This window comes from Rosa chinensis, chromosome 7, assembly GCF_002994745.2.
Source record: "Rosa chinensis cultivar Old Blush chromosome 7, RchiOBHm-V2, whole genome shotgun sequence".
Lineage (NCBI taxonomy): Eukaryota > Viridiplantae > Streptophyta > Magnoliopsida > Rosales > Rosaceae > Rosa > Rosa chinensis.
Genome location: NC_037094.1, coordinates 362,730 through 498,249, shown reverse-complemented (window position 1 = coordinate 498,249; position 135,520 = coordinate 362,730). Strand labels below are relative to the sequence as shown.

At 38.4% G+C, this 135,520-nt stretch overlaps 21 protein-coding genes and 2 pseudogenes across 33 annotated transcripts; 16 read left to right on the top strand and 7 right to left on the bottom strand.

Annotated features, from left to right (window-relative positions):
• Positions 1 to 46: 46 nt before the first annotated feature.
• LOC112175096 (glutamate decarboxylase 4) lies at positions 47 to 3,370 on the bottom strand. 2 transcript variants are annotated; one of them, XM_024312761.2, is made up of 6 exons: positions 3,158 to 3,370; positions 2,792 to 2,996; positions 1,633 to 1,833; positions 959 to 1,427; positions 751 to 803; positions 47 to 662 (listed from the first exon to the last, which is right to left on the bottom strand). In XM_024312761.2, exons 1-6 carry the CDS (start codon positions 3,244 to 3,246, stop codon positions 165 to 167), a joined length of 1,515 nt encoding a protein of 504 aa, XP_024168529.1. In that variant the 5' UTR covers positions 3,247 to 3,370; the 3' UTR covers positions 47 to 164. The 2 variants fall into 2 exon arrangements, with proteins under 2 accessions (XP_024168529.1, XP_040366078.1); XM_040510144.1 differs by lacking the exon at positions 3,158 to 3,370 and adding an exon at positions 2,591 to 2,656 and having other exon boundaries at positions 2,792 to 2,925.
• A 119-nt stretch (positions 3,371 to 3,489) lies between these two features.
• LOC112175097 lies at positions 3,490 to 6,871 on the bottom strand. 2 transcript variants are annotated; one of them, XM_024312764.2, is made up of 5 exons: positions 6,560 to 6,871; positions 5,971 to 6,445; positions 5,721 to 5,781; positions 4,959 to 5,033; positions 3,490 to 4,840 (listed from the first exon to the last, which is right to left on the bottom strand). In XM_024312764.2, exons 1-4 carry the CDS (start codon positions 6,636 to 6,638, stop codon positions 4,983 to 4,985), a joined length of 666 nt encoding a protein of 221 aa, XP_024168532.1. In that variant the 5' UTR covers positions 6,639 to 6,871; the 3' UTR covers positions 3,490 to 4,840; positions 4,959 to 4,982. The 2 variants fall into 2 exon arrangements, with proteins under 2 accessions (XP_024168532.1, XP_024168531.1); XM_024312763.2 differs by having other exon boundaries at positions 4,951 to 5,033; positions 6,560 to 6,867.
• Positions 6,872 to 7,449: 578 nt separating this feature from the next.
• LOC112175336 (bifunctional D-cysteine desulfhydrase/1-aminocyclopropane-1-carboxylate deaminase, mitochondrial) lies at positions 7,450 to 10,891 on the bottom strand. The gene is made up of 10 exons (XM_024313008.2): positions 10,536 to 10,891; positions 10,385 to 10,450; positions 10,071 to 10,265; positions 9,855 to 9,965; positions 9,449 to 9,540; positions 9,128 to 9,220; positions 8,909 to 8,966; positions 8,710 to 8,823; positions 8,251 to 8,348; positions 7,450 to 7,889 (listed from the first exon to the last, which is right to left on the bottom strand). The coding sequence occupies exons 1-10, from the start codon at positions 10,803 to 10,805 to the stop codon at positions 7,685 to 7,687; spliced, it is 1,302 nt and encodes a 433-aa protein (XP_024168776.1). The 5' UTR covers positions 10,806 to 10,891; the 3' UTR covers positions 7,450 to 7,684.
• A 6,829-nt stretch (positions 10,892 to 17,720) lies between these two features.
• On the top strand, positions 17,721 to 24,142 carry LOC112176027. Of its 4 annotated transcripts, XM_024313840.2 has the most exons (8): positions 17,721 to 18,319; positions 18,590 to 18,709; positions 18,802 to 18,845; positions 19,434 to 22,024; positions 22,106 to 22,268; positions 22,884 to 22,988; positions 23,213 to 23,387; positions 23,504 to 24,142. In XM_024313840.2, exons 2-8 carry the CDS (start codon positions 18,602 to 18,604, stop codon positions 23,708 to 23,710), a joined length of 3,393 nt encoding a protein of 1,130 aa, XP_024169608.1. In that variant the 5' UTR covers positions 17,721 to 18,319; positions 18,590 to 18,601; the 3' UTR covers positions 23,711 to 24,142. The 4 variants fall into 4 exon arrangements, 3 of the variants coding, with proteins under 3 accessions (XP_024169608.1, XP_024169609.1, XP_024169607.1); XM_024313841.2 differs by having other exon boundaries at positions 19,434 to 22,268; positions 23,213 to 23,397; positions 23,504 to 23,643; XM_024313839.2 differs by having other exon boundaries at positions 17,722 to 18,319; positions 19,434 to 22,268.
• Positions 24,143 to 24,247: 105 nt separating this feature from the next.
• LOC112179889 (germin-like protein subfamily 1 member 16) lies at positions 24,248 to 25,280 on the bottom strand. The gene is made up of 2 exons (XM_024318380.2): positions 25,070 to 25,280; positions 24,248 to 24,941 (listed from the first exon to the last, which is right to left on the bottom strand). The coding sequence occupies exons 1-2, from the start codon at positions 25,212 to 25,214 to the stop codon at positions 24,388 to 24,390; spliced, it is 699 nt and encodes a 232-aa protein (XP_024174148.1). The 5' UTR covers positions 25,215 to 25,280; the 3' UTR covers positions 24,248 to 24,387.
• A 5,638-nt stretch (positions 25,281 to 30,918) lies between these two features.
• LOC112179039 (probable cyclic nucleotide-gated ion channel 20, chloroplastic) lies at positions 30,919 to 40,007 on the top strand. Of its 3 annotated transcripts, XM_024317352.2 has the most exons (13): positions 30,991 to 31,565; positions 31,972 to 32,487; positions 32,841 to 33,032; positions 33,251 to 33,349; positions 33,982 to 34,119; positions 34,738 to 34,986; positions 35,441 to 35,713; positions 36,365 to 36,510; positions 36,984 to 37,061; positions 38,624 to 38,753; positions 38,935 to 39,181; positions 39,393 to 39,555; positions 39,747 to 40,007. In XM_024317352.2, the coding sequence occupies exons 2-13, from the start codon at positions 31,993 to 31,995 to the stop codon at positions 39,859 to 39,861; spliced, it is 2,325 nt and encodes a 774-aa protein (XP_024173120.1). In that variant the 5' UTR covers positions 30,991 to 31,565; positions 31,972 to 31,992; the 3' UTR covers positions 39,862 to 40,007. The 3 variants fall into 3 exon arrangements, with proteins under 3 accessions (XP_040367167.1, XP_024173122.1, XP_024173120.1); XM_040511233.1 differs by lacking the exons at positions 39,393 to 39,555; positions 39,747 to 40,007 and having other exon boundaries at positions 30,919 to 31,565; positions 38,624 to 38,749; positions 38,935 to 39,067; XM_024317354.2 differs by lacking the exons at positions 38,624 to 38,753; positions 39,393 to 39,555; positions 39,747 to 40,007 and having other exon boundaries at positions 30,922 to 31,565; positions 38,935 to 39,071.
• A 6,925-nt stretch (positions 40,008 to 46,932) lies between these two features.
• Positions 46,933 to 51,487, top strand: LOC112180347 (homeobox-leucine zipper protein HDG11). The gene is made up of 10 exons (XM_024318879.2): positions 46,933 to 47,764; positions 47,906 to 48,023; positions 48,183 to 48,371; positions 48,486 to 48,956; positions 49,038 to 49,139; positions 49,232 to 49,441; positions 49,553 to 49,733; positions 49,829 to 50,097; positions 50,213 to 50,302; positions 50,434 to 51,487. Exons 1-10 carry the CDS (start codon positions 47,646 to 47,648, stop codon positions 50,824 to 50,826), a joined length of 2,142 nt encoding a protein of 713 aa, XP_024174647.1. The 5' UTR covers positions 46,933 to 47,645; the 3' UTR covers positions 50,827 to 51,487.
• Positions 51,488 to 56,754: 5,267 nt separating this feature from the next.
• Positions 56,755 to 59,727, top strand: LOC112176521 (protein REVEILLE 7). 2 transcript variants are annotated; one of them, XM_040510707.1, is made up of 7 exons: positions 56,755 to 56,997; positions 57,141 to 57,218; positions 57,728 to 57,853; positions 57,978 to 58,089; positions 58,175 to 58,236; positions 58,365 to 58,760; positions 58,857 to 59,727. In XM_040510707.1, the coding sequence occupies exons 2-7, from the start codon at positions 57,204 to 57,206 to the stop codon at positions 59,493 to 59,495; spliced, it is 1,350 nt and encodes a 449-aa protein (XP_040366641.1). In that variant the 5' UTR covers positions 56,755 to 56,997; positions 57,141 to 57,203; the 3' UTR covers positions 59,496 to 59,727. The 2 variants fall into 2 exon arrangements, with proteins under 2 accessions (XP_040366641.1, XP_024170255.1); XM_024314487.2 differs by having other exon boundaries at positions 57,722 to 57,853.
• Positions 59,728 to 59,819: 92 nt separating this feature from the next.
• LOC112176524 (organelle RRM domain-containing protein 6, chloroplastic) lies at positions 59,820 to 62,124 on the bottom strand. Its single transcript, XM_024314492.2, has 4 exons — positions 61,856 to 62,124; positions 61,508 to 61,576; positions 61,272 to 61,378; positions 59,820 to 60,111 (listed from the first exon to the last, which is right to left on the bottom strand). Exons 1-4 carry the CDS (start codon positions 62,085 to 62,087, stop codon positions 60,022 to 60,024), a joined length of 498 nt encoding a protein of 165 aa, XP_024170260.1. The 5' UTR covers positions 62,088 to 62,124; the 3' UTR covers positions 59,820 to 60,021.
• Positions 62,125 to 62,134: 10 nt separating this feature from the next.
• LOC112176522 lies at positions 62,135 to 64,651 on the top strand. Its single transcript, XM_024314489.2, has 5 exons — positions 62,135 to 62,765; positions 62,882 to 63,016; positions 63,127 to 63,209; positions 64,147 to 64,252; positions 64,367 to 64,651. Exons 1-5 carry the CDS (start codon positions 62,241 to 62,243, stop codon positions 64,481 to 64,483), a joined length of 966 nt encoding a protein of 321 aa, XP_024170257.1. The 5' UTR covers positions 62,135 to 62,240; the 3' UTR covers positions 64,484 to 64,651.
• Positions 64,652 to 64,783: 132 nt separating this feature from the next.
• Positions 64,784 to 67,071, bottom strand: LOC112176523 (NAC domain-containing protein 86). Its single transcript, XM_024314491.2, has 3 exons — positions 66,773 to 67,071; positions 66,321 to 66,607; positions 64,784 to 65,262 (listed from the first exon to the last, which is right to left on the bottom strand). Exons 1-3 carry the CDS (start codon positions 66,927 to 66,929, stop codon positions 64,900 to 64,902), a joined length of 807 nt encoding a protein of 268 aa, XP_024170259.1. The 5' UTR covers positions 66,930 to 67,071; the 3' UTR covers positions 64,784 to 64,899.
• Positions 67,072 to 69,799: 2,728 nt separating this feature from the next.
• Positions 69,800 to 73,252, top strand: LOC112179778 (pentatricopeptide repeat-containing protein At3g16610). Of its 2 annotated transcripts, none has more exons than XM_024318259.2 (2): positions 69,800 to 72,436; positions 72,699 to 73,252. In XM_024318259.2, exon 1 carries the CDS (start codon positions 69,927 to 69,929, stop codon positions 72,369 to 72,371), a length of 2,445 nt encoding a protein of 814 aa, XP_024174027.1. In that variant the 5' UTR covers positions 69,800 to 69,926; the 3' UTR covers positions 72,372 to 72,436; positions 72,699 to 73,252. The 2 variants fall into 2 exon arrangements, with proteins under 2 accessions (XP_024174027.1, XP_024174026.1); XM_024318258.2 differs by having other exon boundaries at positions 69,800 to 72,440.
• Positions 73,253 to 74,951: 1,699 nt separating this feature from the next.
• LOC112176663 lies at positions 74,952 to 81,706 on the top strand (annotated as a pseudogene).
• Positions 81,707 to 84,253: 2,547 nt separating this feature from the next.
• Positions 84,254 to 91,070, top strand: LOC112176662 (protein argonaute 1). The gene is made up of 22 exons (XM_024314711.2): positions 84,254 to 84,440; positions 85,250 to 85,977; positions 86,065 to 86,273; positions 86,388 to 86,540; positions 86,635 to 86,768; positions 86,868 to 86,977; positions 87,137 to 87,243; positions 87,329 to 87,467; positions 87,544 to 87,660; positions 87,964 to 88,071; positions 88,156 to 88,227; positions 88,343 to 88,465; positions 88,565 to 88,724; positions 88,821 to 89,080; positions 89,171 to 89,313; positions 89,496 to 89,558; positions 89,637 to 89,700; positions 89,815 to 89,950; positions 90,044 to 90,117; positions 90,196 to 90,290; positions 90,376 to 90,407; positions 90,520 to 91,070. Exons 2-22 carry the CDS (start codon positions 85,258 to 85,260, stop codon positions 90,741 to 90,743), a joined length of 3,243 nt encoding a protein of 1,080 aa, XP_024170479.1. The 5' UTR covers positions 84,254 to 84,440; positions 85,250 to 85,257; the 3' UTR covers positions 90,744 to 91,070.
• Positions 91,071 to 91,272: 202 nt separating this feature from the next.
• On the top strand, positions 91,273 to 95,601 carry LOC112176664 (sucrose synthase 7). Its single transcript, XM_024314712.2, has 12 exons — positions 91,273 to 91,727; positions 91,823 to 91,955; positions 92,051 to 92,205; positions 92,297 to 92,611; positions 92,690 to 92,906; positions 93,027 to 93,296; positions 93,403 to 93,519; positions 93,622 to 93,788; positions 93,886 to 94,110; positions 94,205 to 94,771; positions 94,879 to 95,017; positions 95,114 to 95,601. Exons 1-12 carry the CDS (start codon positions 91,627 to 91,629, stop codon positions 95,447 to 95,449), a joined length of 2,742 nt encoding a protein of 913 aa, XP_024170480.1. The 5' UTR covers positions 91,273 to 91,626; the 3' UTR covers positions 95,450 to 95,601.
• Positions 95,602 to 97,825: 2,224 nt separating this feature from the next.
• On the top strand, positions 97,826 to 100,859 carry LOC112176665 (uncharacterized protein At4g15970). The gene is made up of 5 exons (XM_024314713.2): positions 97,826 to 98,223; positions 99,008 to 99,361; positions 99,488 to 100,008; positions 100,309 to 100,389; positions 100,687 to 100,859. The coding sequence occupies exons 1-4, from the start codon at positions 97,954 to 97,956 to the stop codon at positions 100,349 to 100,351; spliced, it is 1,188 nt and encodes a 395-aa protein (XP_024170481.1). The 5' UTR covers positions 97,826 to 97,953; the 3' UTR covers positions 100,352 to 100,389; positions 100,687 to 100,859.
• Positions 100,860 to 106,466: 5,607 nt separating this feature from the next.
• LOC121050500 lies at positions 106,467 to 108,144 on the top strand. Its single transcript, XM_040510592.1, has 3 exons — positions 106,467 to 106,498; positions 106,610 to 107,591; positions 107,680 to 108,144. The coding sequence occupies exons 1-3, from the start codon at positions 106,467 to 106,469 to the stop codon at positions 108,142 to 108,144; spliced, it is 1,479 nt and encodes a 492-aa protein (XP_040366526.1).
• A 6,100-nt stretch (positions 108,145 to 114,244) lies between these two features.
• LOC112180029 lies at positions 114,245 to 115,716 on the top strand. The gene is made up of 2 exons (XM_024318523.2): positions 114,245 to 114,719; positions 115,354 to 115,716. The coding sequence occupies exon 1, from the start codon at positions 114,304 to 114,306 to the stop codon at positions 114,700 to 114,702; it is 399 nt and encodes a 132-aa protein (XP_024174291.1). The 5' UTR covers positions 114,245 to 114,303; the 3' UTR covers positions 114,703 to 114,719; positions 115,354 to 115,716.
• Positions 115,717 to 115,834: 118 nt separating this feature from the next.
• LOC112180027 (rhodanese-like domain-containing protein 8, chloroplastic) lies at positions 115,835 to 119,843 on the bottom strand. Of its 3 annotated transcripts, none has more exons than XM_024318520.2 (7): positions 119,323 to 119,837; positions 119,104 to 119,253; positions 118,856 to 119,024; positions 118,593 to 118,684; positions 118,394 to 118,494; positions 118,007 to 118,279; positions 115,835 to 116,236 (listed from the first exon to the last, which is right to left on the bottom strand). In XM_024318520.2, the coding sequence occupies exons 1-7, from the start codon at positions 119,722 to 119,724 to the stop codon at positions 116,083 to 116,085; spliced, it is 1,341 nt and encodes a 446-aa protein (XP_024174288.1). In that variant the 5' UTR covers positions 119,725 to 119,837; the 3' UTR covers positions 115,835 to 116,082. The 3 variants fall into 3 exon arrangements, with proteins under 3 accessions (XP_024174288.1, XP_024174290.1, XP_024174287.1); XM_024318522.2 differs by having other exon boundaries at positions 119,104 to 119,248; positions 119,323 to 119,464; XM_024318519.2 differs by having other exon boundaries at positions 119,104 to 119,843.
• Positions 119,844 to 119,928: 85 nt separating this feature from the next.
• On the top strand, positions 119,929 to 127,461 carry LOC112177112 (general negative regulator of transcription subunit 3). Of its 2 annotated transcripts, XM_024315316.2 has the most exons (16): positions 119,929 to 120,157; positions 120,238 to 120,369; positions 120,450 to 120,587; positions 120,736 to 120,786; positions 121,334 to 121,423; positions 121,500 to 121,646; positions 121,851 to 121,952; positions 122,350 to 122,406; positions 123,027 to 123,767; positions 123,969 to 124,139; positions 124,447 to 124,612; positions 125,325 to 125,467; positions 126,145 to 126,423; positions 126,504 to 126,638; positions 126,731 to 126,912; positions 127,127 to 127,461. In XM_024315316.2, the coding sequence occupies exons 1-16, from the start codon at positions 120,065 to 120,067 to the stop codon at positions 127,191 to 127,193; spliced, it is 2,694 nt and encodes an 897-aa protein (XP_024171084.1). In that variant the 5' UTR covers positions 119,929 to 120,064; the 3' UTR covers positions 127,194 to 127,461. The 2 variants fall into 2 exon arrangements, with proteins under 2 accessions (XP_024171084.1, XP_024171086.1); XM_024315318.2 differs by lacking the exon at positions 122,350 to 122,406.
• A 424-nt stretch (positions 127,462 to 127,885) lies between these two features.
• On the top strand, positions 127,886 to 128,860 carry LOC121048764 (beta-amyrin 28-monooxygenase-like). Its single transcript, XM_040510591.1, has one exon. The coding sequence runs from the start codon at positions 127,886 to 127,888 to the stop codon at positions 128,858 to 128,860; it is 975 nt and encodes a 324-aa protein (XP_040366525.1).
• LOC112175750 (cytochrome P450 716A1) lies at positions 127,915 to 129,610 on the top strand. Its single transcript, XM_040510590.1, has 3 exons — positions 127,915 to 128,852; positions 128,959 to 129,157; positions 129,290 to 129,610. Exons 2-3 carry the CDS (start codon positions 129,152 to 129,154, stop codon positions 129,608 to 129,610), a joined length of 327 nt encoding a protein of 108 aa, XP_040366524.1. The 5' UTR covers positions 127,915 to 128,852; positions 128,959 to 129,151.
• A 2,808-nt stretch (positions 129,611 to 132,418) lies between these two features.
• LOC112176175 lies at positions 132,419 to 133,529 on the top strand (annotated as a pseudogene).
• Positions 133,530 to 135,520: the final 1,991 nt, after the last annotated feature.

Below are 135,520 nucleotides of genomic sequence, written 5' to 3'. Positions count from 1 at the left end.
CATTAATAACCAATAAGATTACAACGCATTGGGGAAACACACACTATTACAAGAACAAAACCTCTCTGAGAATATATATATATGGCTATTCATTCAGTCCTTATTACAGAAAGCAAACATAACAAGTACAATGAAGCAAGCACACATAGATCATCATTGGAAGCCTAGCATACACCTGTTCTCTTTCTTTCCACAAGGTTCCTCCAATATGTTGCTACCTCTCTTTGAATTTCCTCTACACTTTTCTTACCAGGCTTTACCATCCCTTCACTGGCATTGACTCCTTCATCGACAGTAGGTGTCACATGTGCAGCTTTCATAGACACGCGGCTTGGCAGTGTGTCGATTTCGTTCAAAACCTTGTCGATGTCTGAGAGGAGTCTCTCCGCCAAGCTCCGGCTAAAATCCTCCCTAACAACCACACGAAGAACAGCAATATGTTCTGCATTGGCTGGCATAGTGTAGGCTGGAACTATCCATCCAAACTTTCTCAAACTATCAGCTATCTCAAACACAGTGTGCTTGCTGCTGTCTTTTAGTTTGAAAGCCACCAGGGGCACTCCTATGTCTTTGGACAGAATTTCAAACCGCCCTGTTTTCTCTAGTCCTTCTTTCAGTGCTCTTGTATTGTCCATGCAGTTTTCCATTACATTTTTGTAACCCTACAATAATAGGGAAAAAAGATATTAATTGCAAAACAGAACACTATAACAGAACAAATCACACCAAGAACAATCTTGCTAAAGTTACCTCAAATCCCAGTCGTATAAACTGATAATACTGAGCAATTATTTGGCTAGACCCTGCCACATAACAGAATTAAGTTGAAGACTTGTTAATTAACAAAGCATGCTTGCAAATGAGCAAATTTACATTAGTCATATCCAAAATAGTTCTTCATTGATTACTAATTAGTAATTACTGTCAATTTTACAGTGTTTCAGTATGCAAGTAATACCTTTGGAAAAGTTGAGGGTGAAAGTTGGTTGATCAGATCCAAGATAATTGATGTGAAACACAAGCTCGTCGGGCAAGTCCTCTTTACTCCTCCACACAACCCATCCAACACCAGCATATACAAGGCCATACTTGTGGCCACTTACATTGATACTCTTGACTAATGGCAAACGGAAGTCCCACTCAAGTTCAGGATAAAGGAACGGCGCTATAAAGCCTCCACTGGCAGCATCAACATGAATAGGAGTTTCCCATCCTGTCTCCTTATTCTTCTTAATAAGAAGATCATTAAGGAGCTTCACATCCTCAAACTCTCCCGTCAGGGTTGAACCTAGAATAGCTGCAACACAGATAGTGTTCTCATCAACCATCTCAACTGCTTTGACAGGGTCCATCACATAGTATCCCTCTGATAGCTTTACCTCCTTCAGTTCAACCTCAAAATACCTAGCAAACTTTTCCCAGCAAACCTGTATAGTTTGAAGAAACACTATATATGCATCAAATGGGCACACAAAGAGATAACCATTTAGCCATTATCTTCAAGCAAACTAAGTATGATTTGGCAATGGCAACAGGTTCACTAGTGTTTAATTCAAATTAAAAAGGTCATGATACTTCATGAGAAAGAAGTACATATATTCATCAAGCACCAGAGAAATTAAGAATTCAGACCTGCACATTAGCTCCAGTGACAATGTTGGGCTTGTCGTAGGGTTTGCCTTCTAATTTCCTCCTGTGCTGCCATTTTCTTTTAAAAGCTAGGCCAGCCAGCATAATTGCCTCTGAAGATCCTACCGTCCCCACGCCAACAGCAGTTTCAGCTGCTCCGATGGGAGCATTGAAAAGGTTGGCGATCATATTCACACAGCGATTCTACATGGAGGAAGAAAGGATTATATGAGAGTATAACAAGCTATATATCATAATCAATACGAAATCAAATTTCATCACAAGATTAACTAGAACTGTTGTGCGTGAGTAGTGACCATAGAACGACTCAAGGCATGAAAATCTTCTACTATTTCTTTGTCTTTTGGGTTACATATAAGTGTATAACAATGTAGTTAAACATTTATCATGAGGGTTAATAAAAATCTGATTGCCTACAAAACTGAGGAATCCAAGGGAATATAAAGCTTCCTTCATGAACTAAGTTACTTTTATTTACTCTTTCCCTTGTCCTTGTAAAACTTCCTAATTGACCTACAACTCTACAAGTCTCCCAAACTATATTGATTTATAATTTGCTCTGTATCTATGTCTGTATGTAGTTGCATGCATCTAAATTCATGACTGTAATTTATGTCAGTTTGTGGCATCTGAAACTAGCTACCGTCCAGACTCCAGATTCCCAAGGAGATATTTTCTTTTAGTTTGGTCGATACTCGATAAAAAGATAATGTAATGCTAAATATAAATCTTAATATATTGCCATTATTTGAGCTGCATATATATATATATATATAGACCACGTAATCTGCTTTTGGGTGGATGCTGTAATGTTAGGCCACGTCTCACAGAGTCCACAAAATTAAAAACCATTTGATGCCACAGTCAAAGCTTCGAATTCACGTCCGTGAAAGTTTGGCTACTCTATCACGATACTATAATAAATGTCATCGTGCCTTACAATATCAATAAACGGCATTCTCAGTCATCTTGAATTCTTAATGATCCCCTCTCCCAGATCTCGAATCTAGATCAGTAACATGTATATAATACGTAAGTAAAATTGGAGATATGATTTAGTGTAATTAAAGAAGAGGATGGATGAGTAATGGAGCTCGATAGAAGGTCTAGGGCGGGAGATCGATGATCGATCGAGTAGTACCTGAAGTTCAGTGGTGACCGGGTACTCATCCATGTCAACATAGTTTTTGTTCATAGAGGCCATCATGAGTTTATCGCATTCCGGCTCCATCCAGGTGGTCACGAATGAGGCCAAGTTGAGTCTTGGAGCCCCATCCAGCATAAGCTCATCGTTTATTATCTGATAAGCTGCTTCTTTGGGTTGTGAGGTCGCCGGCATCATGAACCTGCATTCATTCATTCATTTCTTAAGGTTTTGAGAATTAAGCTAAACACATGCAAATTCTCTGCATCGATCTACATGAACTGATCGATCACTAAAGCAGCATGCTAGCTAAAAAAAAATAAATAAATAAAAAACCGGATCGGTGAAGATAGACTTAATTACTTGGGGACGGGATTGCGCACATATCTGGAAGCAAAGGTACAGTCCAGAAAGTGATCTGCACGATCACCGGCGGTCGTCGAGATCACCATGTTTCTTTCTTTCTCAAATAGTCGAAGAGAAGGATAAGGAGGTGGGTAGTGAGAAAATAGTGAGGAATGATGCTGTTGGTTGTTTTTTGGGCATTTAATTTATATCAAACTTTATGGGAGGAGGAGAGGATTCGAGAGAGAATTCATGAGAAGCAAGTTGAAAAACAATTTAAAAAGCTTTACGCGGAAGGAAGAGGGACACGTACACGGATTAGGCAGGCAGAGTGGCCCCATCACTCATGCATTATTTTGGCCTACGCTGCCGACCGTCCTCTTTTCCTTTGTTTTCCAATGGGCTATGGGCCTTAACACACGGCTAATTCAGTGGTTTTTTTTTTCCATACATACCGGTTTCAACCAGATTAAGGTCTAATTCAGTAATTTGGGAGAACTGAGATTAATTTAAAAACAGCCGCAATTTTTAATTTATGAAAGCTATTATTGTTTACCAACTTTTATAAACAGTAATTTAATAATATAATTTTTAAAATAAATTTCTGTTTTAAAATTCATCATTTGGGTTGCTTTTTACACGGTATAAATTATGCTAAATTAAGCTAAAAAACTAAAGTTATGAAAATAATTTAGACGCTACTTTTCGCTCATATTAGTGACATATGAACCTTCTTTCCTATCTGATCCTTTTGTTTTGTCAGAAAACGTTACTATATAATTTGCCCGTTGTTGAATAAGTTGGATCCATCCAACGACGGAATGATCAGCAGAAACTCTATTGGTTGGTCATGTAATACAATACAAATCAAGTAATGGCCCCCACAATGGGATAGGATTGCCAGTAATATGCCTAGTTGTACAGAAGGATAATATGGGTCGAAAGCGAAAGAAACAAGTGACTTTGCTTTTAGATTTGCCAACGGAAATTAAGCAATAAACAAAAGTGAATAATTCTATGAAAAACACGATATTGAAGTTGACCGGGGGATGCAAATATGACTCTTTGAACGTGTACTCACCACTTCTCCAGCTCTATCATTGTGAGATCACTTGTGTGTGGTGGTTGATGACTTGTTGACCCACAGTTGAAATGCACTTTGTAGTGAGCTTGCTGTTGCAGGCACTACTAGTTCGGTTGATGCTTGATAGTGGGGGTCAAACGTACCAGTCACTCTGTTTGCAATTGCGAAGAGCATGACGATCACAACAACCAGTACTGATTAATGAGGAAATTAAAGGATTGAAATGGGAGTCAGTACAACCACCGAATAAGGATTGAAATGGGAGGAAGAAACGAAGATGATGATGATGGCGATTGAGTGAGCTAGCTCGGTGGGGCTAGGTAGCCAAAAGGATGGAGCAAACTAGGCGCACTAGAGGTATCATGCTAAATGTTAAGCTCAAAACTGGATAAGCAATTTGAAGGCTAAGGGGCATAGAGATAGGGAAAGTAGGCAAGGCAACTGCATGCATTAATTAAGGGTATCATACTAATCAATGCTACGGGCTCAAAACTGGATAAGCGAGTAGGATTCAGAAGCACAGGTAGATACAGACGAATTAAGTTTTCAGTTGCAAATCGTAAACCAAGTCCGTCCCTTTATTGTTATCAGTCTGATCGGTATATGAATGTGTCAAACTGGACAAACAAGAGAAAAGTCATTCATATAAGTGACCTAGCTAAATTGTAAGAAACATTCCAACTGATGAAGTATATTGACAAGAAATAGAAGACAGATCGATACATACTCACTGACGTTTATTTAGACTTCTCCACCAGTTTATGATGAAAACTCTTGTTTTCTCTTTCTAGAAGCAGTATGTGATTTCAACTACACAGCAATGTAAAAAGAAACAGTAATATGAGCTACAACTCTAAGGCCACAGAAACAAAATACTAGTGTAAACAAAATGACAGGAATAAATCCAGATAACCAGATAAGAAGAAAAGGCACTAGTTTAAGATACAAAATCACATCAACAAATTGCTACTTCAATTCAAACAAATCAATCAAGCTACTGTTTTATGATTTTCGTGCTTGCATTGCTCATAACTATTAGGTTAGTGAATTTTGCACCGCACCTGAGAAAGTATTTGAATGATCATTATCTAATACAGATGATACAGCTGAAACTTTCCTAATATATGGTTGAATCCAATAATTCATAATCTATCAAAAGAGCTGAAATACAACCAAGAAATATATATATATATATATATATATATATATATATTCTGCATGCACCGATTAATACAAGAATAAGCATGAATTCATATGTTGCGGTTTATGTTCTCATCATTCATTCTCTACCATCCATAGCTGTGGGTTAGTTTGACTATGAATACTTCTGTAAGGAACTTATGTAAGAAGCAAGGAACAACACAGCTAGTACTCTATATTCTAGTTTGACCTGTAGAATGCCCGAGTCCTATTTTATTGATATATATGCAAGAGTGCAATTATTGGAGCGAGCGACAATAAAAGAATGATGTAAGCACCTAAAAGATTGATCATCACCTGAGAGTCGGCACAATCAGAACAACCCCCGTTGTCAGTTTTGACTTCAGTGGGAGGAGCCCTGCAGCAACGTTAACAAATATATATGGCACAGTGAAGAGTAAGTTGAAATAGTCAAAAGCCAATAATTAATTCAACAGATAGTACTAATTTCCAACGGATGAGCAACACAAGAACAACTCCAGCAGTTTGAGTTAAAAGCCAAACCATATAGAAAGAAACATGTACAAGAAGCAAGATCTCAACGCACCAGTCAGGAACTTGGGCTTGATATGCTTCGCCAATTCGAACCTTAGAAATAAATGGGTCCGGGTACTTGATCATGGCTGCTATTGGACCCAATACTGGACCGAATTCAAATTGACATGGGCCAATCCCCTGACTAATAGTACGTGATTTGGAGAAGGAATTAATCTCCGACATTTTTGCACAGGAATGACAAAACCACTCGTCAATTGGCAAAACCACCCTGGGTTTGCAGCAAGACACATGAAACGCTTCCTCACAACGATCACAAAGTAACAGATTCAATACGTTTTCGGATTTACCACACAGCTTACACGACTGAATAGAGTCATCAATTCCGGAAACTTGAACAGCAGCAGCAGCACAACTTTTATGAAGGGAAATCTTTTGGAGCTTATACGTTTTAAGTACGGAAATGCAAAGATCCTGTTTCCTTGCTTCAACTGAACTCGGAGTACAGCTCTGAACTAACATGTTTTCTGCAAAAATTAAACACTAACGGGTTCAAACTCGAAACCGAAGAAGAAGAAGAAGAAGAAGAAGAAGAAGAAGAGTTGCGAAACTCAAAAGGAAAGATCAAGAAAATAAATTACCAGATCTGAGTCGGCGTCGGCGTCGGCGTGTGTGGGTCTTTCGGTGGAGTTGAAATCTGGTAGGGAAACCGGGAAACATAAACGAACTTTTAAAAGAGTGGGGCTCCAATTTGGCTCCAAAATCTCGCGGCAAGTTTTTTTTGGGAAATTTGAAATTTTCAAATTCCACGCCAAAATTAAATTGAGACTTTCGAGCAATGCCTACTTTTGTTGAAACTGTTTTTATTGGGATATTTCAAGATACAGATGATGATTATTTGAAATCACGTATATAACAAATACAATTCCATAAATCATCTAACAAATCTCAATCACTTTGTCAATCAAAGTACACGTGTGAAAGGATAAAGAGATCATTTAATATTGTAGGAGTAATATGATAAATCACAAAATTAAAAGAAGTAAAAAAATATAATCCACTTACTCTACAGATAAGATAACTACACATTATCTGCTTACTCATTCTGCATAGAGAGTCAAACCCATATCTGCATATGAACTACCCACTAGGCCACTGTCATATAACTTCATCACGGTTTGGGATTTTTTTTTTTTTTTTTTTTCACTAACTTTTACTTCTTTTTCTCTATTCGAGAAATGTTCTTATACATGCAAGACATGTGTTTTTTTTTTCTTTTTCTTTTTTTAAGAATTGCAAGACATGTGTTTGCAGGCTGTTTCTATAATTTTATCCAATAGCCAAAAGTTTTTCTCTCATAAATATATAAAAAATTCACCTACAATCTAGACCAATTTCACATAGGCAAATTGACATAATCTTAATTTAGTCTATAACTAGAGAGAGTTTACTACTATAAAGTTGGTCTACATTTGATATTCTTTACTTGATCGCATTTACTTTAGCTTTCCACTTCGATCCTCTTAACATATTACATCAAATAAGCTATCGAATATCATAAAATTATAACTGATGATGCTGATGTTTCATTCTAGTGTTTCCCACAAAGTCCATCCTTGACAAATAATACATTAGAAGCTCTCCTCCTATTACTCTTATTTATTATTAACATGAGAACCATTTTCTTAATCATCATTTGTAGCAGTATGGACTTGGATTGGATTGGAGATTTAATCCAATAATTCTTAATATCTAGAGAGTAGAGACTAGAACATTTTCCCGATACAATCCTTCCGTGGAACAGATTCGCAGACATCCATCCGGCTGTATTTTCCCAATGATGGAGCAATCTGCTCAACCTTGTCAAACAACCCGAGCAGCCCTCCTGTGTGTATGAAGAGGATCTTTCTTCCTTCCCACTTCTTTGGATTCTCAGCCATGTCTTTCAGCAATCCATAAGCAGCTTTGCCACTGAAAACAGATGACATAAAATTGATTAATCTTTCATCTTGTCATTCGACAATAAACTCGAACCTAGGAACTACTCTTTTAAACTCATTTTATTTTTCTAAGTGAACAAACAGTTAACATTTTGTATTCAGGAAATAGGGAACATATATTGATAAGTATACAATCATTCTAGATAACAGAAGTGCTGAAACAGGGTTGGATATATAAAATAAGATTCCTTCTTCTCATATATCGATAAGTATACAATTGTTTATTTTTTATTTTTTTGTAACATAAAGGAAGTATAAAACATAATAAGAGTTCATCAAATGCACACAACGGTTTCTGAAGCAACAAACTGGAAAACTTCACTGATACACACCTGTAAACTGGATCCAAGATAACCCCAGTGGTAGCGGCAATCTCCTTCACAAAAGTAAGCTCCTCAGCAGTGTTAATTGCATACCCTAAACCCTTGGCCTGTCAGACCATAATATACAATCAACCCCAACTTCAAGTTCGAACTATAAACAAGTTATCTAGATGTACATTCTGTTTGTGGATGCATGGAATGCATATGCATGTTTTAGGATGCATCACATCTATAATGGTAACATACATATATTACAAACCATGAATTTTCAAACTACGATTTTATTTTCATCTTTACAGTTCCTCAGAGTAATCATTCAAAATTGTAATCAACCACAACAAATTCCTCAAAACTACATAAGACCCTAAAAAGTCAAAGTACCCATGAATGTACTCATCACTCGCAACAGCATGACCATATAAGAAAAAAAATTAAGGAAAATCTAATCTGATCTGCTCTGACACTCACATTTTGAATGTTAACAATATTACGTGAATCAACGCCTGCTTTAAGTCCATCAAGTAGGCCTTGAACAAAGTCGTAGAAGTAATCAGGGTCATCGCAGACAGAGAATGCATGAACCTGCAGAGCAGAATGAACAAATAATTACATGACATGACAAGAGCAGCATATTGAAAATCTAGTAATCAACAAAGGAGATTCATACTTTTGCCTTCAATGAACTCAGCCGAGACCCCAATGACAAACCAGCAATTGTACCCCCACTAGAATCAACAATAGAAAATATATTAAATAAAATGAACTAGTACCGGACAACAAAAAACAGATGGAAATAATGTCATTCATGATCATGATCAACTTGATTGTTTTCACAAAGATATACTCCCGCCATAGAAATTATGGAAGAGATAGCATAGAGCCGAACCTTCCACATGCTACAACAATATCATCAAACTTTACTTTGCCAGCCCCACTGTGAAGCTGCTGCTCAATCTCTCGAATTGCTTGAATATATCCCCTAAATACAATCAAATACACCAATGTGATAATGTCAAAGAAAGGGAAGCTATTACTGTCAACTTTGAACAAGAATGTTATATTAGCAAGAAAAATAAAACCATAAAATCATTAAGCAAGACTGAGACCTGGCAACCCTTGCCTTTCCGTTCTCCATTCTCATTAGGAAAAGAAAAGAAAAAAGTCCATTAAGGTTTAAATAGAAAGGCAAAAGCAAACCCAATCTCACCAAGTTCCGAGGGAGTCTGATCCACCAACAGGAATGACATATGGCCTTCTTCCTTCTTTTATCAATCTTTCCTTTAAGGTATTAGTAAGAGCCTGTGACCAAATTTAATACATTACTAAATCACAAATAAGACCCATTAAACCTCATATTGAGCGGTGAAAGAATATAAGCTTGTTTAATATGAGGAATGAGCATGTTGCTACACAAATAAGACCCATTAAATCACTCATATCACTTAGATATGCAGTTCATAATAACTTTCCTATCCAAAGAATCATTTGGCCAAAGGGCAGTGTTTCAACATCAGACTTGAACCTGAGATAATAATTTTACTAAAAGAAAATGCATGCTTAGTTAAACCTGACTCAATAGGCATTATAAAAGACATTGCTGGCAAGAAACATACCACACTCCCAATTTTTGCATACTCTTCTTTTGAAATCAATTCAATATGAGCTCCAACTAAACGCTCAACCAAAAGGTTTCCGGTAAGTCCGGGATCTTGATCCACAAGAACCTGTAGGACAGCAAAAAAAAACCCATCAAGCAAAGACAGCAAAACTTAACTTGTTTAACAAGCGACTTTGAACAATCAGTAAACTTAAAAGAGAGTGAGACTGACCTTAGAGGTACGTAAAATGAGATAAGAGTCGAGATTGAGATACTTTGCAGCCACAGCAGTTGCACGACAGTGGTTACTTTGGATGCCCCCTATGGTTATGATACAATCAGCACCCTTTTGGACGGCATCTGCCATCAGGAATTCCAATTTCCGGACTTTGTTGCCGCTGAGCTGCATCCCCGAGAGATCATCGCGCTAGATATTATTTGCAAACATTGAATCTGTCAGCGTAAACCAGCAGAAAGCCGCAAAAATCAAACATTCATCGAACCTTTTCAATTGATTGCATATATGCTACTTTTAACACTCAATACCTTCAACCAGACCTCGGTGTTGTTGGGCAAATTAGGAAGATTCCATTTGTGGATTGGAGTGGGAAGCTGACAGAAAAAAGTAGGAATCAGTACAAACAGTGATGATGAGTAATTTGCAAAGGAAGAATGGAATTGGAAAATATGTAATTACGTGACCGAGAGAGAAGGTGTGAGAGGGGATGGGGCTTATGTGGGATGCCCAAGAAGGAGGTGAGTATGGCTTCTTTGAGAGGAAGTCCAGCCCTGAGTTTGAGTGTGAAGTGTTCACTTCCATTAGTGAGTGAATCTGAAAGGCTTTGTGTTTGTGTTTGTTATTGGGTTGGGTGAGAGTGAGTGCAGCAGGGCGAGAAGGGAAAATGAGGAGGGCTTTGTTTTTGGTAAGCTGAGGAGGAATTCGGAAGCCGGCGCTGCAACACAACATTTCGGTTATCCCATCTCTGCTCTATAAAACTTGTCGTTTTCTTCCTTGTTTTTTTGGGTGGGACGGAATACTCACAAGACCTTGATTTCTTCCTTGTCGTTTTCTTCTTTCACTTCACCTATTCTTAAAGTGAAAACAATTTATTTTTAATTTATTAGGTAGATCAAAAATCCGTATTAAATACTGTTCGCCATAATAAATATATTTATTTTAAAAAAAAATCGAGTATTTATTAAATATTTAAGTCATCAAACATGATTTTGAATTGAGTAGAAGGGACACATGTTTGACAACCGAGGAAGAGGCAAAATTTAGTTCAATTTGTCTGTCAATTTACCTCTCTTAAAATGTGTTTAAAAGGAATATAACGTCAACTCTAATGTCTTTCATGATTTTATTAATTCTCCAACCGAGGAGCAGTAACTCAACTAGATGAGTAAGTAAGTAACCTTTCTTATATTTCATTGGTATTTTGTAGTACTTAACTTCAATGAATGATTCGAAACACGAGATTCTTTGGGAAAGAAAGTGATCGTTTTACAAAAAAAGTTACACAACTATAGAAGTATAAAGAAATACAATAGTCATCAACTAAGACATCCTCTGTGTGTGTGTGTATATGTGTGTATATATATATATATAGGAACCTTATCTAACTAAAATAGTACCACTAACGTGTGCTAAACGATTAATCATACTATTTTCTTCATATTCGACATATCGAAGTTAGACATATCGAAGATGTATCATACTTAATTGCTTCAAATGAATGCTCATTTATTCAATAATACAATTCAGAATGGTGGTGTCATTTTTTGTTAGAATAAGGAACTTCTTGGCTCATGGATTGTATTGATAAAGATTTGTCTATCATCTCTAACCTCTTGATTATATACATTATGTCCTCTCGATGTATCATTCCTTACTTAATAATACGCATGTGGGTTTGAGCTATGCTAACTGGAATTCAAATTTTTAATTTTTTTTATTATACACTAATAATAATACAACCCCTACCTCAAAAAAAAAAGGTCATTGACCAAAAGCACCAAATTGAGCTAAAATTATTCCACTTACCCCAGCAATAATTTTTTACTCCCACCAACTCATTTAACAACTAAATGACAATTTTACCCTCAAATTAATTAGTAAACTACTTCATGCCATCATCTCTCTCTCTCCCCTCTCTCTATCTCATCCCTCTCTCTCTCTCTCTCTCTCTCTCTCTCTCTCTCTCTCTCTCTCTCTCTCTCTCTCTCTCTCTCTCTCTCTCCCCGCAACGTGCCCATTGCCGCGCGCCACAAGGCCTGACGACTCCACATAGGCCTAAGACAACGCCGCAGATCGAGGACTCTGTTGAGATCGGACTGCGACGAGCACGAAGCGCTAAGTCGACTCGGCCAGGGACCGACCGCCACTGACGTCCCCAGGCCTTGGCATGTGCTGCAAATGTCTCCGTTTATAGCCCTGAGCTTCTAGTCGATTTCGGCGATATGGGCTTCTTCTTCTTTTTTTTTCTTTTTTTTTTCTCGTCTGCGGCACCGATCGGAGAAGCAGCATCCACTCCTGAAGACGAGAAAGTAGCTCTGGTCGACCTACCTCGCCGGCGTCCAACACCTGGTAGGCGAGAAATGCGTCCGGTTTTGATGTGGGTGCCCAAATCATTTTTTTATGGGCTAAATACTGTTTACCACCCTGTGGTATGGACCTCACATCAATTCAGTCCCTCAACTTTCAATTTCATCAAAAACACCCCTGAACTATCATTTTCTCGTCCAATATGTCCCTCCGACTCAATTCCGTTAATTTTAGACGTTAAATGCTGACGTGGCATTTCCAACTCATCAAAAGTGGGGCCCACACGGATGTGAAATTCCCAAAATGTCCCTGCCCTATTCTAACTCAGATCGCGGATCCAGATCCACATTAATCCTCCCCATTACGTTTAGGCAATACAAACCGTGTTAGAGTCCCAGATTCAGAAAGCAAAAAACTGAAAACCTAAAAAATCGAATGTGTGAAGAAGGAGAAGGCTGAACCGATTGAAAGGCCCGCAAAATCGACAAGCAGAAGGTCGATTGAAAAGCTGGAGAAGGTTTCGACATGGCCGACAACGTGCTTGATGTTTGGATACCCAGAAAAACGAAGGATGGAGATGAAATCCCACATTACGGTGAGTTTGGGTTTAGCATTTTGCATTACGGTGATCAAATCTTTAGGTTTTATGGATTAAAGAGTTTTGGGTTTCGCATTTAAGGTTTGAAATTAGGGTTTCAAAATTTCAAAATTGGGGAAAAAGGGTTTCTGGGTTTTGTTTCATAGCTTCTAAAGTTTCTGGGTTTCGGGTTTTAGTATGATGTGATGACTATGTTGGTTGTTCTGGGTTTCGGGTTTTAGTATGATGTGTTGACTATGTTGGTTGTCCTGGGTTTCGGGGTTTCTGGGTTTCGGGTTTTAGTATGATGTGATGACTAGGTCGAGGTTTCTGGGTTTCCGGTTTTAGCATGATGTGATGACTATGTTGGTTGTTCTAGGTTTCGGGGTTTCTGGGTTTCGGGTTTTACTATGATGTGATGACTATGTTGGTTGTTCTGGGTTTCGGTATCATGTGATGACTATGTTGGTTTGAGAGCTTCTAAAGTTTATGGGTTTCAGAGCTTCTAAAGCTTCTAAAGTTTCTGGAAGTTGGCTGCAAATGGAACAAAGCTTGGAAGAGTTCAGCGGTCCTTGAAGTGTAGCAATTGTCAAAGAGTTGGCCACAACGTGAAGACATGTCACAGTCATCTTCCACCAAAAGATAAGCAAGCTGCAAATGTGAACAAGAAAAGGAAGCTGAACAATGGAGAAGGAACTGCATCTCAAAACGCCCAGGTAATTTCTGATTTATTTTCACGTTATGTTTAGTGTACTTTTGCAAATTAATTTGTTTATGGGGCAGCTTGTTTATGTTTCTATTTAAGGCTGATCCCATAATTTTTTTGCAGCCTAAACCTGGAAGAAAACCACCATTGAGTAAGAATGACTTGAGGAAAAACCATCTAAAAGTGGTTGAATATCAAAGGGTATGAAAGTTGGATTTTAGTTGTAAACTTTGTGTATTTGTTGATGAATAGGTCTGTGATGCTTTGCTTTTGTGATGAAAGTTGGTCTAGTGATGCTTTGCTTTTGGTATCTGTGTGTTGACAATTATATTCTTGTTTCTGATTTTTTTTTTTTGTGAGTATAGAAGAAGATGGCTGCATTGAAGGCATCTAGAAAAGCTGCTGCTGCTACTGCCACCCCTGCTAACTCTACCAAAGCTGCTGCTGCCGCCACAAAATCCAAGTCCACCAAAGCTGCTACTGCTGCTGCCACATGTACCTCAGCAACCACAAGGCCTCCGACATCGAGTAAAGCATCAAAAGGTCAATCTCCAACACCTTGCAGATCATCTCAAAGGATTAGGCAGAATTCCAAGCAAGGGGGAAAGTAGGTGGAAGTTTGGGGAATGATAAGCAAGCCCTAACATTTTTTGTGCAAACTTGGTGTGTGCTACCTAGGTTGCTAGCTCTAATTTTTTGGGAGGATGATTAGAGCTATTTGAAATGCAAACATTTGATATGTTGTAAACATTTGGGCTGCTTATTTTGTTGGATTTTAAGAAAGTTTGATGTTGTTAAACTTTCAAATGTAGAATTGGTGCTTCATGTTGGTTAAAAATGTAGATTGGTTATTTTGAAGTACATGTTACTTTGAACATTTACAGGTCAAATGTTATTAATTTGAACATGGTCTGCAAATAGATTATTTTGGGCGGGATGTACATCTCCAAGACAAGTATTTAGGTCTTCTTGGGTGGGAAAAATTCAATTTAATAGGATTTGGGGCTGTGATAGAGTCAGGGACATTTTGGGAATTTCACATCCGTGTGGGGCCCACTTTTGATGAGTTGGAAATGCCACGTCAGCATTTAACTTCTGAAATTAACGGAATTGAGTCGGAGGGACCTATTGGACGAGAAAATGATAGTTCAGGGGTGTTTTTGATGAAATTGAAAGTCGAGGGACTGAATTGATGTGAGGTTCATACCACAGGGTGGTAAACAGTATTTAGCCCTTTTTTTATTTTTTATTTTTAAGTAAAATAAGGGGCAGAACTGCAGAAGGAAAGAAAAAAGAAAAAAAATGTTTTGAATGTCAATTGGGGGCCAATAGAGAGAAGTTAAATGTCTATTGGAGCGCAATAAACGTCTATTAGATAGCAAAAGACGCAAAAATTGATATAATCTCTTCATTTTTTTTTTAATCAAAGTTTTATTTGTCTAATTTTATGAAGATTAGTTTTCATTCCGACTATCGAAAGTTCTATTGGGGGGCAATAGACGTTTATTGGGGGCAGTTGACTATTGGGGGCAATAGGTGTCTATTAGAGGCAATAAACCTTTCCGACGACCTATGAAATCTTCGACGACCTCTTTGGTTACCTCCAGCGAGGTTTTCAGAAAAGTCCAGTGGGAGGCAGCCGGTGACCGGAATCAGTGAAAGTTGACTGGAATCCGGAGAAAGTTGACCAATGACCAGAATCCGACGACCGATGCTGGGGCTCCGGCAAAGTCTCCTATGGTTTCTCTCTCTCTCTCTCTCTCTCTCTCTAAGTAACACATGGATGAGGGTAAAATGGTTTTAAAAACAAAAAAAAGAAACAAAAAAAAAAAAAAACTTTATGGGGTATTAGGGAAGACTTTCTTAGAGTGTTTTGGGTAAGGGGGAATTTTAAAAACTTAATGGGTAAGTGGGAAAAATATATCTAGAAATGGGGTAAATTGACAAAAAAAAAAAAATTAATAATACAATAAACATTAGGGTGCAGCTATTGCCACCTTATCATTTTTTTTTGAAGGGCCCCTATCATTTCTTTGTTCACTCTACTTGCTAATTAACTCTAATTTCAATTATTAAATTTACTTATCTACCTCATTTCTCTTTCCAGAAATATTATTAATTATATGACATATCTAATTTAAAAAAGATTTTTTTACGAAAATCTCTCATTTAATTTATACCAGTAAGCTAACAACTATGAATAATGTTTGTCAATGAATTAACATTATGGATAGGGTGGGTTTTCTACGTTTCTAGAGATATGCTCTCTTCTCTGACTCCCGTAAGGGAGGTTTCTCGACGGCGGCTTCTTTCACGGAGTGGCAGTCTTGTGCTTTTGACTGAGACTAGGGTCCTCTCTCCTTTCTCTAGTCTAATTCTTGGTGGGGCTGGCAGGATAACTCGATGGGGCTTCTTGCTCCTAGGCTGCTGCCTCATTCTTCTCGTCGTCGTCGCTGGCTGTGGTGATGGTGGCTATAATACCGATCTGAGGTTGGAACGATATGTTAATGATGTGGGTTTTTTGCGGAGAATGGAGGCAAGGGCGGGTACCGGTGTTTGGTCCGCATTTTGGGGCGGTGATTGGTCACGTTGGTTTGCCAGGGATCGCATAGATCTGATGATGGTGATGGTGGATGGATTCTTCTCATTGGGGGGACTGAGTTGCTGGGTATCAGATCCGATTAACCAATCTGTCCTTGATGGTGGTTAATACGGCGGTGGTTAGAGTTCCCAAGGGAACTTGTGCAACAGTGGCAGTGGTGGTCTCTATGGGGGTGGCAGCTTCAGTGGAGATGGCAGCGGCTTTCAAGAAGGCGGCGGCGACGGCATAATTGTTGGGCTCTAGTTTGGGGCTGGGCAAAGGCCTGCTTGGTTTGCATATTTTTGGAGGGGATGGAAGGTGATTTGTCACTTCCACTCCTAGTTTTTAGTTATTTATCAAGTAGCAAAGATCATATTCTCTGAGGATTCATTTTACTATTTGCTTCGGAGGATTTTGATCTTTGTTTGGAATAAAGGTGCGTGGATTTCCTAAAAAGTGGGTGTACTGGCCGGGGGTGTCATGGGTCTTATTCTTGTTTTAGAATAAGTGTTTAGGGTTCCCTAAGGGACGATTCTTTCTGTCGACTTCATAGAGGTGTTTCGTTTTTGTACTGCTTGCTGAATATATATAATGGGCTAACCTCTTTTGATAAAAAAAAATATATATTAATAATGTTTGTCCTAAACCCTAAATTTTTACTTTCAGTGTTCATAAAAGGGTATTGCAAGGATTTTGATGAAGTTAACACTAATGGTTTTGTGAATTCAATAACGAAAGCTAAGGAGGAAAAAAAAAAAAGACAAAAAAATAGTAATAAATTCAAATTGGGTAGAGAAATGAAGATTAATGTTATCAAATGAGAAATTAAGTAGTATTTGTATTTAATTAATTGGTTAAAGATTTGGATTTTAGAAAATTAGTGTACTTATTAGTAATTTTGTACTTGGATAAGATATTTTTTAAATAAATCAAATGTTTGTAGCCTTGTAGGGTAAACTAATAAAATGTTATGGTGACAATAGCCACACCTTAAACATTATTCATCATCATCTTATAACACAACATTCATAGGTATGAGAAATTACACTAAACGATAGCCATATGAGATGGATTCAAATTGCAAGCCACATCTCAAAAGAAACATTAGCATCAACAACTATTAAAATTAATATTAGTATTTCGTGAGTTAAACTCAAAACCTCCTACTTACAAAGAGGAGATTATACCAGTAGACCAAATGATACTGCTCATAAGCTTGAATTTGAATATATAAAAAAACACAATCATAAGCATGAATATCATTATTAATTTTATTTACATTATAGTTGGATAACCGTGGAAAGAAGGTATACAGGCATGTATTTTTTTATTTTATTTTATTTCAGAAATTTGGTACAGTATTGAATTATTTCGCGTCGGTCGGATTTATGTTTCTCAACTTTCCGGTGACTGCCGAGAGAAAAGAAAACAAACAAATAGAAGTGAATGGACTGGGCGGTAAGTTTAAATTTGGGAAATACAGAGTAATTTTTAGCTGTTTCACTTCTAAAGCCAAGTAATTTTAGCTGTTGCTATATATTCTCGCTGTCTTAAACCCACAGCTAAATTTGGGGAGCTTTTCTCTGCAACGTTTTCAAATTTATAGATAGTTCATTTGGTGGTTTTGATTTATGGGTTGTAGTCAAATTTAGCACAAGATTCATGATCAAAGGTTCAGGTCCATTTCTTGAATCAACTTCGTTTCTTGTAGTCAATTACTGAAGGTGCTCATACATGGAGCAAAAAATGACCATGCAGCCTCTTTTCCTATTTTTTTTTTTATTTTTTTTTATTTTTAGGGGGATATATTTAGCTGGATTTTCTGTCTAATTTTAATTGGGGTTCTTTTGACTGGCCTCTTCATTTCTGGTGGAATTCAATCTCTTACTGTTTTGGATTGTGGGCAAAGCCATTTTAGGTTCTTCTTCCTTTTATGTATCTCTGTATTTCAATCCTTTTGTTAAGCCATTCCTTTTCTGAAGCAATGGCTTTTGCATGTTCGAGCCTACAAGTGATTAAGCATCTCTGACTCATTCTTATCAGTTGCAGATCTTCACCTTCTACGGCTTTAGGTACTTGGGTTCACTTATTTCTGAGTGATTATGAACATTTGGTTTATTGTTCCTTCAATTTCTTAATTTCTGCTGAGTTAGTATATAAAGGTTTGCCCTTTATGTGATTAATCAACCCAATATAGATAAAGGTTGGCCCTTTATGGGATCAATCAACCCAATATGGATAAGACTGGGTAGACATAATATTGATTGAATTAACTTGGTGTTGTTGTTTTATTTTTATTTTGTTTTAGCCGTGATTATATTCTGTGCCAATGATGTGGACAGGCACAGCAAAAGATGCATTGTGCCCTTCCAAGAGCTAATAGTGATTTCCAGAAAGGTGCAGACAGAGGAAGAGATTCATTATCAAGGAAAGAACAAAGTAGTTTCAGGATATCTTCAGAGGTAATGCATATTTATTTTGCAAATTAATTTGGATATACTTCATTTTCGGTTATGGAAAGCATCTAGTTATTCTGGACTGGTACCTTTTGCAGGAATGTGAAGTGCCTTCTGTCACATGGAGGAACTCCGATCATAGGTAAGGCCATTTTAATTGTCACTGCTCGATTGCTTGTTTGTCACTGCTATGTGGTGAAACTAATTCAATAGAACTAGTACATATGTTTTCTGTCTGGTGAAGTTGATTGTTGAGCTCTGTACCTCTTTTCTCTGATGGTTTTGCATATTTCTTAGTTGTCAATACCATACATCATGCTTGTTTGAAACATATAAACGCATAATACAATAAAATAGGTCCTGTCAGAATCTCCCAGCTTTTCCTTTGTGCCAATTTCTCTGGGATTTGAGAAACAAACAGTGAAATCGTTCTAGTGGCCCAGCAAAAGGTAGCAGATCTAAAATTAGTGATGTTGGAGTAGGTTAGCGTAAACAGTAGAAAGAAATACTCTAGGAACAATTGATTATTGCAACTCTTGGAGTTCCTCATTTCTGTGAAATCTGAGCATTGGATACTTAGAATGGTTATGTATCAAAAGATTCATTAAATAAAATCAGTGTCTGATGGCCATTGCTAAGATCATTAGTGGCTGTTCAATTTTTCATTTCCTGCTTCCTGTGTTATGCCTAGGGAATGACTATTATTGTATCTCCTATTTTAATTGATCAGGTGTGCTATCTTTAAATTCCTTTCCCTTGAACCTGACGGACAATGGAGAATTGTGGCACTACCGTTGCAATGTAATGATAATATAAATAACTTGGTATCGGATGCTGTGGTGAATATGGAAAGTCTTCGTCTTGTTTACTCACCACCGATTAGTCATTTCAAGTTTAATCGACAGAAGATGCAGAAGGGTCCTCCCATGGATGTTGCTTATTCAGTCAAGTCATTTACAAATAGAAGATTTACTGGTTCAACTATGAGACACCAATATCGAAATAAGACCTTAGTAAATAAAGCTACCAAATGGAATGTTTCCAAAAAATTTCAGAAGTCATTAACCTCCAATGATCCCTCAGCTATGATCCTAAATGATTCTAATACTATTAAATCCTCAGATGTGGTTAGTAATAGAAAAATAGACGGCAATGTGAAGAGAAGTTCAAGAAAGAAGAGTAGAAAGAAGGGAAAGCAGAGCAAGAAAGTTTCATGCAATGTTGGCTCTACTGACCACGAAGTGATTTCTGAGGAATATGGCAATGTAAGCTCAGCTTCTGAAACCTGTGGTAACAAGGACGGGGATGGACCAGCACCATCTTCAACTGCACCAGAAATTTCATTGCTAGATTCTAAGAATTCCAGTGATGAGGTAGGCACTGTGAGTAATTTTGAAAATCATATTGTACTGGAAGACTCTGCGTTTCCCATCTTAGATGGGGTGGAGGCTATTCAGCGTACAAAGGCAAGCATTTACAATGATCTCTATACCAAAGGTTACTCTGAGATGCATGACTCCTACGTTTTGGATTCAATTTCAATTGGCTCAAACAGTGATGGTAGTACTAATCTTGGTCATGACGAAAAACATGCTGAGAAGGAAATGTACAACACAGATATATCTGACCCAGCGGATTTGAGTTCTAGAAAGGGATATTTTACTCGTCAAAGGTCACTGAATGATGTTGTAAACACCTATAATCACACTGAGGACGCAGGGCAGGGTACTCATGATTTTGGCAGTAGTAGTGACATGAAATTTGTTGTGCCTAACAAGAGAAGTAGACAAAACAAAGTAGGACAACGGAGTGCAAATGTTCCCAAATCTGGTAGTGTTGGGAATATGCGTACAGGGGTCTGGCAAAGGGTCCTGAAGAATGATGCCAATGATTGCACTGGTGAATTGAAGAAAGCAAGTTCTGTTTACTCAAGGCTTGATCTCCCTTTGAGAGGGGCTCCCATGCTCAATAAAACCTGCAATGCTGTTGATGTTAATGTCTTTTTGAAGAGTGAAAATAGGAAACAGCAAAAAGATAAGGTCTCAAAAAAGTTGAAAAGAAAAAATGCTCCAGCATTGAAACGAGAATACAATTGTTATTCCAGGAAGGGATCTCATGCTAGCTTGGCTGGCTCAGATGGTTCTTTGAAGCTTCGGATGGATCAGAGTGATATATCAGATATCTTGTCTCAGGCGAAGGACAAGAAACCTAGTCGTCCAACGGCTGGATTCCAGAGCAGAAAAGTAGAATGCATGAACTCCGTATCAGTTCAAAGCATGCAACTCTGTCCAAATGAGATTGGTCATCTTGAAAATGTGTGTAAAACCGTCTCAGGCATGAAGAATCAAAATGTAGGAAATCAGGATGGCTCAATGCAAAAAACATGCAATTCCTGGAAGGAACCAAGTCTGCTTCAGGTGCAATCTTCAGTCTACCTTCCTCATCTACTTCATGATGCAGCAAGTCAAGAAGTACAGAGACAAATCCCTCTTGCAGAAAGCAGCAAGCAAAACCGGAGTAGTTCTGGATCTCTTACACACAAGTGGATGCCAATCGGGTTGAAGGACTCTGAGTTGGCAGGCTCTGCTAGATCTGAGAGTTCATCGCTTGAACATTCTGATGAGGGAGCTTCTAAGAGATGGACGATTAAAGACACTGTTAAAGGCAATGTGGTTTCTAAAGCTGCAGTTGAGTCCATGGCTCAGGGTTCTGGACATGTAACTCGTTCTTCTGATGACACAGAGGGCAGGCTTCCTACATCAAATGCAGTTGAAGAGGTGACCAACAACAAGCTTCATGCAGCTAACTATGTGAATAGTTATGATGTATCCAAAGGTCTAAATGCTTTTGAAGCTTATTCAAACAGAGTATTAGAAGCAGTAAATAATGCTTGTAGGGCACAGCTGGCATCTGAAGCTGTTCAAATGACCAGTGGTCATCCAATTGCTGAATTTGAAAGACTTCTGTATTATTCATCTCCCGTTATCCATCAATCACCTAGCCACACAAGTTGTCACACTTGCTGTCCATGCAACCAGGTTGACCAGGTTGGTGGTGTGTCATTGTGCAGACATGAGACACCAAATATCACTTTAGGATGCCTATGGGAGTGGTATGAGAAATATGGGAGCTATGGGCTGGAAATAAGGGCTGAGGAACCTGGGAGTCCAAAGAGATTGGGTGCTGATCGTTTAGCATTTCGTGCTTATTTTGTCCCTTATTTGTCAGGAATTCAGCTTTTCAGGAATGTTAGGAGTACTGGTACTGGAGATGTTGACAATAGACTTCATAATCATCAAGTGTTAAGCTCATGCTGGAGTGGTGAGATATCCAGAAAATCCTCTAGTATTGGTAGTCTTCCAATATATTCACTACTTTTTTCTCATCTTGATTGCAAGGAAGATGCAGTCATCCCACCACTTGTAAACGAACTGGGTATTCCAGAAGCTTTTGCCAAAGATGTACCTGTTCAATCAGCTGACACAACAGGTTTCAGTGATTTAGAGCTACTTTTAGAATATTTTGAATATGAACAACCTCAACAAAGACGACCTCTATATGACAAGTAAGTATTATTACACTTTTTACTGAAATTTGTGGTCATTGAATAACATGATTTAGCAATACCATATCGGTACTTAAAGCAGCCTTTGTAGAGACATAGACATGGGGTTTTGAATCAATGGATTTTTATATTCTGATGAGTTACTAAGAGAGTAGTTGTGCAGAACAAATCAAATACATGTACATCTATTGTCTCAAATTTCATTTTAGTTGGAAACTCATTTATATAAAAGCACTTCCCGTAAGTACATTTAACTGTCTAGTCGATGGATATCATATTGATTTGACATTTTGTGGTATGAGCATAGCACGTGTTAATACCATATACTGTAAGATTTTTTTTTTTTTTAAGTTTTATATCCACAGTTTTACTTTATTGTTTATTCTCCCATCATATGTTTGAATGTTTTTCTACCTGCTGGAAATGTTTTTTAAGATAGTAGGCACAAATCAGAGATTTCTTTTGTGTTTCTCAGTTACTATAATATTGAGCATCTGTCAGTACGCAACTATGCATGTTTGTGTAAGTATCTACTTTTTGGATCTGTGATGATCCTTATGAACTTTATTTTGACCTGTACTTTCAGATGATCTTATTCTGTTCCCTCCCTTTCAGGATAAAGGAGCTGGTTAGAGGTGATGGACATTCACATTCAAAAGTGTATGGCGATCCAACTACACTAGACTCTATAAATCTAAATGATCTACATCCCAGATCTTGGTTAGTAATACAAACAGATTCAGACCTTTACATTGTAAATTAATCAATATTGTTTGTAATTGACCCTGTTAGGTTCATAGCTAAAATGAATATAATTACTAGTTAAAGAGTTTCAAGGGGAATGCAATTGACACTGATGAATGAACAGTACAAAAAGATCAGCTTTTCTGAGTTCCTTAAATTTCTAAATAGCATGTAACTTTCAAGTGCAATCTGATTTTCAGGTATTCAGTGGCATGGTATCCTATTTATAGGATACCTGATGGTAACTTCCGTGCAGCATTTTTGACCTACCATTCACTTGGTTGTCTGGTTCGTAGAAATGCCAACTTTGAGTCTCGTAGTGTGGATGACTGTATTGTATCTCCAGTTGTGGGTCTTCAGAGTTACAACGCTCAGGTTGTTAATGGTACAGAGATTGTGAAATATTGTGCAGTGTATTTTAACATGTAATTCAAGCATACTGTTAGATCTGTGCAGCTTATTTGAAATATATACTTTATGTCAACAAACAGAGTGAATGCTGGTTCCAGTTAAGGCCCTCATCAGCACCAGCACAGACAACATTATCAAATTTTAACCCTTGTGAAATACTGGAGGAGCGTTTGAGGACACTTGAGGAGACGGCATCTCTTGTGTCAAGAGCTGTTGTGAGCAAAGGAAGTATGACATCTGTAAACAGGCATCCAGACTATGAGTTCTTCCTCTCTAGGCGGCGCTAGCTGCGACGTATTGAAATTTTCTGTAACTGATTTTAACAACTCATAATTAAACTAGTGTCAGTTCCCCATTAAGCTTATCTACATTCAAGGTAACATCTAACCTCAGGTAGGCAGAAAGGGTGACCAACCTTTTTTTTTGTTTTTTTTTGTTACACATACATGTATAGATAGCGTTTCCTTCCAGGATGCATGTGAATGCCTCAGAATATAACGCAACTCTTTCAGGGATTTGGAAAGGTACTGTAGCGTTACTGAAGAAAGGTAGTGTAGTGTTATCAGTTTAGCTGCCTCCTGATAATGTTGTAAATATCTTACAGAATACATGATCTGTAAATAGCGTTCTCAGTTTGGAGTTTTTATCCAGTCACTGATTCATATGAGATGAAAACTTCTCTCAATCTCAATTCAATGAGAATTCTTATATAAGCCTCTCATTTGATTCTCTTTGGTAGAGTTGTTTGTTTTTTGTAGAATGAATTATAAACTGCAAGCGATTGTCTAAACTGCAAGCGATTTAGAGATAGAAACACACAGCCCTTTTATACGATGCAAGTGTTTATTAATAATCAACTTCCAATGATCAAGGAAGAGGTACAATACACAAGCAACTGCCGTCTTATTTTGTATTAAGCTTAGATTATGTGTCGTATAATATGGGACATATGGCCAGCATCTTCTTAATTGTTGTCATACCAGAACTGGTTCTGGAGATACTGAACGACATTTTTGTCAACTTGGAAGGCGGTGGTGAGAACATCAGGGTTGATTGAAGGGTTGGAGCCGAACACTGCATTGGCTATGGTGGTGACACCAGGAAACTGGCTGCTAAAACTGGAAATGGCTATGGCGTTGACCTTTCCGATGTTAAGCTGGAAGTGAATTTGAGCAAATGGGAAGACAAACACATCTCCCTTGTACAACACTTTGCTGAAGAGGCGGTTGCCGTTATCATTGGATGTGACGAAGCCAACGTAGAGAGTGCCTTCCATGACCATAAGGACTTCCGTGGCCCGAGGGTGGATGTGAGGAGGGTTTAGTCCACCAAGTGCATAGTCTATGCGAGCGAGGGATACCCCAAGAGTGTTCAGTCCTGCTATTTGCTGCACATTCGCCTGGGTGACGATGGAACCAAGCGGATTTGATGTGTTTCCGCGCATCCGGAGCCCGGAAAAGAAGAAATCCTCTGGTGTTACCATCTTTGGGTCCTTGCAGAATCTCCCATTCACAAACACTACAATATGGAACATCATATCAGAACATGCATGCATGAATGCATGAATGCAAATACGAAAATTAATCATATAATCCTCATATATATGGGAAATATGATATGTACATATGCTAGTGACTACTATATACCAGCAGAAATATCAGTGTTGGTGGTGTTAAGTGCTACACAGAAATCTTGGAGAGGACTAGGATCAAAGGCAGAGACGAGGTGGAAGGTTGCCAATGCCAATAGGGCAAAAGCAGCAGCTGTAGGGCAATGAGCACCTTTCATCATATCGTGATCGCAATACTCGTCTATGATAGTGTTTTGTATAAGAGAGAATTGAATCGAGGTTGATGAAAATCTTGTATGGAGGAAATGCCTATTTATAGATGGAAGAGATGGAGAGAAATACAATTGAACTAGTCTTGGATTTGCCACGTCCAAGGAGGCAGGTAGTAACTCAAAATAATTAACTCCTTAGTATTCAGAAGCAGGTAAAGAGTTGGATTATATTCTGTACTAATTCTTAACAGACAAGCTAATTGACCAGCTCTCCGCCATTTTCATAAAATTAACAAATTATTATAGGATATTATCCGTTTCAACCTTAAAATGTGGCTTTTGTAAAGTCCGACACTCCAACGTTGGGTATGAGCTCAGCTCGATCAGTGAGCTAGGAATTCTATCAGTTTATACCACGAGGAAGATGAGAGGTGGAAATAAAAATACGAGAGTACGTTAGACGTGGCTAATGGGATTAACCATATTAAAAATTTTAGGTAGTAGTTAACCAATGGAAATCAAGTGTTCCAATGTTTAATTAGTCATATGATTCCTTCCAATATTTCTACCAAACAAAACGATAATATATCAACCAATTAACAACAATACATCATTCCGGATAATATTGTTGACGATAACTACCCAGAATTCACCCTCCGAAGTCTTCTGGTCAGGCATTTCCACAAGACACCCTAGAAAGTAGCTAGAAACACGCTTCAAATTAAGGGTGTTTTACCACTTACCTTTTAGCATTAAGAAGACGACTATACTAGTAGTAGTAAGTTTCAATTGACTATTTTTTTTTTGGGGTCTTGCTGGATGAATCCATCAAATATGTAAATATATCTAGCAGACAGCATTTAAAAAATAGTCATCTAATTTCCACTTTTAATGCCATAATTGTACCCAACAATCTTCATCCCTTCCCCCACCAACTCTCCATCATATTGTTCCAACCTTCAACATTGATCTCTCCTTAGTGCCCATACGATCCAATTCTATATAAACTTTAAAATCATTGATGATTTTTATCAATTGTCTGACTAAGAATTTCTCCATCAAAAAGTTTCTTTCTTAGATGATTCATCTAATTGTAGAATTTTCATTTGGGACTTTAGGTGTTGAAGATTTCAACATTTGGAACATTAGATTATGGGTTTCTTGAAGTGGCGGTCACCATTAGTCATAAATTTTTTAGTCATTTGCTCATACATAGCATAGCTTGTGTGTTAATCTATTTCAAGCTCTTCTAATTGAAAGACTTCGTCACGAGGGAGGGAGGGAGAATCATTTGCTCATATATAGCTTAGCTTGGGTGTTAATCTATTTCAAGCTCTTCTAATGAAAGACTTGGTAGAGAGAGAGAGAGATGATTTGGGACTTTGGGTGTGCAGTCATTGAGAGGCACGAGAGTGCTTGATGTCAATTTTTTTTTTCTAAAGATAAAATTCAAATCGAATAACTTATTTATTTATGGGTTTTTGTCTATTTACCACATTTTTAGAGATTTTTTTTCCCACTTACCCCATTTAGTTTTTTAAATTCTCTTTTACCCAAAACACTCTAAGGAGGTCTTCCCTAATATCTCATTAAGATTTTTTTGTTTGTTTTTATTTTCTTTTTAATACCATTTTACCCTCACCTTTGTTACTTAGAGAGAGAGAGAGAGAGAGAAAATGGAAGAGAGAGAAACCATAGGGGACTTCACTGGAGCCCCGTCACCGGCCGCCGGAATCCGGTCAACTTTCACCTGATTCTGGTGACCAGTCGCCGGAATCCGGTCACCGGCCGCCATATTCCAGTAATCGGTCGCCGGAATCCAGTCATCGGCCGCCACCCACCGGAATTTCTGAAAACCTCACCAGAAATGTTTATTTCCCCCAATAGAGGGGCAATAGACCTCTATTGCTCCCCAATAGACGTCTATTGCCCCCTAATAGACGTCTATTGCTCTCCAGTAGACGTCTATCAGCCCTGTATTGCCCCCAATAGATATCTATTGCTCCATAATAGACGTCTATCAGCCGTGTATTGCCCCCCAATAGACGTCTATTGCCCCCCCCAATAGAACTTTCAGTCTCTGGAATTGGAACTAATCTCTCTAAATTTAGACAAATAAAACTTTGATTAAAAAAAACGAAAAGATTATATCAATTCAAAAAGTCTATTGCCCCCCAATAGATTAAAAAAAACGAGAAGATTATATCAATTCAAAACGTCTATTGACCCCCCAAATAGACCTTTATTAAAAGTCTATTGCCCTCCAATAATTTTTTCCTTTTTTTTCTATTGATCTACAAAGCTCAGTCAAACTTTATTGGAAAAAAAAGAAAAAAAGGTCATGCCATGACTGTTCAATTTCACTTCTTTTCTTGAATGTCCTTTGTTGGATAAGATTTTGACTTTTCAACATAGAGCCGAGCAAAGCTTCAAGGTGAGAATTAATGTGGCTTTTTTTTAATCAAAAGTCAGTAACCCAAAACTTAACATACCCAGATGGCCGCATACCAACGAAAGCTTTGCTTTGACCAAAAAAATAAAATAAACCAAGGCGTTGCGTTGTTCATCCGAGTTCATATTTCAAAGCTGCAACATGAATAATTCAAAAGGAACTGAAGGTGTGAACGAGCAAGGTGGAGTGGAGATTAAGGTGGACAAAGTGGATTTCCGATCACCGGCAAGAGAAGACAAAGAACCCGTAAAGGAGAAGGTGGAAATGCTTCATGAGATCAACGATGGAGGAGCAAATTCTGGAAATACAGGGGCTGCCGGCTTTGTGGGTAAAATAGCTACCGCAGTTGCAGATACCTTTCAATCAGCCAAGGATACTGTTGCTGAAACTAAGACCACGAAATGACTGCGGCGAATCTGAATCTGACGGCGGTGGTGAGGGAGAGATCGAGGTGAGAGTGAGAGGAAGGATGGTCGTAGAGATCGTCCCGGCGTTCGTGACGAGCGCTCCGATTCCATCGCCGGAGATTTTGGTTATAGCACGTGCAGCTCCATCGCTGGGAATCTAAATGAACGATCGGGTTTAGAATCTCGACAAGAACTCGCCGTTGAAGTTGATCGACGCGGCGCCGGATGTGGAGGTCGGGGGAGAGAGAGAGAGGGCTCTGAGACAGAGCAGATCATGGAGAAAGAGGGCATGTGTAATTAATTAGTTAATTTAAGGGTAAAATTGTCATTTTGCTTTAAACATGGTGAGTAGGAATAAAAATTTGTTGCGGAGTAAGTGCGATACTTTTAGCCAATTTTAGTGCTTTGGGTTAAGAACCCTTTAAATACCGGGTACAATATGAAATTTACTGGTACATTGAGCTAGCCATTTTTCATTGGGAAACTTGAACGTCTATATAAAGTCCGTTAGGGGGTGGAAACTTTTCACTTTTCACCATACCAATAGCTAAATCGCTAAATGGTGGGGAACACTGCTTTCTTAGGCCCAAAGGCCAGGGCATAGGCTCAAAGGAGAGTCACATCGTACATCAGCCCACGAAAAGAGAGTCCTCATATGGAGCTTCTTCTTCGGCTCTAATGATATTGGGTAAGGCACAAACTTGGGCAGATATTCCATGGCCCAAATTAGGGTCCAATACTTCAATGTATGAATCCCTTCATGTAATGTCCCAAAGCTTTGTTGCAGGTACTTCACCAGTTCACCGCATAGTGAAGTTTAAACAATGAATAGATTTGTTCTCCAAAGAAAAAAGCAATGAATAGAGTAATTAGTTGGTCACTGTGCACTAAAATGCCAAATTGAAAAGTAGGTATAACTTTGCAAGCAAATTATATCAGATTTTCTATGGTGTTGTAGCTTAGGAACAGTACGACTTAGTAACACTCAGGTCGTTGTTAGAAAAGACGGTTTTGCCCCCTCTGTGTAGGGAGGCTCCAGGTTTCGTTGATTAAGTTATGGTTTTTTTTTCTTTTCTTTCTTACTCTAACATTGTTTAGAGTTTGGTTTTAGATCCTATCACTATGGTGATTTCATTAGATTGTTTTAGGGTAGCCTGCATGACTTGATATTGACGTGCACTCTTGGGTAAGTCATACTATATAATTACCTCATTTTAGTTATATTAAAGGTGTGACGTCTTCCTTTAAAAAAAAAAAAAGTAAAGAAGGTTGCAAATTTTCTACATTGACAAATGCAATGAAGTTCACACATCACACATGTTGTTGTTCTTATTATTATTATTATTATTTCAATAAGCACATTATTATATTATTATACATAATACTAAAGATGAATTCACTGTTCATCATTGCTCATGTAACAGTGGAATGACAGTTTTGCCCCCAACTTTTAACTAAAATTACAATCTGTCTTCTTCTTTTTTCAATTTTGCCATATCTTTTCAGTTTTTTTTTTTTTTTTTTTTTATCAGAGAACAATTATGTAATTTCTACAAATGATACCTAAAGACCTAAAGTAGGTTTTTTTTTTTTTTAATCTTAAAAATGAAGAGTTTCATTAATCATATTTTTGTAATTGTAGTTCTCGCAAATGTGTAATCTGTTCAAGCAGCTTATTAAAACTTGCACTATAGAGACTTTGTTTATGAATCGGCCATAATCTGCTTAAGCTACAATCTAAAATTGTACTTCTCAAACTTATGTAACTATGATCTATTACATTTTTTATCAGAATTACAAAAAGAATTGTTTAACAACTAAGCACTACATAAAAAATTGTTAACAACTAACAAATCCAATTCCCGCGGCATCACGCGGTTGCCTTTTCTAGTACATATACTAAAGATGGATGCATTGTTTGTCACTGTTCATGTAACAGTGAAGTGACGGTTTTGCCCCCGTCTTTTAATTGAAATTACAGTTCTGCCATTTTTTAAATTATTTTTTTACAATTCAGCCATATATCCTTTCAATTTTATTTCCTTTTTTTTTTTTTAAGGGAAATCAATTCTATTTTGTATTTGTAAATTTCTATAAATCATGGAGAAAGTTTGTTGTTTGTTGTATCCCATTTGTTGCTAATCTATTATTAACAAAAAAAATATTATATTCTAAGTAGTGCCGATATTTTTTAGATTACGAGTATTCATCTATTATATATGAAACTTGGAAAAAAACAAACCCGCATAATCGCGCGGCTCAATTTGCAAAAGATGGATCCACTGTTAATGTAACAGTGAAGTGACGGTTTTGCCTCTGGATTTTGACTGAAATTACAGCTCTGCCTTTTTTTTTTTTTTTTTTTAAATTATGCCATATTTATCAATTATCAGTATATATCAGCTGAACAAAATAAAAAGAAATGAAAAGGAGCGGTTGGTGGAAGGTAGATATGAGAGCAGCGGTTGTGTAGACGGACAATTATTGGGCTTCTCGACAGTGATTAGTGGAGGATTTAATGACTTATTAATTTTTAATTAAAGAAGTAATCAAGTAAAAGATAATCCAACTACAAAAAATAAAGTAAAATATGATATATATTTTTTTTCTATAAAAGAATTAACGAAAGGTTGCAACTTTTTTATATATTGACAAACGCTGTATGGTATTATTATGATTTTTTCGATAAGCACATATTTTATTTAATTAAAACAAGAAAGAAGTTTACACATGCGTACTGAAAGATGGACTATTCTCCCAATACCATTCCGATCAAAGAGACAAAGCAGTAGTTGTAAGTTGATTTCCATTGGAGTTTGGATAGAGAAAGCTTTAATTAGCTTTTGGTACCAGTCCACCGTGGCTGGCTTCACTTTCAAGCTCCAATAAATGACACAATGTCATGCTTTGGGAATAATTAGATGATTTATCCAAGGTTACCTTCATATACTTTGGATCGGAGATTTCCGAAGTCCGAACAGAAGAAGAAGCCCGAGCTATAGCTATTAGCTAGGGAGCCAGAGGTAGAAGAAGAAGCTCTGGTTTAAGCTGAAAGTCAGAAGTACTGTAAATCGTGAAAATAATGGGTAATATCAAGAACAAGGCGCGCATTCCTAGCAAAACCCACCAACGGAAGAAGACAAGACAAGACAACCCCAACAGACAACAGTGATGTAAATTAAAGATTTAAACAAACAGTAAAGGGTTTGTCTGGTTCTGGTAGATACTGTCCGTCTCTCTTGACTCCTGCCATGCCAGCTCAGTTTAATTCAAGCAAGCTCCTCCAATCAGATATAGTCAAGCACCCCCTTTTCTACGTTGGTCAGTAGTCGACGCTTTTAGTCTTCCTTCCCCGGCCTCCTATTTTATTCTCAGTCTCCTCCATGGACAATAAAGCCTGCATCTTTCTTAGTTCTGAGTTCTGACCCGTACCCATTTGGATTATCCTTAAGCTTCAGCTAGCTTCAAGCAAGCCTTCAACCACTTTGCTTCGGAATTCAGGTAATTAAGTAACCAAGTTGTCAAGCTCCTATTTTGCTTTAATTCGTGGGTTCTTCACATTCTATTTCTGTCCAGTTCAATTTTAAGCCTTTGCATTTTGCAGCATGTGTATATATGTTATGATTTCTTCAATCTTTTGTAAGCACATACAAGTAGGAATATAATGCATGTATCTTATCTTATAATTACAATTGAATATTTATGTTCAAAAGTAGGAAAAAATAATGGGAATCTTACTAAATTGCAATTGATTTTGTCTTCTGTTCTTAACTAAATCAAATATTGGACTTCATTTTTCCCAAGTGGAGCTTAGCTGAGAGCCTGAGACTAGCTAGCATGAATGCTCCTGTTAAACAAACTCAACTATCCAGCTGAAGCTTAACTGAGACTAGTTTTGCTTTTGTAGGTCATCTTTAGTTTATGAGAAATGGCTGATCATGAAAGAGATGAGGTACCTATGCTTTCGGATACTCATCCACAGTCATCAAATGAGCACCTGCCATTACAAATTGAGAGATTTATGTCCAGGAAACGGAGCGCATCAATTTCGATTCCTATGAATTCTATGGATTCATATGAAAGGGGTGAAGTTAACCTTGTAGGCCATACTGGTCCCTTAAGAACTCACACAAAAACACCCTTCTTACCTATGAGTGGTCCGTTATATGCTAACCGCGGCAGGCCCGATAGTGTTCTGCGGCTAACTCGAGGTGTGACAGGGCAAGAAGCAGCAGAAACTACAGCAGAAAAGTTTCCTTCTACTAGTGCAACAAATGAGAATGAGTGGAATGACGACTATACTGCAAAAAACGAACACTTACTGAGATCTGGCCAATTGGGGATGTGCAATGATCCTTACTGCACAACTTGCCCAACTGTCTATAAGGCTACTCAACCAAAATACTCGAGGCCCTCGGGCAAGGTGTCATTCTTTCTTTTCTTTACTGGAAGTTTTTACTTATTACTCTGTATGTTATTGTAGTTGATTTGTTGCTGCTTTCTAGTACATGCTTATAAATGCACATCTGCATTCTGAACACTTTAAATAGCTCTGTCAAACGGTTAGTTATTCACCCATCTTAGGCTTCTCACTGTATTAAGATACTCATAACCTAGTTCATGTTTGCTTAATCTTTATTAAGTACGACTATTTACTTCATGATTCTTTATTCACAACTTTGTCATAACCATTTCATTTTGTATTATCTTCTGAAATGACGGTTTACAAGCATTCCCACAACTTATTATGCATACAATTTTTCTTTTTGTTTGCAGTTCCATAATGCTCTCTATGGGGATGCCAAGGGATGGGCCAGGAGGTTTTTCTCATGTCTGCGTCCATACATTACCGGAGTTATGAACCCTCATGCTAAAATTGTGCAACAGTGGAATCAGTTTTTTGTCATTTCTTGCTTAGTAGCAGTTTTTGTAGATCCATTGTTTTTCTTCCTGCTGTCTGTTCAAGAGGTAGCGTCCATTTCTTCTCTTCATTTCGTAAATAATTTTGGAATTATCAATTAAGCTTAGATATAAAGTTCTGCACTTTGAGTAACAAGCTTTGGTTTATCCATTTATTTATATATTTATAATGCCTTTCTGAGGAGAAGAAAGTGAATTGAAACAATTCTTTTGATTGAATGCCTATGACTATCCTTCTCAAATTGTATTCCCCTTTTTGAATGCAGGATAATAAATGTATAGTTATTGATCAGCCATTGACCACTACTTTTGTGGTTTTCAGAAGCATGACTGATCTCATATACTTCATGCACATGCTTCTCCAGGTAAGGACTTCCTTTCCTCGAATATATTCGAAATTCATCTTGGGGCGTTATCCTCTGTCTTTTTTAGCTTTGTGAACAATTATTATAATCTGGTATGTGTCACCATGTTTTTTTTTTTTGGGGTGATGATTCATTTCATCACTGTCCTTAGATCTTGTCTCAAAGATCCCATTTGTTATGGTATGAGTGAGTATTTGCTAAGATGGTGAACTATTGTTACTGTCTTGGACTGCCAGTGGATGCATCAATAAATCTGTTACTCAAAACCAATTGGCAGTAAGTGGAGAGGCCCAAACTGTTATGCAAAGTTTTATTTTTCCAGTGTGGGACAGCACATACTCCACATTCTCACATGCCCCTTCACAGCCTCACACTTATAGGTCACACAGGCAGGAAACTATTCCAACACTCATAGGATAGTATCATAAGTTCATTGAACCAAAAACAAGATCTCGTAGTACTGTCCCTAAAACAGCTAAAAGGAAAGCTTGTTATATAATTTCATGCCTTCAATATAATACACTATACATGCTTGATTTTATTTGATTGTATAGCTCTATAGCTGTGCTGGCTCTAATGTTATCCAAGTTTCCACTGATAAATCAATTTTTATTTATTTTCTCTCTTTGCAGTTTAGATTGGCTTATGTGGCTCCCGAGTCTAGAGTGGTTGGTGCTGGAGAGTTAGTTGACCATCCAAAGAAAATTGCTCTCAATTACCTTAAAGGATATTTTCTGATTGACTTTTTTGTTGTATTACCACTTCCTCAGGTAAACCTCTGTCTCTCAATCTTCTTATTTATTTTTCTCTTGATTGGTAATCTTTTTTTGCATCCATTTAAATTTCAACTTACTTTGAGCAACTTCCTCAGTTCAAATTTATGTCATGTTATTAAGTTTATATAATAGGTTGAATATCAGTAAGAAAAAGAAAAAAACTTTTTACAAGATTAATATAAAGGTCACTAGTGTTTACTATTCAGTACAGAAAACCTAAATGGTAAATAAGACAGATTGCAAAGAAAATGGAAAAATCTTGAAGGGAGATGCATTTTGTGTTTCTGATATGCTTACTTGTGCTTGATAAGTTACTGCTTTTTCCAAATAATACTGTTTTTTGTGGCTAAGCTGACTAGTTACATTCATCTACTATAGCAATAAAATAAATTGGAAATCTCAACCCGAGCGTTAAGAATAATTTATGAAGACTATACGTACGTAAAGGAAAAATTGATAACTGATAGAAAATAAAGGATGGAGACAGCACCCCTGCCTGCTGTCCTCTCTCTCTAACTTGATAGAATTTTGAGTATTTACGCTCATGTTTTGATTTGATCCAAGCACATTTTTTCTCCCCTTGAGGTGAACTTTTATTTAACTTGTTTGTAGATCATACTATTACTAGTTCTGCCAAAGAACTTGGGATCATCTGGAGCAAACTACGCAAAAAATCTTTTACGTGCTGCCGTTCTTCTTCAGTACATTCCCAGGTTGTGTAGGTTTCTACCTCTGCTTGCTGGACAGTCACCAAGTGGCTTCATATTTGAGTCAGCATGGGCCAATTTTATAATAAATCTTCTCACTTTTGTCTTATCTGGCCACATCGTCGGGTCATGCTGGTACCTCTTTGGATTACAGGTGGGTTTTGGCCATTTTATCTTGGACATGCTTTTTGAATATTCGTATAATAAACATTCTTCTGTTCCTCGTACCCGAAAGCGCTCTGGAAACTAAAGTGTGTCCATACACTTATTTGTTGAACCTTTGAAGATGAGCCACGTCTTTATTTACTTCCTAACTCTTTATCAAGTTAGAAAAAAATTTATGGGATACTTGACTATCCTGCCATAGTGAAGTATTTGAGAAACTGTTTGCATCAAGTAATGTTTTGTTAATCAAAAATTTCTTGCCCAACAAAATGGCAAACTATCTGTGTATCTATTTGGTTTGTAATGGTGATATGTTAACATGATAGTTCTTTATTTGGATATAAAAATTACATCATGTTCATCACCATAATAGAATATTTATTATTGGACATAAGAATGAAGGCTGGTTTTTAATCATTCACTTCAATCTTTTTCTGTCCCAGAGGGTTAATCAATGTTTTCGAGATGCCTGTCACAAGACTCACAACTCTACGATTAATGGATGCATGAGGTTCATAGACTGCGGGCATGGAAGGGACAGTGAAGGTTCCAACAGGGATAAGGAACTGCGTAATACCTGGAAAAACAATGTAAATGCTACTGCTTGTTTTAACAAAACTGGTTTTGACTACGGAATCTACGCCCAAGCTGTTGGCCTTACGACAGAAAATAGCATAATCACTAGATATGTATATGCATTGTTTTGGGGATTTCAGGTATTGCTTTAATTTATGTATACATTCTTTTAGCTGTTTCATACTGATTTGCTCATTTAAGTCAACTCTGTTCATCATAAGTTAGTGAGACAGCTAGACTATCTTGTATCTCAAACTAGCCATTTAGTTTGACTATCAGAAGGCAGCAAGATCTTCTGAGCTGTGTGAATCAAGTAGGGATGTCACTGTCTGAGAGGGGGCCTTCAGCCAGATTATATGAGGGGCACCGCATCCCATTTGGGATAGTCGGGTTTGCAAGTGGTTATCAACTGAATTATCATAAACCCTGAAACTTCAGAACTTATGAGTCCAGAATCTAATTTATACCCTTCTCTGTATTGTCCCATAGAGTTGAAAGATAAGTTGAGTGAGTACTGAATTTTTCTGTTCTGGAATGAAGCTCAAAGACTATCAGAGTTTCTAGTCTTTTGTTCATTACCCATTTAGAAGTGATGCATGAATCTTTAGACTGAGTAGTGAATGAAAATAAAAAGTTTGGGTTCCAATGTTTCCTGGCATAAGGGTTGTCTTCTTGTTATTTCATTATGAAAATGATTGAAGCTAACTGGTATTGTCCCAGTTAATTTTGTAATGCAGTCTATAGTTTGATCATTATCTTTTTAACATAGTAGCCCTGTTTATGTGATGAAGCAAATCAGTACTCTGGCTGGAAACCAAGTTCCAAGCTATTTTGTGTGGGAAGTCCTTTTTACAATGGCCATTATTGGCCTAGGTCTCTTGCTTTTTGCTCTTCTCATAGGAAATATGCAGAACTTTCTGCAGGCACTTGGCCGGAGGTACCACTTTTTCACTCTGGTGATTTGTTCTTAGTTTTTCCTACAATTAAGGTCACTTCATTGGAACATATTATCATGAGTACATCTTCGAATTTATTATGGATAAATTACCTTCCAATGATATACATAACCTGTGCATCAAAGCTGTAGATCTTTGCTTTTCTTTGTTTTCTTCCTTAAATCTTCCTAGGTTGACCAGCTGGATATTATCTTACAAAATACTCTCTCTTGTCAGTTGTTTGTCTAAAATTTCAAAGTTGAAAGTTATCTGTATTGAGTTATCTAATATCATGATAGTTTATGATGTGATTCATTCTTCTTAATAAATATATAGAGAAATATGGTAATGTAAATCAACAATTATTAATAATATGCAATTTACCATTTAAATGGCATTCCCTAATTAAATTCTGCTCTGGTTTGAAAAAGAAAAAGGAAAAATTGAACTTTCTTGTTTGTCTCTCTCTTTACAGAAGGTTAGAAATGTCACTGAGACGTCGTGACGTTGAGCAGTGGATGAGGCATAGACGTTTGCCAGATGAATTAAGGAGGTATCACAGATTCATAATATATTGTTCTACTTGGATTCCACATGAAGTTACATCATCCATTTTAAGCTGTGCAAAACTGCATCATTTGGAAACTGTTATGATTGATGACTGCAGTTAACATTCAACGTTACTTGGGCACGTGCCACATATCCATGGGAGTGTGGTGCTAACTTTTGTTTCTGCGGACAACTAGTGTTAATAGTAATCAGATTTGTTCCAAGGAATAGCACGTTCATGAAAAACTGTCATTCTAAGTACGTCTTAAAATATTGGGGCATTTCATTTTACACCCAAATTTGATTACACCTATTAGATTAAACCCATTCATGATTTTTTTTTTTTTTAATATACACCCAAATCTGTTGATTAGGTTGATCGAAAATGTTCACCTGGTCAGTTATTGACCAAGAAATAATGTTTAACCACTGTTGGATGTAAATCGAATGGCAGAGAGAATTATCATTAAATTGAGGTGTTTTAGGCTGACCAGGTGAACACCACTGTTAGGCTGATTACATAAATAAATTCTCATTAAGTGACATAGAAAATAAAACATGTTTTTGTCAAAAATTCCTAATATGCTACAAGCTCTAAACAAGTACACTTGATGAACTAGACCCTTGATTGAAGCTCTCGTAATCAATACCTAGATCGAGGTTTATATCTGATTTCTCTATTTCGTGATCTGTTTTTCTATATAAAAGGTATGTTATATTTTTCATATAAACACTTGAGTGGAAAGCAAACATAGTTTAATAACATATTATACAGTTGTTCTATTTGTAAGGTATGTAGTAAAAAGGTACCTGATCATTAGAATACTTTTTTTTTTTCTTCTAGATAATTTGATTTCAGGTATATATCTAACATATAGGAGGCTTAGTTTTTAGTTTATACATTCGATTACAGCCTAAATGTTAATAGGTTTTGTATAACATCTCTGTATTAGAATTTATTAGTATTTTTTGTATCATACATGTTTGTTAGATTTTTTATTATATTATACCTATGATTGTATAAATAAAAATGTTACACCTATGATTGTGGTGTATATCATTGTGTGTCGATCTCTATTAAGCTTGAACGTTTCTATTATAATAATAATAAAAATATATATATATAAATTAATTAATTAATTAAAAAAAAAAAAAAAAAACGTTTCTATTATTTAAGCCCTACCTACATATGTACATTAGACATGTATTATTTGAGAGAATGTAAATGGGCAAATTAGATATACATGAAATTAAACAAGGAAAAATATTGATTATAGGCATATAGTCTATATGGAAGGTTTTCTTTTTGTTTATTTTTTTATGAATCACTCTATATAGAAGGTTTACTAATGTGATTTGGGTGTAAATTAAAAGAAAAGTATGTATGAATTTTTTCTAATAGAAGTTGAATTTTTGGGTTTATATCTAATTTTCTCTAAAATATTATAGCACCTCAAGGATCTTAACCTACCAAAAAGAAAAAAGAAAAAAAAATTGTCAAGGATCTTAACTACATGACATGAAACATCCACAGCATGTGACACATATGATTGGTCTAATATGTAGGCGAGTACGACAAGCTGAAAGGTATAATTGGGCAGCTACCAGAGGAGTAAATGAAGAAATGCTTTTGGATGTCTTGCCTGAAGACCTACAGACAGATATAAGACGCCATCTCTTCAAGTTTATTAAGAAAGTGATCATCTTAGAATCTGTTGTCATTATATTGCATATATATACTTGTTAATGATGCAATTATGTCATTTAGTTCAGGTCCTTAAAGTTCACAACAGTTGGTAAAACTTACAATTTAAATGTAGACATATTAAATTTGGCATGAACTCATAAGTCTTAATGGTTACGTGCTACTTCTCTAGGTAAGGATTTTTGCCCTCATGGATGAACCGATCTTAGATTCCATTTGCGGAAGACTAAGACAGAAGACATACATCCAAGGAAGCAAAGTTTTGTACTGTGGTGGTCTAATTGAGAAGATGGTCTTTATTGTGCGCGGAAAAATGGAGAGCATAGGAGAAGATGGGATTAGAGTTTCCTTATCTGAAGGGGATGTTTGTGGTGAGGAGCTTCTCTCATGGTGTCTCGAGCATTCTTCGGTAAATAAAGGTATTAATTTGATAACTAACAACATGCCTGTTAAATTTTTATATCAAGGTCCAGGGGCAGTGCGTTGATTCAGTCTGCCCGGCCCCGTTGTTGCACCTAACCTTGCACTTCACACAAAATGTCATTGGATTTCTGTTAAGAGTATAGGTCTAGGTGCATGTTCAATCTAGAAATACAACAACCAATGATATGTCTGTGGTTTTTGTTACAGACGGTAAAAAGATCAGGATTCCTGGACAGCGAATGTTAAGCAACAGGATGGTGATATGCTTAACAAATGTCGAAGCATTTTCACTAAGGGCAGCTGACATTGAAGAGGTCACCAGCCTCTTTGCCAGATTCTTGCGCAAACCACGTGTTCAAGGAGCCATAAGGTCAGACAAGTCATAGTTCAATCCAGAACTTGAGATAACGGTTGTAATCAGAAAATTGAGATTAACAATCTCATGCATTTATGCATTTTGAGGACTATTTTCATCCTAATGCATATGATTGCACATATATAATGGCACTGCTGTCTGCTGGTCTGCTATTTGACTTGTTAATATGTTACATCACAATGCAGGTATGAGTCACCTTACTGGAGAGGCCTTGCGGCAAGATGCATTCAAGTGGCTTGGAGATACAGGAGAAAGCGCCTACATCGTGCAGATACTTCTCAATCCAATCATGCCTCATAGTGGAAAAGTGACCTTAGTTTAGTTTCTGTACAGATATCTAATAATTGAATATGTATACCTGGAGTAATCCATAATTCCATGTGCGTACATACAAAATACTTTCTGAGTTATAAAATATATATTCCTTGTTAAAATGTTATCCGATTGATATGTTTGATTGTCATGAGTCCCTAATTCATACAGGGTTTCGAGTTTATGAATATATGAAGATGCCCAAGTAGCCCATGAGCTCAAGTGTCGTCTATTCTTTTGGGCCAATGGCTCAAGTGTCTTCACGGGTATGACATGATTTAGGGGAAGAAGAAAGACAACCCATTAGTCATTGCCCATTAGAGGCTCTCTTCTCCATCGGTTTGTAATCCAATGATCACAATTGTAAACTTTCAAGGATTACTATTGTTAAACTAAACCGAACATTGTTTAGCGGGTTAATCCCCATCGTCACCATCATTTTTTTTTATCAGAGAATTTGTGTTTCTCTGCCCACATTAGAGAACTAAACGGTAATATGTGGTTGATTTTCCGCCTAGATAATTCTTGAATTCCTACCTAAAGGAAACACGTTCCCGATTAAGAATTTGTGAAGAACAAGTCTGCAAAATTCACAAAAGAATGAAATGTCCCACTCCAGATCATTAACTCATACGCAGCTTCTTCTGTTTTCTTGGTCGAAATACGCAACTTCCAGTACTAACTCCATCACCTAACAAAAACGCTCACAACTGCGCTAGCTAATTTAGCTTTGCTAGCTTTGGCATGCTAAATGGTAATTGATTGTGGTAGCTCTATCTACAGAGCATGTAAATTCATGACTACCAAACCAAGAAACAATCTTGTGCTGTTTGCGCGTAAGATCGAAGTAAGTACAACAAGTGACTAGCTGTCTTCGGAGCCCTGCGGAACCTGCTGGGGGTTTTACGTACTGTAAAAGTATGAATTACATGATTGTTGAGTGTTACCTGGATTGCAGGTCGTTTCGGTACGGGAACGCGGTACGGGTACGTGGTACGCTATGTCTATGGTGTGCCGTACGTTAGGATATTAAAATTATTATATTTAATAATTTATGAAATTAGAGACACTAATTTTTTTCTATTAAAAAAATAAATAAATAAAAGAATTTTTTGCCTTATCCATGTATTCAATAACTGGATCTAGTATAACAAAACCCTTAATCATAGATAAATGGGCCTAGGCTGCTAGTATTAAAAAATTAACCTAAACAAATATGAGGTCTTCGTTGAGAGCTCCACCGTTGCAAATCCAGTAAAACAAAAAAGATTTATGCCGAACAAAACAGAAAGGGCACGTTTACTTACTTGGAATGTAATAGAATGATTACGGAGTAAAAACACCCCTGTGTTTACTAACACATAAAGGAATCGGAATGATTCCAGGTAAAAGAATTCATGTGTTTACTAACACATGAAGGAATCGGAATTGGTGTAGGTCCCACCTATTTATCAGGAATCGATTCCTGAATACTCAGGAATTCGATTACGAAGGGGGGAGATGGGTTTAGGAATCATTCCTCCGGAATCAATACCGATTCCTTTCTTCTCCCATTCCACTTGTCTCCGATTCATTATTATTTTCCATTCCAAGTAAGTAAACGTGCCAACAAAAAAGATTTCTGCCGAACAAAACAGAAAAAGGAATGAGCTGCGAAGGAGAATAAGGAAGAAACTGGGTTGTCGAGGACTAGAGGCTTCCCATCGCCTTGAAGAGGACGAAAAAAAAAGATGTTGAGTTGCTGATATGACGCAGAAGGCAGAGATGTTTGGATCGCTAGGTTTAACGATCTGGATCGCTGATGTACCACGTTTCGGTACGTGCGATCCGGAACGCGGGTCACCACACAAGTGAGCGATCCTGGTAACTCTGCATTGTTCTGCCATGCAGTGCTTAAAACGGGTTCGCCGGAAAGTTAATCAATTAGGATTTACTAGTAACTAGCTTTCTCCATATCACCGCTAATGTAACTAGCTGATATTTCGATTGGTCAAGATGACAAGGTAATGATTACACGAGATTAATCGCACAGGCACCAGAATTATTTACAACAGCTCCTTCCCTTGCAATTCCAAAAGCCATTTCAATCCAGATCGAGATCGATTGAGATAAATCTAACTAAACTTAAAGTATAGTAGTGGTAGCTTGTTACCTAAGCTCACAACTATAAATTCAATTAACTGATATGTTCTCTGCTGGAGTTGGGACCATAATATACATATGCATGGCTAGAATTAATACTAGCTATATATAATACATATTAAAACCACACAGTGACTCAGACCTGCCTTCCTTGGCTATATATATATGTGCATTCTACTACTATTAATTCTAGCTGAGTTAGGTTTACATGGCCAGTCCTTGGTTTTATACTTCACCAAATTTCACATTTTTCAATAAATATATTGTACTGATCAAATTTACTATATATAAACAAATTATATATTCGGATTATATGTATATGCGGCGTATGCCAGCCCTTGGATCATTCCCTATCTCTTGACATTTTTTATCATATAGTCCTGCGTGGTTATGAATTTGATTTTATTATTCAACACGTTATTGATTAATAAAATGTATGGTGATATCTACTCGAAAATAAATTAGTTCCAATCATATGTTCGTGCATGGCTTTCTGGGGAAAAAGTAGGCATAGCATATACAGTTCATAAATTTGGCTTTAATATTTACTAAAATTTAGCTAGATGGTCCACTTTCCATTATATTGCAACACAAGGACACTCGACGACTAATTGCATGTATATTGTGCATTGATGATCGAACGATGGTTGCCTTTGCAAGCAAGCAATTGAAAATATAAGGTTGAAGCTAGCAGCTAGCTGCGCTGTGTATGTTGAGAGAGAGAGAGAGAGAGAGAGAGAGAGAGAGAGAGATATTAATATGGCCGAAGAAAACGAAGACATATATGATGCAATCTGATGGAACTTGGATGCACCAGTTCTGCAAGCAAATTTAATAATATGTTTAATGATGAAAACCTCCATTCAACCCACACATTTTGAATCTTGATCGCTCATGATGGAGTGGACAGTACCTGAAGACTATTAGGGCTGTTAATTCCGACACGACCTGAAACCCGCACGAAATAAAGCAGGTTGAACTCGCACGATTAAAAAGCGGGTCGGCAGCGGGTCAACCCGTCATCACCCATTTAATAAACGGGTCGGCCATGGGTCAACCCGCCAACACGAAGTGAACCCGTATAGTTATACTTCTTCTTGAAATTTTGGACATTGAGAGTATTTAATCTTAAAATTGGACAATTTAAAATATTTTGCTTCGTCATTGTTGGATTTAATTATTTATGAATTATATATAATTATTTATATTCTTCGTCTTATGGAGTTTTTAGTGAATTTAATCAATTTATGCATTTTTTTAGTTAAATGGGTCGCAGTGTTAAGTGTTAACCCTGAAATAATTCATTTTGTCTAACATGACAAGACTTATTTATTAAATGGGTTAAGCGGGTTGAAAACTGGTAACCCGTTTAATAAATAGGTTGAGTTTTAGTTTAAATTTATTAATAAATGGGTTGGGTTTGAGTTTATCTCTTGTGACACGATATATACCTTGACGCGACACGACCCATTAATAGCCCTAGAAAATACTGGAATGGCTTCTAATTATTAATTAATTTTACACGTATATTTAAGCTCAATTAAGCTAGCCAGCTGCACTACTGCACGCAAGGTCTCTGTCTCTGCAACTCTGCATATATGTATATATATATATATATATATACATGCTGAAGCAGCCAAGCTAGAAAGTGATCGATTATTAGGAAGTTGTATGGAGAATTATTTGAATGCTTTCATCATATAGACGAACTTAATTGATCAATTACTATATACATCGTCAATCATTATCTCTTGGTAAAATAAATGGCTCTGTATTGAAAAAACAGATACAGCTACACCAATAACATCTGCCCAGCTATCTAACACTGAAAAGCACGGGTTCCACAATTAAATAGCTATCTAGACTTGCTGCCAACAGACCATTAAGATCCTTTATTACTTTGGAGTTTGGAATAAAAACTTGACTGCCTTGCTGATTAACCGATATACTTGATAGCCTTGAATATACGCATGGGCGGGCGCCGTTCGTCCGTATTAATATGCATATACATATATATATATATATATATATATATATGTAGATGATTTTAGTTTCGTAAATGAACATGATAGTAATTGGATATATGCATATACACATCTACAGAAAGGTAAAATTAAGAGATGTTCAAAACACACGGAATCATAAAGATCGATGAGCTTGATTATTCCATATGTACATATATACTATATATGTAGAAATTATTTTAGAGGCTGTATAGTGCGTGCTTAATTTTCAACCATATATGTATGCAACTCTCATGAAAAATTATTGCGTGCATTAGGTGCGTATGTATATAAATATTTCTTTACTCTAGAGATACGGCATCAAGAGAGGAACCGAAAGACCAAATAATACTATGTAAGCTATTGTCTCCCATGTCCTGTTTTTAAACAACTGATCGGAATAACAAGAGTACAGTGAATTTTTCATCTTCAAGTCCCCTTCAGTATTTCTTCAAATAAGTATAACTCTGCAATTGATCTAAAAAATCATTGATGGTGCATTTTAATGGAGTATAAGAAAGAATGGTATATAACATAAGTTAGAAATTTATATATCCTCTTGCTTTTTGGTTTGCAATCTCGCTTTGATTTATCCATGCAGTGATGCAGTCCAAAGATTTTCCGGACTAAAATTTATTAGGCATTCAACACTGCTTATTAAGCTCGGGAGGACTTGTTGTGTAGATATGTTGCTAATTAATCCAACATGCATTCAAGTCGTGCCTCCATGTACGTGTAGCTTGAATTCGTTAATTAAGTACGTATATCATAAGCTATTGAATTATATCTTTAATTATTTTAAATATGGTTCAAATTATGCAATAAGATCAACAACGATGGATATTCAATTACCTGTTGCAATTAACTGATCTTTTATCTTCTAAATGTATGAAATATAATCAATTCACCAACTAAATTAATTCGATCTCCATCGATGTAATTGATCCACTAAATGTAAACTTTTTACAAACCTTTCTTTAATAACTAGTGAATCATATGTAACAAGTGTTGAGCTTCTAACTATTAACAACAATCGAGGCTTAATTTTATGATAATCAATTACTTGAGGTCAATGCTAGCATCGAATAGCTAGTTAATTAACTTCTTGAATGCATGTTATACATAATGCCTGATTAATTAGGGTTTAGGGATCCTAAAATTCTATGCTACGTACTAAAGCTAATGTAGCTTGCTACACCCTATTGTTCCTCTGAGTACAAGCATGCATGTGTTCAGCCTTTTAAGTCTAAAATTCGTAGAACATAATATTTAGCCGTTGTACTTGTATACATATAAAGCAAATTGTCCCCCTAGCTATATATCTCAAGCTTCTCGATCAACAACGTAGTACAACTATAGCCGCCCTAGCTTTGTGGCTTTGAGCATTTGGCGAATATGTAATTAATATCAAAGAACTTTTTGCGTGCAGTGTTAATTTGTACAACGACCTCTACTTTAGGAAAACTAAGAGCACTAGTTTGGTAGCTTTTCCAAAAATTTGATGCGTAAACCTCAAAACTAGGGGTGAGTTCTGACCTACCTTGTCTCGTTCTTATCGATCGAGGTTGCAAATTGAAGTTTCAAATTTGTCTATGGCTTGAGTTCTTGACATTGACTATGGCTCTCCTATCTTAATCGATTCCTTTGAAGCTCATAGTTGAGAGGGGAATTGTATGCATTTATCTGCCTTGGGAATTTTAAGGATAAAATTCCAATCACTTTCATGATGTTCCCCAGAAACCAAATTAATTAAAGAGGAAATAATTCAATTCCGCCACCCAATAAACAGGTATAATTGGTGAATGAAAATACAGATCTAAAGAGCATTCCCTTTATATATTTCAATATTTTTCTAACATCGTTCTAAACTAGTTCATTAGTGCAATCATGTTCGACTCTCCAAGAACGTTATGAAAAAATGTTATTATTAAAAACAAACAACACAATTGGAAATTATCGGTGCACTGAATCTTCTCCCAAATAGGGTTAAAGTTTACTCATTTATCACTAAAATTATTTTGATTTACTCTTTCTGTTTTTAATCAATCGAACTTAGATTCAAAATTCAAAAAATGCAAAAGTTTAGGAGAGAATCAAAAATAGTCTAATGGAGTTAAGCAGGGGGGTTATTCGATCTGTTCTGCCAATTAATCATATTCTTTTTTGGCCCAAAACTCATTCATCAGCTGCACTTTGACTTTTCTCAGTAAAATCAAAACCTAAAAAGGCCAAAATTTAGCAAAAAGTCAAAATGCAGGTTTTTTTTTGAATAATTTTATTAATTTGTCTAATGATCAATCTAATCCAAAAAACGAGGGTGGTTGTTTCTTTATTTTTATGCAAGTAATAATAAGTACTCAGTAATGGCCGGATCAAACTACCGTTACAACTTACAAGACAAAATCAGAGAGCTGCGACTAAACTCATTCAGTGAACTGGGAATGGGAAGGAAACAAGTCGATCAAAAGGAGCTGCAACAATCAGCTCAAAGCTAGTTTGCTATATATATATATAGGCTTCTGTATATTACATACATTTTAGCATGCATGGTAATTGGTAGAAGTAAACTCAAAGGTGATGAAATGAAATGAAATAGAAATAGCATCTAAATTAGTGTCGGGAGTGGTTAATATTTTCACAGAATTGGTTCTCCCTCCTCAAAGCCCAAAGGGGGGTTTGACTTTTGCACATACTTTGTGATCTGTGTGAAAACGTTACAGCCAAGAATATTTATAAATAATAAATTAAAGAGGGAAGTCAGCCCGGCCAAAAGAGGAAGAGGAGGGTATATGGGTCATTGCAGTTGGGGTTGCCGGAAAACGACGAGCGGTTCTCCTCCGGGGTAATAAAAGCTCTTACCTGGCGGAGAGTGGACTAGTCTCCTCTCTCTCTCTATTAGTAGTAGTACTTGGTAGCAGAGAGAGAGAGAGAGAGAAAGAGAGAAGCAAAGGCACCAAAAGCCTTCGAATGGGGTGAGTGAGAATTTAATTCGCTGCTTGATTTCTCTCTCATGCTTCTGGTGGACACAATGCGTTTAAAACTCAAACTCGTCAGTTACACTTTGGCAGACACATTATACAGTGTGAATCAGTGAAGCTATAGCCCAGCCGGCAGCCACCCTTGTTTCTCTTCTCCCTTCTCCCTTCCTCTTTCTCTCTTCCTTTGTTTGTTTGCTTAATTAGGCTAGGACTCCGTCATTTTATCCAAGTCGAGTGCCATAACTCACTCACTCTCCAAATTTAATCCCCATGCCATTTCAGTTCTTTTACATATATTTCTACCTCTGCAGCCGCTTTTGCCCGATCAAATTTCGTAACTTTATTTGGTGCTAATGCCTCTCTCGTCCTTGGATTCCATATATTATAACTCTGCTCTCTCTTCCTCTCTTTAAAACCAACCTAGCAACACGCTACATTTCCTTAAACCAAGCCCAGTTTTTTCTTCTATGTAATCCACCCAGACCCACAAAGTCAAAACCTCATTCTTGTTTGCTTGCTGTCTCTCTCTCTTGGGTTTTCTCTCTTTATGTGATATCTACTTTGTCCTCATATAATGTATATGAGAAGAGCCTAGTTGCTCCTTCCAATTCTCAAGTATACTTTAAAAGCGAGTAGCCAGCGGTGAAAAATGGAGTTTGGCAGCGGAGCAGGCGGTGGCTCCGGTGGAGACCACGATGCCTCAGACTCTCAAAGAAGGAAGAAGCGCTACCATCGTCACACTGCTAACCAGATTCAGAGGCTTGAAGGGTAACCAGTACCTACTTAATTACTATTCATTCATGTGCTTTTGTTTCAATCTTTAATGCTCCTCTTTGGAAACAGAGTACTGTTTCGAGGTTTATGTAATCTGGAATTCTTTTAATTTTGTTTGCCTGTGTTTGAATGAAGGATGTTCAAGGACTGCCCTCACCCGGATGAAAAGCAAAGGTTGCAGTTGAGCAGAGAACTGGGCTTGGCTCCTCGCCAGATCAAGTTTTGGTTTCAAAACCGGAGAACCCAGATGAAGGTACACATGCACTCTTCTCTGTTCTAAAGTTTAACACTTCAGTTTTTAGCTTTAAAGGTAGCAGCTAGTAGTTGAGAGAGTTTTCTTTATGCGCTTTACTCATTCCTTGCTTTCATGTAAATGTGCATTCTTGAATGTTGTATTGAACACGTACGGCAGGCCCAGCATGAAAGAGCTGATAACTCTGCGCTTCGATCAGAGAATGACAAGATCCGATGTGAGAACATTGCCATCCGAGAGGCACTTAAAAATGTGATTTGCCCATCTTGCGGTGTCCCCCCCATTAATGAAGATAACTATTTCGATGAACACAAATTGCGAATGGAGAACGCCCAACTGAAAGAAGAGGTAACAATCACCTTCTTAAATTGGCATATACAAGTTCAATTCTATTCTGTGAAGCTGTATAGCTTGATAAGAATCTTGTTATTCATTTTGGGTTGTTGGTGTGATGTTTTGCAGCTAGATAGAGTCTCTAGTATTGCTGCCAAGTACATTGGGAGGCCCATTTCTCAGCTCCCACCAGTTCAGCCTATTCATATATCTCCTTTGGATTTATCAATGGCGAGTTTTGGGGGGCATGGAATGGGCGGTCCTTCTCTTGATCTTGATCTTCTTACAGGGAGTACTTCATCTACCATACCCAGTTTGCCGTACCAGCCTATGGGCATTTCAGACATGGACAAGTCCCTCATGACCGATATCGCTGCAAATGCAATGGAAGAGTTGCTTAGGCTTTTGCAGACCAATGATCCTCTGTGGATGAAGTCATCCACTGATGGCAGGGATGTTCTTAATCTTGAAAGCTATGAGAGGATTTTCCCCAGGGCTACTACTCATTTGAAAAATCCCAATCTTAGAATTGAAGCATCTAGAGCTTCTGGTGTGGTAATCATGAATGGCTTAGCATTAGTCGACATGCTTATGGACTCGGTAATTGCTCTTCTGCTCACCCTCTAAAGTACAATTCACAAAACTATAATTCCAAGTGATTTAACTGTTCTAATTGTGCAGAACAAATTTGGGGAGCTATTTCCGACAATTGTCTCAATGGCTAGAACAATTGAAGTGATATCGTCTGGAATGTTAGGTAGTCACAGCGGCTCTCTGCAGCTGGTAAGTGGCTACGAATCTTGGTACTTTCTTTTGCTTCGTGTGACTCTATGCTTGAATTATACTTGAAGTTCTCACTCAAGGATGTTATGTAGATGTACAAAGAGTTGCAGGTGCTTTCACCATTAGTACCAACTCGAGAGTTCTACTTCCTTCGTTATTGTCACCAAATTGAGCAAGGCCATTGGGCCATTGTTGATGTTTCTTATGATTTTCCACGAGATAATCAGTTTACAAATCAATGTCGATCTCATAGGCTTCCTTCTGGATGCTTGATTCAAGACATGCCTAATGGATATTCCAAGGTTGCTTCAACAACTAAACTTTTAATTTCTGATCTATTTGTTATATTAATCTACACGATGGAGTTATGCTGTATGTTTCACTTACTTGCTATGTCAAATGCTGAAAAATAGGTTAATTGGGTGGAACACGTTGAAATAGAAGAGAAAGCCCCAATTCATCGACTTTATAGAGATCTTATTCACAGTGGACAAGCATTTGGAGCTGAAAGATGGCTTGTTGTTCTTCAGAGAATGTGTGAAAGATTTGCATGCCTAATGGTGTCAGGCACTTCTACTAGAGATCTTGAAGGAGGTAGCTGCTTCAACTTCAACTATAGTTAACATGACTATTAATGATCATTGCCTTTGTTTTCTTTATCTCAATATGTTTATTTTTCACGCAATCAGTGATCCCATCACCTGAAGGCAAGAGAAGCATGATGAAACTTGCCCAAAGGATGGTCAACAACTTCTGTGCAAGCATTAGCACATCTAATGGCCATCGGTGGACCACAATTTCTGGTATGAACGAAGTTGGAGTGCGAGTGACCATCCATAAGAGCACAGATCCTGGTAAGCCCAATGGTGTGGTTCTTAGTGCAGCTACTACCATTTGGCTCCCACTATCTCCACAAACTGTCTTCAATTTCTTCAAGGATGAAAGAACTCGACCTCAGGTATACATATGCTTGTTGGATAAACTTGGTCATCAATTTCTGTTCAAATTTGTAACTGTTTGATCAATCAGATTAATTAAGTAATACTGTTTCTGAAATATTATTTTTCTTCTAGTGGGATGTCCTTTCCAATGGCAATGCAGTGCAAGAGGTCGCCCATATAGCAAATGGTTCACATCCAGGGAACTGCATATCTGTTCTTCGAGTAAGATCATATATGAACTAATTTCTGCTTTCCTGTCTTGAATTGTTAGAATTGAACTTTCCTGATTATTAATTAGTTCAAGGACTTGATAATATCTTGTATGTATGTAATTTGCATATGTGTCTGTGTAGGCTTTCAACACTAGCCAGAACAACATGTTAATACTCCAGGAGAGCTGTATAGACTCCTCAGGGTCAGTAGTTGTGTACTGCCCCGTTGATCTTCCAGCCATTAACATTGCAATGAGCGGCGAGGATCCTTCATACATTCCTCTGCTGCCATCAGGTTTCACCATTTCACCTGATGGGCCGCAAGACCAAGGGGACACATCTGCATCGACAAGTAGTTGTTCTAACGTAAACCACATAGGAGGTGGTGGATCACTGATTACAGTGGCATTTCAAATTCTAGTGAGCAGCTTGCCCTCGGCAAAGTTGAACATGGAGTCGGTGAATACAGTTAATAACCTTATTGGCACCACTGTGCAGCAAATTAAGTCCGCCTTGAATTGTAGTGGTTCCTGATCGATTTGAGTCCCGAATCCGTAGTATCAGCAATATCATGAATGTCTGCTATGCCCAGCTAGCTTTCTTCTGCTGCAACTGCATGCATATGCTAGAATCCTTAATTACATGTGGTGATAGATGAGAGAGAGATAGTGTTGAGTGTTTTGAATTGGGAGGGCTGTTGGTATTGAATTAATGGTACCCTGGGACAAGCCTATGGGGTTAGTTGGGAGTTTGAATGCTCCCTCATCAAGACCTGAAGCTCTTCATTAATTTACTGTGCATGCTGCTGCTGCTGCTGCCCTTAGCAGTTGTGTTTTGCTTCCAAGCTTCATTACAGTTCACCCAACTATTCTTTTGTGAGGGGTTTTATAGTCATTTTTCATTTTTGGCTTGGCAAGGTTAAGGTTAAGGTTAAGGACTTGAGGTTAAGGTTCAGGTCAAGGCAGTAAGTACCAAGTAGTAGTATTGAAAGAGGTAAGTCAAGAACGCACCACACGTCTTTTTGGCTGGCTGGCAGGCTCTCTCCATTGCCAGTACGTAGTGTGGCCAGCAAGAAAGATTGTAATGTGGTTCGGGCATTGACTTCCCGATCCGGTTTTTCACTTCTCTGTTATTCGACATTATATATTTACATCTATCGATCTCTCTCAAATGGGAAGTTTTTCTACCATGAATAATGCTGATGACATACATGTTTGTACTTCCTTTAAAGATTGATACATACATGCAGTTTATATCATTCCTGGACTCTTTGATATTTATTTCATATAGGTTATGACCTTTAATTACCTGACTCAAGACTAAATGCCCGGCAACCTAGGTGTGTTGTTTCATGGCGAAGCAACCTGCAGCTTCAGCTTAACATGATCAGTATTTGTCTAAGGTATATATGATCGACAAAAAGGCCTCGGGATTAGATAAAATGAGATCTGCATTAATCCGGCCATGCTTCGGCGGTAATGGCAACAGTACTAGTCGATCCATATCAGTAGTAGTTAATAACCAAAATAAATTCTGGGTTTCTTTAAAGAAAGTTAGATAGCTCGCTAGCTAAGCCAGCACAGTACCTGATTGATAATTAATGGGTGTTGGGAGTTTTCTTAAATTCTTGTACGTCTGCAACTGTAACAAATGAAACAAGTATATAGGTCTGTCTATCTCATAAAAAGATCGACCATCGATATTCAATAATGCATGGAGCTAGATCTTCATGAATTTTTTTTTCTTTTCTTTCTTTCTTTCCATATTCTTCATTTATAAGCAATTATTAAGGGATCCGGCTCCTCTAAAGTTAGGAGCCGTGAATTTACATAAAGTTAATAAAATCTAATCCATTTAAATTCATCTAATGATTCAAGATAGAACACATCATCAAGAGTTATTTAGTTTTTTTTTTTTTGGGCCACAAGCAGCACAACAGAACATCGTTATATATGCCGTTCATTGCTCAACTATTACTTTCTCAACACAGATTCCAAGTCCTTTTATTGAATGATATTCCCATTCTTTTTCCACAAAGAAGCAAAAGGAGAGCAGCTCGATCACCATTAGCTAGAATTTAAGTTACCAAACCTGAAGTCTTAAGATTAAAATAAGAAGTTGAAAAGCTTTGAAAAAATGGTTTCCTCACTTCCTGCACACGTGCCATAAAAAAGAAGAGCTTATGAGTAATTTATGAATAGTAATTGATCAGAGCTTACGATATGCAACTTATTTCCTGTTGAATCGATCTGATCATATCGAGTTTTTGTGGGTTACTACTAAGTATCAACGATTCATTCATTCAACATCAACCAAATCATTCAAATTCTAGGTCTCTGCATTCGGTTTGTGTATCATGATATTCAAATCGAATACTCTCATTAAGAAGAGGAAGCAATTTAATTGCCGGCAGGAGATAAATCTTGATGAGATCATTTGAGAAGATCGATCATGAAAGAAATAAATTTGACGGTAGTTTTTTTTTGGAAGGAGATTTGACGGCAGTTACAAAAATGAAAGTACCTAGGTTAATTTAGTTGATGTGGACAATTTCAGTTCATTTGATCATTTAAATGGCTTAGATTTTATTAACTTCATGTAAATTCAAGACTCCTAACTTTAGAGGAGCCGGATCCATTATTAAGTACTGTTTTTACAGGTACGTATAACTGTATATGCTTGGCTTTTTGGCATTTGCAATTTTTGGTTGTACGTGTGCCGTATTAGGAAACCAAGACCAGTGTTGGGTACAACCTCAATTTGTCCATCATACCCCAGTTCGACCACTTCTAAACATCAGAAAGCCCACACTCCCAACCACAGTACTTGGCCCAAATTTGTGTCTTAATTCTCACATGTATAACCTACAAAGAAGAGCTGGCGCATATCACTCCCTTCGAAATCAAATTGCATCTCGGTCAGAAATTGTTTGGTGTTCGCATAAGATTAAGGCGATGATGGTAGCAATTCAGTCATTGCTCAGGTTTTCAGTTGATTCTATATTTAATTGTGTTTAAGTAGTGAAAAATAATAAAGTAGTTAGAATGTTCGTTATTCCATCTTTCGAAGCAACAATTGTGTACAATTGAGCAAATCATTAGTTACTCTCTTGCTTCCACAATTATATATGATTTTTTTTTAACATATTGAATTGTTAGATTATTTATTCTATTACAACTTATTAAGTAAGCGGATTATAACGTGTTAAACCTGATGAGCGGATTATAACGTTACCCTTTTACTTTCATAGTCACACGGTTACACCTATATATATATATATATATTTGATTGATTAAGAGGTGTGAGTGAGTAAAGTTGGGGCTGTCAATGGGTCGTGTCGGGTTGGGTTCGTGTCAGGTCAAGGTAAATGAATCAAACTGGAGGAGATACAAAACAAAATTCATTTGAAGGTGATACGAACCGAGTAACATATGTTAGTTTTCCTATCTAAGGTCTAGATGATAATCCCCCTAGGTGCCGATATTCATTTGAAGGTGAAATTAGGTCTTTGACTTTGCCACACCTAATGGGAGTAACAAAGAGAATAAACTTACTTCATGAAGGATTCAGTCTCCAAAATTGCATGAGGAGATATTTGGTTTAAAGAATTGTGTCCCTATATACAAAACAACACAACCGAAGTCACATTGTCGTGTTGCAAGATACAAACCTAAACTCAATCCATTTAATAATCGTGTCAAAAATTTAAACCCAAACCCAACCTATTTATTAAACTGGTCACCCGTTTCCAATCCGCTTAACCCATTTAGTAAATAGGTCGTGTCGTATTAGATAAAATAACTAATTTAAGGGTTAAGCGACTCATTTAACTAAAAAAATTGCATAAATTTATTAAATTTACTAAAAACTCTACAAGACGAAGAATATATAATTATATATGTAATTCATAACTAATTAAATCCAATAATTATAAAAGCAAAATATTTCAAATTGTCTAATCCTATGATCAAATACTCCTAACGTCAAATATTTCAAGAAAAAGTATAGCATAATCGGTTTATACGAGTTCAAGTCGTGTTAGCGGATTGACCCGTGACCGACCCAATGGGTCATGGCGAATTGACTCACGACTGACCCGCTTTTTAATCATGCGGGTTTAACCCACTTTATTTCGTGTGGATTTTGAGTCGTATTGGAATTAACAGCCTTAAGTAGAGCTAGTGAGTGGTGTTGGGAAGTTAAGGGTAGGTACATGCCACATCCATCCCACTCCAATAATATTGTTCCACATATCGGAAAGAGATAATCTTTAACACACTAAAGGTGAGAAGAAAGTAGGTAAATTGGTGATCACTAATCCCACTCCGACTCCAAGGATCCAAGGCCTCATGATTTATTTGGCCTTATGATTAGAGGAGGAGAGAGAGAGATCGATCCGCTCCCTACATCTCCTTCTTAGATTTGGTGCGGGTTTCGGCCTTTTGGGGCCACATGTGCATCACTCTTTTCAGTTCAACTTCAACGTCTTTTGTTGTTTTACAATACTCAGCACTTCCAGAACGATGTGCAAACTTGTGGTTGCAAAATTTCAAGCTTTTTTATTTGGTTTTCTTAATATCTTTCTGGCTATAGGCCTTACTCTATTTTTAGTGGCCTCCACTTCACCTTCTATTATTATATGTAGCCATCTGCAATCACAAAAATCTTGTAGAAATATAATGGATTGAATAAGACAGATCAATTATCTTTTTTTCTATGCAAATATATTACAAATAAGTTAAGATGGTGAATCTGAACCTTTGCAAACAAGTTTCTTTTGGATCAAAGCAAGTTTCATTTTTATAAAACTGCAATTACATACATACCAACCGCAATTATAACACTCTTATACTGACCATCATTCTAAATCTCAAATTAGAGCTTTAATAGCTTCACTTGAAATATAAGAGACTGACACATCAATAGATCTAACGACAAAATAAGATTGAGCAATTAATTGGATTAAATTGACCAAAAAATAATAATAATAATAATAACTAAAACATGCAGCAATAATAGTGACCTGTTGAGTGGGCTGCTCTAAGATCTCTCGATCACATAAACATAAGACGACGCACAATTTCAAATTTGTAGCCAAAATTATTTTTAATAACATTTAAAATTTGGATCACTTATATTATTTATCATGTTAGCACATTTTCAAAAGATAAAAATAAAATACAAAATAAAAAGAGTGAAAAATAATTGCATTTAGGTCCTAAATCATCGTTGTGGATAGAAAAATCAAGTTAACGAAAAAACTTTTATTTTTTAATATGTGAAAAAGAAAACAGAAATAAGTGATTGATTGGTTATTGAAAAGAAGAAAGAAGAAAAGAGAAAAGGGGAAAGAGAAGATAGAAAGTGGGGTAGGGTGAGGGCGTGGCGTTGAAATAGTGAAGCCAGGAAGGAAGAAAAGGGCAGCCGAGGTGTCCAAAAAGCGCAGATAGACTCTAGTGCGGGCCAGCTACCTCTTACCCATTTGTTTGTTTTAAATTTATTTTAGGATAAAACCTCACACGTCTCTATTTTGGGTAAGTATCAAATCCACCTCTTCTATCCATCCATCTATATCCCACCATTTCAGCAGAAGGAAGAAGATTGAAGAAGCGACACCATTCGGCACTTTTTGGTCTCTGCCTTGGCCAACCCACCCTTCTTTGTCTCTCCTTGAAACCTTGTGGCTTAGATATTTTCTCTTTTTTTTTTCTTTTTTTTTCAGCTACTCTTTCTACAATACCATTTTTATGTTAATTCAAAATTATTTCATTTTATTGTAACCAAAAGAATATATTTTCAAAAACAATGTATATATATTTTGTTTTAGAAGTTATAAGATTAAAATAAAGAGCTTTTTAGAAGTCTAATATAGCTGCTAAAATGAGTAAAAAAATTAAATTTTTTTTCAGATAAAATTGAGACATAAAAAATAAAGAATATGCTAAAGATATTCTAACTGTAGACTGATAAAATTGAGAAATAAAAAATATACTAAAGCTATTCTAACTGTAGGCCGATATGTAGAACTAGCAGGAGCAGTTAGCTCAGAATTTTCAGGGCAATATAATTTTTCTGGAGTAAAGAAAAACAATAAAAATAAAATAAAATCTAATTATAGTAAGCAGCCTCCTCCTTATTCCCATTAGAGACTAGAGATAGAGATAGAGATAGAGATAGAGAGTATTATTATGTTCCACAAAAATAAATAAAAGGCAGGATATATTAATGAAAATGGCAGGAGAGAGAGAGAGAGAGGAGAGCGAAAAAGGCGAAAAGGTCGGAGACAGAGCACCAGAAAGTGCCGGGTGTCTTGCGTCCTCAGCCACAAGCTTGTGAAGTCCCTTCTCGATTTTTCGATGCCAAACAAAAAATTAATTCCAAATTGAAAAATACGCTCTGACGTGGCGTCCCCTCCTTTAACTTTCTCTTTCTTTATAACCCTCCTCATAATCAATATCCCCTTCTGCTCTACTCTCATCAAGTCTCTCTCTCTCTCTCTCTCTCTCTCTCTCTCTGGGATTCGGATTCGGATTTGGATTCATTCTCTTCTCTTCTGCTCTTCGTTTTGTTTTCTCGATCTCCGTCGCCGAAATCAGATTCCGTCTGCTCGCCAGAAGCTGAGCTGTCTCAGTTTGCCGGCGACTACTCACCAACACAAGACAAGACAAGACAAGTCTGTTTTCAGTTCCGCACAACGTTGTTGAGGTAGGTTTCTCATTGATCTGATGGTCTACATAAAGCTAAGGCCTTCCAAAAAAAGAAACAAACGAAAAAAGGAAAATTTCCTTTTTTATTTATTTATAGGTTTTTCCATCTCACAATTAATGGAAGCTTGTTTCGATTAACAGGTGTGGATTGAGAGTTGATACTTTGGAGTGACGAGTTTGCTGTGTTTTTCTGGGAAGATAGAGATGGCTCTTGTCGAGGTGTGTGTGTACATCCAATTGCTTCATTTACTCTCTGTTAATTTAAATTTCTTTATTTTGATTCAGTTCCTTAATTTGATTTCGATTTGTTGTTAATGAACCGTTAATCTCACTAAAGCATCTAAGTTTCTATTTTTTTTTGTTTTTGTTTTCGACTACTTTGTCCATGTTCTATATGTGTACTCTATCACCAGAACAACTTATGATGATTAATTTGATGCATGTTCACATAGATGCCATCAGATCAGCAGTAATTAGTTTATTCCCCATTGAATCTGTTTGTGTTTTGGCCTTAATTGTTTCACTTAAAAGCGTGTGGTGTCGTATGATTGGATTGATTTCTAGTGAGAAACGCGCTTGTTTGGTTGGCTGGTCATCTCATATAAGTTCATGCAGGATTATTTTGCATCACAACTGAATTGTGTACTTATGAACACCAGTTCTTCACTGGGTTTGACTATGTTGGATGAAAAGTATCAACCCAACTTTTTATTTGAACATAGGATCAGAGTGAAGCCACGGGATCAAACGCCTCTGTTGCAGCTGGCAATTGCAGTTCAAAAGGCGATGCTCAATCAAAATTGGTGACGGAACTCAAGGACATTTCTTCATTTGGCAATGACCAGGCACTTAAGGTTCTTTTCTTCCCATTGCTTAGATTTCATTTCAGGACCCTTCAGTTTTTTTGGTTCTTATTCCCAAATTTATGTATTTTTCTCAAGTTTGGCTTAACTCCTCTGTTTTTCCCTGGTTCTACAGGTCAGGAAACCTTACACAATTACAAAACAAAGAGAAAAATGGACTGAGGAAGAACATCAGAAGTTCCTTGAAGCCTTGAAATTGTATGGCAGAGGTTGGCGTCAAATAGAAGGTAAATTCAGTGCAGCCAAAACTAGTCTTGTAATCTTTTTTTTAACTCTATATCTGTTGCTGAAGTTAGTCTTATCTACGTACAGAACATGTAGGCACCAAAACTGCAGTTCAGATACGAAGTCATGCTCAAAAGTTCTTCTCTAAGGTTTAGTGCTCTTTACTTTAGGACCTAATTCTCCTATTACCTAACATGTACAGATGACCTCGAAATTTTTGAGTTGCACATTTAAGATTCCACGCCATTAGTTAACATGTCTGCGTACAATACTGCAGGTAGCTAAGGAGTCAACTGGAAATGGTGAAGGCTCACTCAAACCAATTGAAATACCTCCTCCACGACCTAAGCGGAAACCTATGCATCCTTATCCACGTAAACTCAATGGATCACCTGAAAGGAGGTCACCATCGCCAAATTTTTCGGTTGCTGAGAAAGGCCAAGAATCCCCCACTTCAGTATTGTCTGTACCTGGTTCTGATGTAATTGGGTCTGCAGCTTTGGACCAGTATAACAGATCTCCACCTTCAACTTCATGTACCACTGACATGCGATCAACCAACTTATCCCATGTTGAGAAAGAGAATGACTATGCAACCTCCAACTCATCCCTTGAAGAAGCAAAAGAATCTATGCCACCTGCCGACTCAACCTTGGACGAACCTCTCTCCATGGTATGGCGAACACTTTCTTTATTTTCATTTTTTACTCCTGTATGGTGTTTAGGATTCTGACTGTGGTGTCACCCTTGTGTTGTTATGTATGTCCAGAAAGATGAATCGGCTTCCAAGTACACTTCAACTACTGAAGGAGATGCAGCCACAGTGGGAGGTTCCACTAGCATTAAGCTTTTTGGAAGGACAGTTTTGGTGTCAGACCTGCATAAACAATCTCCTCCTGATACCAAGGATTGTACTCTGTCGATATCCATGGCCAAACGAGAGAATTATGAGATTGAGTGTGGTAAGTTTGGTCAACCATTACAATGGGATCAATCGGACACACGCTTGTCACTTGGTGGAGTAGTTAGTAATTGGAATTCTTTGGCATGTGGTTCCACAATTGACAGGGCGGAACACCAAAATGAGAGCCCCAAGTCTGTGCAAGCCAACCCCGATGCTCCTCATCCCTTGCCATGGTGGGTTAATCTACCATTTTGTCAGGTCATACGTGTCGATTCTCGTGTTGATGAACAATTGAAAGAGAAGGAAAGATCTTGCGCTGGTTCAAACGATGGGTCAGTTAGTTCAATTGATTCTTTATGTGAAGAAGCTCGTAGTGTTGTGCCCTGCAATTCAAGGAAGGGGTTTGTACCATACAAAAGATGTTTAGCAGATACAAACAGGAACTCATCTGTGATAGTATCTGAAGAGATGAGGGACAGACAAAGGGCTCGTGTTTGCTCATAATTTATTTCTCACAACGAATGTTCTGTTTTTTTCCCACGTGATGATATTGATTGATAATTGATTAATAACTAGAGGGAATAAGTCGTCTGAGAAGTAGCTGAATGACTCACAACATTAGAGCGTAAATCAGTCCTATGAGTTCTTGAAATCTTACATCAGTTTTGTATCTCATTCCGGATTCATTCTTTACATTCTTTCGAGGAAATTAAAATGATTAGATTTCAATTTGGTATACAGTGGTCTCATTTTCTGTAATCGAGCTGTGAACTCGGTACGCAAGGACAGCTCGGTAATTAAAATTTGTATGAAGCCGACGGAGAACAATTGTAGAGTACAACCTTAGACATTCTTTCAAGATAAAGAGAACTGCAATACCGAATTATACCATGGTATCAGCACTCAAGAAGAATAATCTAACACGCTTTTCTCTTATTGAACTGCAAATTCCAAGTATACCATTTATGGTAGCATATCAATTGGTATACAAGAAGAACTTGGCCAGAAGTGGACACTCTACACTACAACCTTAATACTGTCTTGGGTTTTGTTTGAGGGTTTGTCGTAGCTCTGATCTGGGCTTTGCTTCTTCAACAAATATTACTCTGCCATCCAAAAACTGTAACAATAAAATAGAGAAGAAACGTTACTCTTTGTTTTGGCTGCTTAAAGCCACTCCATATGTATCAAAGTTGTAGAGGTCATATAAGAGCATTAATATGGAAATAATTCAGTCCACTCTGTGTTGTACGAAAAAAGAAGTCATGGTCCAAATCAAAACATTTGGGGTCCTGAAGCAGACTGCTGCATCCTATCTATGGTGGTTCCAGTAGCCTAAAGTGAAAAGTGTGCTCTTCCTACTGGAATTCTTCTAAGAAACACTCATTTCAACCTCAATAACACTACTGGAATATCACATGTCTCAGTGATCTATCATCACATGCGATTACAAATGAGCTAATCATAAGCTATGTGCTACTGAAGATAAGAAATCAGAACATTTGAAGTCTCAACGGAAAATTGGAAATTATCAGTTCACTACCTACCCATTCTGAAGTCAAAAAAGGACACAAACGTCGTCAAATACATGCTCAAAATAAATGACTGTGAAGAGAAGGTATGAAAGATTGGATCAAGATGATAAAAATCAAATATTTCCAATTCAAACCATGTCAAACTGTTCAGGCAAGAAGATTAGTCCTAGGAGTGATCCTACCCTAACATCGAGATACTAACGCCAATCTCTTAATCTCATTACGGTCAGGACAGCCTAAGCAAACATGATGACATATCACATCAGAGCAGGGCATGATTTCAATTATAACAAGTCATTGCTATTAACTCATATTCAATACCCTGGTGGTCCAACAGCCTTGAAAACAGTTAAAGGCCCTAGTACCTCTAATTCCTGGTTTTTTTTTTTTTTTTTTTTCCGACAAGCATAGAACAGAAGAAGAAACAGGATATCTTAGCTAAATTACACTAATGACAACCGAGCTGTGTACCCACCTGAACAAATTTGGGCCATTTATAATGCCACACAGACACATACATACATTAAGTAGAATGAGATTGTCAAGCAAGCCAGCTTTGTCAACAGGGTAGGTATATGCATTAGAAATTGCTTTTTCCCTTTGAAAATCCTCAACTAGAAGGACTCTCCCTTTTAAAATGCAACCACTGGTCAAAGCAGTGTTATAAACACATATAGATAGGTTTTTTTTTTTCCACATAATCTCACATTTCCTTCCTAGTTATTGTTGATGGTTTTAGATTTACCTTTCCATGCATTCCCTCGATAGCCTTTTGAGATTCCTCCTCGGTTTCATAGCGGAGGAAAGCAAATCCTCTCGGCCTATTTGCTATCCTGTCCATCACCAGATTGACTGCAACAGGAAGAGAAATTATTTCTCTAAAACAAAAAAAAAACTTAACTCCTGTAGAACATCTTACAGCAGCAGACACTATAAGCAGCACAACTGAACTAAGAAAAGGAACATCTTTGCTGTTCTCACCTTCTACAAGATGTCCAAAATTTTGGAAAGCATTTCGCAAACTTTCTTCAGTGGTACGAAACGAAAGCCCTGCACGTCAAGCAGTAGCCTTTAGTTTGTCATAACTTGGTTCAACTTTTCTTATCTAAGAATAGTGAGTGCTGACTAAACCCTGAACCCAAATGCTTAAGCTGTCCATCAACGCCTATAAACCTCCTCAAGAAGTATGGTGCTTTTCATAAATGTAAAATTGCACAAAAGTAGTTTCAACTTTATGGGTTAATTTGCTGGACCAACAAGAACAAGACCAGAGTTGCAATTCCATTTAATTGTGAACACTAAAATCTACAAGGGAAAGAGAAAGCTGACCACTGACGTAGAGCTTGGTCTTGGGAGAAAACGAAGATGACGAAGAAGAAGAAGTCGCCAGTGGTAAAAAGCTCCTCTTTTTGTGTGTAGTAGAAAACGAAAGCCTATAACTGAGGCAGCGGTGCCATTGCCAAGCACAATTTACAGAGCCCACTTTGTGCTCTGCAAATTGGGTCTCTCTGCTATCAATCCAAGCCCTTGGAGCACTTGGGAGCACAACGGTCGTCGCCATTTCTCAGATGAATGAAAAAAAGTAGGTATTATCCTTTTAGGGGTTTACCTAGTATCATTGCTGTCTTTTACTATTTTACTCCAGGGTAAATATATATAAGTCACTCAGTCACTAGTACTAAACCCAAAGTGAAAAGAGACTTTTGAGTTGGAGATGAGAAAACCGGCGGTGCTGTACCACTATCCTTGCCCGGACGGCGCGTTTGCTGCTCTGGCGGCGCACCTCTATTTCTCAGCCAAGTCCGTCGAACCCTTGTTCTTCCCTAACGCCGTCTACAGCCCCGTCACGACCCAAAGCCTCCCTCTTTCTGACATCGGCGACCTCTACCTCCTCGACTTCGTGGGCCCACCTGGGTTTGTCCAGGAGGTCTCTGCCGAGGTCCCCAACGTCGTCGTTTTGGACCACCACAAGACCGCGATCGGAAGAGTGAGCGGTGAGAACGTGACCAGCGTTCTGGACATGAACAGGAGCGGGGCCACCATTGCTTTCGACTATTTCAGGGGCAAGATTGACGGCGGCGACACGGCGAGGTTTGACGGCGTTAGGAGGCTGTTTGAGTATATTGAGGATGGGGATTTGTGGCGGTGGGGGCTTCCTGATAGTAAAGCTTTCAGTAGCGGATTCAAAGATTTGAACTTGCAGTACGACGTCGGATTGAACCCGGCTCTGTTCCAACAGGTACTTTTTCCTTCCTTCCTTCCTTCCTTCATTATCAATGAGAGTGTTTAAGTGTTACTAGTTAGTTTGTTGGAACTCTTATATATATATATATAATACATGTGATTGTTGGGCAGCTGCTTTCTTTGGACTTGGAGTGTTTGATTAGTCGAGGAGTGGCGAGCTTATCAGAAAAGCAGAAATTGATAGACGAAGCTCTGAGTCAGGCTTATGAAATCAAACTTGGAGGTGGAGCTTTTGGTCATTGCCTGGTACATTACTCATTACATTAGAAAAGATGGGAAATTTATTAGAAATCCCGGAATGTTAGTTTAGATGAATTTGGTTAGGAATGCATAATCCTATCGTTCTGCTTGTGTAGGCTGTCAATGCAGATTCTATATCAGAGTTGAGGAGTGAACTCGGACATCAGTTGGCTACTAAAAGCCGCAGCCTAAACTTAAGGTATGTACTTATGAACTAGATACTTGTCTCTGGGATTTGTATTTTGCTCACTTGTTTTTCTTAAACCTTTCCGAACCTGTTTCATCTTATGCCCTTTTTTTCATTACTTCATTATTGATGTTGTGGCACCTCTAAGTGCTGCTGATTGTGTCCATGTGTTTTACTCTCTAGTCTTTTTAAGTATCATGCTCAAACAATGTTGAATGCTGGAAACTATAAGCCACAAGTAAATATAGCCAAATGTATCTCATATAGGAGGCAATTTTCAGTTTCTTTTATAGGCATTTTTACTCTTACAATTGCAGTAGACTGTCCTTTCTTCCAATATATATTGAATAGAGAACAATTGATTAGGTTTAAATCAAACTATACTATGAGAAAGTTCGGAATTCAGAAATTTCATAATCATAAGTATTCTTTCTAGTTAAAGTTGAACTGTTGAAGTCTACAGAACCTCCCTGTGGAGAAACAAAACTCCAATTCATAAACTCCTACTTAGATTAAGGACAATACTAAAGAGACGCAATGCTAAACTCCAACAAGACTACAATTTTCAGATGGCAGAAGTCACAGAACTCATAATAAGACACCGACTCTTTATGACACGAAACCCCAAAAGCTATAAGGTTGGACAATAGCCCAGTTATGAGAGGTTCATATACGTGTGGTCTTTTGTTAGTTTTACGGGGCGTTGTTTTCTTTTCTATTTCATGAGGTTGCCCACTGCAAAAGCATTGTTCGTATCCTTGAATTTGGTTTCCTCTTTGCAAGTCATCCCTATTTTCATCACCTCCTGTCATTTTTTGTTGATTCTGGTTTATATTGTTCCTTTGTGGAAAAACACCGACTTGTTTGATTGCGTATATTATAGGTGTCTGCTCCATCATCCTTCCTTCCATTTCACTTAGCATTTCTTTTTGTTTGGAATTATCTTTAGGGGTATTGGAGCTGTTGTATACATAGTCCCTGAGCTCGAAAATGACGAATTGCTAAAGATAAGCCTTAGGAGTGTGGACAGTGAAGACACAACTCTCATCTCACAGGTTCTTTGCCTCATCACTCGCACATGGTTTTCCTTCCTGCCTCTTAAATAGGGCATATAGCATATACGATACTCAGTTGAAAGGTAATTAATGCATTTTACAATTCCTTCTCAGGAATTTGGAGGCGGTGGACATAGAAACGCCAGTTCTTTTATGTTAGGATCCGCAGAATTCGAGCGGTGGAAGGTTGGCCGAGCAATCATTGCTGGCTCTGGAAAATGTACAGGATAACATGTTGGTCGAAATGATGGTCTCTCTGCCTAATTTAGTTGGTGAAATTAAGTGAGATTAATGATATGGGAATCAAGAAGGTCAACACAAATGCAATTGCTGACTTAAATTGTCAAGTATAGATTGGAGAGTAAACGATTACATCATATTATATGTGCTTTTATTCCACTAGTAACACCCAAAATAAGCACCTCAGTCGAAAGAGGTGAACATCAAAATCTCTAGACTAGTCATGTGATTCATCTGAGTCTGAAGAAACCACCAACCAAACCAAACCAATTGAAAATAGTTAATCTACACTTTTTTTTTTTTTTTTTTAAATGGTGTATCTTTCATTTTTATTGTAGGGAAGTGTTATTTACCACCAATCCAGCAATATTCTCCCGTAAATGAAGTCATCTTTGTATAGTGAACGATTAGGTTGTGAAGGTCACACCCGCATGAGACTCAGAGAGGTCGACTTCAGCTGTAGTGCCATTAATTGGCGTGTTAGACGAAGACCATGGATCATCTGTGATAAACTGCATCCACGAGTCGTCCTTATCTTCTTCCTCCAAGTCCTGCAGACATGACGATGACGATGCCCTCGGAATATTTTCCGGTGACATGGTTTCAATACTACAGTGATCGTTATGGTGTAGAACTCCTGCTGCTAATAATTGTGATGATCTTTCATGAATTAATAGCGATACATCACTAGTGCTACTTTGCCCTCCTTGCTCTTCAATCTCCGCGCATATTCCATTTTTCTTGAACACGCGACACAATGCAAAAGAATCCTGCATCCGTTTAGTGATCGATCATCAACAGAAATAGAGACATAAATGTACCTAATACCATGTTGGAAGCCAAATCCAAATTAATTTCTTAACAGCATAATTAGTATTTAATGTACTTAAATTGGTCTATTTGTTAATCTATATAATACAATTGAAGCTAGATGAAATATGCTTATGGTTTTGGACTTTGGAATAAAGTAAAAAGTCGCCGACACCTTCTTACACAATGAAAGTGGGGAGTGATGCAGAAGAGGAGAGGCTGCTTTGTTTTTTGTGGCTTGAATAATCTACATTAGTTTTAGCAATTAATAGAATCTTCAAATCTTGATCATATAAACAATGACAGACTAAAAATAGTAGATAGATATTGGATGATTCATGTACACTTGTTAAACAATTCATTAAGAAGCTTGAGAAGGGGTTAATCTGAATCATACGGACGATTGTACTTTTGTCTCATTAGGTAAACTCAACTTTGCAGCTGGTAATATTGAAGAGATCACCACCGGTGCAAGCAACGAATATTTGTTTATGCCTTGCCTTCTTTATAATAATAGGTCGATATAGTAAAGAAAAGTAAGTGAACTAAGAAACATGTAATGATAAAGGCCCTACTAAACATTCCATGCAACTCATGCAAGCTTTACGTTCGTGGATATATAGATTTTTCAATATTCCTAGACAGATATGTATGTAGATGGGTACTGTTCCATCTCCGATCTTTCCAAATGAATTGATGTTTGCTTAATAGATATACAGATTAGTTAATCGGGCATAAGCTTTAACCTGCTTTTGCGTCCCACGCTGTGAGAAGATCGAGGTGGAAATCAAAAACGAAAGCAGTAGAAAAAGAAATGCTTTCCTCACTTGCTCATCAAGCTAAGTAGCTTGAACTTGATGCTTTTCAAGTCAAATAGAACATGACTCATGATCGAACAAACAATTCTTAAGATACAATAGTTCTTCTGCACATGATCGATGATGCATAATGACTAAGTAATGATCAACGGTACTCTAATACTGGCCTGGAGAGAATTAATGTACCTATACGTACGTACCTGGATGCCAGCAGAGGTGTCGTCGAGGCAGTCAGCCTTGTCATCTAGGCGATATTCATGCATGACCCAATCGGTCCGAATGCCCTGAGGGGCTCGGCCTCTGTAGTAAACCAGCGTCTTCTTCATTCCGATGGCTCGATTCTGGGATAAGACTCTCCTGTCTTTGCCAGTCGACTTCCAGTATCCAGCTCTTGTTGCTCTGTTAGTTCTGAATCCATTTGGGTATTTCCGATCCCGGGGTCCAAAGAAGTACCACTCCGGGTCTCTACTTGGCAAAAATGACTTTTCTGCATGCGTAAGTTTCAATTTATAAACAACATCAGCTAGCTTGATTAGTTACCTAGCAAATTAAATAAAAACTTTTGTACGCGATTGTTAAGATGTAGACACATATAGTAGAGTAGCTAGTAGTGATCGAGAAAGATTAATGTATAGAAGAAGATAAGCTAGACCTGCTAATTCCCAAGGCTCACATTTGTAGAGATCAACTTCCGGAATGATATCAAGCTCAATCTCTTGCCCGATTATCTTCCTCTTCAGATAGTAATTCACAAGCTCTTCATCCGTCGGATGGAACCTAAATCCGGGAGGTAATCCCACCGGAGCCATATTTATATCGCTTGATCAATGGATAAATGCTTGAAGTGTGATTCCTTTACACACTAGCTAGCTAGCTAGCTTGCTCCGCCTCTTATTCACTCTTGTTGGATCAAGAGCTGGCTAGCTAGTTGCAGTAGTTGTACTATTATATATGTGCGCTGTGGTGATTGTATGCATTTATACACAAACAAAAGGTTTCAAAGTCCCTTGTCTTTGGGTATTTCTTCCTCACTCCTCCTCCTGGCCGGCCTCTCACTTTACCTTTTCCAGATTCTAGACAAACGTTCTTCTTACTACATTCAAATCCAATTATTAACTAGTTATATATATATATATATGTGTGTGTGTGTGTGTATATATATATAAATAGGAATAATATACTATTGAAATTAATAAAACTAAAACATGCATCTTAGTACCAATTTATTTAGTTTTTGGGTCAAAGTACCAATTTATTCAGTCTCAAAACTTGTACGTACCTATATGCGTAAATTTGGAGAATATGTATTACATAGATCCAACTATTTATGCTGACGTACTCTATCCTGTATGGATGATTAAAGAATGAGATGATTGACCCAGGAATATATACTGAGATAGCTAGCTAGCTTTCTTACTTTCATATATACCTAATAATTACTCAGCAAACTCTCTAGCTAGCCATCTTACTTTGGTCTTTGGCATGCCCATGGCTTCACTTTTGTTTTCACAGGCCTCCCCTTTTATCCCTTTCATGTCTTTAGCTTACAGCGATCTCTTACCAGATCTTGCTATTGGTTGCTATTTTGCTAAAGTGCTCGGAAAAAGAGAGGTTCTTCTTTGACATCTACCGGTTCACCTTTTCAGATATATATATATATATATATATATATATATATATATATATATATATATATATATATATATATATAGAGTACCGGTAGCTAGATTCATTTCTTGTCTGGCTCTTTTCTTTTACTTTACTAGCAGCTATTACTAAATCCAAATCGAGGATATCTACTTTACTCATTGGGGGATGTTACAAGAGACAAATCTTCACATTATCAGGGTTCTACTGTTCTTCAGCTTCAATTATAACTAGTGTTTGTATTGGAGATTTGGAGGGGAAAGGTAGATACAGACTTAATCGAATCATGCAACTTAACCAATAGATCAAAATATTTTTCACCTAATCTACTGGTGCAAGTGTTCAATGTAACAATGCAATTATGTATATTACGGTGGAATTATTGACCGACACAATATACCAGTCAATAGTGCATGTGCTAACAATGTAATTATAGCATAGGTGTAGTTAATGCAACAATGTAATTATGGATCCGAATGAATTGAAACATGGTAGTAAATGCATCATAGGTGTAGTCATTGTCTAGTGGTGAGGAGTACTTCCTTCCTAGCTTTCTTATTATTGATTACAAAACCAAAAACCCAAAAAATAGCTTTCTGTTTTCGTTTTACTTTCTATTTTATGTTTTATTCTTGCTAGCATAGCAATTCAATTATGATTCACCCCAAATTTGCACGTTTACTTACTTAGAATGAAAAATAATTATGAATCAGAGAGAACTGGAATGAGAGAAAAAAGGATCCGGTATTGATTCCGGATGAGTTGATTCCTAAACCTATCTCCCTCCTTCGTAATCAAATTCCTGAATATTCAGGAATAGATTCCTTATAAGGAAGTGAGACCTACACCCATTCCGATTCCTTCATGTGTTGGTAAACACATGAATACTTTTACCCGACATCATTCCAATTCCTTTAGGCCTCGTTTGTTAGCCAGGAAATCAAATCTGGAATGTGAAATAGTTTTCTATTAAATTAAATTGTCGTGTTTGGTTAAGTCATAAGTCTGGAAAGGAAAGTAAAATAAATGAGTTGACCGGAGTTCAATTCCATAAAAGAGGCGGAATAGAAATACTATCTAGGGCATGTTTACTTACTTGGAATGGGAGAGAATGATGACAGGGTATTTACTAACACATAAAAGAATTGGAATGATTCCGGGTAAAAGTATTCATGCGTTTACTAACACATGAAGAAATCAGAATGGGTGTAGGTCTCACCTCTTTATAAGGAATCGATTCCTGAATACTCAGGAATTTGATTACAAATGGGGGAGATGAGTTTAGGAATCAACTTCTCCGGAATCAATACCGATTCCTTTCTTCTCCCATTCCAGTTGTCTCTGATTTATGATTATTTTAAGAGTTAATTAGATCTAAGTCCAAAACTCACAGCTTATATTAGATGCAGTCCGGATGAATTTTTTTATTAATTGCAGTGTTATGACTCAGTTGCCACATTGGATTTTTTTTATTTTTTTTATTTTGCTGACTCAACACCTAAATTTTTCATTCCTAACATACCCTTATTTAATATATTTTGCACAATAAACGTGCCACTAGGGTGTGGTATTTTAATTCCTACTCAATGGATTGAAAATTTACTTGTTTAACCCCTGATAAAATTTGGTCAATTAATAATTCCTATCTCTATTCATTCATTTTTAATCTTCCATATTTAATTCGATTGGGCATTATTGGAAAATCATTAACAAATTAATTCTCTCAAACCATTTTCTAATATGAAGTCTTGAATCCTTCCAAACACCACAAATGGAAATGCTAAATCAATTCTATTCCACCATTGAAAGGAAAATTAGTACAATTCATTTTCTCACCATAACATTCCGGTCAACCAAAAGGGGCCTTATGTGTTATTAAACGTAAGAACAGTTTTACTTCGTAATCATTCCCTCACATTTCACGTAAGGAAACATGTCATTTGTATGAGTTATCTTTTTCACAATTGTTAAGTCACAAGTTCCTATACTAGATGTCTATATCAATTGACATTGTGGGAATGTAGGATTAAATTAGTACGCTTGTTTTAAGTGTATCATTGTACCAGCAGGCTCAGTGCTCCTCTAGTAAAGACGCCCTCTTAGTGGTTACGAGTAGGAGGCAGCGTCAACAGATTAGTGGGTAACACCAAAACAAGGAGATGTTATGGTGCGGTCGCCGACTCCCTCGTCGCCATGTTATTGACCAATTCACAACTCTACGCGCACAAGCCTTCTCATCAAACCCTCTTCACTACTACTGTAACTACACAAATCTCCTTGAAGCCTGCATTCGATATAAATCTCTCGCTCAAGCCAAGATAATCCATCAACTTGTTATAAAAGACAATACCCAGATCGAGGACAGGTCTCTTCTACTTGAAAAACTAGCCCGGCTCTACATGGCCTGTAATCAAGTTGAGGTCGCACGCCGAGTGTTCGACGAAATTCCCCAACCAAATGTTATTATTTGGAACCTATTGATAAGAGCCTATGCATGGAACGGACCGTTTGAACGAGCCATCGAGTTGTACTATGGCATGCTCGAACTGGGCGTTAAACCAAGCAAGTACACGTACCCTTTTGTTCTCAAGGCATGCTCGGGTTTGCAGGCGCTACATGTTGGTCAAGATATTCATCAACATGCGAAACGACTTGGGCTCGACTCTGACGTCTATGTTTGCACTGCTTTGATTGATTTGTACGCAAAATGTGGAGACTTGGTAGCTGCGCAGAGTGTGTTTGATGGTATGTTGTATAAAGATGTTGTGGCGTGGAATGCTATGATTGCTGGGTTTTCGCTTCATGGTCTTTATGGTGACGCTGCAGAGTTACTGGTTCAAATGCAGAGAGCGGGAACTGCCCCGAATGCCTCTACCATTGTTGCGGTTCTTCCCACAGTTGCGCAAGCTAATGCGCTGAGGCTGAGCCAAGGGAAGGCAATACATGGTTACTCCATGAGGAGGAGGTTTAGTGATGACGTGGTACTTAGTACTGCGCTTTTGGATATGTATGCTAAATGTCAGTGCATGGTTTACGCGAGGAGAATCTTTGATGCAATGAGTGTCAGGAATGAGGTTTGTTGGAGTGCGATGATAGGCGCATATGTTGGCTGTGATTCCATGAGAGAGGCAATGTCATTGTTTGATGAAATAGTGGTGAAAGATGTAAGGAAACTGACACGAGTTACACTGGGGAGCATACTCCGAGCTTGCACAAAGCTAACTGATCTGAGTAGAGGGAGACGAGTACATTGTTATGCAATTAAAGCCGGTTTTGATTTAAATACAATGGTGGGCAACACCATCCTTTCTATGTATGCAAAGTGTGGGATTATAGATGATGCATTCAGGTTATTTGATATAATGGATCCAAAAGACACGGTTTCTTATGGTGCTATCATCTCAGGCTGTGTGCAGAATGGTTATGCAAAGGAAGCTTTGCTTATATTCCACCAAATGCAGTTGTCTGGGATTGATCCAGATTTGGCAACCATGGCAGGTGTTTTGCCGGCTTGTTCACATTTGGCAGCCCTGCAACATGGGGCCTGTGGCCACGGTTATTCAATTGTTCATGGCTTTGTTACAGACACCTCAATTTGTAATGCCTTAATAGACATGTACTCGAAATGTGGGAAGATCCATATAGGCAGGCAAGTATTCGACAGAATGCTCAAGCGGGATACTGTCTCATGGAATGCAATGATAGTTGGTTATGGGATTCATGGCCTTGGGAAGGAAGCAATTTCACAGTTCCACAATATGCAGGCAGCTGGAATAAAGCCCGACGATGTGACTTTCATTGGCCTCTTATCTGCTTGCAGTCATTCGGGGCTTGTCACTGAAGGAAAACACTGGTTTAGTGCTATGAGTCAAGATTTCAGCATAACCCCAAGGATGGAACACTACATATGCATGGTGGATCTTCTTGCCCGAACTGGACTGTTGACCGAGGCGCACAGTTTCATTCAAAGCATGCCATTTGAGGCTGATGTTCGAGTATGGAGTGCACTACTTGCTGCATGTAGGGTTCACAATAATATTGAACTTGGGGAAGAAGTGTCCAGGAAAGTTCAAGGGCTAGGATCTGAAGGTACTGGAAATTTGGTCCTCTTATCTAATATGTACAGTTCTATTGGGAGATGGGATGATGCAGCGCATGTCAGAATTAAACAGAAGGATCAAGGCCTTAAGAAGAGTCCAGGATGTAGTTGGGTCGAGATTAATGGGGTGATTCATGGATTTCTCGGTGGAGATCAGTCCCATCCTGAATCGGCTCAGATACATGAAAAATTAGAGGAACTGCTAGTAGACATGAAAAGGATGGGATATTGTGCAGAAAATAGTTTTGTTCTCCAAGATGTTGAGGAAGAGGAGAAAGAAAGGATCCTCCTTTATCATAGTGAAAAACTAGCCATTGCTTATGGAATTCTTCATCTGAGCCCGGGGAAACCCATTTTTGTTACTAAAAATCTGCGGGTCTGTGGTGATTGCCATGCCGCTATAAAGTTCATCTCTCTTGTTACAAAGAGAGAGATAACCGTAAGAGATGTGAGTCGGTTTCATCATTTCAGTGATGGAAATTGCAGTTGTGCAGACTTTTGGTGAAGAAGAGAATGCATGGGAGTATTCAGTGCCCTCCCTACCTCTTCGACAATATGATATCTGCTAAGGCAGGTTGTTTACGGTTAATTGAGCACTTCCTTTACATTGTACGAGTTCTACTTGTTGCAGATTATGTTCCAAATTATGATTACTTTAGATTGCATGATTTGCCTTCTTTCTTCAGAGCATGCTAAGAAATTACTTTTCCAATAATAGCATGCAGTATATTGGGATGTGACACCTGAATGTGTTGCATAAGGTACCATTAATCCTCATTTCCTCTCATCTGGTCTACATGTTACTAAGACAAGTAAGGTTAACCTTTTGCAGTTTAAAAAGTGGGAAGATTCAACACGAAGGAACTCAAAGTTTTCGGAATGTGACTCGGGACTCGATGATCCACTGTGAACGTGCAAAAGTTCTCGGAGTCCACTGGATACAGGAATCTGTAGGTGAGTGCTTGATACTGTTTTTATCATATCAGATCATATTGTATCATCATGTATCTAGACTTGGTAAACAAATGGGTTGTCATAATGCATCATAAATTTGAGAGAGAATGAAAATCCAATGAGCTTCCCAATAAGTGACAGATGTTGGCCTCTCTCTTTTTCTGCAAGAAGATAGTATTATTGTAAAGTAGTAGTACTCTTATCTTGTCCGTTTTGTGTGCTTGCTGACCTGGGTTTCAAATGAGAGAGCCTTTTATTTGCCGAGACATTCAATTCCTTCCTTAGTAGAAAGACCAATCATGCCAATATAATAATAATAATGTGGAATGCTACTGAACTAGACATTACTCCTATAAATGGTTGGTTGCTTCGTGCCTCCATCTGTGTGTACCTTTCGTTTGATATCTTATAATAATGTCAGACTAATGAACTAAAACGTGGTGCTTATTAGGATAAGAGTGACATAAATATAGATTAATGTATAAGTATTCTTCTACTCTGTGCTGTATTTTAAGCTTCTTCTTGTAACCTTTTTCTTTAATCATGATTTCTTCTGCTATTGTCTCCCCAATGGGCTCAAAGTGAACCTAAAATCTCACTGTTCCATGAAAGTTCTGTAAGTGTAAGGATTCAAGCTACATAATTGTCCTAAACTTTACTCGCTTTCTTTCATGATTAGTTTATGGTAATTAGAATTTCTATTTTTATTTCAGTTTCACATGCACTATAGTAAGATGACTGCTTTTTTAATATAGAAGGAATAATTCACTACTTTAATCAGATCACAACCACCTCAATAGAATCCCTCATTTCATTTTTGTTGTTGTTTTCTTCTTCTGTATGATGTTGACTTGGTTTAATAGAGGAATAATGTGAATGAAAACAAATATTAGCTCATAATTGACAGAGTGACATGGCGATAATTGCTAATCAAATTTGGTGACAAAGTTACATGTCGATGATTTCTAATCAAATTGGGCAGCTGCCTATTAAAAGTTAAAAACTTACAGCCATACCAAATATAGTGATTACCTACCCGTTTTCCTTCCACCATGTGACATAGATATGGACAGAGACTTACATACACATGTATGACAGAGCCACTACGATAAGGAACAAAGTTTACCCACCAAACTACTTATTTTAGAAATATCTCAATAAGGTGAGATTTATACACCAACTTATTTTACAAAGTGGAAAACTTTATGATATAAGAGATGACTTTCTTTTAGTTAAAACTATCGACAGCTCAGTGAGCTATCGTTCATGTAATAGTTATCGGCCAAATCAACTTGTATGAAGATAGATAGGGAACAAAGAATCCTCAAACAACCTCATGTCCGTGCAGTTAGTTTGTTGAATTAAAGCTTCTTGATCTTGAAAAAATCTTCGGTGCGGTTTGTCACATGATATGATGCATTATTAATCAGAAAATTCTCTAATATTATTTCATAAAGTTATTATAAATTCGGATAGCGCTGACTTTGTAATTAACGAGTCGTACCATACATGTGACATGACAAATATGCTGAGTAGAACAGCTCATTGATCAGGTTAGGTCCATCGTACTAGCCCATCATACATCATGACGTAAGATGCGGTTCCCATTTAGTGGTGGCGGAGTAATTAGCTCGGCGGATGGCGACGGCGACACGCGCATTTCCTTAGCGACCGGGCATTATTCTGAGTTCACATACATAAATTTTGGTGGCAGGCTAAGGTTTAGATAGAAATAGAAATATAAAAAGGAGGCTTTGTTGATCACAGGCTCCGATAAATGCCACCGAAACCAAGACATGAAAGGTTTGTTGTGTTCCAATAATTGGTTATTGGTTAATAGACACAGAGAAAGAAGAAAGAAGAAAGAAGAAAGAAGAAAGAAGAAAGCGCAGGAGTAGAGGTTGTGTGGGTTGTCATTTTCATAGACCTACCCAGACCAGTGACCCCGCGCAGCCCCATTGTTAATTGTGTAATTTGCGAGCATCACTAAGCTTTAAAAAATATAAAAACAAAAAGATACCGTTATTTTTAAGTTAATAAATTTTTACCGTTTTCGTATTGTTATTATTATTGTTCGTATTATGATATATCCACTTGCACCTGCACTTGCACTTGCAATGACATTGTTGTACTACACGAGACGAGATTCCTACAACAATCCAATATATTTTGGACCGTACCGCATCTCCATTTCAACCATTTTTATTTTTCTTTTCTCTCCCTCCCTCCCTCAGTCCCTCACACAACCCTCAGAAAGCTCAGAGTGGAAGTCATCTTCTGACCATTTTTATTTTTCTTCTCTCTCCCTCGGTCCCTCACACAACCCCCAGAAAGCTCAGAGTGGAAGTCATCTTCTGAGAGAGGTAAGTCTGCTTTTTCTTGCTGTATGTATGTCTGTATGTATGTATGTATGAGCATCAGTAGTAGTTTGTTTGGGAATTGTGGTTCGATTGCTTTTGTTTGGGAATTTGTTAGTCTGAAATCGATCATTGTTGAGCTGCTTTGTGAGTGGATAGTTATGAATCAGAGGTAGTTTATGGTTTGATCTGTGAATGAGCAGCGTTGATCAGATCATCATCATGGTGAGGAAGAAGCGAGGTGGTCAACTCCCTGGTAGCGGTGGAGCTGAAGCCTATGAATCTCAGCAAGTAGCTGATCAGGCTTACCAGCAGCACAACCAAGAGGCAAGAGGAGGAGGAGGAGGAGGTTACCAACACCAAGCTGGAAGACCGCCACAAGGAGCCAACAGAGGAGGAGGAGGAGGAGGAGGAGGCTATGGCGGCGGCCGCGGCGGCCGTGGGAATGGGAATGGAAATGGTGGGATGCCATATCAGTATCAGTATCAGCAGCAGCAGCAGCAGCAGCAGTATGGTGGTCCCCCGCCCTCTGAAAATGGAGGCAGGGGGAGGGGACAGGGAGGAGGAAGTCGTGGTGGTGGAGGTTACGGCAGCGGTAGTGGCGGTGGTTACGGCCGTGGGGGAGGATCTTCTTCCGGTGGCTATGGCCCGCCCAAAACATCAATTCCTGACCTGCACCAAGCGACCCCTGCTGCTCCATATGTTGCTGGGGTCAACCCTCAGCCTCAGCCTACAACACCATCTGTGTCTTCACCTTCACCTTCACCTTCAGAACTGGTGGAGTCTTTTCAGCAGGTTTCTATTGGGCAACAAGTTGCTCCTCTTCCTGTGCAGGCAATCCAACCTATTCCCACCTCAAGTAAGTCGGTTAGGTTCCCTCTTCGCCCTGGCAGAGGCACCGTCGGCGCTAAATGTATTGTCAAGGCCAATCACTTCTTTGCTGAGTTACCTGACAAAGATCTGCACCAGTATGATGTCAGTTCTTTTACCCATGTTTCACTCATAGTCTGATATTAGTCTCAAATGTATGTTTGTAATGCTCCCTTTTGAATGCTCAATTTTATTAGGTTACTATTACACCAGACATTGCATCGAGGAGGTTGAATCGGGCTGTGATCAAGCAGCTGGTGGATTTGTACAGGCAATCCCAGCTTGGAAATAGGCTCCCTGCCTATGACGGACGGAAGAGTCTGTACACTGCTGGGCCGCTTCCTTTCTCATCCAAGGAATTCAAGATTGTGCTTGTTGATGATGATGATGGATCAGGCGGGCAAAGGTGGATATTCATTTCTAAGTTATGCTCTTACATAGCTTTTTGGAGATGCAGTCTCCTCACCCAAATCATTAATTTTCTCTTCTTGCTGCAGGAAGGAGAAGGAGAGAGAATTTAAAGTGGTGGTCAAGTTTGCTGCACGTGCTGACCTACACCATCTAGAACTCTTTTTGATGGGGAGGCAAGCTGAGGCTCCTCAGGAAGCCCTTCAGGTTCTCGACATTGTTCTGCGTGAATTGCCTACAGCTAGGTATACAAATTTGATCTCTATTTGGTGTTCAATTCAGGTTCATAATCGCACATTAGTTTGATATGTTCTTGAGCTAATGTAATGATCTATTGTTTGTAGTTACTTTCCTGTGGCACGTTCATTTTATTCCCCTGATCTGGGGAGAAGGCAGTCGCTAGGTGAGGGTTTGGAAAGTTGGCGTGGATTCTATCAGAGTATTCGTCCAACGCAGATGGGGCTGTCTCTCAATATTGGTACCTTATTTTTCAAGATTCTTTAATTGACATTTAATAGCAAATATCATGACTGTTGCACAAATGATGCATGTGTGTGTACATGTTCCTGCATTGCGGTGTTTTCTGCTGCTTTAATGAAATTGTCAATGGTCCAGATATGTCATCTACTGCTTTCATCGAGCCACTGCCAATCATTGAATTTGTCAATCAGCTACTCAATCGAGACATTTCATTTAGACAATTGTCAGATGCTGATCGTGTGAAGGTTAGATTCTGTTCATGGTCTTGTTTGTTTCTGATGACTTGTGCCTATGAATTTAGTCAGAATGTTTTTATTTCCCTTGCTGCTTATGTTGTGTCAAATCAACTTTTTATTTTGTTTAAATTTTAGGATAATATATATTAATGAATATGTACAAAGGCTAACAACTTTGTTCTAACAAGCTAGGAGGTGTATGTGATGTTACTTTCTTGATGGCATGACATTAGTGTATGTAGAATTGGATTATCCCTCCATTCATACAGATACCAGTATCACACCTTTTTGTTTGTGTATGAACAGATCAAGAAAGCTTTACGAGGAATCAAAGTTGAAGTTACACACCGTGGACATATGCGCAGAAAATACCGTATTACTGGATTAACATCGCAACCAACAAGAGAGCTGACGTGAGTATTGGCATCTTATATCATTTGCTTTATCCATTTCAATTGAATAGAAACAAAACAGTACCTAAATGGCCCTTAGTGTTTTCCATTTGGCGGAGATACTGTGAAATGTGTCGTTGAGTATTATATTTTATATCAAGATGAATGCAAAACTTGTTTCACTGACACTGTTCCTTGATTGTCCAGTTTTCCACTTGATGAGAGAGGTACCATGAAATCTGTTGTTGACTACTTTCATGAAACTTATGGTTTCATTATAAAGCATACTCAATTGCCGTGTCTACAAGTGGGAAATCAGCAGAGATCAAATTACTTGCCCATGGAGGTAAATAAATGCTACTCTTTTTGTCATTATAAGCTCGACAAGCATGTTAATAGGAAGTCATTGTTGCAGGTCTGTAAAATAGTTGAAGGTCAGAGGTATTCCAGGAGGTTGAATGAGAGACAGATTACTGCTTTGCTGAAGGTGACCTGCCAGCGTCCTCATGAAAGGGAACGTGATATTATCCAGGTTGGTATTTTGGAAAGTGTATTGTATTGCCAAGCTTACATGCAGTGTACTGACTTTATGTTACATTCTGTTATGCTTGATGTATGGTTCACAAAACTTTTTCCTTTTAATTGACAATATGTGGTTGTCATCAACTCACTTGTAAATTAATACCCGCTTGGTATGTGTTGGTTGAAAATTTGTACTCTGCAGACAGTTCGTCAAAACGCTTACCATGAAGATCCTTATGCTCAGGAGTTTGGCATTAAAATCAGTGAGAATCTCACTTTGCTTGAAGCTCGTATTCTTCCTGCACCAAGAGTAAGATATCTGCAGTGTTCTACTATCTGTTTGTTTTTTTGTAACTTTTGGTACCACCAAGGTTCACTTTACTATATGGATGGTAACTAAGAATCGAGTCTTGTGTTATGCAGCTTAAATATCATGATACAGGTAGAGAAAAGGATTGCCAGCCTCGAGTTGGACAGTGGAATATGATGAATAAGGTATATACCTTATACACAAGTTTATGGTTTCCTTGTACTGTATACCTTTGATACTATGAGAACAGATGGACCTGGATATCCTTTTGTATCAGTATGGATATGTACCCAATTAATGATGTCACTTCTGGTGAAACCTCTAATCCGCTTTTCACTGCATGATTACTCTTTCCCTGCTATGGAGATCCTAGGGATTCTTGTTAAGGCTAGCCTACTTTTGTTTCCCTGTGAGGGGGATCGTAGATAAGCAGGGAATCCAATTCTTGTTGCAGTTCTTTCTCTCCTGTTTTGGGGTTGCAGGGAGGATGAAGGGAGTGAAAGTGAAAGGCCTTGCCAAAGATTATGGGGCAATCAGTTTTAGCAATAAGTTATAGAAATTTGCTATTGCCGAAAAGCCAATATCATTTTCCTTTAGAATGTGTTGTTGACAGTCTATCATCGTAATGTTACAGAAAATGGTCAATGGTGGCACAGTCAACAATTGGATGTGCATAAACTTTTCCGGGGGCGTGCAAGATGCTGTTGCCCGTCGGTTCTGTAGTGAACTTGTTCAAATGTGCAACGTTTCTGGCATGGTATGAGACCTGTGATGCTCTTATATTCATCAACTTTCTTCCAAATCTGAGATTCCTCATATTGATGTTGGTTCTCTTCTAGGCATTTAATCCAGAACCAGTACTTCCACCTGTCACCGCTCATCCCGGTCATGTCGAGAGGGCCCTAAAATCTCGCTTTCATGAAGCACTGACCAAACTCCAGCCCCGCGGCCAGGAGCTTGAGCTACTTATTGCTATTTTGCCAGATAATAATGGCTCTCTTTATGGTTTGAACCTTCAATTAAATATTATCCACTCCTCTTTCAAGTTATTCTGTTATCCAAAATCCTTGGACTTACATATATCATGATTTACTATCCAGGTGATTTGAAGCGAATTTGTGAGACGGATCTCGGCCTTGTTTCCCAATGCTGTTTAACAAAGCATGTATTTAAAAACAATAAGCAACAGTATTTGGCAAATGTAACGTTGAAGATCAACGTGAAGGTCGGGGGAAGGAATACAGTGCTTGTTGATGCTCTGTCCAGGCGAATTCCTTTAGTCAGTGATCGACCTACCATCATTTTTGGTGCTGATGTCACCCATCCTCATCCTGGAGAGGATTCAAGTCCGTCAATTGCAGCGGTGTGTTACTAAACATGCATACATGCTTTAGCTTGCATATGATTCTATTCTGTTTCCACCCAGGGTAGGGTTTTGACTGTTTCAAAATTCCTATTTAATTAAATCCAGGTTGTGGCTTCTCAAGATTGGCCTGAAGTTACAAAGTATGCTGGTTTGGTTTCTGCTCAAACCCATCGACAGGAACTCATCCAAGATTTGTTCAAAACATGGCAGGATCCAGCAAAGGGACAATGTCTGGTGGCATGATCAAGTATGACTTTTCTTCTAGTTTTGGTTGTTCTGGATTTGATTTATTGTTGTTGTTGTTTTTTTTTTTTTTCCTTCTTCTTTCTTAACTAAAATTGCTTTTGGTTTTATTTGTATTTGCTTTTGAATCCAGGGAACTGCTCATATCTTTCCGTAGATCAACTGGGCAAAAACCACAACGGATCATATTCTACAGGTACCATCTTATATTCTGCCTCAACTAGCTTTTTCTGTACTGCCATTTGTTTATATATTATTGTATGTTTGTTCTTTGCAGGGATGGTGTCAGTGAAGGACAGTTTTATCAAGTTTTGCTGTATGAACTTGATGCCATTCGTAAAGTAAATCTACTTGGCTGAATTAATTTCTCCACTTCTCCCTTTTGCGTGCCTGGAAATTACAAAACATAGTCATTCACTTTCTCATCCTCATATATTTCACTTTAATTCAGGCATGTGCCTCCTTGGAGCCCGATTATCAGCCTCCAGTGACTTTTGTGGTGGTTCAAAAGCGCCATCATACTAGGTTGTTTGCTAACAACCATAATGACTCAAGATCAGTTGACAGAAGTGGGAATATATTACCTGGTATTGCATTCTGCTGGATTTGGAACTTCTTGCAATGATTTTCAGAATCTATGTGTAGGGTTTATTTTGCATGCGTGATCTAAAACACTTGGCCATTGATATTACAGGTACAGTTGTAGACTCCAAAATCTGTCATCCAACTGAATTTGACTTCTACCTGTGTAGCCATGCTGGAATTCAGGTAGTGATTGATTAGTTGTTTGTTTAAATACTTTACAAAGCTGTGTGAGTGTTGTTATATCTGTAATCACTGTATCAAACAGGGCACGAGTCGTCCAGCCCATTACCATGTGCTATGGGATGAGAACAACTTTTCAGCTGATGGATTGCAGACCCTCACAAATAACCTTTGTTATACGTAAGTTGGATGATCCCTCATTTTCATGTTATTATGGGGATGTCAATCTTTTTTTTGTTTTTTTGGGATAATGATTTTGTTGAACTAATTTCTTTTGCAGATATGCGAGGTGTACACGTTCTGTTTCTGTTGGTGAGCTTTCGCTCTCTCATCTCTCACAGTTGCACACACACACACAGACTGACCAAGTGAAAAAGCACACATGCTCTATCTTAATCTGAGTTTGATTTGTTGCTTATTGTTCTGTTGTAAATGTGAATGCTGAAATTAATGTTATGCTAATTTGACAGTCCCCCTGCATACTATGCACATCTTGCTGCATTTCGAGCCCGTTTCTACTTGGAACCACAGACGTCAGAAGGCGGGTCAGTGACAAGTGGTGCTACCACAAATGGACGCGGTGGTGGACGTAGGGCGCCGCTTGCTGCAAATTCTGCTGCTGTGAAGGCTTTACCTGCTCTCAAGGATAATGTCAAGAAGGTTATGTTCTACTGTTAGGCCAACCTTGTTCTGCAAATAAATAAACAACTCGCATCATGTTCCATGGACATGGTGGATGAAGTAAACTATTAACAAAACGCAGCGTGTGTAACTGTGTATTGCTGTTGGTAATGTTTGTGTGTATTGCTGTTGGTATGAGATTCTGACACTAGCATACACAAATCACGTGGACTTGGGATATGTATGACGTTTCCTATGTCTTTGAACTATCACGGGCCTTGTGAACTGTGATTTATCATGTATTTTGAGTCCTCTACCTACTGCATTGCCTAAATCATGAACTAAAATGCGTTCGTCGCCGAACGTCCGGTGACATGAGCCGTTAGATCGGTTCAATGTCTGATAGGGAATGGGAAAGGAAAAATGCAGTTAAAAACTAGGTATTGCGGTGGTTAAAAGTTAAAAATGATGAACAGTTACGGGAGAGGGAGACGACTCGTTGTTGGACTTGGGCCGAAAGAAGGGGAGACATGATGGGGATGTCGATTCATTACTCGCCTGAAAGAGGGGGAAAGCCGTAGCCGAGGTGGGGTATTTTGGTCTTTTTAACGAGCAGCGTCCGTTACTGTAGGCCGTACTAGCAGTGGACACGAAAAGGAAGGCTTCGAAATTAATGAACAGGTGGCGGTGTCGTGGAGTCGTCTGATTGGGCGGGTTTTCGGGGTAGTGAGTTGGTGACGGGACTGGACCGGCCTGAGTCCTAGCAGTTTTGACCAGGGTCGCTCTCTCTCCGTAGCTTAACGCCAAGCTGGCTGATGCCACGTCCGATTCCCATATACGCATATAAGTAATCTGTCCTTTTCATTTCTGTTACGATTATTTAATTTATTTACACTCTCTGTCCGTACCTACTTTTGTCTTCCCTTACCGTAAAAGTTATCGTATGTAATGACCAAGAAAAAAAAAAAGTTACCGTATATTGCTGACATTTACATTTTACACCACTTAACTGTGGATTTAGTGATCTAATATCAACATAAACAAAAAAATAAAAAAATTTAGATTGTGGTTTTATCATCATGGGTGTCTGTGAGATTTTGGGTGAGATTGAAACTCTAAATACACATCAAAATTCTGAGAAGGGGGAGGGAGAAAAAACAGAAAGTAGCGTTATAAAAGAGTTTTGAAAACCAACGGTTTATTCAAACATCATGAGCATCTTTGCATTTAAGGGACGGTTAGTGTGGCTTGTTTTCATCCGTAGTATACTAGGCGAGTTCACGTGATTACTCAAACCCAAGAAGAAATTTTCATCCCTAATTTAACATTTCATCTTATTCATGAATTACATAGTCAGTCCCTTAAAAACATAATTTATTATAATTTTTTTCCAAGTTTAAAAACTTTATCGTTATTATTTATAAAATGCAAAAAAACCTAACAAACCATAATCCTTTATATGGCGGACTTTACTTTTTTGTTCAAGAGCCGCCACCTCTCATGTTGGTATTGACCATTTTAACTTCAACTGTCGTTAAAACTAGACTTCATCAAATGCAACTAGTTCAAAGTAAATCATTGCAACGCAAAATTTGCTATAATTGATCAAGATCTCAAAAATCTTGTTGTAATCATATGGAATAGGTCTCAATACTTAATTAGAGTCCATATATTTAAGCATTCACATGGTAATTTTCATTGCTGATAATAAATTACAGGAGAGCAACACAAAGGAGATGAACCGAACGTCCAAACTATAAAAGAAGAAATTGAAAGGATATGTTTTCACTTAGGGATTTACCTAATTGTAAGCTTTTTTTTCCACCATATTCCATATTAATTCCAAGAAAGGGGAGGGAGGAATAGAAAGTAACCTTATAAAAGAGTTTTGAAAACCGATGGTTTATTCAAACGTCATGGCCATCTTTGCCAGTTGGTGAGGGTTGTCTTCACTTGCAATCTACTAGGTGAGTCCACATGAACACTCGAAACTGAGGAAGAAATTTTCATCCCTAATTCAATGTTCCATCATATTCACGAATTACAAAACTAGTCCGTTAAAACTCCTAATTTACTATAATTATTATTATTTTTTTTTCAAGTTTTTTTTTGAGAATTTTTTTTCAAGTTTAGAACGTTTATTGTTACTATATATAAAATCCAACAACAAAAAAAACCCTAATCCCTTTTATGGGAGGATTTTACTTTTCGTTCAAGAGCCGCCACCTTTCGTATTGGTATGGACTGACTTCAACCATCGTTAAAACTAAATCTCATCATATCTAATTAGTTAAACACAAATCACTGTTGTGTAAAACTTGCTATATTTGATCTAGATTTCAAAAGTGTTTGTTGAAATCAGATGAAATAGGTTTGTATAAGAGGTCTCAATCCGTATATTTGAGCATTTACACGATAATTTAATAATTGATTTATTTCCTTACAGGATATATGTGAAATTGGAATATAAATAAATGATAGAAAAGCAGCTGAAAGGAGATGAATCGAATTCGAAAAGAACAAATTGAAACTGACAAAGTATTTTTGCATTTAGGAATTTACCTAATCTTCAGGTATATTTCACCAAATTCCATATTAAAAATATTTTTTTCCTATAAAATCCTTGCGTTGAAGGGCAATGTTGGCATTATGTTCCAGAGGATTCCTTTTACGGGGTTAAAAAGAAAAGATGACCCCAGACAAGGGTACAAAACAGACAGAGAGTAGAGTAGAGCAGGGGTAAAATGAAGAGGCGAGCAGGGGTAAGACCGTAAAGTGATAGCGAGAAGGGTAGAGTGGTGATTTTGACTAACCTACTGGTGAGTGGCTGTATAAATTGGGAGTGTGGGGAGGTGTTGATGGGGTCTCTCACCAACAGCAACATAAAATAATAGAATATTCAGAGGGTGAGAGAGAGAGAGAGAGAGAGAGGGAGAGAGAGAGAGAGAGAGAGAGAGTCCCTTTTTCGTTTTCTCTCTGGAAACACCAAAAGCAACCACTACTGCTGCGGTGTTGGTAGTACGGCCCTCATCGGTTTTCTGCTTTTTACGGTAAACCTTCTCTCACCGCCGTTCTAGGGTTTCGTTACTGAATGCTAATTTTGTTTATCTTTCTCCGCCTCTCTCGTTTGGTTCCGAATTTGTGGTGTGGATCTGTGTTTATCTGGCTCTACCTCTTTGTGTGGCTCTGTTTTCTCTCTCGAAGATCTGTTTTGATTGTGTATCTGTTCGTTATGGTTCCGAGCCTCTCTCTGTGCTCTCGTTTCGTTTTCGCTTCAGGTTTGCGTTAGATCGTTAGATCTCGTGCATTTTGCAATGCTGGAAAGCATCTCTGGCTTTTTTGGCCCCTGAGAAAGTCTCTGTTTCTAGGGTTTGTAGTGGTTGTAGTCTTCTCTTAATTTTCGGTTTTAGACGCCGTATTTGTGTTTTCAGTTTTGCACTGTCGCTCTATTTGATGTTGTATTTTTTTCTTTTTACATGAATGTTTTTCTATTTCAACTGAATGAGCCTCAGGTTTTTGAGATGCTAAACTCTGGGAATTCTCTGGTTACTGTATAGCTGCTCCTTTTATTTACAGTGTTTGTGACCTGTTTTATTATAGTTTAAACTAGAATTTGGAATTTGTCTACTAAATTGCCTATGATCACAGTCTGTTGTTTGCTTTTACACTGTCTAATAGATGTAATTTGCATATTCTGTATGTAGGCTCATTCTGATATTGATGTGCGAAAATACTCATGGTTATTTGAATCCCTAGTTTGCGTATTATTTATGTTCGTTTGACTATCTGTTACTGTGTTCGTTTGACTATCTGCTACTGGGGTTCAATTTCTTATTGTTTTTTTGTTATGTTTGTATAGACACCATCATGGTGAGGAAGAGGAGAACTGAGCTTCCTAGCGGAAGTGAAAGCTCTGAGTCTGGTTCCCAGCGTCCCGCTGCTCCACCAGCACAACAACAACAAGGTGCCGGAGGTCCCCAAGGGGGAAGGGGATCTCCGCCTCAACAACAGGGTGGAGGGGGTTACCCACAACAACAAGGTGGAAGGGGAGCTCCGCCTCAACAACAGGGTGGAGGTTACCAAGGTGGAAGAGGATCTACTCCACAGGGAGGGCGTGGGGGTTATGGTGGTGGCCGTGGAGGCTATCCAACGCCACAACAGCAGTATGGCGGCCCTCCTGAATATCAAGGCAGAGGCAGGGGAGGGCCTCCTCAGCAAGGAGGCCGAGGAGGGTACAGTGGCGGTCGTGGAGGACCTTCTCCTGGTGGCCCATCCAGATCACCAGTTTCCGAGCTGCACCAAGCAACCCCAGTTCCTTATCAAGCTGGAATCACCCCTCAGCCTGCTGCTTATCAAGCAAGTTCATCATCTCATCCACCTGAGCCTTCAGAAGTGGCAGAGCAGTTTCAGCAGGTTTCCATCCAGCAAGAGGAAGCTCCTAGTCAGGCCATTCAACACGTTCCAGTCTCTAGCAAGGGTATGAGGTTCCCTCTTCGCCCTGGTAAGGGTAAGACTGGCACAAGGTGTACAGTCAAGGCAAATCATTTCTTTGCTGAATTACCAGACAAGGATCTGCACCAATATGATGTGAGCTCTCTTGCCCTGTGTCTGTGTTTTGATTCTAACTTTGTTTGATGATAATATGAATAATATCTTTGTTTTATAATGTGTTAGGTAACTATTACACCAGAAGTCACATCACGGGGTGTGAACCGTGCTGTGATGTCTCAGCTAGTGAAAACCTACAAGGACTCCCATCTTTCAAGCCGGCTTCCTGCTTATGATGGACGGAAGAGCCTGTATACTGCTGGACCTCTTCCTTTCCAGTCAAAGGAGTTCAAAATCACTCTTCTGGATGATGAGGAGGGACAGGCTGGACAAGCGTACGTATTAATTGCTTGTATCTTTTAAATGCAACTCTTTTATTGTACTGTTGTAGTCTACTTGATTTATGAGGAGGAACCGTGTATTTGATGATGGCTTTCTTCTTGATGCAGCCGGCGAGAGAGAGATTTCAGAGTTGTGATTAAATTTGCTGCTCGTGCTGACCTGCACCATTTAGGTCTCTTTTTGCAAGGGAGGATAGCTGATGCACCCCAGGAGGCCCTTCAGGTTCTTGACATTGTTCTAAGGGAGTTGCCTACTTCTAGGTACAAAATGTTTCTGCATTATGCTTTTATGACCTGGGAAAAATTATCCATGGTGGATATGTGCACAAGCTGATACTGTCCTTTTTGGTTGTAGGTACTGTCCTGTGGGGCGTTCATTTTACGACCCTGGCTTGGGGAGAAGACAACCACTTGGTGAGGGTTTGGAAAGCTGGCGTGGTTTCTACCAGAGTATTCGTCCAACTCAAATGGGTCTATCTTTAAATATTGGTAAGATGCAACATTCTGACTTGTAATAGCTTATATACCTTTATAAATTTAAGTGATGAATTATTCACTGACATGTATACTATTATGTTGGATGTCCAGATATGTCCTCGACAGCTTTTATTGAGCCATTGCCAGTTATTGAGTTTGTAACCCAGCTACTGAATCGTGATGTTCAAGCGAGGCCACTTTCTGATTCTGATCGTGTAAAGGTTAGGTTTCTCTTGTCTTTGTTCTGGACCTTCTGGCAATTGAGTTGTATCTTCTGCGTGTGGATAACATTGGGATACGCCCTATTAGATATACATGTTTTCATGTTTATTAATTTTACATACTAGATGTTGGCATTATATCTTTTTGTTTTTAAATAGATTAAAAAGGCTCTACGTGGAGTGAGGGTTGAAGTTACACACCGAGGAAATATGCGCAGAAAATACCGTATCTCTGGTTTAACATCCCAGGCAACAAGAGAATTAACGTGAGAATAAATATCCAATGGTCGTTAATTTTTAAAATTCTGTTGAAACTTGATTTCATGACTCTGTTTTTTATTTTGTCTTCAGTTTTCCTGTGGACGAAAGAGGAACGATGAAATCGGTTGTTGAATACTTTCATGAAACCTACGGTTTTGCCATTCAACATCCATATTGGCCTTGTCTTCAAGTTGGAAATCAACAGCGACCAAACTATTTACCCATGGAGGTGAGTTGCTGCTATACAACTGTTACTTTCAAATACAGCAGTTACTTGGGTTCTAATAGGCAGTAATTGCATTTAGGTCTGTAAAATTGTTGAGGGACAAAGGTACTCCAAGAGATTGAATGAGAGACAGATAACTGCTTTGCTCAAGGTGACCTGTCAGCGCCCTCAAGAAAGGGAGCGTGATATTATGCAGGTTAGTTATTTTTAATTTCTGCTTATTTCTAGGAACTTGAATCCCAAAGCAATTTTTTCTATGTACTTTATTTGTATCTGATATGTGTATCATAAACTCAGTGATATGATTTGGTCCCTAAAATCAGGTTTTTTACTTCCAAAGTGTTGGCTTATGTGGCAATTTTGCTGTCGCATTGTAGTTAAATTTATGTCTTCAAATATTTTAAATGCAGAAGCACAATGCATAGCTGTTGATTGTGTTATAGGCAGAATTGTGTGATATTTTAGTTTCCTAATTTTGCTTCTCATGCTAATATTGCAGACAGTACGTCATAATGCCTATGCTGAAGATCCTTATGCACAGGAGTTCGGAATTAAAATTAGTGAGAATCTGGCTCAGGTTGAAGCTCGTATTCTTCCTCCACCATGGGTAAGATATAATCTATAACTGCATTTTTGTTTCTGCATCTGTTGTGATAGTATGTATCTGTATTGATTCTTCTGTTTCTTACAGCTTAAATACCATGATACTGGAAGGGAAAAGGATTGCCTGCCCCAAGTCGGACAGTGGAATATGATGAATAAGGTATTTTGGTATCATATATCTTATACAATACCCTAAACCTGTAATTCTCATGTCTGTCTTCTCGGAGTGGCATATGTTTGGATTCTTTTCTTAACATCTTGTGATATTGTTGCAGAAAATGGTAAATGGAGGAAAAGTAACCAATTGGATCTGCATAAATTTTTCCCGCAACGTACAAGACAGTGTGGCAAAAGGATTTTGTTATGAACTTGCTCAGATGTGTCACATTTCTGGCATGGTATGGGACTTATTTTTGCTCTCTTACAGTTTCATTGACCTAAATTATATTGCAATTTTTTCTTTTTGGCATCCGACTGTTGAACTGTTTATTTATCAGGCATTTAACCCTGAGCCCGTGCTTCCACCAGTCAGTGCTCGACCTGATCAGGTGGAAAAGGTCTTAAAAACTCGATACCATGATGCAATGACTAAGATTCCGGGCAAGGAGCTTGACCTTCTTGTCGTCATTTTGCCAGATAATAATGGCTCTCTTTATGGTATGTAATTGAAATCAAATTCTTATTACAGTATTTCATTTTTTTGTTCTCCATAGTAGTTGTTTAGATTCATGAATGCTATGATATCTCATCCAGGTGATTTAAAAAGGATCTGTGAGACGGATCTTGGCCTTGTATCCCAGTGCTGTTTAACTAAACATGTGTTTAGAATGAGTAAACAGTATTTGGCAAACGTTGCCTTGAAGATAAATGTGAAGGTCGGGGGACGGAACACAGTACTTGTTGATGCAATCTCCAGGCGTATTCCCTTGGTCAGCGACCGTCCTACAATAATTTTTGGCGCTGATGTGACGCATCCTCATCCAGGGGAGGATTCAAGCCCATCAATTGCAGCTGTATGGCTTAGCTAGCATAATGGATATTGTGCTTTTGTTCTGCATTCATATAGAGTAACAATTGATGTTCAAACTGTATTTGTAACTTAGGTTGTGGCTTCTCAAGACTGGCCGGAAATTACCAAGTATGCTGGTTTAGTATGTGCTCAAGCCCATCGTCAGGAGCTCATCCAAGATTTGTTTAAACAGTGGCAGGATCCAGTAAAAGGGACAATGTCTGGTGGAATGATAAAGTATGAGTCTCTCTCTCTCTCTCTCTCTCTATATATATATATATATGTCATGTGTGCTTCTTTTCTTCATTTGATACTAAATTTTATGTTGCTGTAATGTATGAAGGGGCATTTTGTTTTTCTAGTAGGTGTTGTTATAATTATGGAGTTGAATAACATGTAACTGTGTTTTGAAAATGCAGGGAACTGCTTATTTCCTTTCGTAGAGCAACAGGGCAGAAGCCTCAACGCATCATTTTCTACAGGCATTTTCTAGCTCCTTCAGCATTTTCTCATCCGACGTAGTCCTGTATCTAATGGAGTGTGTATATCTTTCTTTCCAGGGATGGTGTCAGCGAGGGCCAATTCTACCAAGTTCTATTGTATGAACTTGATGCAATTCGTAAGGTAATCATTATTGTTGCTGTTGCACTTATGTTAATTTACATACTTTCAGATTGTTATATCACTGTTGTATTATAATAAATTAACCAGTAGATTCCTCTTACACGTGTTATGTAGGCCTGCGCTTCACTGGAGCCAAATTATCAGCCTCCTGTGACTTTTGTTGTTGTTCAAAAGCGTCATCATACAAGATTGTTTGCCGACAACCATCGTGATCGCAATGCAATTGACAGGAGTGGGAACATATTACCTGGTAAATAGTATTTTCAAGTATCAAAATGACATTAAATAAAAATTCTGAGAAAATTAGTCTAGAAATTGAATCTTGCTACCACTAATTTATCAGGTACGGTCGTGGACTCCAAAATCTGTCACCCAACTGAGTTTGACTTCTACCTCTGCAGCCATGCAGGAATTCAGGCAAGAATCATTTCCTTTGTGTTTATGTGTTTGTGTGGTATATAGTGTATTAAACCTCTAGCCAATGTGTTATGACAGGGTACAAGCCGCCCAGCTCATTACCATGTGCTGTGGGATGAAAATAAGTTCACAGCAGATGCACTCCAATCCCTTACCAATAATCTTTGCTATACGTAAGTTGGCTCATCTATTCCTATGCCTAAGATACCCTAATCTACCATCTCAAATGTAATGCTGAATACTTTTGAATTCCTGTAGATATGCAAGGTGTACACGCTCAGTTTCAATCGGTAAGCTTTTACTGTCTCTGATACTCATCTGTTGCCCTTTCTCAGTTGGCTCATGACTGGGATCACTACTTGTCTCTGGAATCTTTACTGACTCTAATTGTTTATTTTCCAGTTCCTCCTGCATATTATGCTCATCTCGCGGCGTTCCGAGCGAGATTTTACATGGAGCCTGAGACCTCAGATAGCGGTTCAATGTCAAGTGGTGCTCATGGACGTGGAGGTGGCATGGCTGGTGCTGGTGGAGGACGGAGCACTCGAGCACCGGGTCCAAATGCTGCTGTGAGGCCTTTACCTGCACTGAAAGAGAATGTGAAGAAGGTCATGTTCTACTGCTAGAGCCTAGAGGGATGTCTCAACTGCAAGTAGAAGTTGGCAGATTTTTAAGAAATTTGTAGTTTAAGTTGAAAAGTTAGTGTCGTTTTGGATTGTTCCAATGCTTTTACAGCTTTGGTTCAATTAGTAGGTACATTTCTTAAGACTTCTTCCAAGTAGGCAACTGGTATGCATTCTTGCTGCACCCGTCTGGGTAATCTAGTCTAGTTATTATCCAGGGATTGCATGCCATGATATAGTGCCGAACAATTAGTGGCTTTTGTTATTTTAAACATGGGCTGGTTGAACGTGAATGAATCTGGTAATGCACTAATCTTATTACGTCAAAAAGCCGGATGCTTGTTTGATGAGGTATAAATGTAAATGCTTCAGTGTGCTAGTTTATGTTATAATCCAGGTGTTCCGTGGCATGCTAAATGGTTTTAGTACCAATAGGAATGGTGTCGAGAGTTTCTCCTTTTGTCCTCTTGAACAGTGAAGAGTCTGCAGTTTATGGTAAACAAACTTATGTGAGACAGGGTTGTCTTATTGAAAGAAAGAGGCAAAGAATGAATACGCGTTACAAAAATAACCTTGAGATTCTTTCCCTCCAATTTGAGATAGATGAGGTGAAACCTTGCAACCAGGTTACCAGAGCAAAAAGCCAAATCATTTGCTTCCTTCTGGTTTCTGGGTTACCCTTTGATAAATTCCTTTCTTGTGTTAATTCCTTGTTTCCTCCCAATGCTGGCGTTGCACGAATAAAAGAATCTTGTTTCTCCTCCCATTGCAATTTCTGCATGAACATGCCGATGCCGTTGCCATATATAAATTAGCATCCGTTCCATTCATTAACATATTAGCATCACAAGGCATACAAATTAGTTCATTGTTTACTTTTGCTAAAATGGCTTCCACCCCGGCCTTGAAGCGCTCCGATTCAATTGCAGACACTATGCCAGATGCTCTGAGACAGAGCCGCTATCACATGAAGAAATGTTTTGCCAGGTTGCTTCCGACCCAAAATACTAGCTCTAATGTTTTTTAAATTTTACTTCTCCAAAGTTTCTTGTTAACTAATTTGGTTGGGAACGAATTAAAAGGTTTGTCGGGAATGGGAAGAGGTTAATGAAGCCCCAGCATATAATGGAGGAAATCGAAAAATCGATAGAGGATGGGAATGAAAAAAGCAAGGTGTTACGGGGATTACTTGGTTACATCCTCAGTTCCACTCAGGTATACACACGGTTATATAGACACACTAGTTTCTAGCTATATATGTAAATAGGTATAGATCATAATAGACGGTATTACTTTTATTATAAATGCAGGAAGCAGCTGTTGTTCCGCCGCATGTTGCATTTTCTGTTAGACCAAATCCTGGTTTCTCAGAGTTTGTTAAGGTGAATGCTGATGATCTAGCAGTGGATGGAATCAGTGTTACCGAATACTTGAAATTCAAAGAAATGATCTACGACGAGAACTGGTATATGTACTTGACATTTTCTGCAGTTTGATTTTTGAAATGAACATATATGATGTTTAATGGGGTGTACGGTGTACCTACGTACATGCAGGGCAAATGATGAAAATGCTTTGGAAATTGATTTTGGAGCCATTGACTTCTCTAGTCCTCGCATGACCCTTCCTTCTTCTATTGGGAATGGACTTAACTTCATCCTCAAGTTAATCTCCTCGAGGCTGAATGCCAGCTCATCCGATTATGCCAAACCCTTGCTTGACTACTTGTTAGCACTCAATCACCACGGACAGAATCTTATGATCAATGAAACTATGGATTCGGTGGAAAAGCTTGAAACGTCATTGATTCGAGCACAATCATTTGTCTCAGCACTCCCAAAAAACACTCCATTTCTTAATTTCGAGCAGAGGTACTCATCCATCTTTCACTTTTGTGCTGATCCTTGTATTGCAGGTACGTACATTGAGGTGAATTTATTAATTTTCAGGTTAAAGGATATGGGTTTTGAGAAAGGATGGGGGGATACAGCAGAAAGAGTTGGTGAGAGAATGAGGACACTGTCAGAAGTACTCCAAGCACCGGATTGCGTGAAGTTGGAGTCATTCTTTAGCAGCCTTCCCAATACATTCAACATTGTCATCTTCTCTCCTCACGGCTACTTTGGCCAGTCAGATGTCCTTGGATTGCCTGATACTGGTGGCCAGGTCTCACTACTCAACTGATCAGTTAATTTACTGATTCTACTTCCTTAACATGCATATAAGGGATATACTAACTGACTTGTACTAGTTCTTGTTGTGCAATTTCATAAATAAATGAAACAGGTGGTTTATATACTTGATCAAGTGAGAGCCTTAGAGGAAGAGTTGCTACTGAGAATAAAGCAGCAAGGGCTTGCTGTGAAGCCTCAGATTCTTGTGGTGACGCGACTCATACCAGACTCTCGAGGGACTAAGTGCAATGTGGAGTTGGAGGCTATAGTCAACACGAAGCACTCCCACATTCTCAGGGTTCCTTTCAGGACAGACAAAGGCATTCTGCGCCATTGGGTGTCCCGTTTTGATATCTACCCTTATCTTGAGACTTTTGTCCAGGCATTGATCTTACTTTTCAATCTATTAAATATATAACTCCACCTACGTTTTGGAAACATATTCATTTTATTTTATGTACTGATTTTGTTTGTTCTCTCATTGTTAGGATGCAACTGCAAAGATTCTAGAGCACATGGACTGCAAACCGGACCTCATAATTGGGAACTACAGTGATGGAAACTTGGTGGCCTCTTTGATGGCTGCCAAGCTTGGAATAACACAGGTCTAATTTTGACCATGATCAGACATCTATCCTAGTCATTTTAAACCTGAAGTACTTGTAAAATCTTGTATCAATTAATTCTAACCCTTAAACCGCCTGCAGGGAACAATTGCCCACGCTCTAGAAAAGACTAAGTATGAAGACTCGGATGCCAAATGGAAGGAATTTGATACAAAGTACCACTTTTCTTGTCAGTTCACTGCAGACTTAATCTCGATGAACTCAACTGATTTTGTCATAACTAGCACATTTCAAGAAATAGCAGGAGGGTAAGGCTATCTTGTAGTTTTCTTTCTCATTGATCGAAAACTGCATTTCATATGTACTCAATCTAGCTCCTTAGACTAATGTGTCCTTCTGAATCAGTAAGGATCGACCTGGACAGTATGAAAGCCACACCGCATTTACAATGCCAGGACTGTGTCGAGTAGTCTCAGGCATTGATGTGTTTGATCCGAAGTTCAACATTGCTGCTCCCGGTGCTGACCAATCTGTCTACTTCCCCAACTCCGAAAAACAGAAGCGTTTTACCAAATTTCATCCTTCCATTGAACAAATGGTCTACAGTAAGGAGGAAAACGACGAGCACAAGTAAAAACTTGATAATTTGGTTTCACTCATTTGACATTTTGATACCACTCTGCTCTTACGTTGAACTAACTTGCTTCATGCTTATTTTGAACAGAGGATTTTTGGCAGACAAAAAGAAACCAATCATCTTTTCAATGGCAAGACTGGATAAAGTGAAGAACCTCTCAGGACTAGTTGAGTGGTTCGGAAAGAACAAGAGGCTGAGGAATTTGGTCAACCTTGTTATAGTAGGGGGGTTCTTTGACCCATCCAAGTCCAAAGACAGAGAAGAAATTGCTGAAATTATCAAACTGCATGCCTTGGTTAAAGAATATCAACTTAATGGCCAGTTCAGATGGATAGCAGCTCAAACTGATAGGTATCGCAACGGAGAGTTGTACCGCTGCATTGCTGATACGAAGGGAGCTTTTGTGCAGCCTGCATTGTATGAAGCCTTTGGTCTTACAGTGATTGAGGCAATGAACTGTGGATTGCCCTCTTTTGCTACAAACCAAGGAGGCCCGGCTGAAATTATTGTTGATGGAGTCTCGGGCTTCCATATTGATCCCAACAATGGTGAAGAGTCCAGCAACAAGATTGCTGATTTCTTTGAGAGATGCAGGGCAGATGGTGAATACTGGAAGAAGATCTCCGCGGCGGGTCTGCAGCGTATATATGCATGGTACAGCAGTAGTATTTGAAAAATCATGTGACTGCAGGCCAGCCTTGTGCGCAATTCTTTACTATTAATGTTAGAAGCTGATGTTTGTTTGTTTGTTTTGGTTGCAGCTATACATGGAAAATATATGCAAACAAAATGTTGAACATGGGATCCACTTATGGGTTTTGGAGGCAGTTGAGGAAGGAGCCGAAGCTAGCAAAGCAAAGCTACATTCATATGTTTTACAGTCTCCTATTTAGGACTTTGGTAGGCTTATCAGTTTGTTTTGGATATCTTTTTCAGATCATTTCATTAGTACATTAGGTAAGTTACTAATGTAGCCAATTTTTTGTTAACTTACAGGCAAGGACTGTCCCCGTCCCAAGTGATGGATATGAACCAGTACCGATGCCAAAGGCAATAGCTGCAGCTGACCAAGGCAAACCAAAGTCAGTGACAACTGTATCCAAACGCCCACAAGCCGCAGCTGCACCAACAATGCCAACAGTTTCAGTTGCTCAGATCACACCAACACCAAGGGATGAAGGAGGTTTAGAGCAGATAAATGAGCAACCTATTGGCCCTCCTGATGTTGCGAGTCCAAACCGCCCAACACGGTGCCTTTGGAATTGCTTCTTCGTCATCATTGGTTTTCTGTGCCTTGTTTATTACAAGCTCAAGAATATGTACTACAAATGATGATCGAGGCTAGGTGCATATTTTGCTTATGTACAGATTGATGGCTGTACGTAAGATGAACTGACAAACTGAGGTCGGTAGTGCCATGTAAATCTGATTCAACATATATCCATATATCTCTAAAAAATAAAGATCAGTCCGTCCTTCAATTCGATTTAGACCTTCACTACATGCAAGCAAAGTCCGATGACATGGAACTAATTATATTAATCACATAATCCATGGCACCAGAGTACATGATATGGTTAGTAAGTAACCATCGTAATGCCAAACCATATATTGGGTGCCGGTCAGTTGGCACAGGTGGGATCCTCCGGGGACCACTTTACGTACTAGTTTCACTTTGAACTTGTCAATGCAGTGATCGAATTGAACTGTTTCTTTGGACATATTCAGAATTAGATCATTAGAAATATATGCAAGGAAGGGAACAATTAAGCAACGACCAGACCATGCCAGTTTGCCACTCCCACTCCAATCATCCACTGCACATGCATTGCTGCTATTGCCAATTAAGAATAGTTAATTCAAGTATTCAACTATTATTTTGTGCTCGGTATAAATAGTGTGTAACTAGTCAAAAAAAGTTATTGAAATTATTGAGAGAAAAGAGGACCCCACTTCTTTAATCAACTTAATAATGTAGGAAACGAAATCCACGAGTAAGAGGTAATGTGGAAATTTGTCTTAAAAAAAAGAAAATATTGAATAAATTGATCGTAAATTATAAGATTTTGACAATATTAGAGACCCTTTGAACACAGGGCATAAAAGCCTAAAATATTATACCTATAAGCTTGTCTGCGGATGCAGAATTGAATATTTGAGTATAATCCATGTGAAGAACATGCAATAAGCTAGTAGCATATATTTGTTTGATGACGAAGCCTGCTGGACATATACAGGTTAAGAGGACATTGAAAGCGCCGAAGGGAAAGTAGAAATTTTTTCTAAATACTGAAAATTGATGAATAAGCTGAGCTAGCTGTAACCACTAATACAAAATTAATTAGAAACGAACAATTATTACCTTAATCTATAGGTACTAAGCCACTCGCCGGAACAAAGAGTATAATACATTCATTATTCTATATATACTTGGAAAGGAATCTGCCTCATATAGTTGGAGTTACACCTCCATAATCATTAACTGGACAAAAAAGGAAAGGGGGAAAATGACCCCAGAAACACTATATGAAAAGTCTTCTACGTCGCTCTAGCTAATTGCCATCGGAAGCATCTATTTGGACCCAATTTATCCGAGGGTGGAAATTAATCATAGTGTTGAAAAAGATATTAATTACGAAGATACCAACAATGAAATGAACGAACGAATTGAATTGAATTAGTATGTTATGTTGACATTTCTCGACTCGGCCAAACTGACAAGAGAAACTCTTGGACCCTGTTTCTCTACATGATCGATGGAAGCATCCACAACCAGTCACAAGACTTATAGACCGTCACGACACATATGAATATATAATGTATATTGATTGGTATGTTATGGTATGATTTACAAGGAAGAATTAGAATTAATGGACAGCCTCAATAATACAACCCGTATTACGTATGCCTATGTTTATGGAGCGACATGACCTGCAGCCTACCTTTGAATGTTTACATATATAAAATCTAGTACCCTTTCGGCTAGCTTCTCCCCTCATTAATTCAATTTATTTGTTGATATATCAAATCATTAACTGTATGGAGGATTGATGTATTATTCTGGTAACTGTATTTAGGTTGTACATATTGTAATTAAGAGGAATATTTATATAGCGGAAGCCGGAAGCCGGAAGGGTCAGGCCCATAGGCCTCGTTTGGTTCACAGAATTAAGGGTTTGGGAAAGGAAAGTTATTCACTTCTTGTGTTTGGTGTGCACAAGGAAAGGAACAACTTTTCTTTAAGAAGGGAAAATATGGGGGAAAGTGAATACTCTCATCCTCCAAATGATTCATTTTCCCTTCCACTTTCCCTGCATTAATTACATGGTATAAGTACATTTATATCCTTATTGAAAATTATTATTGACAATTTTATTTAAAAAGTTTATGACATTTTGTAATTATATATGAGGATAAAAATGGAATATTAGTATGGTTTTGTTTCCTTTCCTTACACAAACCAAACACTAGAATGGAAACAAACATGCATTTTCTCCTTACTTTCCCAACATTTCCAAACAGCGGAAAGGAAAATTAGTGGGAAGTTCGTTTTCCTTTCCCATCGGATTTCCTAAGGAAATGATTTCATTTCCGCGAACCAAACGAGGCCATAGAGACAGACAGGTAATAGTGTAATACTAATACACCAAGTTGACTTGTAAATATTATCATTAGTTTTATGACCACAAAGAAGGAAAATAATAAGGCCAGAGAAGCAAGGAAACAAAGCAGCTAGCTATATATATATATATAACCCTGGGTGTCTAAGTTTTTGCTTGCCCCAATTTTACATATATATCTAATTCAATTCTCCAGGAGGCTGGAATATCAGCACAATGAGCAGTAAATCATTATCACCAGTAGCAGCACTATTATCTGTAACAGTTATTGGGAATAACAGTACTGGTGTTATGGAGAATAACACAAAAGCTGCAACACCAAAGGCTAGTGGTGTTCATCACCATCATCATCATGGATTGGTCAAGAGGATTCTAAATATTGCTCTGGTGTGTGTGGCTGTTACTCTGGCTTCCCTTCTCTTCTACATCGCTGTCTTCCCCGGCGGCGGACCTATTTATGATCCTTTGTTCTCAGCTAAATCTCAGGCCAGTATATATTAATTCTCTTCGATCATACTTCTATTTCCTTCAATTCATTTCATTTTTCCACTTGTCATATACCATAACTGCAGACGCTCTGGCAATATATGAGTATGATCATATTTGATCTTGTGTTCTTCCAAATTGCTGTTATATTTTGTGAAGATCCCTCCAGACTATTAAAGAGTCATGGAACAGAGGAGGACTTTTCCATAAAACGAAAAACAGAAAAGAGTAGAACTTTTCCACACCCAAATGAACACGTATTCACCCAGAGCATATGCTTTCTAAATTCTAATCTTCCTCTCATTTCATTGTTGACTTGTTGTTCATAGTTTCATAGTTTTTATTTTTATTTTATTTATTTTTGGGGTTTTCAGTAAATCTCGCCATGTTGTTAAATTTGGATTAGCCTTATCTGTTTTATATATTTATCTCCCTCTGTTTTAGTGGATAAGTAACTTTTGAACTTTTAGTTTGCTAATTAATTTTGAATTATGCTGAACTAAATAATTTGATTGATCTAAAAGAGAAACTACTTTCTCCAAACCAAGTTGTATGCCTGTTCTATCACGGTGCCAACCTTAATTTGCTGCCTTCTCCTGGGCCCCTGATCCCCATCAAGTCATTATCAAACCTACAGGGATTGAGGGAATACACTCACTCAACAATTTGATTTGATAGGTGGCATTTAATTATACATACATGAATCAACACTATGAGGAATCATTGGTGAATAATTATTTTAAATGGAGGCCATCAATTAACATGAATCATGATGATGATACAGGATCCCTTGGATGCAGTTCTGAGAAATGCATCCATGAAGGACAAGACCATAATCGTCACAACACTGAATGATGCGTGGGCAGAACCCAACTCAATATTCGATCTGTTTCTCGAGAGTTTTCGGATCGGAAACAACACGAATCGGCTGCTGAAGCATCTGGTGGTGATCTGCTTGGACCAAAAGGCATACTCTCGTTGCTTGGCTCTTCACCCTCACTGCTACCAACTCTACACTCAAGGTGCCAACTTTACCAGCGAGGCAGCTTTCATGTCCTCCGATTACTTGCACATGATGTGGAGAAGAATCCAGTTTTTGACTTCTATTCTCGAAAAAGGATACAGCTTTGTCTTTACGGTACTAGCTAGCTAGTGCTTAATGTTGGAGTGCTTTTAGTTTCGAGCATGAGTCATTTGCGATAATTATAACCTTTGAGCGTGTGCCATTAGCGATAATAACCCTTGATCGTTTGTTCACATGTAGGATACTGACATTATGTGGCTTAGGGACCCATTCCCACAATTCTTCCCAGATGCAGACTTCCAAATTGCATGTGACTACTTCCGAGGCGATTCTTACGATGTGAACAACCTTCCGAACGGAGGATTTACCTATGTAGTCTCTAATAAACGGACCACCCAATTCTACAACTTTTGGTACTTCTCAAGGCAGGCGTATCCGAATAATCACGACCAGGACGTGCTCAACAAGATCAAATCTGATCCGTTCATCACCAGCATCGGATTGAAAATGAGATTCTTGGACACCAAATACTTTGGCGGCTTCTGTCAGCCCAGTAAAGATTTAAACCTGGTTTGCACAATGCACGCTAATTGCTGTGTTGGTCTCGATAACAAAGTCAATGACCTCAAAATTCTGCTTCAAGATTGGAGAAATTACGTGGCATTGCCTCCTTCTCCTTCTTCATCTTCTTCCGGTCCTACTTCTAATACCACCACGCCTCCAACAACTATGCCCTCATGGACCGTTCCACAGAACTGCAGGTATATTATTCTATTTGCATTTCATCCTTCATTATCTTTTGCATTAAGCCAATATTTTCTCCAGCATGTGCTCATTTTCTATAGTAATTGTAGCTTTCATGACCTCATGGATCATGTGATGGTAATTTACAAGAAACTCCCAAGCTTTTTCCTTGTATATATATTATGGCCCATGTCATGAAGACTATGAATAGTGTTTGTCGTTGGTGTAGTTTTCTTTCTTCTTGTGCTTCTGGAAGAGTTAAAAGGCGGTTTGTCGTTAAAACTGACCCCTTCTTCCTTTGACTTGATGTTGTTCAGTACTTCCTTCCAACGCCAACGCCACGGCCGGCACTTGTTGTGACCCGAGATCGACCACAACTTCTGTAGATTTGTTTAAAGGTAAATAATCTCGATCAATATTCTTTGTAAGTTGATTTGCCTCCATGGATCACCTCTCGAATATATCTAACTTGTGCAGGCTTATATCTCCTTTTACAGTTTTATAATGCTAGCTAGCTAGCTGCTACTATGCAAGACTGTCTGCTCTGTTGGTTCTGTATAACTTTATATCAAATAATACTTGTTTAGGATTGGAATAAGTATCCATGTTAATCATGTTGAGCTAATTATTATAGTCTTAAACTCTGGTAATCATCGAGGGAGCTGACTGTTTGTACTTTTGTGTTGTTATTTCAGGTTAAAAGACAAAACGATTGTGAAGTCCAGCGATGAAATTCATACGATTAATTGGTGATTAACAATGTCATCTTGTTAATGATTATCATGAAATGACTCATTTTCCAATACAAAGGGTAGATAATTGATTTTAGTAATTCTTAGTTTTTATACACAAGATTCTTGTCTGTCAATTCTATTCCAAATCGATCGAGCATTACACACCAACCATTTTTCAGGTTATTTTGGATAAGATGCTAGCAAAGGGCCGGGCCGGCTACCTAAAATCAATATGATCTGTTAATATATATATATATATTTTTTTTTTGAGGGAAACAAAATCAGGTTCCGAATATATTAATCAAACGACGACTCTCCGTCAAGCTAGAGGGATTCAAAAAACCCCTCCTAATACAATCAAAGCACAAAGCAAACTGCGAAAACGCAGATAGTCCTAGAGAAAGCAGACAAAAACCAAACTAGCTAAAACACGAAACAAAATAAAGCGTCGACACATGTCCAACCCTAATAGGAGGGCGGAAAAAGGTGAGAAAATTATTCAAAGCAAAAAAACAAAAGAAAACGCAGACCTACACAATCCCAAGCAAGCAGCTAGAAAGGAGCATTGACGCCTAAGACCTCAATTGGTGTACATCTCCGCATCCATCCCAGCAACAGCTTCACCAAGGACAATGTTGGACTACAACCCTAACCCTCTTGGGGTAGGGTGGTCTTCTCCATTACCTCCTTAGCCGAGCCCACTACAGCCAAAGCAGGAGCAGGCTTAGGTTTATTCCGATGACCACGGGGCCTACCCTTCTTCTTCGGAATCTTCCCATCAGTAACAGGAACCTCAACTAAGCCATCAGCAAGCTTCATGCGTTTGCCGTCCTCGACCCAATCCTCCTCACGAAGTCGTCGCACACCCAACACTTTAGATGGGTGTCCAAATGAAAACAGACCACAACCCTCAAATTGACAAGACCCGCCCCGAATTTCACCCTGAAATCCGAGGTGGCCCTGTGGGGCCCACCTTAGGGATAACTCTACCAAAAATTCGGCAGAATCACCTCTAAAATGGACTACCCAAAACCCTGTAAAACACACAAAAACACTTCAAGCAAACCAACCTTATACTCCTGGAGCCACCCTGCTCCCAATTACCAACAACTCTACTTTCACATAACACAAAACACAAAACTCAACAATACTAATCCCAAAGATTATCAGAGCAATACTACTATACACAGGGATATAAAAAGAAGAGTAAAGGATCAAGAGATCCTACACTGCGGAAGTAGTGACAATTATGCCTCACATGTCATGTACGCCCGACCTCCACTAATTCGCCTGCAAACTGGGCATTAGAAACCGAAAGGCCCAGGGGAAAGTAGACGAAAAACGTTAGCGTGAGTGGACAAAAAGAAACAATTTAAAAGAAAAAGGATTTCATATTTTCCCACATTTATTTCATTAAAAACCGATGCATGCAACAATTAGAAAAACACATTTAGCTTTAAATCCAAGAATTTCAAAATGATAAATCGACTAGCCTCGCTAGTCACCACATTCGAAAACTATATCGTAAAACCGAAATCTCGTTTCTCAAGAAGATAAGACCAGCCCCGCTGGCTACAGCGAAAATCGGACTAGCCCCGCTAGTCAAGCAACCATAAAATATGGGGAAGAAGTTTCACCATACGAAAGAAAGGAGCCTCCCAGGCTCGGGTCGGAGTGTCCCACACTCTGGAGCATCCCATGCTCTGCTCTTACTCACCCACGAATACATAGTAAGCAGGGAGGAGTACTAATAGGCTAGCTAGCAATAAATATGACGACCCAGGTATGGTGGGTTAAAATCATACGAAAATCGAAAATCAGTAAGGCTTCCCCATAAGTCCCGCGAATAAAACAAAAACACTGGTACGATTCCCAACTGTACCCGAAAATTTTCGTAGAAAGTCACATAAATCGACAGCATGTCCCACACGCTAAAAGAATAATTAGATCATCATCAAGGCATTCCCAATGCCAAAACCGAAAGTCGATAGATAAATAAGAAATAACTTCATCGAAATCCCATTTCGAAAACCTTTCCAGAAATCTCAAAACATCGAATAGAAATGTAATTAATTCCGGAAATCTCCTCGGAAAAATAATTCGTCGAAATTCAACATCAATTATAAATTCGAATCCGAGCATAACAAATTAATATCCGAAATTCACAACCGGTATAAATCATAAATACTTCATGAAAATCAATATTGAAAGAAAATTCACGAGATAAATCGAAATCAAATTCCGAAATCAATTCATATGCTCGGAAAGTAATATGTTAATTAAATAAAGCATTAATTCAAGAAAATAAACGCATGCATCATTATTTAAAACAAAAGTCCACTCACAGTACTATTGGGCGACCACGCAAACGAGTTCCTTCATTTAACTGTAGCTCGCGGCATTGCCCTGTACACAATTATATTTCCGTAAACGGCAATCCGATAAAATAATTACGAACCTAAACGAAACCTGAAAATCCCTATCTCCAATACTTCTCAAATTCAACCCAAATCTCTCCCACAACACCAATTCCTCAATTAACATATTCCACAACGAAAACGAGGGATATCCGACGGCCGGATTTCCAACAATTCAATCACAAACTTCAAACTTCGAAAATTCACAAATAATTCCAAACTCCTCCAAAATTCACCAAACTTCACATACAAGCACTACAACATTTATACAATTTATTGGGCTAAAAACTAGAATTAACACACTGCCCTACACACCTCCACGCGCCACCAACAGTGGCAGCAGCCACCACCTCCGATGGCCACCAAATTTTGGCAGCACCACCTACACAACAGACCCAACATTTTTCACAACTACAACAAGTTCCAATTTTACCTTGAAGGGCTCCAATTTGGCCGGTGAAATTTTTCCAGAAAAACCAAGAACCCTAGAAATTGCAAATCGTTAATTCGACCTCCACACTGCAAATTGAAATGAAAGACCTTAGGGGAAATGATCATTGACAAAAACCGAACCTTCGACGCCGGTTTGGTGGCCGGAGACGGCCTGAATCGCAGGAAATCGATGAAAACTCCAAACTGCTACAGTAACCTTCACAGCTCAAAATCGAGTTCTTCCAACCAAATCGCTGCAAAACACCACCACAGACGTGACCAGGGTGAAGAGGCGAGCCAGCTGATGTCCGGATTCCATCGTGGGGTGGCCGGAGGAGGAAGAAATCGGAGGAAGAAGCAATCGGCCGAAGAGGAGAAAGGATTGGGGGAGAGGAGAGAGAAAGCCCGGTAGGTTTCCAAAAATGGAAACTTACCACAGTAACTTGGCTATTTATAGAAACTTACCACATAAACAGTAATTTTAGTATTTCGCTTATAACTTTCGCATACGAACTCCGATTTTTACGTACCACATATCCACGCGCTCGGTTTAACGTCCTCTACAACTTCCATAAAGAACATTTTCTCAAATTTTGACCCGAACAAAAAGTCAACTTTTAGGGCCACTAAAAGTGCTAAAATGACAATAAAAGTGAAAGTAAATGTCGTTTACCGTCCTAATGATTAGTAAATCAGTAAATTCTGGTTCGGGACGTTACAACCCTCAGACCCAAATAGCCCAACAGACGGCCCACTGGCCCTTTCCTTGGTCAACCCAGACTCAACAGTCAACCCTAATTCATAATCAGGATTTCCCGCCGAAAACCTCGGACCCAGTTCCGCCTCCGCCTGCACAGCCATGCCTGCAACCAGCCCACCTCCAACCTCCGGCACCACAGACCCAGAAACCACGACCTCCTTCAACGCAGGTGCCGTCGATGGCGTAGTAGCAACATCCGGCGACAACTCTGCATCGATCTCGGCCTCCCCCAGCAGCAAGCCTTTGTCGCAGTCTTTTCCGGCATGAGTAAAGAAACCGCATCCTTTACAAATGCCATGGCACTTTTCATACTGGAACTCAAGCACCATCGTCAAATCCGGCGAGAAACAAAACTCACGCTTAGCCCAGACCCGCCGGCGAACGTCATGGATCAGCCGGCACTACAACAAAATTGCTTATTTATAGCACTTGATAATAGCGTTTTTTAAGCAAGTGCTATAGATTGTATATAGCTTATTCTTTGATAGCATTTGTAAATTTTTAAACGCTATTAAAAATTTGAGCGGGAGTAGTAAGCGGGTAATGAAAAACATAAGCGGGCTTAATTTTAGGTAGGTGACACTTTAAATGAAAAGTAATAACTAAGACCCCAAAAACCTTCTCTCTGGGTGGCCGCTCTCTCTCTCTCTGTTCTCTCTCGGTGGCACTCTTTCTCTCTTCTCTCTCGGTGGCTGCTCTCTCTCTTCATCCCCACCGCTCTCTCTCTCTCTCTCTCTCTCTCTCCTCTTCTCTCTTCGTTTCTTCATAAGGTATGAAACATGAATGGAACTCATCAATCTTCTCTCTTCATTCCCATCAAGCTCCAAAATCGATCTCTTCAATTTGAAAATTTCTTTTGAGTTTAATTTTGGAATGATATCTGGGTATTGGTTTAATTTTTTGTTTTTCTGTTTTCTCAAACCAGGAAAGCTTTGCAAAGGATTAAATTTCACTTTGAAGGTAACGGTTTAAACATATACTCGATTCTATTTTCTGCAAATAACTCTCTCTCTTAGGGAAGACATTGTTTTTCAGTACTATTCTTACTTGTTGCTTACATTGCCGACAAACCAATATATTTCAATCTCTTGTTGCTTGTCACCTTTCTCCGACAGACCATTGATTTTTTTTTTTTTTGGTAATTGCAAGTTTGTATTTTTTATTTGGTTCTTCAATCTATTTTCTTTACTCTTGATTGTGTCTGAAAGATTCAATTTGGCTTGTTTCAGCTTAAGATTCAATTTGGCTTGTTTCAGCTTAAGATTCAATTAGCCTTGGGCATGTGCTGTTGTTTGTTGGGCTAGTATTTCCCTTCACTAATCTGCATTTGTTCAGGTTAAGAATGATAAATTGATGGTTAGAGTAATATAATTTATGGTAGTTTGTGTTAATTTATATGGTAAGAGTCTAAGTATTTGGTTGTTGAGAATTATGATGAAAGGAAGAGTGAAAAAGAAAGTGAAATTTTTGGGGTGGTGTTGTTTTGGGTGCCGAAAATTGATGTTAGTTCCATATCAGTTGAGCACATGAGAATAGTGAAATTACAAATTGTTCTGTTGTCGTTCTGTTTTGATATGTATTGAGCGTACTGAACTGATGGACTGTAGTGTCCTTGCTCGATCTGTTGGATTTGTTTTAGGTTCAATTTTCCCAATCAGTTAGCTGGTGATTGATTTTAATACCTTAACTATACCAAACTCATGTCTCTTGAACTGGTTAAGTGGTTACTAGAGGACCTGGTTTGGCAGCTTGTGGATGAGTCAATCGGTTGAGCAGTTTGAGTTCATATGTCATAAAATTGGAAGAAATGGCGTGATTTAACATAGGAAGAGTTCATATCTAAATTATATTGCTCTCATTGAAATCAGAGAGCATTTTTGTTTCTTTAACTTAATTGGTTTTTGTCATTGCCATTGTGATTGTTATTGTGTTTTTCTGCATTCAAATTCCTAATGCATGTATTGTGGCAGCTTATTTTTGTTTCTTTTGTGCTGGCATATATGAAGTTTATTATGTATTTTATTCATTGATATCAGTTATGAAGTAAATTATGTACTTTATTGATCGATTAGAATTAGTTTGTTTGTTTTAATTTTAGACATTGCTTGCATAAGTATTGCTGGAATCTAAAGATGATGGATAAAGAGTGGGTGTGGCTTCCTAGGTAAGAATCATAACTTACTTTTTTTGGTCACCAATACTTGCAAAGTAACATAGAAATTTAATTAGACTTAGAATGTTTTTTTTTTCCTGTTCTCTTTCTTTTTAATCATAGATCTAGTTCAGAGTATGAGCAAAGAGCATTACATTTTGTGAAGACGGCTGAAAAGAATTTGGGATATCCTGCAATGATTCTTTGCCCTTGCAAAGATTGCCGTAATGTAAGCCATCAAGATAGTACTACTGTTTTTGAACATTTGGTTACAAAGGGGATGGATTCCAAGTACAAGAAAAGATCACATTGGACAAAACATGGAGATCAGATAGTAAATGCTGAAAGTGTTGATCATGAAACCGCCAAGGATGAGGCATCTAACTTATATAGAGCTTCCTACTTTATGGATGAAGATTCTGTCCAGCCTACAAACTTTATGGATGAAGCTACTGTACAGAGGCAAGATGATCAATTCATGAAGAACCTAGAAGATGCAGAAACTCCTTTATACCCAGGTTGTCCCAATTACACAAAGTTGTCAGCCATTGTAACTTTATATCGACTCAAAAGCAAGAGTGGATTGTCTGATACCCATTTCAATGAGCTTTTAGAGACTATTCATGGCATGTTACTGAAGGACAATATTCTGTTGCAGTCGTTGTACTCGATTAAAAAGTTCCTCAAGATATTTGACATAGGATTTGAAAAGATTCACGCTTGCGAGAATGATGGTTGTCTTTTCAGAAAAGAGTATAAGGACTTGGACAATTGTCCAAAATGTGGTGCTTCAAGATGGAAGAAAAACAAGCGTACTAAGGAGATCAGAAAAGGTGTTCCAGTTAAGGTTCTGAGATATTTTCCTATCATTCCGAGATTTAGAAGGATGTTCAGGTCTGCACAAATGGCAGAAGATTTAAGGTGGCATTTCAGTAACAAAAGCACTGATGGAAAAATGCGTCACCCTGTAGATTCTTTAGCTTGGGACATGGTTAATGATAAATGGCCTTCATTTGCAGCTAATCCACGCAATCTCAGACTTGGACTTGCTACTGATGGTTTTAACCCTTTCTCCATCTTAAGCTTCAAGTATAGTTGTTGGCCAGTAATGCTCATCACGTATAATTTTGCCCCCTATGTTATGCATGAAGAAAGAGAACATTATGTTAACATTGTTGATTCCTGGTCCAAAGCAACCCGGAAACGACATAGATATTTATCTACAACCACTTGTAGAAGATTTGCAATTGTTATGGCTGAATGCGGTGGAGGCTTATGATGCATTCAGTAAATCAACTTTCAATTTGAAGGCAATGTTGATGTGGACCATAAATGACTTTCCAGCCTATGGAAATCTTGCTGGATGTTGTACAAAAGGCAAAAAAGCATGTCCTATATGTGGAAAAAATACACATCACAGATGGTTACGCTTCAGCAAGAAATTTGCATACATGGGTCACAGGAAGTTTCTTACACCCTCACATCCATATCGAAGAAAGAAATCTTGGTTTGATAATAGTGTGGAACATGGTAGTAAGACTAGAATTTTAACAGGACGAAACATTTCTCTTGCTCTTAAAGATTTTCCAAATGACTTTGGAAAAGGTGGGATCAAAAAATGGAAAAGGAATAATAATGAAGATGACATGCACCAGTGATGTCGATGATCAGAATGAGCTTTCTAGGTGGAAGAAAAGATCGATCTTTTTTTGTTTACCATATTGGGAGGTTAGTGTTCTGTTTTTTTTTTTGTTACATTATAATTGCTTACTATTTTCTGGATTTTTGTGTATAGGAACTTCTATTACGTCATAATTTGGACGTAATGCACATAGAGAAAAACATTTGTGAAAGCATAATAGGCACGATGTTGCATAGTGGGAAATCAAAAGATGGGATTAGTGCTCGTAAAGATTTAGAAGACATGGGAATTAGGAAAGACTTGCATCCACAACAGCATGGAAGCAGATTGTACCTTCCACCAGCACCACATACATTTTCAAGGTCTGAAAAAAAAAAAATTTGCAAGAGGTTATATGATTTTAAAGGGCCTGATGGTTATTGCTCAAATATTGGGAACTGCATATCATTGGAGGATTCTAAGGTTATGGGCCTGAAATCTCATGATTATCATGTTCTAATGCAACAATTGTTGCCTGTTGCTATAAGAGGATTGCTTCCGAAAGGGCCAAGAAATGCAATTCTTCGGTTATGTACTTTTTTCAATAGATTATGTCAGTGTGCTATTGATAGAGAAAAGTTGCTGATCCTTGAGAATGAGGTTATTGAAACTTTGTGTTAGCTTGAACGGTTTTTTCCGCCATCTTTTTTTGATATCATGGTACATTTACCGGTTCATCTAGTAAGAGAGGCACGCTTGTGTGGACCGGTTCATTTTCGTTGGATGTATCCTTTTGAGAGGTTAGAATTATGTCTAGTTTTCTTTTCATGCTAAAGTTCATGATGCAATTAGAATTAGTTCATGTACTAATTTAAATTCTTTTACTCAGGTACATGAAAACACTAAAAGATTATGTACGAAATCCTGCAAGACCTGAGGGGTGTATTGCAGAGTCCTACCTAGCAGAAGAGTGCATCGCCTTTTGTAGTCAGTTTCTGAAAAAATCCATACAAGTGGAGGAAAAAGAAGTTCGGAATGAAGATTTTGTCAATGATGTCATTCTTGAAGGTCGTCCAATTTCTAAGGCTACATCGATTACATTGACTAACAAAGAGAAAGACATAGCACATCGTTCTGTGCTACTGAACACAGCCATAATGGATCCATTTTTAGAGTAAGTACATTATTGTTTATATACTTATTTAGTTTATTTATATATATATTAGTTTTATTTATTTATTTCATATTAATATAGTTATGTGTTCTATTAGTATGCATTTGGAGGAGTTGCAAGCAAAAGACAGACGACTTGCAAATAATGAAACCTTACTTTGGAACCGGCATACCGAGAGATTTGCAGAATGGACAAAAAACAAAGTTACTTGCAATCCACCATCTCAAATTTCTTGTTCTTCTCATTATTACTTAGCTAAGGTACACCAATTAACTCTTAAATATGTGACAGATTCCTATTGACTCGAAGAATCACTCAAACACATTAAGATGGTTGGCATATGGTCCTAGAAATAGTGCACTATCAGTTAAAGGATACATTATCAATGGACAGCGGTTTCACACAAAGGATGTTGATAGAGAAACTCAAAATAGTGGAGTGACTTATGCTGCAATAACCATGTGTAGAGCAAGTGCAAAAGATATTGCACAAGTGGCTGATGTGGTTACTTACTACGGGATATTGACGGATATCATATTACTAGACTATCATCTATTTTATGTTCCAGTCTTTAAGTGTCATTGGGCGAATAAAGGAAATAGTGTCAAGGAAGAAGATGGATTTACACTTGTAAACCTACAGCAAAGTCAAATATCATTTGCAAGAGATCCATATATCCTAGCATCTCAAGCAAAACAGGTTTTCTATTCAAGAGAAGATGATTCCTCTAATTGGTATGTTGTAATGAAGGCACCACCAAGAGGTTTCCATGAGTTGGAGACAAATGATGACAATGTAGAGGTATCTTCATTGCCACAGGAAATTGAAATGGACATTGATGATTCTAATGAGACAGTTAGTTATGTCAGGGAGGATTGTGAGGGCCTACTTGTGTAGTATATGAACTTGTTAGTGAGGAGTCTGGTTTTTGGTCATGCTTTAAAGGTGTTTCTATTATTTTGTGTTTTGGCTGCAAATATTATTGTGTTTTGTATGAGAATTATTCATATGTCACTGTGATATATGCATATTTAGTTTTATATATGAAACCAGGTTAATAATGAATTATATAGATGCTTACTATTCTTTTTTCTGAAACAGATAAACGATAATGGTGAGTGATATTACAAAGGCAGGTCGCAGTAAGAGGAAGCATACTAAGGAAACCGGTGGAATATCACAAGACTTTGATGCAAGGGATGTGAATCTCATGGCAGATCTCCAAGAAGTACATACACAAGTTAGTAAAGAAGCTACCCAAGATGGACCAATTCCAAGTAATGATAGTTTTGAACAAGATGCGGTCCAAGAAAATGCATCTGTACAAGATACAGTTGAAGATCGAAGAGGATTGAAAAAGAAAAGAGATCCAACCAAAATGAAGAAAGTTGCTATGGACCCTGAGAGTCGGATTCAAGTTCCCTCAACAACTAATGTGAGAGAAGATGCTCTTTCCCAAGTATTAGGACAAGATAAACCTGGACGATTAAGAGGAATGGGAAGAGGAGTTACTATAAGCAAATTAGCCTTCTTACAGTCTAGGGACAAGCATGTGCTCCAGCTAGAAGAGCAACACACTGATATGCGAAGTAGAATCAAGCATTTGGAGAGCTTAGTCCATAAATTAATTGGACATCATGAGGTAAGACACATGTAGATATATCTTTAGAAGTAAAACTGTGGTACACCAATAAATAACTTACTACAATTAATTTTTTTTTTTTGGGTATTGTTAGACAATGCAAAATGAGGAAGATAAAAATGAGCAAAATGGGTCTCAAGTTGACAAGACTTCTCCAGTGGTAACTATTACATTCTATTGCTTCTTTTTTTTTTGGTTAAGTATTACATCTTTAAATTAAATATGTTATTTTCAAGTTAAAATTGAATCAATATGATTATGTATTTTGATACATTGTAGAGTATGAGCCCCAAATCTCTAGACAAGTGCAAGCTTTTAGATTGGTGTGGAATTGAGGAGATTGTAGCCGAAGGACGCTGGTGTTCCAGTGATCTGAATGAGCTTGTCAATCATACTCCTCTTGGACCTAATGCAATAAAAGTGAGGGTAGATATTCCAAACAAACCAGAAGCTTTTCTTTGGAGGCCTACACCTAATATGAGCTGTATGGAACAAGCTCAAGGTAAGACAATAGCGTGGCCAGCTGATAAAGTGGTCTTGCAAATCAGTCAGCAATCTGAGAATGAAGATAATATATCTATGCCTTCGGTAAAATACTTTTCCTTTTACAGCTTGTTCATTTATTTTCATTGTTCCTATTATTTATATTGCATATCTACTTAGTCATTTGCTCCTGTTTTCCTTAATTGTTAGAGTAAAAACATGAATTCTATCAAGTGCAAGTTGTTCAATTGGAGTGGAAAAGAAGAAATAGTTGCTGAAGGTCGTTGATTCTCTAATGATCTAAAGATGCTTGTTAATGATATTCCTCTCGGACCTAATGCCATGATAGTTTGGGTTGATATCCCAACATGTCCTGAAGCATTTTTATGGAGACCTACGCCTAACATGACATATATTGAAGATGCTATTGGCACTAAAGTAGCATGGCCTGCTAACAAAGTTGTTTTGGAAAATAGTCCAAACATTGAGGAAGTTGGAAACCTATCATCTCCTTCGATAATTTTTAACTCTTTTGTTGATTGTACTACCATTATTTTGATATGTGAGTGTATTAGTTCCTTTTATAATATGATATCATTATGTTTGTCTTGTTGCTAGAGTGTGAACAAAAACTCCAAGAAAAAGTGCAACTTGTTAGATTTCAGTGGTTCGGGAAAAATAGTTGCAGAAGGACATTGGTCTTCAAGTGATCCAGGCGAGCTTGTTCATTTTGTTCCTTTAGGTCTTAATGCTACGAGAGTTTGGGTTGATATCCCAAGGGTGCCTAATGCATCTCTTTGGAGGCCAACATCTGAGCTACATTGCATTGAAGATGCTATTGGTACTACAATAGCTTGGCCATCTGACAAAATTGTTATGCTTTGAAAATCTGGTCAGTTTTGGTCATGCCATATCTAATTAATCATGCTGCTATTTGTGATCGATTAGCACACTTTTCAACTTCTCTAATCATGATTTTTGTCTTCTGTTTTGTAGCAATCCAATATTGGTGAAGATGATGAACTCCCTCAATTCAATAGCAATGTAGTAAATTAGTTATTATGTTTTTGCAGTTTGTTAAATTTCAGTAAGTAGTCCATAATGGATCTAAAGACACAACTTGTTGGTTGGACTAGTTTTTGAATTTCTTGTATGCTACAAATTAATTATGTATCATTTTGAACTATTAAATGAATTATTTTGTTTATGGCTCTCAATTTTCAGTTCAACACAAACGTTTAGATGATATCATTGAAATGCTATAATAAGTGTACAAAGACAATTGACAGAACGCTATAAACGTTATGGAAAACTAATAGCATTTTAAAAACGCTATGGAAAATACTTTTATAGCAATTTGGAAATGCTATGAATAATAAACTAATAACATTTTAAAAACGCTATGGAAAATACTTTTATAGCAAGTCAGAAATGCTATGAAAACTAATCAATAGCATTTTGTAAACGCTATGCTTACAGACTTATAGATAGCGTTTCCCAGAAACGCTATCTAAAGCAACAGACCTACCATAGCGGTGGCTGTCATAGCGTTTTCTATAACGCTATTACATGATACTATAGCGTTTTTTGGCCGCTATAGATGACTGTTTGTGGTGTAGTGCGGATTCGTTGGACAACCTCCTTCCTCCGCAATGCAAGTTGGTCAGCCCTAACAAAAGTTCCCAAAACATTGCCAATCCGGGTTAAAGCCCGATCATTGCTCATGGAAACTCTCAGACCCTTCACCACCACTCAAACCTCCAAACAATGCAGAGAAATCTCCGCCAGAGCGCTAGCCCCGTCGTAGTCCGCCAACAACAGCATCGAGTTACTGTAGTACCAAGGGCCGCCGTGTAGAACCCGATCTTTCACCTCCTGTTCCTTGAATTGGAACACGAAGATCCCCCCTCCTCCTTACGGATCAGTTCCTTCTCCTTCAACCGCCATATCCTGGAGATCGCCGCCGAAAACGACTGAATGATCACCGGTTTCTTGTTAAGCAGATGACCACAGAGGTAAAAGAAAGGGTCGTGGATTAAGTCACCGCCCCCAACCAGGCTCACTACGGCCGCATTCGACAATGCAAGAGTCCCCGTCCCATCTTCCGCTGCTATCGCTGCCCAACGCTCGATCAGTTTTTCGGCTAGGGAGAAAACCCTAGCAGAGCAAAAGTCTGTTAATATTAATTGCACCAATTGTTGAGAAAGTCTCAATTTTCATCACCAAGGTAACAGAAAAGTAAAAACCCCAATGCAAAGTGTTTTGGGGGAAGCAAAATTTGTTTAATATATAGTAAACCTCAAGGCAAACATTTTGACCTGAAGTAATAATCTTCCCCTCGATTGTATGCCGGGATTGACGGTAGCCTGTTTGGCTGGTGCTCAGCCTATATCTTGGGCCTTGGAAGAGTATTGAAGCATAGGTTTGCTTGTTTGAGATTGGGAGCGAGGTTCTTAAGGCCGTTGTGTTGTAGCAACTCTGCTGTTCCCTTTAAGCCTCTTAAGATTGGTAGTTGTTTTGAGGTCCATTCCATTGATGATTTTGTATGGGATCCAAATTTTGAGCTCCATCGATCTATGCACAAGGAGTTTATCTCCATGAATTAGCTAGCTAGCTAAAGGACTAGTGATATTTGATCCTAGCTAGCTAGTCACTTGACTATCCAAATTGATAGGGTAGAAATCATTTAAAATTTGGATGTTGTTCTGTGTGGGCCAGTAATAGTGGGCTTGTGTTCTCTGTCTGTCATCAGAGTCTTACTTGGGCCATGAATGAATCAGCCCAAGAGAGATCACGTGACTGGCACGTGGCAGCTAAAGTTGAGGGCCGGGGTTGCCCTTGCCGTGGGAACAATTTAGTAATCGTTCGTTGGGAAGGAAGGAAGGAAGGAAGGAAGGATGTCGGATCCCTACGAGAGAGTGAAAGGAGGCAGATTGACCTTCAAGGACGGGACTCTGGCCACGCGCAGCAAAGCCATCGACAAGAAAAAGAACAAGAAGAAGAAGAAGAAGCTCCTCAACAACCCTAACGTTGAGGGCGCCATTGACTCAGGCTCAGCCGTTGATTTGGAAGGCGACGATGCAATCGCAGCAGCAGAAGCAGCCGGAGCCGGAGCCGGAGCAGAAGAAGAAGAAGAGTCTTACTCTATCGACGCGGCCAAGCGCATGAAGTACGATGAGCTCTTCCCCGTCGAAGCCAAGAAGTTCGGTTACGACCCCAAGGCTATTCAACAAAAGTCCGTCGAGGCTGTCCTAGACGACCGTGTCAAGAAGAAGGCCGACCGCTACTGTAAATAATTTCAATTCTTCTTCAGGTGAGTTGCCCCCCTTCTTCTTTTATTCAACACAATTTCAGTTAATGCTTGGTAATGCTGATCGTGGCATCATTGGTTGTGTGCATGCTTGGTCTCAACAATTGGCTCTTCACTTGTTAACTTGCCTATCGTAATCAGCAATCAATAGTCTGGATTTGAGGTTGAAACTTTAATTCCAATTGCCAATGATAGTGTAGCTTACAATATTTGAAACTTGTGTTGCTTGCTTCCACACTTCAGTCAGTGTTCTTGCTTCTAGTTCAGAAGATCTCTGACTTATTCCTACATCAACATGTACAATTGCTTGTGCAGTGCAGTTTTTTAGTTGGTTTTTGCATTATGCTGGTTCCAAATCAATGCATTTTAGTTTATTTGGTTATCTTACTCTTACCTGCGTCGCTCCATTAGTTCGTTTGAGAGTGCCAATGCTTGGTCTTGGCATGGCTTCATTAGTTCGCTTGAGCCTGCCAATGCTTGGTTCTGTTTTGAATTTTGATGGTTGCAAGTCCCTCATCTTGGCATGCAAATATGTGTTGTACTTTTGGTTCAGGACACCAGCAAAGCAAAGCTGTGCATTTATCTTGTTAGTGCTTATCAATCAGTCTTTTTAACATGTTCTGATTTCGTTTTCCAGGAGCATTATAATGCAGTGGAGTTGCTGAGTTTGTAGACTCTTGTCTGGAGACTGTAATCCAGAATCAGCTAAACTCTCTTTGTTCCATTTAAGCTGTATCCAGCACAAGAGGATCCTTATCCAAATTAAGACTCCAGCTAAGAAAGAAGGAAAAGAAAAAAAAAATCTGTAGTTCTCAGACTTTATTGTTGTTGATTTGAAGCTTTTGGTATCTTTAGCTTGTCATATTGGTCACTCCCTACATTCATAACCGGCATCCCTTAGCTTTAGGAAAGATTACAGGATTTACAGCTTGCATTGTACTTGCACGTGGCCAATTCTGAATCTATTTGCGATTATTCTCATCCTGATCTTTCTTGTTAATTGTTTAGTTTATCTGTCTCGATATCTGTCTCAATGTCCGAACTGACACTCGTGTTTAGAGAAGTGCACATTTAACTAGTTACATCCAATGGGCATGATTTGAAGCTCGATACATCAATTTTGTCCCAACTAATGCTTCAGAGATTCGTTCCATTGTAATTACATAGGTACGGTATTAGTTGCAAGTTACTGGAAACATGATAAATGAAAGAATCGGAATACATGCTAAGCTGAACTTTGCTGACTATACACACACCCCAAACTTTTCATCCCCCAATTGCTAACAACACTCGTGCAAACAGGAGCTTGGTCACTACACTAGATTTGTGAATATGCAATCCCTGGTTCATATGCTTATGAGTCCGATCAAGCTGTCGACTTGCTTTGTGATATCAAATCCCGGTACGTGTGCCATTTTTCATATCTATGGGGACCCTGAAGAACAGGTCTAAGTCGAGGAGCAGTTGTGCACTTTGAACAGCAACATCCTCTTAAATCCTCAACACAGTTCATACAGCATCTGAAATAGATATTTTGCATAATCAAGGTAAGTAGTCTGTCAGCATCAACTACTACAGAAATCCAACAACATATCCAAGCCAAAAGGGGCAACGATAAAGGGAAGAGTAAAACCCACCAATAGGGTCAAAACTTTTCTTCACCGGACAAAATGATACCAAACTTTCAAAAGTGATCAAAATGATACCTAAATTTTTAAAAGTGATCAAAATGATACCTAAATTTTTAAAAACAAATCAACTTGATACCCAACTTTCAAAAGTGATTAAAATGATACCTAAAGTTTTAAAAACAAATCAATTTGATACCTCAGTTTAATTTTTTGTAACTTTTTGTTAAAATTGATCACGTATGGTGCAGTATTTTATGGGGTTATAATAATATTTTACACAAAAAACTATTTTTCAATTATTTTTTATTTTACTTTGTTAATTCTCTTCTTCTTCTTCTATCTCTGCCTCTCTCTCTCTCTTCCCATTTTTCTTTGTTTCTTTAGAAGTTGGGAAACATCCGAACTTTATTTGTTTCTACGATTGATGGTAGAATTGAAATTGAATGGAAGATATATTTTTTTAATTCTATAGAAGAAGAAGATTGGGTTATAGATGATTGATGGCCCTCTGACCACAAATCACTTCAATTTTTGTGCTTGATTTTGCATTTGATTTAACAAAGAAGTTAAAAAAAAAGGGCTAAATACTGACTACTACGTAGTTTGGGTCCAAAATCAATTCAATCTCTAAACTTCTAATTTCATCAAGAACACCCTTGCACTTTCAATTTTGAACTAATAGGTCCAATTTGTTAGTCTTCAGACAATTGAGTCATTTAACTTATTGACGTGGCTCATATATGGCCTATGTTTTATGATGTGGTGTTGAGGTGGCCTGCATAGTCAATTTTGGAGTGAGTCCTACTATTAGAAATCTATTAAATAAATAGTTTTTCAACAAATAATCCAACTATAACTTGAACTCATAACAAAATATTAATGAATTGGACCTATTAGATCAAAATTGAAAATACAGGGGTGTTTTTATTGAAATTAGAAGTCCAGGGACTGAATTGATTTTGGACCTAAACCACAGAGTAGTAACTAGTATTTAGCCCTAAAAAATAAACTGAGGTATCAAATTGATTTGTTTTTAAAACTTTAGGTATCATTTTGATCACTTTTGAAAGTTGGGTAGCAAGTTGATTTGTTTTTAAAAATTTAGGTATCATTTTGATCACTTTTAAAAATTTAGGTATCATTTTGATCACTTTTGAAAGTTGGGTATCATTTTGTCCGGTGAAGAAAAGTTTTGACCCTAGTGGTGGGTTTTACTCTAAAGGGAATTATGAAACAACTGGCTTCACAGAAATGAGGAAGGCATCTCCTAAATTGATTGCAAATGACTGCTTCGAGCATTTCCAATAGGCCTCGCATGCAACATCATGGATTCTCTACCTTTTTGGCCTTAAGAAGAGTGGATTTTCTAATGATCTATTTCATGTCGGTTTAGGAAATACAAAATGAAGGCTAAGCAAGATGGTAAACACAAGGACATGAAATAAGCCTCATAGTTGATGTGGTTCAGATGATGTTCTAGAAATCTGTTTTCATTGTCTATTTTTCAGCATGATCAAGGCAGATGCAGAAAACATAAAGTAGCTTATCTAAGTAAAGTGATAATAATGTACATGAATGTTCAGCCTACTGTTTGTACTATAAATCTAGCCCCCTCAAAGATTGGACAAGGGAGTAAGAGTGTTGGGAAAAGGAACTTACAGATAAAGTAGGTTGCAGTCAAGATTTGCGCAGTTTCGATGCCGTAACTCACAGACTTCTAAACCACATATATAGCATCTGGCAAATGTATTGTTCTCTGAAACTTCAACTCTGTTTGGTTCAGTTATGGCTTCAGGCTTGTAGGCAGCAGGTGGGAGAGAAAGACGGGAGTCAAACACAAACAAATTCCCAACCCACTGGAGAGGACCTTCATTTTTTAGGTAATGAGAGACACCCCCCTTTAAGGTGTATAAATTTTGAAAGCCCTGTTGTCTGCAACATGAATTTAAATTAGATAAACATGAACATCCAAGTACAAGAAAAGCAAGAAAGTACAGGCAACTATTTTCAGTTGAATAAAAGAAGTATAAAGAATGTGCGAGTTACCTTAGGATCGTGGAATATACATCACAACGGATACCTCCAGTGCAATACATCAATATATCTGTTTCTTTATCAACGTTGGCTAACGGATCTGCAGCAATGACCTGAATGAGCATGAACACAGGAAAAAGTAGTATGTTTAATCCCCCCTGTATTTCATAACAAACTAAAGCCTAGATCTACGCGTGTTGAGGCAGCAGACCTCTGGTTGGCATAGCCCAAACGAAGTGCTCCTGAAGCAGTCCACATCTGGCCGTCGAGCCCCACTGAAATGACCAATATCCCACTCATAACCTGATAGAAACAGTAACAAAATCGTGAAACTTTTATGGCTAAGATTGTGAAAACAGTTGGTGATTACAACGACCAATACATTGGCTGCATAGATTACATGGACTATTACACATACAGGTCATGACAAAGGACAATATGCCATTATGGTTGAAATGGCAGGAGAATTCATACCGTTTCTAACATCCAATAGAATATAGTTTGGTCTAGGATTTTGAGTTGATGCATCAGCAGTAGTGCTGCCGTTCGCTGCCTCCAATCTTTTCCTCCACTCGGATGGTGCTAGAGGTGTAGCTCGCATTGAAGGGTCCAGCAAAGGAAGATGACTAATACCTCCTTCTAACTGGAGAGAAACAAGAAGACCTCACTTATAGCATTTAAAAAAGTCCCAAGTAACAAGAAGAAGAAGTCACTAGGCTTGCCTGAACCAGTGAAGGCTTATACCGCAGCTTGAGTTTTGGAAAGGCATGCCCAGTTGGTGCTGCAGAAATCTGCACCAAGCAGTTGGCAAATCTCTCATCCTCTCTCACCCATTCAACATAAGCAAGCGCGTCTCTTGACGGCCCACTGTACTGCGCATAAACCAAAACTGTATGAGCTAGCAAGCAATTTTCATTCCTATTGAAACTTGAAAGCAATACCTGCGCATTTATCCCTTGTTCATTCACATATATCCGCCCACGTATATCACGCCCCTTCAAGAAATTGAGATGCTTGGCCACTTCTGCCTCCGCGTCTTTGATCAACACAAACTGGTAAAAATTGACCACCACCCATTCATTATCTTCTCTGCTTTCACTTTCACACTCGCATTGTTGCTGCTGTAGTCCACCTCTCCCTCTACTTGTTGCTTCTGATAACGAAAGCCACCGCCTTCGTCTCCGCTCAGCATGCTTATTGCTATTATAGACTAAGCAAGACGAAGTTGAGGACCAGACTGAGAATTGAAACAACGGATCTTTTCTTCTTCCCCAAACAATTTGAGTGATTGCGGAGCTCGCCGCACCGGAGATGAACGCCGGCGCCGGGAAACACCCTCTCATCTTCTCTCTCTCTCTCTCTCTCTCTTATCTGTCTCAGTCCCAGTCTGCGAGTTGAGAGACCCCCGCCCGGGGGGGAGTGACTAGTTGACTACTACATTGCGCTTCAGAACGTCGTCGTTTCGCTTTACACTTTAGAAAGTGTAAAAAAAAAAAAGAAAGAAAGAGAGAGAGAGAGATAAAAATAAAAAACCCAACCAACTACTTCTTCTGCTACTTCGCCTTCTTCTTCTTTTTTTTTCTCGTTTTCGAACGCGAACGCAGAGTTGAGCGCAAGCAATCAAAAACCCTAACCCTAGCGGTGTTGCAATCTAATCAGATAATTCAATTGGAGAATTAGAGGATGGGGGCGAGCCGGAAGCTCCAGGGCGAGATCGACCGGGTTCTCAAGAAGGTCCAAGAAGGCGTGGATGTGTTCGACAGCATTTGGAATAAGGTCTGTGCCCTCTTTTGCTTTGCTTTACAAATTGCAAACCGGAATTGCTACTGATTCATGCTTTCTGCGCAATGCGATAGGTTTATGACACAGATAATGCGAACCAGAAGGAGAAGTTTGAGGCCGACTTGAAGAAGGAGATTAAGAAGCTCCAGCGGTACAGGGACCAAATCAAGACTTGGATTCAGTCCAGTGAAATCAAGGATAAGAAGGTCCAACTCTTTACTTGTGAATACTTTTGCTTGATGATTGTTTCGGGATGCCGATTAATCATTTCATATGTTGATTGTAGGTGAGTGCCTCATACGAGCAGGCTCTGGTGGATGCTCGGAAGCTTATTGAGCGTGAAATGGAAAGGTTTAAGATATGCGAAAAGGAGACCAAAACCAAAGCTTTTTCTAAAGAGGGATTGGGCCAACAACCAAAAACTGTAACTACTCCTTTTGCTTGTTACTTCATTTTAATCAATTCAGTTCATGGTTTCTGTTTCTGTTGGCTGATCATGTCATTCTGGCACTGTGCGTGTCTTTTTATGCCATTGCATCTGTTGATGTTGTCATTCCTTTATAATGATATAGGATCCGAAGGAGAAGGCTAAATCAGAGACAAGGGATTGGATAAACACTGTGGTATATAACTCGAAAGCTTTTGCCTTGTTTGTTGGTTCTATTTTTATCTTATTGTGCGTCTCAGAAGGCCTGTGACTAGGCAAAGCAGTATGCTGTGAAATGTGTCTGCTCCATTTGCACTATAAATTATCCTTGCACCATCTTTACATTTTATGCATGGTCTATTTGTTTAAGGCTTTGTGTTTGGGTCCAATGCTAATGACCTTTTTGTCTAAGGCTTTTGTCCACCCCTAGTTTGATTTGCGTGTGAAACTTTAGGTAAATCCTTTTATTTGTTCACTTTTTCTCCATGTCTAGTGATATTTTTAGGTGGAGTTCTTAATTGGTTTATGGTCGAATTGTTTTCATTTTTTGTCTTTATGTAGTTTTATAAATTTGATGCTGTTTTGTTTAGATATGGCTTCCCATATGTTGTATTATTAACTTATTTTTACCTGTCATAGATGGTCTTTGGCTTTACATTTGATGCGATCAAATTTATAAGTTCTGTACTTGAATGTTCAAACATCATATGGTGGATAATGTAGTACTTCGTGGTGTCAAGTAGGTAGGGGAGTTGGAATCTCAGATTGACAGCTTTGAAGCTGAGATTGAGGGGGTATCAGTCAAGAAAGGAAAGGGCAGACCGCCTAGACTGGTAGGAGAAAGAAAACTCACGCTTAACAGATGTACGTCCTTTTTGCATCTCTGACAATCTTTGTTTTGTCTGGCAGACCCATCTAGAGACATCTATTACCCGGCATAAGGCTCATATAATGAAGTTGGAACTGATCTTAAGGTTATTGGATAATGATGAACTCAGTCCTGAGCAGGTCAATGATGTCAAAGACTTTTTGGAAGACTATGTTGAACGTAATCAGGTCTGTGATGCTTTAAAATTCTTAACTTCCTCTGTTCAACAATCTTTATGGTATCTAGTAATAAATGCTGACACGCTGTTCTTTATCATGGTTTCTCTTGTTGTGTCTTGCACATCTTCTCATATACAGTATTGCATGTGAATGATCTATGTATGTTGTTGGATTCCCTATGTTTGACCTTTTCGTCTACTATGTTATTTTTAGGAGGACTTTGATGAGTTTAGTGAAGTTGATGAGCTTTACAGTACCTTACCATTAGACAAGGTGGAGTCCCTTGAAGATATTGTTCCTCCTGGTCTTGTCAAGGTAATTTTCTTTTGTATGCAATTTCTATATATGTTTCTTATATGGAGTGTGTAAATTAATTTAATGTCAGTTAAGATGGACATGTGGAAAATATGCTGTTCTATTATCATTTGATTATTAGAGCAATTCCAAACTGTTAACATTTGATATCAAGACTCTGCAATGCCAGCAGAGTTCCTTTTTTGGTGGGTTTCGGCAATTTAACTAGAAAACCTTGTGCTTCACTAAGTTATTTCTGTAATTTTTGTTTATTTTTTTTTTCTGTAACTTTAAGTGGGTAGTTGACCACTTTTTACCTGGTATGTCTAGTGACTATCATTCTTTGTTAATATACTAAGATTTAAGGTTTAATGATCACGTAGAAACCCATTTAATTTTCGTTTCTTTTGGGGGGCAGGGTGCACCGATGCTTGGCTTGAAGACTTCTTTGGCAGCATCAGCATCTCAAATGCCTGTACGTCTTTCTCAAAATCTTGAGTCAATGTTGTTGTCATGAGTAGGATGTTGAGGAGTTGAAGCTGTACGGGTTTTGTTTAAGAAACCCAACTTTAGTCGCATCCTCAAGTAGACATTTTTCTTTGATTGCACCTTTAAATTGAAATTTTTTGCTTTTATTACATCGTGTAATACTTGTCTCTAATGTCTAGTCATAATCGGTGGATCTCAGTCATCTGTTATTTATCAATGAGTTCACATGTACTGGGCAATATTGTTTCCTATATTTAAAAAAATGATATACAGTTGATTGAGTTGCATATAGTTTTGGTGACTTGTTCACTTTTCCTTGTTTGCCGACAGGTAAGATTCACCATGAAAAAGTTATCTCTTTGTTATTTCCTTCTTTTTTGTCAGTTTCTGAGCAGACTTTATGTCAAATTGGATCATTTTTGGTTTAACCGCTCTAGGGGCACTATAAACTAGGGTGTCATCAAAGTCAACCATCAAAATAGGGAGATTAATTTGTTAGAAGAGTTTTTTTCTTTAATAGAATGTTGATGTCCTCTGCTTCTGTTCTGTTAGGTTCTGTCTCAATTCACACTGCTTTACTAAGGAATATTTGTTTTCTTTTTGCAGCCCATTGTTATTACCACTAACCAACCAAGTACTCCTGTACAAGAGCCGGTTGAGGATACAGTTTCCCAGGATAACAGTAATCCTGATAACATTGCTAGAACTCCACCTCCTAAAAGCAGTGCACTTGGTTCTGCTGCATCAACACCAACTGGGAATCATGCAACTCCTGTCTCTTTGAATGTTTCATCTCTCAGTTTGCCTGGTGTACCAACTGTTTCAGCTGTTGCTGGTTCAAATGCTGTTCGTGGTGTCACAGAGAATGCAGGGGCTGCTCGTTCTCCATCTCCTGTAAGTCTGTCTCCTTCTGTGAAGGAAGAAGAAGTAGCAAGCTTCCCTGGACGTAGAGCATCACCATCACTTTCTGATACTGGAGTTGTGAGAGGCATTGGTAGAGGTGGCCTCACTGGCCAGATCCCATCTAGCATACCTCTTAGTTCGAGCACTGTGGTTCCTAGTAATAATGCCCTGGGTGCAGTCCCCTCTGCTACTGATGTAGCAAAGAGAAATATTTTGGGAGCTGATGAGAGACTTGGAAGTAGTGGTGTGGTACAGTCTCTTGTTTCCCCTCTGAGCAACCGGATGATCTTGCCTCAGGCTTCCAAACCCAGTGATGGAACTGGGCCAGTTGATTCTAGTAATACAAGTGAGGCTACTGCTATACCTGGCCGAGCATTTTCCCCTTCTATGGTCTCTGGCATGCAATGGAGGCCCGGAAATTCCTTCCCAAACCAGAATGAAGCGGTATGTGGCGCGCGCGTGCACGCTAAAATAATAATGGATTCATTGGCTCATATTATATTAGCTCCTTACAGGCCTAACATTTGTAGAGATGAACATGTTTGTTGCTGCATTGTTATTGTACATTTATACCTATATTATGTTTGACTGCAGCATATAATTCAAATTGTTATTGAATAGATTAAAACTTGTCTTCTTTTTCAGGGATTGTTTCGTGGAAGAACGGAAATAGCACCTGATCAGAGGGAGAAGTTCTTGCAGCGGCTCCAGCAAGTGCAGCAACAAGGTCACAGTACCATTCTTAGCATGCCCACTCTTGCTGGTGGAAATTCTAAGCAGTTTTCTACTCAGCAGCAGAATCCACTCTTGCAACAGGTTCTCTTTACTGTTTTTGGTTCAACATCCATCCTATAAGTTTGTTCAATAAGCAACTCATTTTAGGTTTAGGGTTTCTGCGCTCCTCTTTAAACTTGATTCTCGGTTCTCAAGATTGAGTTTGTCATTCAAGGTTTGTTGACTATTCTTTACATCAGCTTAAGGGATATGTTCTGTTCTTTCTTCCAGAAACATCCAGTTTGGTGCTTTATTTGGTGTTCCAATTCCTTCTGGATGTTGTTATAGAGAAATACCAACAAATACATATAAAAAAATTGTTTTGCATAACATTTGATCAAATATGCAGTTTAATTCTGCAAGCTCATCTGTACCTTCTCAAGCTGGCATGGGACTTGGGGTAGGTCTTGGGACTGTTTCATCTACTGCCTTACAGCAGCAGCTAAATTCCATCCACCAACAGTCTCCACAGGCTAATCCACAGGCATTGATGTCAAGTGGACCAAAAGAAGCTGGTAATAGTTCCTCCTTTAGGTCAACGTTATAGTTTGAGCAAATTTCTGTGCCTTATCTTTCATATATGCCATCTCTGAATCAAATATAATAAGGTCAAAAACACCATAATTTTCTGTTAACAAGTTAATTGAGTTTCTTTTTTGTTTGTTTTTTTTTTCCCTGTGATAAAATATGCTAGCTGGCTTCATTGCACTTGGTTAGTATTTTTCTGTTTCCCTTAATCAGAAACATGACATAATGTAAAAGAGAAAGCAGTAGTACTATGAAAGACTAATGAGACCAATATATTATAAAAAATGTTACATTGAACTTGGAAAAAGGGAATTTCCCAAACCCTAAGAGCATAGTATCTGTTTGTATTGCATTATGTCATGTTATAATTTAGAATTCTTCATCTTATAATTTAGAATTCTTTTACTCCTTTCCGTCCGAACTGTCCACATAGAAGCCAAACTTACACCTGAAGAGAGTTATAGTATTCCTAAATACAAACCATCTACGTCCTTCATTTTATTGTTATAGATTCCCTTTTGCTTGTTTAATTTGAATTTTGAAAACTTAGATCTCAAGCATGTTCGGTTTTCATCTTTTAATAATTTTGACAGCTTTCTGTGCTGTATTCACCTGAATTAAGTTCTTAAGATCTAAATGATATAATAATGAAGTATCTTAAGAACCCTGTTGAATGATTAATTGTTTTATGTAATGCAGATGCTGGTCATCCAAAAGTTGAGGACCAGCAGCAACAGAATCTTCCTGATGACTCGACGTCTGAATCTGCTCCTAGTTCTGGGCTCGTAAAGAATCTAATGAATGAGGATGATATGAAAGCCTCATATGCAATTGATTCTCTGGTATGCTGAATATGTTTTCTTGTTCACTATTTTCCGCATGCTTGTCATCTGGTTATATGAGAAAAAAATAACACTTCTATGGTTATGTAGGCAAAATTTCCTCCCTTGTAGCTCAGGCTGTCAGTTGTTTTAAATATTCATTGATGTCTGTTTATTCCATGACGGGTACTCTCTATGTAAAAATGTAGTATCTACTAGGATAGGCTTCAGAAGTTGTGTTACAGTCAGTTTATTCCAAAGCACCTTCAATATACTAAACATCTTTCACGACTTACCTTTACCAGTTAATGGTGAGGATAAAGCGATTTATTTATGCATTCTTCCTCTTCCCTGTATTTGTTTACCCACTAATCCATGCCTCCTCTCACTCCTATATGCTTTCTTTCTGGCATGATAATAATTCTAATCAAACATGCTACTCATACATGCTCCTGTGTGTTCGTAATCATTTAGTTGAGGTTTTTTAGTTTTATATTTTTTGAACATATGTTTATATCAGTCTCTGGTTTCGAGTCAATTTTCTTATATTCAGCCACTGCTTAACTCCTGATTTGGAAGAAACATTTTCCTGTCTTGAGATGATTGTAGTGTACATCATCAAGATGCTGCTTTATTTGTAGAAGAATGGTTGAGATGTGGCTTGATTTGTGTTGCTTATAAAATGATATGTTTTGTAGACTGGCGTTTCTAGCTCTTTGACTGAGTCTTCTCAAGTACCTCGAGATATCGATCTCTCTCCTGGGCAACCTTTGCAGTCGAGTCAACCTTCTGCTAGCCTTGGTGTTATTGGCCGAAGAAGTGTTTCTGATCTTGGTGCAATTGGCGATAACCTCTCCGGATCAACTGCCAATTCTGGGGCAATGCATGATCAGTTGTATAATTTGCAGATGCTTGAGGCTGCTTATTACAAACTTCCACAACCCAAAGACTCTGAACGTGCAAGAAGCTACACTCCAGTATGGACCCAGTTACCTTCTTCTTTGATATACTTTTCTCTTAGTCTCGTTTTTTATTCATAACTCCTTGCGTTCTGCAGAGGCACCCTGCAATAACTCCTCCTAGCTATCCCCAAGTTCAAGCACCTATAGTTAATAATCCTGCTTTCTGGGAACGTTTGGGTTCTGAACAGTATTCTACTGATACACTGTTCTTTGCATTTTACTATCAGCAGGTAAATTATATCACTTCATTGACATGCATTGTATCATATAGTCCTACAATGCAATCAATATGAACTGTGATCAAGTCTGTTATTGCCTGCAGAACACTTACCAGCAATATTTGGCTGCCAAAGAGTTGAAGAAGCAATCTTGGAGATACCACAGGAAATACAACACTTGGTTTCAACGACACGAAGAGCCAAAAGTTGCTACTGATGAATATGAACAGGGTACATATGTGTACTTTGACTTCCATATTGCCAATGATGATCTACAACATGGATGGTACAATTCTATTGATCTTTTGAGTTTTACTTTTTGCAGCCAGTCACATTTAGAGTTTGTATCTGGAGTCTAGGTTTTGATTTGCATTTAGATGCTTTTAAGTATATTGCAACTTTTGGTATTCATATCCCACTCTCTAACAAGATACAAGTTTTCACAAAATATAACGATCTAACTATGTTGGATGTCTTGTCCTTATATGATGTTTGTACAGGTGTCAAAGGATCAAAACCGAGTTTACCTTTGAATATAACTATCTTGAAGATGAACTTATCGTATAGAAGATGTTCAGTGGATAGCACAACATTGAGAATATCATGTCAGCTTCCTGGTTCAGACTGTAGCAGTGCGGGGTTTGCAATGCCTGCTGTTTCTGTTTCGTTTCTTGATGATTACATGGCTACTAGTGCTAATTGTATCTAGTTTCTAATCTCCTAATCGTTAGGATGACATTTCTGTGTATAATGAAGTGGATTGTTATTTCGTCATTTTTGACGTATTATGTTATCTATATAGTTTTAAGTAGCAATGTTGAAAAGCTGTTGTTTGGGAGGCGGGGAGGTTAATATAACCGATTATATTAAATTGCTAGCCAGTAAATGAATTAAATTGCTAACTATAATGATCGTATGGCAATTGAATAGATTCTATTCAATAGAACTTTCTATTGCACAGAATTTAGGCCTCGGTCTCTGTCCCCCAACTCAATGAGTAGAAACTGATTTACATCGCCTCGAGTCCTCGAGTTCTTATGTTTGGCCTCTGCACGAGTTTGACATGATTTGTGGAAGTTAGTCAGCTTTTCAAATGAATAAAATCCACTACGCAAGTTTCTTGGATCACCTTGGCTCAAGAATTAATTGACCAAAACTTACGCACACAGCCCAACCTACAACAATGGAGGCGGAGTTGTTCGTCATCCTTGCTTTGGTTCTCTTTGTTTCTCTCTATCTTTTTCGTTTGTTGAACAGTAATGTTAATCCTAGGCAGCGGCACCGAACATGAAGTGGCCGTTGAGCTGCCACCAGGAAGCACTGGTTGGCCAATCATTGGTGAAACCCTAGAGTATCTACGCACAGCCAAACAGGGTGTTCCTGAAAAGTTCATAGTGGACAGGAGGAACAAGCACTCATCCTGCAAGGTGTTCAAGACCTCACTGCTGCGTGAATCTATGGCCGTGATGTGCACTGCAGCTGGAAACAAATTCCTATTTTCTAATGAGAACAAACTCGTCAAGTCTTGGTGGCCTGCAAATTTCGAAAAGATCTTTGCCAACTCTGAGAAAACAGACACCACCCAAGAGTCCATTCGATTGCGCAAAGTTTTGTCTCCGTTTCTCAAGCCTGATGCTCTCCACAGGTACATAGGGGTCATGGATGAAGTCACCAAACAGCATTTGGACGTGTATTGGTCGTTTTCATTATTTGATTATGAAAAAGAAGACGATGAAATCGTGATCATAAAAGTTCACCCGCTTGCAAAGAAGTACACCTTCACATTGGCATGCAGACTCTTCTTAAACATTGATGATCCAAAATTAGTTGCCAAACTAGAGGAGCCAATTCGGCATATATCTTCAGGGTTCATTTCTTTGCCACTAGATTTTCCAGGCACAAAATTCAACCGAGCCATTAGAGCATCCAAGCAAATCAAGAAAGAAATTGAGAAAATGATTAAGCAGAGAAGGATAGATCTCCATCTTCATCTTTTGGAGACAAGTAGTGATCACGAGGTTGCTGCAGCAGCTTTCGATCATCAAGATTTGTTGTCTAGGTTGCTGATGGAGACATATAGCGACGGGGAAGAGATGAAGGAATCAGACATTGCCAACAAGTTGTATGGCTTCATAGTCGGTGCTTACGACAACATAAGCACTACTTTGGTCTCCATAGTCATGCATCAGTCGCAGCTTCCACATTTTTATGATACCGTACTTAAAGGTAAATAGTTAATCAGCTATCATCTTGTTCACAGCTCTCCTTTTTTTCTGGTGCTGAGAAATTATATTAAATTAAATATATATTATATATGCTTGTGTATGGACAGAGCAAATGGAGATTGCAGAATCAAAAGCAGAATGAGAGTTGCTGAATTGGGGTGACTTGAAGAAGATGAAATATTCATGGAGCGTGGCATGTGTAGTGTTGAGGTTGTTGCCACCAATTTTGGGAACCTTTAGAGAGGCCATTACCGACTTCGCTTCACTCTTCGCCTACGAAGGATATCTAATTCCAAAAGGATGAAGGTAGGTACATATCGCATGCATAAGCTAGCTAATTAAGCAAACTACCCTCCCTCTAATTAATTAATGTATACGTACATGTGTAACGTGTTGATCAATATTACTAAGTATACAAATTATGATGTATATATGCAGTTACACTTACACTGGAATATGTATGCCACACATAAAAACCCGGATTACTTCCCGGATCCTGAGAAGTTCGACCCGTCAAGGTTCCAAGGACAAGGACAAGGACCAGCTCCTTATTCATATGTTCCTTTTGGAGGAGGACCTCGGATGTGCCCTGGAAAAGAGTATGCTCGATTCAAAATACTAGTTTTCATGCATAACGTGGTCACTAGGTTTAAGTGGGAGATGGTTTTTCCGGACGAGAAAATGATCATGGACCCTGTTCTTATTCCTACCAAAGGACTTCCAATTCGCCTCTTTCCTCACAATCATCATCATGATTGATCCATCACAGACCAAAAGAGTACGTATTATATATATATGTGCGCGCGCGCGTTGCCTTCGCTATTATTGTAATTAACTTTGTATCTATTAAAGAATTAATAACATGGGGACGTAAAAGGCTTTGTTTAGATGATCAGTACGTACTCGTTTAGTTCAGTCTTCAGTTTATTGGAGCTGTTGAGCTAGGGCTGTTAGCTCCCCTAGCTACCCTGTTCTTTATGTGTAATGTGTGCGGCAGACTCAACATGTATTTGTAATTGCTAATAAGGGGTTGACAGGAATGGTAAAACACTTGCTTGAGTGGAACCCCCACTCAAGTTCGAGTCCCAATATTCACAAGTCTCTCATTGGTAGGTTGTTGAATACTGGGGTCTTGCGAGACCCATGTGATGATGTGTGTCAGCTTCTAGAGAGTCTAGGTCATTACAAGGCCTGACAACCAAATGCTAGCATGCTTTCAAGGTGAAAAACCTTAGATTAGGTGGGTCTGACTACTCTTACATGGTAATCAGCATTGGACCTAGATGTTAGTTGAGTTCATGCAAACCACGAATGGTTCAGTTCCTGGGCTGGTGGGCAACCTCCCCAATGGCCCAATCCAAAAACCAATTCCAATGTTCAAAAAAATAAAAAATAAAACATGTATATATTTGTAATTTTTTTTTTTGAAAATGTATATATTTGTAATTTTTATTCCGTCTGTTTGGTTTGGTTGACTCTACTAATTAAAAGATTATATACTTTTTTTTTTTTTTTTTTTTATGAAGACAGCCTATATATTGATCAAAAGCTAGAATGACCCTTACACGAAAATGTTCACTTGGTCAGTTATTGACCAAGAAAATAATGCTCAACCACCATTGGATGTAAATCCAATGGCAGAGAGAATTATTATTAAGTTGAAGTGTTTTGTTTTCCACCCTTGGATGTAAATCTAAGGGTTATTGAGCATAAATTCTTTGGTCAGCAACTGACCAGGTGAACACTACTGGACCCTTACATACCATTCCGCTGTTATCTATAGACAGACAAGAAAATATGTTAGTACCCACAGTGATACACAGAACTAAGTCACTCATTTGACATTAAATACATCGAAATAGCATGAATTCTCCATCGGTACTACTCTAGAGAATTCGCTGGAGGCACAAAAGTGCGTAGCTCCCTAAAAAATTAGGGACTTATAGAAATTAGAAAGTAAATTAATTACCATCCTAGAGTTCCTTTAAAAAGGATTACAAAACTAAGTAGCCCAATTGGCCCACAGAAAAACAAAACCGTGGGCCCAAATCACTGACCAGCCCTGTTCCACCTCCACCTCCACCTCCACCTCCCTGCACTGAGGACGAGGCACACCTCAAACAGACCACTGCCACAACCGCACCCTATCGTCGCAGCCCGCTTCAAGGACCACTGCATACCACACCGCCACCACCTCGAGGACCTTAGAGCGTCGACTGCACCCCTACGGCGACGTTGCGCTTCCGCGGATGCCTGGAGCCAAACACCAGCCTGCGCTGCCCCTTGACCCGGACACCATGAATCCTCCAGCCGCAGAAAAGCTTCGAACCAAACAAAACCAGATCTTGCGCTCAAACTTCAAGTCACAGCAAATCCTAGAAGCCAGAAGACCCTAGACCATCATCACCAGTCTGGCAGCCTCACAGCGACGACCAGGCAAACTCCACAGACACGGAGTGTCGTCGGCTAAACCTCGATCAAAGTCCAAGCGCGTGCGGCGCATTCTGTCTCTCACAGAGAAAATTTTTATGCATAGGAATTGATAACTATACTGTAATTAAAAGATGATATATTGTTATATGTATATGTATGTATATAGGGAGTACTTATTAATTATTAAAGTTGACTCATGCCAGCTAGGTACGAGTACCGAGTACCAAAACGGCTAGGCAGCTAGATAGAGGGAGCTAGCTGTAGGATAATATGAAACTGAATGAATCAGCATCTTGCTTGCCTTGAACTCAGATCTATAGGCCATGGAAACTACTACCTAGCTTGTTCATTTCTCTGTTAGTTCTCTTTGCTTCTCTCTACTATGTGTTGTGTAAAATTATTCCTATCCCTAGGCAACAAGTAACAATTTATCAACTGCCGCTAGAAAGCACTGGTTGGCCCATCGTTGGTGAAACCCTCGAGTATCTACGCACAGCCAGAAAGGGTGTCCCTAAAAAGTTTGTAGCAGACCGAAGGAAAAGGTACTCCGATGTCTCATTATCATCAGCTGCAGCAGCAACAGCAGGCTCTTGCAAGGTGTTCAAGACATCGTTGCTCGGCGAATCTATGACCATGCTGTGCACCGTACCGCTGCTGGAAACAAATTCCTGTTTTCAAGCGAGAACAAACTGGTCAAGTCCTGGTGGCCTGCTAGCTTAGAAAAGATCCATGTTCCCAAACTCCAACAAGACAGACACCTCCCAAGAAACCATCCGAATGCGCAAACTCATATCTCCATTTCTCAAGCCTGACGCTCTCCGAAAGTATATAGGCTTCATGGATCAGGTCACCAAACACCATTTCGATATCCATTGGTCCTCGCTGGATCGAAATCAAGTGATCAAATTTCACTCACTAAGTCACTAGCAAACAAGTATACCTTCGCATTATCCTGCAGACTCTTCTTAAACATCGAGAATCCACAGGTGATTGCCAAGCTAGAGCAACCCATTCGGCATATATCTGCGGGGCTTGTTTCGCTGCCAGTAGATCTGCCGGGCACCAACTTCAACAGAGCCATCAGAGCATCCAAAAAAATCAAGAGGGAAATTGAGCCAGAGGAAGATAGATCTCATGAATTTGAATTTGACTGATCGTGCACAATTAGCGAATGCGCCGCTAGATGTAATGTCTAGCTTGCTTATGGAGACATATTGCGATGGAGAAGTGATGACGGAATCAGACATTGCCAACAAGTAGTATGGTCTATTACTTGGCGCTTACGACACTAAAATTATTACCTAGCCTTGTGTTCCATTGTCATGTTTCTGTCACAGCTTGCTCCAGTTTATGATGCTGTCCTTGAAGGTACATTGTATACATAAGCAAATTTACTCTACCTAGCTATAAATCTATTAATGCTCATACCATTAATCAGTAGGATCAAACATGAATTGAATTATTTACGTATTTGATTTCAACTATATATCCATCTCCTAATTTTTCACTATTTCTCTGGATCACGAATCTCTACACCTCCTTGTTTGTTGGCTAAGCATGTTCTCACATAGCTAGAGGACAGATATGTAATCAATATATTAGTGCCATCTCAAAATTAGGGACCCATCGATAGATGAGGCTGGGGACTTAGTAATTAACTACAAATATGGTTTGCAGAGCAAATGGAGATTGCACAATCAAAAGGAGAAGAAGAGTTGCTCAACTGGGGGGACATACAAAGAAGAAATATACATGGATCGTGGTATGTGAAGTATTGCGATTGCAGCCACCAAATAGTGGAACTTTTAGGGAGGCCATCGCCGACTTCGTCTATGAGCGATATCTAATTCCAAAAGGAATGAAGGCACGTACATTACATTACATGTACCAGTAGCTTCGTGAAAATCTATATGTACATATATTGGAATATATTGTCTTCATTTCTCGTTTTCATACCTCTTGTGTACAGTTACATTGGAATGTGTTTGCCACACATAAGAACCCGGAATACGTTCCAGATCCAGAGAAGTTTGAACGGTCAAGCTCTGAAGGACAAGGACCACCTCCTTTCTCGTATATATGGTCCTTTTGAAGGAGGACCTCGAATGTGTCCCGGACAAGAATATACTCGATTTAAGATATTGGTTTTCAATTTTTCATGTATAATCTTGTCACCAGATTCATGGACCCTATTCCTGTTCCTACCAAAGGACTTCCTAATCATCTGTTTCCTCATAATTCATAAATCATAATCATGGTAAAAAATGATCAAGAACAACTGCGTCCTTAAACTCAAACCCATAGAGTACGTTTTGACTCGCGGATTCCATATTTTCTGAATGAGAATTTTGGGGCTGTTGGTAAAGTTCCCACATCGATATATATTTTTTTGATCGAAAGAGAACTTCATTCATAATGAACTTTAGTACAATGAGATAGGGTACAAGATCCTACAAGGATGATTGAATCTTGCCCACTTAGACTTCAGACACAAAGTCTATACTGACACACTGGAGGAGCCAAGGAGGCCCTGACTCTAAACAAAGAAAAGGTTGACCAACTTTCAAAGCCTCTTTTGCTAAACGGTGAGCAATATTGTTGCCTTCCCGCTTGACAAAATGGCTACTACAAAACTCAAAAGACTCAACTACAAGTTTAACTTCATCTAGAAGCTGGTGTCCTTCCAGACTTAAATCATCACACTCAACTTGTAAAGAATTAATAATAGACAGGGCATCACCTTCAATTTCCAGTCTTCCAAATCCCACATGAGCAGCGAAACGAAGTCCATGAAGCAAGAGCCTCAACTGATCTTGGAGATAAATAACCAATCTGGGGGACAGCCATGGCCCATTTTAAGACTCCAAAATGGTCCCTGAACACCACCCCCAAACCACAAATACCTTCAATTTCCAGTCTTCCAAATCCCACATCAATATATTGAACACAACAGTTCAGAGCACTCGTCAAATTCAGTTTTTTTTTTTTTTTCAAACAAAACTTGAATTTTAAAGGAACAACAAGTAAGTCCAAACCAAACAACCCAAAGAAATACTCCACAGGCCCAAACAGCAACCCAACAACAGCGTCTGCACTGCTGCAAAAGAATGAGTTGCATCAAGCTGCACGATCGAATGAGATCGAGAGATCTTGGGAGGAGGCAATGACGATTCCAAGCAAAGAACACCCAAATAACTTCCGTCCAGAAACACAATGAAGAACAACAAATCTCAAATCACCTCCGCATCCGATATCATATCATCTTTATGATGCCGTACTTAAAGGTAAATAGTTAAGATCAGCTCTATCATCTTGTTAGTAACTCTCCTTTTTTCTTTTATTTTTTCGTGCTGGGAAGTTAGATTAAATTAAACATTCTGTATGTTTATGTATGGACAGAGCAGATGGAGATTGCAGAATTAAAGCAGAAGGAGAGTTGCTGAACAGCGGTACTGATCGACTTGCAGAAGATGAAATATTCATGGAGCGTGGCAATGTGGCATGTGAAGTATTGATCGAGGTTGTTGCCACCAATTTTGGGAACGTTTAGAGAGACCATTACCGACTTCGCCTATGAAGGATATCTGATTCCAAAAGGAATGAAGGTCGATCGGTACATATCGCATGAATAAGCTAGCTAGCTAGGCCTCACGAATTCTTGTTAATTAAGCAAACTGCTCCTCTATTTAATTAATTAATTAATTAATCATGACTAGGTAATGATGCATATATGCAGGTACACTGGAATATGTGTGCCACACATAAAAACCCCGAATACTTCCCGGATCCAGAGAAGTTCGACCTCTATCGAGTTTCCAAGGACAAGGACCAGCACCTTATTCATATGTTTCTTTTGGAGGAGGACCTCGAATGTGATAAAGTTTCATTAATTGATCAAGCAGCATGACTTATCTTCTGTTATCTAATACTCACCATCGTAATCATCTTCTCTTCTCCTAGACGTACGAGTAGATAGCTTTCTGTTTGCTAGTCTTATCTTTCTTATATGTAGAGTCTCACACTCCTAATACAATTGTACTTGTAAGTTACTCATCAATATATATACAATCGTCGGCCACAATTCTTGGTGGGCTTGACAACACTTCATTCAAATCCTTTATGGTATCACGAGCCTAAAACGTCTAACAATTTTTTTTTTTCCTTCAACCACCCTTCCCATGGCTACTGCTCCATTATCCTCATCCACCTCTGCTGGGGTCACTTCCTCCACTCAAT

Coding starts and splice junctions, on each gene's coding strand:
- LOC112180029 (XM_024318523.2), top strand. CDS start 114,304: ATGTCGGATCCCTACGAGAGAGTGAAAGGAGGCAGATTGACCTTCAAG.
- LOC112176665 (XM_024314713.2), top strand. CDS start 97,954: ATGAGCAGTAAATCATTATCACCAGTAGCAGCACTATTATCTGTAACA. Junction 99,362..99,487: donor GATACAGCTTTGTCTTTACG/GTACTAGCTAGC, acceptor GTTCACATGTAG/GATACTGACATTATGTGGCT. Junction 100,009..100,308: donor ACCGTTCCACAGAACTGCAG/GTATATTATTCT, acceptor GATGTTGTTCAG/TACTTCCTTCCAACGCCAAC.
- LOC112176524 (XM_024314492.2), bottom strand. CDS start 62,087: ATGGCGACGACCGTTGTGCTCCCAAGTGCTCCAAGGGCTTGGATTGAT. Junction 61,577..61,855: donor GACCAAGCTCTACGTCAGTG/GTCAGCTTTCTC, acceptor CTTGACGTGCAG/GGCTTTCGTTTCGTACCACT. Junction 60,112..61,271: donor TCGAGGGAATGCATGGAAAG/GTAAATCTAAAA, acceptor TTATTGTTACAG/TTTTTGGATGGCAGAGTAAT.
- LOC112175336 (XM_024313008.2), bottom strand. CDS start 10,805: ATGTTGTGTTGCAGCGCCGGCTTCCGAATTCCTCCTCAGCTTACCAAA. Junction 10,266..10,384: donor ACACCGAGGTCTGGTTGAAG/GTATTGAGTGTT, acceptor AATAATATCTAG/CGCGATGATCTCTCGGGGAT. Junction 9,966..10,070: donor TCATTTTACGTACCTCTAAG/GTCAGTCTCACT, acceptor GCTGTCCTACAG/GTTCTTGTGGATCAAGATCC.
- LOC121050500 (XM_040510592.1), top strand. CDS start 106,467: ATGATGGATAAAGAGTGGGTGTGGCTTCCTAG. Junction 106,499..106,609: donor GAGTGGGTGTGGCTTCCTAG/GTAAGAATCATA, acceptor TTTTAATCATAG/ATCTAGTTCAGAGTATGAGC. Junction 107,592..107,679: donor TCAAGTATAGTTGTTGGCCA/GTAATGCTCATC, acceptor CCTGGTCCAAAG/CAACCCGGAAACGACATAGA.
- LOC112176027 (XM_024313839.2), top strand. CDS start 18,602: ATGCATTGTGCCCTTCCAAGAGCTAATAGTGATTTCCAGAAAGGTGCA. Junction 18,710..18,801: donor GTTTCAGGATATCTTCAGAG/GTAATGCATATT, acceptor TACCTTTTGCAG/GAATGTGAAGTGCCTTCTGT. Junction 18,846..19,433: donor TGGAGGAACTCCGATCATAG/GTAAGGCCATTT, acceptor TTAATTGATCAG/GTGTGCTATCTTTAAATTCC.
- LOC112179889 (XM_024318380.2), bottom strand. CDS start 25,214: ATGATGAAAGGTGCTCATTGCCCTACAGCTGCTGCTTTTGCCCTATTG. Junction 24,942..25,069: donor CAACACTGATATTTCTGCTG/GTATATAGTAGT, acceptor TCCATATTGTAG/TGTTTGTGAATGGGAGATTC.
- LOC112176521 (XM_024314487.2), top strand. Junction 58,237..58,364: donor CTCAAAAGTTCTTCTCTAAG/GTTTAGTGCTCT, acceptor ACAATACTGCAG/GTAGCTAAGGAGTCAACTGG. Junction 58,761..58,856: donor TGGACGAACCTCTCTCCATG/GTATGGCGAACA, acceptor ATGTATGTCCAG/AAAGATGAATCGGCTTCCAA.
- LOC112176662 (XM_024314711.2), top strand. CDS start 85,258: ATGGTGAGGAAGAGGAGAACTGAGCTTCCTAGCGGAAGTGAAAGCTCT. Junction 89,559..89,636: donor CAACGCATCATTTTCTACAG/GCATTTTCTAGC, acceptor CTTTCTTTCCAG/GGATGGTGTCAGCGAGGGCC. Junction 89,701..89,814: donor AACTTGATGCAATTCGTAAG/GTAATCATTATT, acceptor CGTGTTATGTAG/GCCTGCGCTTCACTGGAGCC.
- LOC112179778 (XM_024318259.2), top strand. CDS start 69,927: ATGTTATGGTGCGGTCGCCGACTCCCTCGTCGCCATGTTATTGACCAA.
- LOC112177112 (XM_024315316.2), top strand. CDS start 120,065: ATGGGGGCGAGCCGGAAGCTCCAGGGCGAGATCGACCGGGTTCTCAAG. Junction 122,407..123,026: donor CATCAGCATCTCAAATGCCT/GTACGTCTTTCT, acceptor TTCTTTTTGCAG/CCCATTGTTATTACCACTAA. Junction 124,140..124,446: donor AGAATCCACTCTTGCAACAG/GTTCTCTTTACT, acceptor TCAAATATGCAG/TTTAATTCTGCAAGCTCATC.
- LOC112176522 (XM_024314489.2), top strand. CDS start 62,241: ATGAGAAAACCGGCGGTGCTGTACCACTATCCTTGCCCGGACGGCGCG. Junction 63,017..63,126: donor GAGCTTTTGGTCATTGCCTG/GTACATTACTCA, acceptor CTGCTTGTGTAG/GCTGTCAATGCAGATTCTAT. Junction 64,253..64,366: donor ACACAACTCTCATCTCACAG/GTTCTTTGCCTC, acceptor ATTCCTTCTCAG/GAATTTGGAGGCGGTGGACA.
- LOC112180347 (XM_024318879.2), top strand. CDS start 47,646: ATGGAGTTTGGCAGCGGAGCAGGCGGTGGCTCCGGTGGAGACCACGAT. Junction 47,765..47,905: donor CAGATTCAGAGGCTTGAAGG/GTAACCAGTACC, acceptor GTTTGAATGAAG/GATGTTCAAGGACTGCCCTC. Junction 49,442..49,552: donor TGCCTAATGGATATTCCAAG/GTTGCTTCAACA, acceptor GCTGAAAAATAG/GTTAATTGGGTGGAACACGT.
- LOC112176664 (XM_024314712.2), top strand. CDS start 91,627: ATGGCTTCCACCCCGGCCTTGAAGCGCTCCGATTCAATTGCAGACACT. Junction 92,206..92,296: donor ATGATCTACGACGAGAACTG/GTATATGTACTT, acceptor ACGTACATGCAG/GGCAAATGATGAAAATGCTT. Junction 93,520..93,621: donor CCAAGCTTGGAATAACACAG/GTCTAATTTTGA, acceptor AACCGCCTGCAG/GGAACAATTGCCCACGCTCT.
- LOC112179039 (XM_024317352.2), top strand. CDS start 31,993: ATGGCTGATCATGAAAGAGATGAGGTACCTATGCTTTCGGATACTCAT. Junction 35,714..36,364: donor CATTGTTTTGGGGATTTCAG/GTATTGCTTTAA, acceptor TATGTGATGAAG/CAAATCAGTACTCTGGCTGG. Junction 39,556..39,746: donor CGTGTTCAAGGAGCCATAAG/GTCAGACAAGTC, acceptor ATCACAATGCAG/GTATGAGTCACCTTACTGGA.
- LOC121048764 (XM_040510591.1), top strand. CDS start 127,886: ATGTTAATCCTAGGCAGCGGCACCGAACATGAAGTGGCCGTTGAGCTG.
- LOC112175096 (XM_024312761.2), bottom strand. CDS start 3,246: ATGGTGATCTCGACGACCGCCGGTGATCGTGCAGATCACTTTCTGGAC. Junction 1,834..2,791: donor CGGTCACCACTGAACTTCAG/GTACTACTCGAT, acceptor TCCTCCATGTAG/AATCGCTGTGTGAATATGAT. Junction 663..750: donor TTATACGACTGGGATTTGAG/GTAACTTTAGCA, acceptor CTATTATTGTAG/GGTTACAAAAATGTAATGGA.
- LOC112180027 (XM_024318519.2), bottom strand. CDS start 119,724: ATGAGAGGGTGTTTCCCGGCGCCGGCGTTCATCTCCGGTGCGGCGAGC. Junction 118,685..118,855: donor TCTATTGGATGTTAGAAACG/GTATGAATTCTC, acceptor TGTTTCTATCAG/GTTATGAGTGGGATATTGGT. Junction 116,237..118,006: donor GACTGCAACCTACTTTATCT/GTAAGTTCCTTT, acceptor TATCTATTTCAG/ATGCTGTATGAACTGTGTTG.
- LOC112176523 (XM_024314491.2), bottom strand. CDS start 66,929: ATGGCTCCGGTGGGATTACCTCCCGGATTTAGGTTCCATCCGACGGAT. Junction 66,608..66,772: donor TGAGCCTTGGGAATTAGCAG/GTCTAGCTTATC, acceptor TTACGCATGCAG/AAAAGTCATTTTTGCCAAGT. Junction 65,263..66,320: donor ACACCTCTGCTGGCATCCAG/GTACGTACGTAT, acceptor AAACGGATGCAG/GATTCTTTTGCATTGTGTCG.
- LOC112175097 (XM_024312764.2), bottom strand. CDS start 6,638: ATGTTTCCCGGTTTCCCTACCAGATTTCAACTCCACCGAAAGACCCAC. Junction 5,782..5,970: donor CAAGCCCAAGTTCCTGACTG/GTGCGTTGAGAT, acceptor ACGTTGCTGCAG/GGCTCCTCCCACTGAAGTCA. Junction 5,034..5,720: donor CTGATTGTGCCGACTCTCAG/GTGATGATCAAT, acceptor ATTGCTGTGTAG/TTGAAATCACATACTGCTTC.